This window comes from Silurus meridionalis, chromosome 24, assembly GCF_014805685.1.
Source record: "Silurus meridionalis isolate SWU-2019-XX chromosome 24, ASM1480568v1, whole genome shotgun sequence".
NCBI lineage: Eukaryota > Metazoa > Chordata > Actinopteri > Siluriformes > Siluridae > Silurus > Silurus meridionalis.
The window spans coordinates 5250971-5383491 of NC_060907.1; the positions used below are offsets into that span (position 1 = coordinate 5250971).

Genomic DNA, 132521 nt, shown 5'->3' on the forward strand with positions numbered 1-132521 from the left:
ACAAAATTAAGAATATACATTTTAAAATTCGTAAATTTTCCCTAATGCTTTATCCCTAATGATTGAGACTTTTGTGTTGAGGAAAAAACTCCAAAAGACTTCATGAGGAAGAAATCTCGAGAGGAACCAGACTCAAAGGGATCTCGTCTTTATCTGGGTAATGCAAAATATCCATTTGTTATTAGTTTCATCATTATCGAAGTTATCAGTTGTTCATTTAGTGCAAAACTGTTTGAAGTAATTGTGTAGAAGTATTGATCATATTAATTACAGTCTAAATCAATTAAAATTGTTTTAGGGTTTACTATCTACAGTAACATCAAGTATTTCTTTTTCAAATAATGCTTGAGAGACAGTGTGAGAGACGAGGACTTTAAATATGTTAGTTTAAGTGATTGTGTAGAATTAAAATGAGTGATGGAGCTCATAGATCTTTACTGTAGTGTATCTATTAATTTCCCTTTTTTACACTGTGGGAATGTAGTTATATTCAGGTACATAATTTTATTTATTATTTATTATTATTTAATTGGGAAAATGGTGAACTTTTAACACAAATATTACTCACAATGCTGATGTTTGTGCTGTTTTGCTTTATATGATAGAGGTTCTGGTTTTGCATTTTGTAAAAATAAAAGGTACAGATAAAAATAACTTAAGAAGGCAAACTACAAATGAACGTAATTATATGGCGTAAGTATGAAATTAAACTTTTTTATTGTAAAAAAAAAAAATTTAATTAACTAAATGCTCACATTTGTTTTTAAAAAGTTGACATATTTTGTTCACATAGTGTATAGAAGTGCGGATCACAAATGAGAATTTCATACCGGATCGGTCGAGGCCCGGGTTAACAACGACCGCCACAGGTATCGTTAGCCGACAGGGTACCGGTGGAAATTGGGCTACTGTTGGCCGAAGGAGGAGAAGGAGAGGAGGAAGGCGTCTACAGAGGCGGCAGGAAAGGAGCAGTGTAGGAGAGTAGAGGTTCGGGTTGGTACTTTAAATGTTGGTACTATGACGGGTAAAGGGAGAGAGGTAGCTGATATGATGGAGAGGAGAAAAGTAGATATGCTGTGTGTTCAGGAGACCAAGTGGAAAGGGAGTAAGGCCAGGAACATTGGAGGTGGGTTTAAACTGTTTTATCATGGTGTGGATGGAAGAGAAATGGTGTAGGGGTGATTCTGAAGGAAGAGTACAGTAAGAGTGTAGTGGAGGTGAAGAGAGTTTCTGATAGGGTGATGATCGTGAAGGTGGAAGTTGAAGGATGATGATAAATGTCATCAGTGCCTATGCTCCACAAGTTGGCTGTGAGATGGAGGAGAAGGAAAGATTCTGGAGTGAATTAGATGAAGTGGTAGATGGTGTACCTAGGAAAGAACGATTGGTGATTGGGGCAGACTTTAATGGGCATGTAGGTGAAGGAACAGAGGTGATGAGGAGGTGATGGGTAGGTATGGTTTTAAGGAGAGGAATGTGGAAGGGCAGATGGTGGTAGATTTTGCTAAAAGGATGGAAATGGCAGTGGTGAACACGTATTTTAAGAAGAAGGAGGATCATAGGGTGGCGTATAAGAGTGGAGGAAGGTGCACACAGGTGGACTATGTGCTATGCAGGAGATGCAACCTGAAGGAGATTGGAGACTGTAAGGTGTTGGCGGGGACAGTGTAGCTAGACAGCATCGGATGGTGGTCTGTAGGATGGTTTTGGAGGCGAAGAAGAAGAGGAGGAAAGTAAGGATTGAAAGAAGAATAAGATGGTGGAAACTGAAGGAGGAAGAGTGTAGTGTGAGGTTCAGGGAAGAGGTCAGACAGGGGCTTGGTGGTGGTGAAGAGGTGCGGATGATTGGGCAACTACTGCAGGAGTGATGAGGAGGCAGCTAGAAAAGTACTTGGTGTGACATCTGGAAATAGAAAGGAAGACAAAGAGACGTGGTGGTGGAATGAGGAAGTGCAGGAGAGCATTAGGGAAAGAGGTTGGCAAAACAGAAGTGGGATCGACAGAGTGATGAGAAAAGTAGGCAGGAGTACAAGGAGATGCGGCAGCAGGTAAAAGGGATGTGGCGAAAGCCAAGGAAAAGGCATATGAGGAGCTGTATAAGAGGTTGGACACTAAGGAAGGAGAAAAGGATTTATATCGATTGGCCAAGCAGAGGGACCGAGCTGGGAAGGATGTACTGCAAGTTAGAGCAATAAAGGATGGAGAGGAAATGTGTTGACTAGTGAGGAGAGTGTGTTGAGAAGGTGGAGGGAGTATTTTGAGCAGCTGATGAATGAGGAAAATCACAGAGAGAGAAGTTTGGAGGATGTGGAGTTGGTGAAGCAGGATGTAGATAGGATTAGTAAGGAGGAAGTGAGAGCAGCGATTAAGAGGATGAAGAATGGAAAGTCGGTTGGACCAGATGACATACCGGTAGAAGCGTGAGATGTTTAGGAGAGATGGCAGTGGAGTTTTTAACCAGATTGTTTAACAGGATTCTGGAAGGGAGAGGATGCCTGAGGAATGGAGAAGGAGTGTGCTGGTACCGATCTTTAAGCATAAGGAGATGTGCAGACCTGCAGTAACTACAGGGGAATTAAGTTGATCAGTCACACCATGAAGTTATGGGAAAGAGTAGTGGAAGCCAGGCTGAGAGAAGAGGTGACCATCTGTGAGCAACAGTATGGTTTCATGCCGAGGAAGAGCACCACAGATGCCTTATTTGCTTTGAGGATGTTGATGGAGAAGTATAGAGAAGGACAGAAGGAATTGCATTGTGGATTTGTGGATTTAGAGAAAGCAGAGTGCCAAGAGAGGAGTTGTGGTATTGTATGAGAAAGTCAGGTGTGTCAGAGAAGTATGTGAGGGTGGTGCAGGACATGTATGAGGACAGTGTGACGGCAGTTAAGTGTGCAGTAGGTACGACAGACTAGTTCAGGGTGAAGGTTGGACTGCATCAAGGATCGGCCCTGAGCCATTTCCTGTTTGCAGTGGTGATGGACAGGTTGACGGACGAGGTCAGACAGGAGTCTCCATGGACTATGATGTTTGCAGATGATATTGTGATTTGTGGTGAGAGTAGAGAGCAGGTTGAGAAGAGCCAGGAGAGGTGGAGATATGCGCTGGAGAGAAGGGGAATGAAAGTCAGTAGGAGTAAGACAGAGTACATGTGTGTGAATAAGAGGGAGGGCAGTGGAGTGATGCGGTTGCAGGGAGAAGAGGTGGAGAAGGTGGAGGAGTTCAGGTACCTGGGGTCAACAGTGCAAAGTAATGGAGAGTGTGTTAGAGAAGTAAAGAAAAGAGTGCAGGCAGGGTGGAGTGGGTGGAAAAGAGTGACAGGAGTGATTTGTGATAGTAGGGTATCTGCTAGAATGAAAGGGAAAGTTTATAGGACTGTGGTGAGACCTGCGATGTTGTATGGATTAGAGACAGTAGCATTGAGTAAAAGACAGGAGGTGGAGCTGGAGGTAGCAGAGCTGAAGATGTTAAGGTTTTCGTTGGGAGTGACGAGGATGGAGAAGATTAGAAATTAGTTTATTAGAGGGACAGCACATGTAGGATGTTTTGGTGACAAGGTGAGGGAGGCGAGATTGAGATGGTTTGGACATGTGGAGAGAAGGGACATGAATTATATTGGTAGAAGAATGCTGAAGATGGAGCCACCAGGAAGAAGGAAAATAGGAAGGCCAAGGGGAAGGTTCATGGATGTGGTGAGGGAAGACATGCAGGTAGTTGGTGTGAAAGAGGCAGATGTAGAGGACAGGGTGGTATGGAGACGGATGATCCCCTGTGGCGACCCCTAATGGGAGCAGCCGAAAGAAGAAGAAGAAGAAGTGTATAGAAGTGGTTTTCAAACTTTTTGGATTTTCAAGCCACATCTGTCCTCCATTAAATCAAAAATGGTAATACTTCAAATTGTAAAATGTCTAATTTATTGAAATATATAAATAAGTAACATTAAACTGCATAAAATTCAAAAGTTGAGAAAATAAAAGTGTAGAGTAGTTGGTATCCTAATTGATGTTTTAATTTACTTGCATTAATGACCTAATTGTTTGTTTTCAGTTGCTTTAAAAATATGAACTTTATTTTAAATAGATAAAATAATAAATAAATATTAATGAAGAACACAAAAAAATAAATATATAAATCCTGCCGTATGTGAACACTCAAGGGTTGGATCAAATTAAGGTTCCCCCCCAAAAAAAATGCTTTAGAGTCACCAAAGAAATGCATTATTTTGGGCTTAAGAAGGACTAGTTAGGAATCTATGACTGTTTTTATCTTGTTCCTGATCTACTCTTCAGAATGTCCTAAACATTATTCATGCTTCAACGCAATCAGAAAGATTACACATGTTTGTTTGATGTGAATGAGTGTGATTGTTTGAGTATCTGAGGAGGGACGTGTTTACTTTGGATCATAAATCTCTTAAATAAATTTTTTTTTTTACACACTAAAATATATCTCTTACATCTCTTAGTGGTCAGACCAGAGCTCATGTCTGTCTTTTCTAAGGAACGCAAAGTTAAATACACTCTTAGGAAAAATGACAGTGAACTGTGTATTTGTTCAAGGCAGAACCCTCATCTTATCAAACCCTTGCTGTTTTCTTAATTAATGCCACAGTAATGTTATCTTTCTTTACAGTCTAGTTTTAGTTTGCATCTAGTTTGAACCTATTGTTCCACCCATTCCATCAGTCTAGTGTTGTTCCATCTAGTAAGCATCTAGTCACTATTCTGTGTAAACCCCAGAGAGGGTTGTATGTAAAAATCTCAGGAAATCAAGCAGTAGATCCACAATAAAGTCAAACTATTAATAGAAAAAAACAACATTTTTGCTAGCTCAAGTCAAGTCATGTCAGGTCAAGTAGGCTTTTTATCATTCAAACCAAATACAGTGAAATAAAACAACTTTCCTTCAGGACCAAGATGTAACATCAGACCACATTTATTAACAACCAGAAACATGGAACTACACTAAACTCAAAAACTAACAACATAAACTACACATGCACAATTTCTTTTTGAAGTTTTTCCATTTGGGAAGATTTTTACTGTAACTTCACTACATTTCAAAATCTAATATGTTTTTACTCAACTACATTTAGTGAAATCAGTCGTTCCTTTTTATTTATGAGGATAAAAACGTAACTGGTAAAACATGCAGCGAGTCACCAATCAGGGTCGAGCGCGTGCTCTGTTTTAAACGTGTTCTGATCGGCACTTGGTGTATCTACTGATCACCAACATACAGTTCAGCATCAGTTCAACAGCAAAGAGAACATTTAGAGAGGAATAAATGATAAAGAAACTCCAGACTCAAACTTGCCACAATACACATGGATTTATTTGCGAGATTTTATTAAAGTAGTTGAAAGAAGGTTTTGGGCTCATGATTATTTTAATAGAAATCAATCAGTGTTTGAGTCATTAATATCATTCTGTTCATAGATCAGTGTGCTGAGAGTCACATTCGAGTCTTTTCATATAAACTGAGTTGATTAAGTAAAGAGTCTTGTGATAAAATGATAATAGGAAAATTATAGCCGTAATAAATCATAGTACTTTGGATAATTAAGTACATTTGAAGGCAAAGTATTTTACTGGAGTAATATTAAACTTAATGTGTCTCTACTTTAATTTAAGTACATGGTTTGCATACTTTTTCCACCACTGCAACATAAGACAAGGAGACAGTGAACACAGGGAATTTGGTGACACTGTACCACCAACTGGTACGGTACAGAAAGTTTTGGATGTGACGAAGCATAGGAGTCTTTATTTTTCAGATGTCTGAAGGCTAAGTGGAGTTTGGAATAACAAAAAAAATATATATGAGTACCTAAATAAACTAAAACTAACTACAAGGTCAACTTACAATAAGAATGAAAACAAAATTTCCCACTAAAGAGGTATAATTGCACCAATTGAATTTTTTTTACACAAAAACACGTGTTCTTGTTTAAATATAGATTGTGTTTAAAATGTTAAATTTAATTATTATAATCAAGAAATACACCTAAAACCTGTGTCTGTGGTGTAACATTCATGGATGCTGCCTTGGGATCTGACATATTCTTTTTTATATATAAATTTGCATAAAATATAATTAAAAAAAATTATCATATTTTTAAAATGTCTACTTCCATTTTAATGAAGCAGAATTAAAGAAAAACCAGAGAAACTTGGTGGAGAAAAAACAAAAGATCATGGGTGCTCCAATATATAAACACCTGACTATAAAATGGGAATGTGCTTCTTTTTTAACATTTCACACATTTAATCTTCTTTTTGTTGTTAGAATTAACTCCTCTCATCTAGGAAGATGTTCCCCTAGATTTTGTAGTGTTTCTGCAGAGAATTTGTGGATATTAATCAGACACAAGGGTGTTAGTAAAGTCAGGTATTGATGTAGGTGAGGTGAGGAGACCTGGGGTGCAGTGGGCATAAAAAATGTATCCAAATAGGTTGAGGTTGGTGCTCTACAGCAGGAGATCTTCCACTCCAAACCATTTAAAGCATATCATCATGGAGCTGGCTTTCTGTACAGGAGCATTGTCATGCAGGAACACATTTTGGTCTCCTAGTTGACGTGAATAGACAATTTCATGTTGTCACATCCAAAGACGTCCTATACAATTGTGTCCCTCCAAGTGTGTGGTAACAGTTTGGGGAAGAACCAGATATAACTGGAACAGTCAGGCATACCAGCACTTTTGTCCATTCAGTGTACTTTACTAGCATATAATTGAAGAATGTGCTTTCTGTTTAATGACCCAGTCGAGCGCTCGAGCAAATAATTACCCTCAACATTCATCACAAATGCCAACAAAGTCCTTCTGTTCTAAAACTCTTACTCAACACTGGCATGCAGCAAATCAGGCTAGTTTTCTGGTTTCTGTTGACATTTTTCGGAAGTTTGAAACAAAGGGCTGGATCGCTTGGTGAGAAGATGCAGAGGCGCTTGTTAGTGTGTTTAAACTGCAATGACGTATGTCATTCAGTAGATGGCGACAAAAACAACAGCGCCAAATCCACTAAATGTTTATGCTGATAGTAACTTCTCTGACGTTCAAACGATCACATCTTCTGACCGAGACAATATACAGCTTCAGGAGTAATTCAAAAGAGATTAAAAGGTAGGAAAAGATCATTTCAGCACTGTTTCATTTTCATGAATATGGCAGCGCTATATTTGTTTTTATCCAGAATATAATTTAATGTTCAGATAACAACAAATAAATCCAATTTTCCAAAGTTCATATACCATCTAGAAATATTTATTTGACTGTTTCAATATGATTTACATGATTTGGTCATGTTTGTTGACAGATTTAAATATATGTTATCGGTCTTGTTGATTTTATCATTTAAAGTGAGGGGATACAAACTTTTGCACTCAAACTGCAAATTCACTGCTCCTGCCCGAACCCTTTTCTTTTTCCTTAAAACTCAAGAAGCCACAGTGCCTTTCTTGATCCCGAAAACCTGCAACACACAATCCAAATTAGATTAGAGCATCGCCATTAGAAATACATTATACAGACAAAGGTTTGTGGACACCTGACTATAAGATTGGCCTGCTTTTTGAACGTCCCATTCCACATTTAGTCTCTATTTACACTTATAATAAGCTCCACTCTTCTTTGAAGATGTTCCACTAGATTTGGTGGAGATTTTTGTGGGATTTCGTTCAGCCACAACGGTGCTAGTTAAGTCAGAAAATATAAAGATATCTGTAAAACATATCTTCATGGAAGTGGCTTTGTGCACAGGGGCATTGTCATAGTGGAACAGGTTTGGGTCTCCAAGTTCAAGTGAAGGAAAAAATTCATGCTACAGCCAACTTTATGCTATGGTTAATACAACAAATAAATAATACTATCAAGTTATTTAAGCAAAATGTTTGTTTATCTTCGGTCTGTGGTGCAAGCAGCTATGTTGAAATGATGCCAGACTCAGGGTGGAGGAGATCTTTCTGAATTTCCAAGCAGGAATTCCAGATTGAGATGGGTGGAGCACTGGGTATGTTCTTCAGCATATTAGAGAGAAAAAAAGCAAGTGGCATCAAATCCAACATGAAATGAATGTGAAACCAATCAAATCAAATTGAAATACACAAATCAATGGTGCCTTGGTGGTGCCTTTGTGGTCATCAGTAACATGGTGCAGTGTACGAGAGCTTCAGACCTGCTTCAGTTACCTGAGCCGAGAAACCGGACTCTCTCTGTTTTTCTCTCTCCATCTCTGTTTCTGTCCTCTGTCACAGCCCACACTTCCTCCCGCCTCCCGCCTCCCGCCTCGTCTCCATCATCACTATTACTGGTGTCATTCTCATCACATCCAAACACATGATTGTAAACCAACAGGATCTCAACAGACTCTTACGCATCATACTGATAATGAACTAGCCTTTTACTCCTAGGAAATTCTTTAGGAAAACTCAAGGCTCCAAACCCTCTTAATGGTTCGTCAGTTTATTTTATAGAAGAACTGCACTATATGGAAAAAAGTACTTGGATGCTTGACTTTTCCAGCTATATCATTTCCCACCACCACTAAGTGACTTTTTAGTTCATAGTACATCCACAAAAAATGTTACTATGGCAGCCAGAGGTAGGAACACCTACTAATAAAGGTTGGCAACCAGAAGTTGATAAAGGTTACTATGGTTACTATGGCAACCATAAGTAGGGACGCCTATCGGCGACTTCCTCTGACCTCAACCCTAGTTGATATTTATAGTACAACCACTGATAAAGGTTACTATAGCAACCAGAGTAGAAAAGCCTACTGGTGCCTTCGTAGTTCAGAGTACAACTACTGAAAAATGTTACTATTGCAAGCAGATACCTTTGTAGTTCATAGTGCAACCACTGATAAAGGTTATTATGGCAACCAGAAGTAGAAACACCAAATGGTGCCTTCGTAGTTCATGGTACAACCACTTCGTTGTCCAAAGTAAAACCATTTTTAAAGGTTGCTATGGCAACCAGAAGTAGGTAGTTGATAGTATAACCACTAATAAACGTTAATATAGCATTTATCAGTGGCTGACACCAGAGTTAAACAATCTGTAGACTCCTTGAACCTAAACTCAGGACGCTGGAACTCATTCCTACACCACACCTCATTCCTACACCACCCCCATCACTGAGAACTTTCTTTCCTATGTGGTGGACTGTTTACGGGGTATCTGGCAACCCTGCCATGTGAAGCCTCGTCACCTGATTTGTGGAGTAGCTGATGCCGGGGCGGGGCTTGTGCGCGTTTTCTCTCTGCCTACCTCGCCTTCTGTTGGGTCCGTGATCCATCCATCTCTCTCTCCTCTCCTCTCCTATCCATCCATCCATCCATCCATCTATCTATCTAGCTGTCTATCGCGCCGTCTGGCTGTGCAGCTCTCTGCTGCCGTTCAGGGTCATTCGGTTCATTCCCGGTGCGGCGCGCGAGCGACCATGGCGACATCACGGGCGTCTTCTTGGCTTCCGTTCTGCTCGTGAGGATTCCTGGGCTGCGAGCACGGGACGCGTTAAAAACACTAAACGTGGAATTAAAAGGGACAAGAGGACACGACGGAGCCGGGTAGTGAAGAAGGGAGGCACCCGTGTCGGATCCGGTGTTGGGGTTGTCGGGACGCGCGTCCACCGTGTCCCCCTCCAACCCCATCCCCATCCCCGTCCCTGTCCCTGTCCCCAAGATACCACCCGTCTCCTCCCCGGTGTCTCTGAGAGGTAAGGCTAATCACAATTACTGTGTGATTCATTCATTAATTAACTAATGTACTTAATAGATAGATAGATAGATAGATAGATAGATAGATAGATAGATAGATAGATAGATAGATTATAGGACAGATGCATGATCATGATGAGCTCAAGGCCTGATTTCCGCTCGTCTGGGCATCGGGGTAAAGTCGGGATGCGCGCTCGCGTGTGCGTGTGCGCGCGTGTCGCTTACACTGATGCACGCGAGGGCCTCCGTAATAACCCCCCCACCCCCCAAAAAAAAAAACCCCCCATAAAAACAGTCAACCTGCGTGTAAATGTGGACGTGTGTGTGTATATTAGTTGTGATCCGCATCCACCATTTTGTTTTAAGATTAACGCGTCACGACCCATGACAAGCCGTCCGCGTGCCCGTGTGTCCGCGTGCCCGCCCGGGGAGACGCGCGAAGCGCAGTCGGGAAGACGCGCGCCGCGCACGCACGCGTCTTCCGACTGCGCTTCGCGTGGCCTGTTTATTCCTCCGTGTGTTTTTGTTTGTTTGTTTGTTTGTCTTGTTTTTGTCGGTGGTGGTGGTACACGACAGGCCGCAAAATCCGTCCCATTCAGCCGCACCCATAAATAAAGATAGGATGTCGATATACTGGGTATCGCCATACCCATGGTGTAGTATTATTATTATTATTATTATTATAATATTTAAATAATAATACTTATTATTCATTTGAATGTTTCATCTCTCTCTCTCTCTCTCTCTCTCTCTCCATCCTGTCAATCTTGTATCCTTTTTAGGATGTTGCGGTGGCGGTCTGGTTATATAACTGCAGGCGAAATGACACCACACACACACACACACACACACACACTTTTAAAAGGACTCGGTTTCATTCACTTTATTGATCCCGCTCCTGTTTATTCTCTCTAATTTAATAGCAGAAGCTTTTTCTCTTTTTTTTTTGGATGGAAATGGTGAACAATAGCACAGGAAGACTTTACCACAGGAATGACTGCAGCCAAGGCCGGTGGGTTTGTTGACATTGGACCTGCTCGCTTGTTTTCCTCTTAAAGCCGTCACTTGTTCTCGATAAAACGCTCATTTGTGTCGTCATAAACTATGGCGTGATGATGTCTGTGGCTTCTGCGATGCCGATCCCAATAAAGTCGGGCGACGCGGTCAGAATACATCACACCTGTCTAGGTGATGTCCAGGCGATGTCTAGGTGATGTTCAGGCGATGTCCAGGCGATGTTCAGGGAATGTCTAGGTGATGTTCAGGGAATGTCTAGGCGATGTCTAGGTGATGTTCAGGGAATGTCCAGGCGATGTCTAGGTGACGTTCAGGCGATGTCCAGGTGATGTCTAGGTGATGTTCAGGGAATGTCTAGGTGATGTCTAGGTGATGTTCAGGGAATGTCCAGGCGATGTCCATGCGATGTCTAGGTGACGTTCAGGCGATGTCTAGGTTTGCTGGAGAAAAGCGATGAGGATTTTGCATTCGTAACGAAGCATTGAAAGAAGAATCTGTCGTCCGAGGGAACGGATAGCGATGGAGTTTATGTGTGTCACACACCTGAACAGCACGACGATGCGATACCGCTGTTTATCACGATCCCGATAATTCGATTTGTACCGATACAATACCAAACGGTGCGTACCTTGTAGCACGGACCGTCCTTCCACATCGCAATACGATTTAATCGTTTATATCGTCGCGGCGCTTACGGACATCTCCGCATCACAGAACATTGTACACACAGGACGAGTGTCGCAATACTAATATTATGATACTGCTAATACTATACAAATAACGATTTTATTGCCATTATTCTACCTCCGTTTTAGTTTTACTGACTGTTTTGAAATAATCGGAACATTTTACATCTTTGATCTCAACTGGCCCCGCCTACCCAGCTATTCGTGTGTACCCAGTCTTTTGTTTTCTTCGCACTCATAATAAACAGGGATGAATTAAGCTTGTGTGTGTGTTCTGTGATGTCTGTGTGTGTGTGTGTGTGTGTGTGTGTGTGTATATATATATATATATATATATATATATATATATATATATATATATTCTGTACAGTATATCCATATTTATAAGGACCCCAGAAGACCGTGATCATTATATATAGACACTGAGTGATGATTCCCATTGGTACACGCTGTGTTTTTCGTCCTTAATGCGCTTTTATTTCCCGATCCTATCCATATGCATGGGGAAAACATTAGCATTGTATTGATGCATGCTGCCCCACTGTTCAGGGGGAGGGACAGGGTGAAAGGGGTGACTGGGGTAGTTGTCCCAGGCCTCAGCTGGGTGGCAGCCCAGGGGGTCCATTGACATGTAGAATAGTCATTTTTGATACAAAAAAAAAAGAAAAGAAAAGAAAACGTCAGGCCATAGCATTCTCTACAGCAGGGTGTGAATTGTGTGGGAGGGCTTTTCTTTTTTTGGTGAGAATAATATACTAAATAAAGAAAACAAACAAAAGGGTTTGTAATCATTTACTGAAATGCATTGAGTCATAATAGCTTTTATTTGGGAGTGTAAGAGAAAGATATCTGTTTTAATGTTTGAAATAGCTGTACGGATCGGTATTCAGTTTTAATCTTGAAGTGGGTGTGGCCTAAACCAGTATCAACCGGTGGGGTTGAGGGGGGTTGAATCGAATGTAAATGACAATTGTCTCATCTCTAAACCGTTTCTCAACCTCTGATAGATAAACAGATTGATAGATATGTGGTTGTTCCCTAAAAGGTTAGACACAATTGTATATAAGCCTCTGGTTGCTGTAGAATGAAATTTTCCCTTCACTTGAACTCTGAGACCCAAACCAGATCCAGCATGAGCATGTTCCTGTGCACAAAGCCATCTACATGGGGTGGAGTGGAAGATCTCCTGCTATAGAGATCCAATCCTATTGAACACTTTTGAAGTCTGTCTGTCTGTCTGTCTGTCTGTCTGTCTGTCTGTCTGTCTGTCTGTCTGTCTGTCTGTCTGTCTATCTATCTATCTATCTATCTATCTATCTATCTATCTATCTATCTATCTATCTATCTATCTATCCTTAATAAATTCATTTTATTATTAGTGTTATTTTTCAGAATATAAGCAGGCTTGTGGCCTTGTTTAAACTCACGCCACCCGGGCAGGTACTAAGGATACTGTAAATCGATCCCAGTGTTCATGTTTTTGGCTTTTGTTTGTTCTGCACGCTTTGTTTCTAATCGTTCTCAATTTGTTCTCACCTTTGGATTTGTTGGAAGCACATTTGCTGTTCAGTTCAGACTGATGTATTTGTATTCGGCTACATGTCTTGCATGTGGGAAAGAATGCAACACTGAGCACCAATGATGATGATAATAATAGTAGCCAATGTCTGACGTAATTTTACACTCGAATATCCTGTTTTCATTTTCTCGCACAGAGTCTGTCTGTCTGTCTGTCTGTCTGTCTGTCTGTCTGTCTGTCTGACTGTCTGTCTGACTGACTGTCTGTCTGACTGACTGACTGTCTGTCTGACTGTCTATGTAAATATGTGTATATGTGACATGAACATGGGGAGGTAAAATTGATGATTGTGTCGAACAAAGGTTAAGATGTTGAAGCCATAGACAGGAAGTGTTGACCTGTGAGGACTCGATGGTCATGGCATCGCTGATTCAGAGTCTGTCTTTGTTGTCTGTGTTTGACCCAGTCGGCTTTAATAAGGAGAGAGACCGACTGCTCTGAGGTCAGTGCTTTACTCTACACCGTGAACAGAGCGAGAGAGGAAGAGTGAGACGCGAGGAGACCGCCGGGGCCGGGGAGGGGCGGGAAACCCGCCTCGGCTCTTAACAATGACTTAATTTCTCATGCAAACGTCTCTGTGTGTGAGAGGGAGAACAGGGGGGAATGCTGGGCTGGGGAGGGGAGAATGATGTGTGTGTGTGTGTGTGTGTGTGTGTGTGTGCGTTAATTTTTTTTCTTTTTTCACTTCCTTCCAGGCTGAGTCACTCAGCGCCAGAGCACCCGAAGGGTCGCGTACGCAGGGGGAGCGAGACGCGGGGAGGGACGCGGTGAACAAGTGAGCGGACGCCGAAGCGTAGAGGACCGACCGAGAGAGAGAGAGAAAGGAAGCACGGTGGCAGGGGTGGGACGAGCGACCCTGAGAGAAGAGGACGAGCACTGGGCTCCCCCCTGACCCCTAAACCCACCGAGCTCGAGGTCATCATGAACGACCAGAACGTGGTGAAGGAGGGATGGCTGCAGAAGAGAGGTGAGAGAATATTAAAAAAAAGAAAGAGCGAGAGAGCTGAGGTATATTATCATCGAAAAATCAGTTCTGAGCCTGGAGTTTAAATGAACAAACTAAGTTTGATTAAAATGGTAAATACACAGCACCTGCCAAAAGTCTAGAAACACCTTGTCTTTTTGGTTTTTGAGACACAAACATGTTCTTTTCGTTTCTATGCAACAAACCTGGTAATGTAACCAATACATTTGGAGAACACGCTAACTCATTATATACATGTTGTTTAAATAGTGAAAGAAATCCTCAACCAACATGGCAACCCTTCCATAATTTAACTCCGTGCAATTCCGTCTGGACTGCGGCTCATTGGAACCGAATTCACCGTACGACAAGACGATGAGCCGAAGCGACCAATACATCCGAACTCTGTAAGAGTTATTTAGAGAGCAAACAGTCGTCTGGAGTGACGTCTTTCATAGAATCATCTGCTTAGTCACTGCACATCAATCCTATTAAACTGCTCTGGGATGAAGTGAATCACAAAAAGAAAATCTCCAACTAGTGACAAACATCTTGGGAATATTTTACAAGAGGCACAGCAAAATATTTCACATGAATGTTTGGAGAAACGAAGTTCAAATGCTGAGAATGTGTAAAGCTGTTCTTGAGGATTTTTCAATGAAAATAACGTGGATTATTTGGATATTTATAGATTTGTTTGTTCAAAGGAAATACAGTTATATACCGAGTTTGTTGCATAGAAAATGAAGGAACATGTTTCTTCTTCTTCTTTCGGCTTCTCCCCTTAGGGGTCGCCACAGCGGATCATCCGTCTCCATACCCCTCTGTCCTCTACATCTGCCTCTGTCACACCAACTACCTGCATGTTCTCCCTCACCACATCCATAAACCTCCTCCTTGGTCCTCCTCTTTTCCTCCTACCTGGTGGCTCCATCCTCAGCATACTCCTACCGATATACCCCATGTCCCTCCTCTGCACATGTCCAAACCATCTCAATCACAGCTCCCTCACCTTGTCCCCAAAACTTCCTACATGCGCTGTCCCTCTAATAAACTCATTTCTGATCCTGTCCATCCTCATCACTCCCAGCATCTTCAGCTCTGCTACCTCCAGCTCCACCTCCTGTCTCAACGCCACTGTCTCTAATCCATGTTTGTGTCTCTTAAAGAGCATAAAAGCTTGTTGCCAGGTGTTTCCACACTTTTGACACACTGTATACACTGTTACATTGAGTAAAATGGTGGTGTAGTGAACGAATTGACATTTGCGACACAGTTTTGTTTTCTTTTAACCTTTTGAGCAGTAAGAAACATCGCTCAACGTTGTGTAACTGTTTAGAGAAAACCAGAACACGCTTTGAATTTTTTGTTTTTTTGCGTTACACTAAAATAGCAAAAGAAATAGTAAGGCTACGTTAAGCAATGATATGAGCACCTCACAGCTACTGTTTAAGAGAATTTGATCTAATCTGGTTGGAATAAATAATGTAAAAGCACTCGTGGAAGAAACTAGATTTAAAACCATCCCAGTACAAAAAACAGGTTTTATTATTTACAATTTATAGACATTTATTAAATACATCTTCAAAGTTGTGTTTACAAATAAAATAGTAGTATTACATATTCAAATACCTTATAATACATATACATATGGGGAAGTGGTGACTTAGAGAGGCTCTGGCCCGCTGATCAGAAGGTTGGGGTTCAAGCCAAGCTGCTGCTCCTTGGGCCCTTGAGCAAGGCCCTTAACCATTAATATATATCAGGGTTTATATATGTATTAGTATTTTTAATTTGAACCCTTGTAATTGCTCTTTAGGTTGTAGTTTTTAGTTTTTTAGTATGTAGACTTCTTATCTAAATACTTTTCCAGAGATTGTCTTACTGAGGATTTGTCTTGTGTGATGTTTAATACCTACCCATCATCCATTTTTACACACGTGGAATGTTTCCGGATGATTTTCAGGCTGCAGTAATTTCCCTCGTGGATGTTTTATGTACTTGTATGTTTTTTCATATCTATGTATTTCCCTATGAGGGAAGGTGTGGGTGTGTGTTTGTGTGTTTACATACATTTTTGGACCTGATTCATTACTGGTGGCCTTTAGGGGATTTTCTTTTTTGTGTTTGTTCTTCCTCTGAGAGAGTACATGAAGTTTTGAAGGGCTCTGTGTGTGTGTGTGTGTGTGTGTGTGTGTGTGTGTGTGTGTGTGTGTGTGTGTGTGTGAGTGTGTGTGTGTGTGAGTGTGAGTGTGTGAGTGTGTGTGTGAGTGTGTGAGTGTGTGTGTGAGTGTGTGAGAGATCCTGACTCTTTTCCTCTTGGCTTTCCTTAGGGGAATACCTATAGAAGTGTGTGTGGTCATGTTTTGGTCTTTCTTCTACAAAAATAATTACTGGTGTGTGTGTGTGTGTGTGTGTGTGTGTGTGTGTGTGTGTGTGTGGGTATAGGACTTTCTGATCTCTAAAATAGTGTATATTTGTGTGTACTCGTGTCTTGCTTTGTTGGATTTGATTTTTTCTGTATAATTCGAGGTCATTTTTGTGCTTGTATCTGACTCTTTTGAAGTCGGTCTCATTCACAGAGATTAACGTTTACACTTACGGCATTTGGCAGACGCCTTTATCCAGACCGACTTACAATTATGTCATTTATACAACTGAGCAGTTGTGGTTTAAAGGCGCTGAGTAAAAGACAGGAGGTGGACCTGAAGGTGGCAGAGTTGGAGATGCTGTGACTTTCATTGGGACTGATGAGGATGGACACGATTAGAAATTAGTTTATTAAAGGAACCGTGCAGGCAGGACATTTTGAGATGGTTTGGACATGTGCAGGAGAGGAACATGGGGTATATGTGTAGAAGAATGCAGAGGATGGAGCTGCAAGGAAGGAGAAAAAGAGGAAGGCCATGGAGGAGGTTTATGGATGTGGTGAGAGAAAACATGCAGGTGGTTGGTTTGAAAGAGGCAGATGTGGGATTTGACCTCACGACTGTCCAATGAGAAGCACAACATCTTTAACCACTAAGCTACAACTTAGGACACTGACCTTTTCCAACCAATATGTAGTTCTTCTCAACTGTTAACACAAAGTTGTTGTGTAGGGCGTCTTTGGATCCTGTTGCAGGAAATGTTTTTCCCTTCACTTTAACTAAGAGACCAAACCTGTTATAGCATGACATACTCCTGTGCACAATCTGTTTTACATGGGCTGGAAGATGTGGAAGATCTCCTGCTGTAGAGCTGCGCCCAAGGCCTCCTCACTTCACCTACATCAGTACCTGACTTTACTAACATCTATGTGGCTGAAAGAATCTTCACAAATCTCCACAGAATCTAGTGGAACAGAAGAGTGGGGGTTATTATGAGGGCAAATAAGCACTAAATGTGGAATGGGATGTTTAGAAGAAGCTATCAATCTTATAGTCAGGTGTCCACAAACTTTTGTCCATACAGTGTATATGTCTCTAAAAAGTTTGACACGATCATATTTGCGATTGGATGACAACAGTGTCATTCCTGGAACCTTTTATCTAACATTTAACTAACACTCGGTTAGATGGAACTAAGTTAGCTAACTAGCTAAAGTTTAAGTAAAAATGTGTTCGTTCTTTTATAGCTTTGTTGTAGCTAGGCTAGTATTTAAAACTATCTTGGCGTGCGATTTTGCTTTCGAGAAACGTGGTAACCGAAAGCTCGCTTAGTCCATGTCAGTGATATTAATATTCAGGATGGCAGGAGGAAAATAGGGTGGAGTCAATTTGAATATCTATGCATATTCATGTGTTCTGGCTGTTTTTTAATGAAAGTAAACCAGTAGAGATGAACCGATGCCATTTTCATCTATTTTTTTAGACTTGCAGAAAGGGTTCTAAAAGGTTTTCTGAGGACACCAGCAGGAGGCTCTTGCTTTCTAAAGAGCTTCATGAGAACCCTCTCAGAAAAGGATGTTCTACAACCTCTGGAACCTTTAATATCTAAAAAAAAATACCAACAGAAAATCTCTTCACAAAGTGGAGATTCATATGTTTGCAATTTCTTTTTATAAATAAATATTTATGTATTCTACAAACATTTCCAGATCCTCAATTGCGTAAATGTGTTCTATCAGGAACCATGTGTGATATGTTGTACTTCATAATATAAAAGGATCCTTGGGTGTCTTTGAGGTTTCCTTTAAAGAGTAATCGAAGAACCTGTTCCGATGTCCCCCTCCCCCCCACCAAGAGTGTTTGTCTCAAGTGTATTAAACTTGTGCGTGAGTACTGACGAGTCCCATGTTCCTCTGTGTGTCCTTTTAGGAGAATATATAAAGAACTGGAGACCAAGATACTTCCTCCTGAAGACAGATGGCTCCTTCATCGGCTACAAGGAGAAGCCCCAGGATGCAGACTTTGCCTACCCACTCAATAATTTCTCTGTGGCCAGTGAGCTCTCTCTTCTTTCTTCAATCTTTTTGTGTGTCCTTTCAGTTAAAGTATTGGCACCCCAGAGAGTTCCAGGTATATACAGGTAGTACCAGAGTTAAGATTTATCGATCTTACGATGATGGTACAATAAAACGGTATGGCATCCGGTTCCGCCCTCCACTCACGACCCTGCGCTCGTCCACCCACTCGCTGCCACATAGATAGATAGATAGATATAGATATATATATATATATATATATATATATATATATATATATATATATATATATATATATATATATATATATATATATATACTGTAAAGTTGATAAATTATGGTAATGTAAACTGCTTTGTCTTGCTAAATTATGTATATAATATGATTCACCGATCAGGCACATTATAAGCGTGATTGAAGAACACTGATTATCTCTTCATCATGGCACCTTTTAGTGGGTGGATATATTTATTAGGCAGCAAGTGAACATTTGGTCCTCAATGTTGACGTGTTAGAAGCAGGAAAAATGGGCGAGCGTAAGGATTTTAACAAGTTTGACAAATTGTGACGTCTAGACGACTGGGTCAGAGCATCTCCAAAACTGCAGCTCTTGTGGGGCTCGTCTGCAGTGTCAGTCTCTATCAAAAGTGCTCCAAAGAAGGAACGTTCGAAGCGAAGGCCGCTCCGTGTGGTCCAATCCAACAGACGAGCTCCAGTTGTTCAAACTACTGAAGAAGTTCATGCCGTTAATGCTCAACGAGTCAGAACAGTTTTAGCAGCCAATGGGGAACATCACAATATTAACGCAAATTCATTTTAACAGCACTGGTTTTATTAACGCATGATTAATACCGCATGTGTTTCTGTTTGACCATTTTTATAAATTCTTTTTAAAATAAATACATTTAAAAAAGGCCGAAATCAAAACTTTTTGTCCTTTCTTTTCTCAGATTTAAAAAAAGAAAAAAAAATCGACCAAAATATAGTTTTTAACCACTAGACATTTGTTTTACTGATGCGCCAAGTCTCAAATCAGCACCAAAATTCACCATGGTGCACGCATCCGCCAATTAAAACCATCCGTGTAAAAACACAGCAAAAGTTCCATTTGGTGTCCTGATGATTTAAATTATTTAAAACACCATCATCACTTTAAAACATTTACAAGTATATTTTGACTTCATGTTCTATTTTAAGTTCGGTTTCACTAATAATAAACATACATTTGCTTAAAGCATCAATATTTGTCCATGTGCATGTTGATTAGTGTATTTAAAAACTTGAAAAGTTTGGGAGATTTCCAGCCATGATCATGAACGTCCAAAGGGATTTTTCTGTCTCTATAAATCCTGAAAACATTTTTTTGACCTGAGTCACAAGTACATTTTTGGAAAGTTGACCTTTTTGGGTTTGTTTGTTTTTTTTGCATTTGCTAGACATCACTGTTTAGGCTGGAGAGAATCCCGGCTCTTGAACGTTTACTTGGCGATTTAAGTTTTTGTCTTATGACTCAAAGTCTCACTAGCTCTCTTTTTTTTTATTTATTTTTTTCTCCCTGTGTCCTTTAGAGTGTCAGCTGATGAAGACGGAGAGGCCGAAGCCCAACACCTTCATCATCAGATGCTTGCAGTGGACCACTGTGATCGAGCGAACGTTTCACGTGGACACACCTGAGGAGAGGTGAGGGAGACTTCACACGTTTACCTACAACGCAATTTCCATCATATGGGCTCCAGATTCGGATGAGTTTCAATAAGTGTATGTCTGTTGCTATGGTGACAGGGACGAATGGGTGGAAGCCATACAGATGGTGGCAGATAAGCTGGCCAAGCAGGAAGAGGAAGGAATCCTGTGCAGCCCCACCACTCAGATCGAGATAGTCAACGAGGAGGAAATGGACACCTCCATCAGCCACCACAAACGAAAGGTATGAGAACACGGGATCTTCTTGTTCTGCTTGTGTAGATCCACAATGCAAAAAAATAAACCTTTATTTATTTTATTTTTTTCTCAGACAATGAACGACTTTGACTATCTGAAGCTGTTAGGCAAAGGCACATTCGGGAAGGTGATCCTGGTGAAAGAGAAGGCCAGTGGAACTTATTATGCAATGAAGATCTTGAAGAAGGAGGTCATAATTGCCAAGGTGAGGGGACACTTATGTGCATTTTGTCCAAAGTCTCGTCCACACTGTTTCCCCTCTACCCGGCGTGTCCAATCTTTTCCACAAAGGGCCAAAGTGGATGCAGGTTTTCATTTAAACCAATCAAGTCCACACCAAATTCTACCCGTTTAAATTTTTTTGTCTACCAGGTGTGGCCCTTGAGAGGTGGCCCTCAAAATCTGCAACCCAACCCCACCTTTGTGGAAAAGATTGGACACCCCTGGTGTAAGCAAACAGAAAAAGTCACAATAGGCCCTTTAAAAGTAAATAAATAAATACATAAATAAATAAAGACAGACAGACAGACAGACAGACAGACAGACAGACAGACAGACAGACAGACAGACAGACAGACGAGCTCCAGTTGTTCAAACTACTGAAGAAGTTCATGCCGTTAATGCTCAACGAGTCAGAACAGTTTTAGCAGCCAATGGGGAACATCACAATATTAACGCAAATTCATTTTAACAGCACTGGTTTTATTAACGCATGATTAATACCGCATGTGTTTCTGTTTGACCATTTTTATAAATTCTTTTTAAAATAAATACATTTAAAAAAGGCCGAAATCAAAACTTTTTGTCCTTTCTTTTCTCAGATTTAAAAAAAGAAAAAAAAATCGACCAAAATATAGTTTTTAACCACTAGACATTTGTTTTACTGATGCGCCAAGTCTCAAATCAGCACCAAAATTCACCATGGTGCACGCATCCGCCAATTAAAACCATCCGTGTAAAAACACAGCAAAAGTTCCATTTGGTGTCCTGATGATTTAAATTATTTAAAACACCATCATCACTTTAAAACATTTACAAGTATATTTTGACTTCATGTTCTATTTTAAGTTCGGTTTCACTAATAATAAACATACATTTGCTTAAAGCATCAATATTTGTCCATGTGCATGTTGATTAGTGTATTTAAAAACTTGAAAAGTTTGGGAGATTTCCAGCCATGATCATGAACGTCCAAAGGGATTTTTCTGTCTCTATAAATCCTGAAAACATTTTTTTGACCTGAGTCACAAGTACATTTTTGGAAAGTTGACCTTTTTGGGTTTGTTTGTTTTTTTTGCATTTGCTAGACATCACTGTTTAGGCTGGAGAGAATCCCGGCTCTTGAACGTTTACTTGGCGATTTAAGTTTTTGTCTTATGACTCAAAGTCTCACTAGCTCTCTTTTTTTTTATTTATTTTTTTCTCCCTGTGTCCTTTAGAGTGTCAGCTGATGAAGACGGAGAGGCCGAAGCCCAACACCTTCATCATCAGATGCTTGCAGTGGACCACTGTGATCGAGCGAACGTTTCACGTGGACACACCTGAGGAGAGGTGAGGGAGACTTCACACGTTTACCTACAACGCAATTTCCATCATATGGGCTCCAGATTCGGATGAGTTTCAATAAGTGTATGTCTGTTGCTATGGTGACAGGGACGAATGGGTGGAAGCCATACAGATGGTGGCAGATAAGCTGGCCAAGCAGGAAGAGGAAGGAATCCTGTGCAGCCCCACCACTCAGATCGAGATAGTCAACGAGGAGGAAATGGACACCTCCATCAGCCACCACAAACGAAAGGTATGAGAACACGGGATCTTCTTGTTCTGCTTGTGTAGATCCACAATGCAAAAAAATAAACCTTTATTTATTTTATTTTTTTCTCAGACAATGAACGACTTTGACTATCTGAAGCTGTTAGGCAAAGGCACATTCGGGAAGGTGATCCTGGTGAAAGAGAAGGCCAGTGGAACTTATTATGCAATGAAGATCTTGAAGAAGGAGGTCATAATTGCCAAGGTGAGGGGACACTTATGTGCATTTTGTCCAAAGTCTCGTCCACACTGTTTCCCCTCTACCCGGCGTGTCCAATCTTTTCCACAAAGGGCCAAAGTGGATGCAGGTTTTCATTTAAACCAATCAAGTCCACACCAAATTCTACCCGTTTAAATTTTTTTGTCTACCAGGTGTGGCCCTTGAGAGGTGGCCCTCAAAATCTGCAACCCAACCCCACCTTTGTGGAAAAGATTGGACACCCCTGGTGTAAGCAAACAGAAAAAGTCACAATAGGCCCTTTAAAAGTAAATAAATAAATACATAAATAAATAAAGACAGACAGACAGACAGACAGACAGACAGACAGACAGACAGACAGACAGACACTTTCCACACAATTTCCAGAAACTTTCTATGGGATATTTTGGTAAGGACATAATCCTCAGTCTCACACGCACACACACACAGTAATACCGGAAGAATGCAGTGACGTGCTGTTCCTAAAATGCTGCTTAAAGTTCATTAGTTTCAGTGTAGATTTATGTTCAACACTTATTTATGTTCAAAATGAAAATATTTGTAAAATTCAGTGGGTGCAGCTTATACAAGGGTGCGCTTTATAGTCCGGAAATTATGGTACTCGCCAAGATGGACATTTTCTGACATTATTTTGTGGGTAGGATTTGAGAAATGATGTGTGTTGTGTTATTCAGGAACGCACAGTGTCATGGAGGGGGCGTGGCCTCAGTGGCCCTGCAGTAAATGTTGGCGTGTGCAAGTGATTGATGAATGTGCACGTAGAAATTTAACTGTAGCTGCATTAAATCTGGTTGTTTTAATCGAAAAATTATCAGGCACGATTTTTTTTCAACTACATTGAAGTTCCCTGTTATAGGCCCACCTGCAATTTAGTAAATTCCCATGGAAAGTTTCCAATCTTGGAAATACCTGAAATATTAGCAACACGTCGGTCGTGTGATGACATTATTCAGGGACACATAATGACAAGCAGCAGCTTCTAATTCACCATTAACACCAAAGTATACGCAGATAAAACCAAGCAAGTTTTGATAACGGTATCATTTGTCCTGAAGCGTATCGGTAGTCTGGTCTTGACCCAATTAGGTACCGGTTCAAGAAATACAGGTTCTCGGGACCCATCTCTTGTCATCGCTGACCCTACGCTCTGACCCCAGTTTCCTGACAAGCTTGGATATGCGTTGTAATGTATATGTGTCTCTTTCTCTGTTCAGGATGAAGTGGCCCACACTCTGACTGAAAGCAGGGTATTAAAAAACACTAGGCATCCCTTTTTAACCGTAAGTGCGTCTGAAAACTCACTTATACTCCATGTATGGTGTAAAGTATTTGGTGAGAAGGTACCTGAAATCCTTTCTTATTTCCCAAAACAGTCCCTGAAGTACTCGTTTCAGACCAAGGATCGCCTGTGCTTCGTGATGGAGTACGTCAATGGCGGAGAGGTGAGGCGTTACGCTACGCTTCGCGCTGCTAGTTTCCTTTACTAAATTAACAGACAACCAAATGACGGCTAGTTTAGTAGCAAGCATGGCTTCTGGTGCTAGTCATTAGAGTTCAGTAGATAGCTAGCTGTGGTAGCTAGCTTGCTGTCAAAAGTTGCTGCTAGTCTACTATAGCAGAGCTACTAGGCTTTTTTAGATTTACACCTCCACAGACTTATTACGAAAAAGATCAGATGTTCCTCGTTTGTTTATTTATTGGTTTGTCTTCTGCAGCTGTTTTTTCATTTGTCGAGAGAACGAGTGTTTTCGGAGGACCGGACTCGCTTCTATGGCGCTGAGATCGTCTCTGCACTGGATTATTTGCACTCTGCTAAAATTGTTTACCGCGATCTGAAGGTAAAGCCCCGGCTTTCAGCTGTTTATTCTAACACGCTCTGTGTCACACACACACACACACACACACACACACACACACACACACACACACACACACACACATAAACCAAAGCATGTACACTGTATACATACATAATCCAAAATGATTTTATAATAATAATTTTATTTATATATATTACTATTCATAACATTTCTAACTATTTATATGAATATTAAATATCTATTTTAATAATAATTTGAAATGGGTTGCAATTATTTATATAAATGCAACAATTAACACTTCAAATTAAAGAATTTTATATATATAAATAAAGAATACAAAACTCAGCAAATGTATGTATGAATAAAAAAGAAATTTCATAATAAAAATAATTATTTGTATGAATGTTTACAAAAATTAAAACTATTCATTATATTTATTTGTGTTTAAAAAATTATTGTGTATATATAAAAACATAAAATGATTTTTTACAATATTTAAAAAACACATTTAATATATATATATATATATATATATATATATATTTATGAATGAAAAACTAATCGTATTATATTAATTGTCAATACAAAAATTAAGAACTAAAAAAAAAAGATTGCTATGTAGTTGTGAAAAAATAACAAATCATTAAAAAGTATAAATATAAAATAATTTTATATTTTAGAATTGATTCCTAAATTATTTATATAATAAAGATTTTTTTTCTTTTTTTTAATAATAAAATTATTTAAATGAAGATTAAAATAAAAAAAGATCAATTATATTGTTTATATAAATTTTGGAAAATAATAAATAATAATATGAATGAAAAATTAATTTATCGCGGTTTGAATCTCGCGGTCCCACTTAATCGTGATTTCCATTTGGAACATAACTATTTTGTTCTGTGAATGGTGCCGATTTTAGTAAGAAATGAGTAGCATCACAAGATACCTCCGCTTTTTTATTGGTTGTAGTGTCCTCTGATGGCAAAAATTGCTATTATATAATCGACTGCTATTTTATTGTGTTGTTATTTTTTCTTGTCTTTTGTTGTTTTTACTGGAAAGCGCCTTGTGCTGCTTTTGGCTGTTGTAAGGCGCTCTATAAATACATTTTGATTGATTGATTGATTGATTGAAAAAAGGGCAGACGTCACCAAATAGACAGATGTCACCAAATTTAGCCAAAAAAATTTCATAAAAATGCAGTGATGTGTATCTTTAACTCAGCCCCTTTTTTGATGTCATAGGACACTTCAACCAATAAACAAGCAGAGAAACTATGCTGCGGTGCTGCACTACACTACAGTACTCACTATAAATATGATATTTCTACGAATTTACACAAAATTCATTTTGCTATATTTTATATAAATATGTTACGCTATATATGTTTTCTGTGTGTTTAAAGAGTGTGGGAGGATGATTTATGGCTTAAACAATAAAAAGAAAAAATAATTTTTAGTGTGGCGTCCATTTATCACGCAAATTAGTTTTTTCCACAGTCAGTTTTGGCATGTAACTACTGCGATAGACGGGGGGGACGACGGTATAGGAATATTACTAATTATTTATTTATTATAAATTACAATGCAGCCAGAAAGAATTCACAGCGCTCTACTTTTTACACTTTTTATCTTAGTTTTATTCCAAAATGGATTCATTTCCTTATTTTCCGCAAAATTCTACAAACAATACTCCATAATAACAACGTGAAAGAAATTTGCTTGAAATCTTTATAATTATCTTTATTGGACATGATTTGGAACGACACACACATGTCTATATGAGGTCCCACAGTTAACAGTGCATGTCCAAGCACAAACCAAGCTTTGAAGTCCAAGGAATTGTCTGTAGACCTCCGAGACAGGAAACATTTCTGCAGCAGTGAAGGTCCCAATAAGCACAGGGGCCTCCATCATCAGTAAATGGAAGAAGTTTGAAATCACTGCCTGGCCAAACTAAGCAATTGGGGGAGAAGGAGAAGGGCCTAGGAACTAGATGGTCACTCTGAAAGAGGTCCAGCGTTTCTCTGTGGAGAGAGGAGAACCTTCCAGAAGAACAACCATTTCTGCACCAATCAGTCAAGGTAGAGTGGCCAGACAGAAGCCTTTCCTTAGTAAAAGGCACATGACAGCCTGTCTGGAGTTTGCCAAAAGGCACCTGAAGGACTCTCTGTCCAAGAGAAACAAAGATTGAACTCTTTGGCCTGAATGCTAAGCGTCACGTCTGGAGGAAACCAGGCACCGTTTATCACCTGGCCAATACCATCCCTACAGTGAAGCATGGTGGTGCCAGCATCATGCTGTGGGGATGTTTTTTAGCAGCTGGAACTGGAAGGCTGTGTCAGGATCGAGGGAAAGATGAGCATTCATCTTTCCTCGATCCTGACACAGTCTTAAAGTTCCTGCTGCTGAAAAACATCCCCACAGCACAGAGCAATGTACAGAGGGACAGAGCATGTTGGACGTTTTGGAGACAAGGTGAGGGAGGCGAGATTGAGATGGTTTGGACATGTGCAGAGAAGGGACATGAGTTATATTGGTAGGAGAATGCTGAGGATGGAGCCACCAGGAAGGAGGAAAAGAGGAAGACAAAGGAGGAGGTTTATGGATGTGGTGAGGGAAGACATGCAGGTAGTTGGTGTGACAGAGGCAGATGTAGAGGACAGGGGGGTATGTAAATGGTTGATTCGCTGTGGCGACCCCTAGTGGGAGAAGCCTAAAGAAGAAGTTGTTGTTTATAGAATTTTGAGGGAAATAATTATCAATTTTGGAATGAGGCTGTAACATCGAATGTGGGAAAAGTGAAGCTCTTTGAAAGTTTCTGGACGCACTGTATTTATAAAACTAATTATAAAAAAAAATACTTAAATAAATAACTCAAATAAAAATTCAAAACCCTTAAATAACCAGTCATTTTTACTTTATGTACTTCTTTAATTCATACAACTGTGTGTGTGTGTGTGTGTGTGTGTGTGTGTGTGTGTGTGTGTGTGTGTGTGTGTGTCTTTAGCTGGAGAACCTGATGCTGGATAAAGATGGCCACATTAAGATTACAGATTTCGGCTTGTGTAAAGAGGGCATCACCGACGCCGCCACCATGAAGACGTTCTGTGGAACTCCTGAGTATCTGGCACCTGAGGTAGTACGTTCCTCACATCCTATAGTCTCTCTCACTCTGGATCATACCATCCAGGGGTGACTTGGTGTACAGTCATCTTAGATCTTAGACTTGATCTGTATATCATAGAATTTACATCCCATAACTCTGTTGCATCTGGATACTGACTCTGAGTCTGCAAACGTCTTTCAGCCAATAGCCGAGCCAGATAACTGACTTGAGTTTCATTACTGACTCAAATCCCACAGCTGCCTCACGGCTCACACACACTTACATACACATCTATGTCTATATAATGTAAACTATAAAATTGTATTTAATCGATTTAATTTGTGCCAATTTAAATGATTGCTCAATTTAATCAATATAATAAAAGTGTAATAAGCATAGTATTGTCTCTGGATAAAATAAAAATTTTTAAAGCAGTAAATGTATTGCTAAGTGTAGCACATGAGACACACACACACACAGAGCTCGGCAGTGTAATGCGACGCTGTAAGTGCTTGGATGGATTAATGCTCAGGTGCTGGAGGCTTACGTGAGCGTGTTCAGAGCAGAGCGCACCCTAACCCTGTGAGTGATCTCTCGCTCTGTGCTCAGGTGCTGGAGGATAATGATTACGGGCGAGCGGTGGACTGGTGGGGCCTCGGCGTGGTCATGTACGAAATGATGTGTGGACGCCTTCCCTTTTATAATCAGGTGTGTTGGAGTGTGTGTCGCTGCTGTGGTCACTATTTGTGTGTTGCGTGGTGCGTTTATATGTGATAAACCTGCAGGATCTTATTCTTTTATTTTTGTCATGGCTTCAATATGTGTATTCTAATGTGTGTGTGTGTGTTTTGCTTCCAGGACCACGAGAAGCTGTTTGAACTAATTCTTATGGAAGAAATCAAATTTCCCAGAACCCTCTCTGCTGATGCCAAGTCTCTGCTCTCTGGCCTGCTCATCAAAGACCCTAACAAAAGGTGTGTGTGTGTTTGTGTATCGGTGTGTATGTATCTGCGTGTGTGTCTGTTTCAATGTATGCGTGTTTTCTGCTTGTTTCTGCATCTCTGTGTGTGTGGGTGTTCTTGTGTGTGCATCTCTGTGTGTTTATATGTTTCTGTGCGTGCATGGGCGTGATTGTGTGTGTGTGTGTGTGTGTGTGTGTGTGTGTGTGTGTGTGTGTGTGTGTGTGTACACCTGAGACAACATGAATTTTAAAATCTGGTTCTTGTGTAATTGATATAATATAATATATAAAAATGTGTGTGTGTGTGTGTGTGTGTGTGTGTGTGTGTGTGTGTGTGTGTGTGTGTGTGTACACCTGAGACAACATGAATTTTAAAATCTGGTTCTTGTGTAATTGATATAATATAATATATAAAAAATGTGTGTGTGTGTGTGTGTGTGTGTGTGTGTGTGTGTGTGTGTGTGTGTGTGTGTGTGTGTGTGTGTGTGTGTGTGTAGGCTGGGAGGAGGTCCAGACGATGCCAAGGAGATCATGAGACACAGTTTTTTCTCAACGCTGGACTGGCAGGATGTTTATGACAAAAAGGTACCCATGTGGAGCCATGTAATCACTCTGTTATTGTAGATGTTATACCACAATATATGGCCAAAAAGTCTCTAACACCTGATTCTAAAATTGGTATGTGCTCCTTTCTGAACATCCCATTCCACATTTAGTCTCCATTTGCTCTTATAATGAGCTCCACTCTTCAAGGAAGATGTTCCAATAGATTTTTGTGGAGATTTGTGAGAGATTTCATTCAGGGAAAAGGGTGTTTGTAAAGTACAGGGACTGATGGAGGTGAGGTGAGGAGACCCCTATAGCGGGAGATCCTCCACATTTTCCACCTCATAGACAGCATATCTTCATGGAGTGGGATCTGTGCACAGGCACATTGTCATGCCGGAACAGGATTGGGTCTCCTAGTTCAAGCAGAGGGGAAAATTCATTCTTCCACATATGGCTGGAAAATTCAGGCATATAGTGTATACAGGGAGTGCAGAATTATTAGGCAAGTTGTATTTTTGAGGATTAATTTTATTTGAGGATTTAATTTGAACAACAACCATGTTCTCAATGAACACAAAAAACTCATTAATATCAAAGCTGAATATTTTTGGAAGTAGTTTTTAGTTTTAGCTATTTTAGGGGATATCTGTGTGTGCAGGTGACTATTACTGTGCATAATTATTAGGCAACAACAAAAACAAATTCATACCCATTTCAATTATTTATTTTACCAGTGAAACCAATATAACATCTCAACATTCACAAATATACATTTCTGACATTCAAAACCAAACAAAAACAAATCAGTGACCAATATAGCCACCTTTCTTTGCAAGGACACTCAAAAGCCTGCCATCCATGGATTCTGTCAGTGTTTTGATCTGTTCACCATCAACATTGCGTGCAGCAGCAACCACAGCCTCCCAGACACTGTTCAGAGAGGTGTACTGTTTTCCTCCTTGTAAATCGCACATTTGATGATGGACCACAGGTTCTCAATGGGGTTCAGATCAGGTGAACAAGGAGGCCATATCATTAGATTTTCTTCTTTTATACCCTTTCTTGCCAGCCACGCTGTGGAGTACTTGGACGTGTGTGATGGAGCATTGTCCTGCATGAAAATCATGTTTTTCTTGAAGGATGCAGACTTCTTCCTGTACCACTGCTTGAAGAAGGTGTCTTCCAGAAACTGGCAGTAGGACTGGGAGTTCAGCTTGACTCCATCCTCAACCCGAAAAGGCCCCACAAGCTCATCTTTGATGATACCAGCCCAAACCAGTACTCCACCTCCACCTTGCTGGCGTCTGAGTCGGACTGGAGCTCTCTGCCCTTTACCAATCCAGCCACGGGCCCATCCATCTGGCCCATCAAGACTCACTCATTTCATCAGTCCATAAAACCTTAGAAAAATCAGTCTTGAGATATTTCTTGGCCCAGTCTTGACGTTTCAGCTTGTGTGTCTTGTTCAGTGGTGGTCGACTTTCTGCCTTTCTTACCTTGGCCATGTCTCTGAGTATTGCACACCTTGTGCTTTTGGGCACCCAGTGATGTTGCAGCTCTGAAATATGGCCAAACTGGTGGCAAGTGGCATCTTGGCAGCTGCACGCTTGACTTTTCTCAGTTCACGGGCAGTTATTTTGCGCCTTGGTTTTTCCACACGCTTCTTGCGACCCTGTCGACTATTTTGAATGAAACGCTTGATTGTTCGATGATCACGCTCAGAAGCTTGGCTATTTTAAGACTGCTGCATCCTCTGCAATATATCTCACTATTTTTGACTTTTCTGAGCCTGTCAAGTCCTTCTTTTGACCCATTTTGCCAAAGGAAAGGAAGTTGCCTAATAATTATGCACACCTGATATAGGGTGTTGATGTCATTAGACCACACCCCTTCTCATTACAGAGATGCACATCACCTAATATGCTTAATTGGTAGTAGGCTTTCCAGCCTATACAGCTTGGAGTAAGACAACATGCATAACGAGGATGATGTGGTCAAAATACTCATTTGCCTAATAATTCTGCACTCCCTGTATAAGGTATCGACATAATCGTCACAGCTCTATATTGATTTTCTCTCTCTCTCTCTCTCTCTCTCTCTCTCTCTCTCTCTTTTAGCTCATTCCTCCGTTCATGCCCCAGGTCACGTCGGAAACAGACACCAGGTATTTTGATGAGGAGTTCACAGCTCAGACCATCACCATCACCCCTCCGGAGAAGTGTAAGTGTGAAAACCCAGTCTGTGTTTTATCGTATTTTCTGCAAGATGCATATCCTTTGTTTTTACAGTAAATACTGCTTAATCTCAATACTCAATACGCCAGAGACTGAAACTGTACTATTCAGCAATACACATGCGTTCATGTAATACCAATTTAATCCTACAGTTTCTGTAAAAAGTGTGGAGTCTTCTATAGTTTTTGAGGGACACATGCCTGTTTCTTTGACCAAACAAATCTATAAATGTCCAGATGTTCCTCTTGATTTGCATTGAAAAATCCTCCCTTAGCATGAAGAACAGCTTCACACACTCTTAGCATCCGGACACTTCGTTTCTCCAAAACATTCAGCTGAAATATTTTGCTGTGTCTCTTGGAAAACTCTCCAAAGATGTTCTTCACTGGATGGAGATTTCTTTACGATCCACTTGATCCCAGAGCAGTTCAATAGGATTTAGGTGCAGTGACTGGGGAGATGTTTCCATGATAGATATCACTCTAAATAACTCTTACAGAGTTCGGGCGTATTCGTCGCTTCGGCTCATCGTCTTGTCGTACGGTGAATTCGGATCCAATGAGCCGCAGTCCAGACAGAATTGAATGGTGTTGAATTATGGAATGGTTGCCATGTTGATTCATTTCACAACACCTCCATGTTTGAGTTTGGGGGTGAGACACTGTGGTCACATCTTCTCTCCTGTTCTCAGTTTTTCTGTTAGAGACGAAAACGTCCTATTTGGACTCGTCAGAACTTTCTTGCACTCATTTACTGTCCAATTCTTGTGTGTTTTTATAACAAAAGGAACATGCATGTGTCAAAAACGCAGAAAAGACTTCCACACTTTTCAGAAATAAAAAATGAGCTAAATAGAATAGCCGTCATTTGTCACATATACATTACAGAACTGTGACATTCTTTTCTTCACATACCCCAGCAGGGGTCATACATGATACAGCGCCCCTGGAGCACAGACGGTTAAGGGCCTTGCTTAAGGGCCCAAGAGTGGCAGCTTGGCGATACCTTGGCTTGAACACTAGACCTTCACTCGATATCAATATCGATATCGAGTGACGCTGAAAACAAGTGTGGTTCAATGTTTCTCACAGGGTTTCTATATACCATAGACAGCAGGACGTGTCAAAGGATAAATAATCACGTGTACAATCGTTTATAAAAAGGTGTAAAAACAATTGTCGAGCGGGACTTTTTAAACTTCAAATACAATTTAAATACATTTTGCATAGATTTCTTTTATTAATGTAATTTAAATTATTTTTTATATATATATTTTATATATAAAAAAATTTCGGGGGGGTTTCATATTTATTACACGACAAAAATGCATTATACGTTAAACGCTTCATTATATTTTAACGTAGAAAAACCTTATATGAGGAATGTGACGAAAACTTTCAAACCCCTAACATTTCACATTTGTACGTATTCAAATCAAGGGAAAGAAATTATACTCATATGCCACCAACTTGGATACAAGTCTCTGTCCACTCCTGTTCCCATGGTAACAGTACGCTATGTGGTGTGCTATAATGAAGGTGGCATCATTCCTGGCATCCGTGGGTTTGAGAGCACGTAGCGTTTACACACAGGTTCTGTGCAGGTGTGGCAAAAATCGAGAATGCTGTACGCTAGGGCCAAAAGTATTTTTTTTTTTTTTTTTTTTAACCACAAACTTGGAGGTGGCAATTGTCTTTTGGATGCAGTAGCATGAAATGTTCCTTTGATTTGAATTAGGAGACACAAACCTGTTTCAGCATGATGGTCCTGTGCACAAGCTCCATGAAGATATTCCTTACATAGATTTGGAGTAGAAGATCTTCTGCTATAGGGGGTAAATGTGAATGCAGACTGCAGCCCAAATCTACACCAGTCTAAAAATCTAGTGGAACGTCTTCCAGAAGAGTGGAACTTATTATAAGAGCAAATGGAGACTAAATGAAGAAATAGGGGTTGATAAAAGGAGCACATACCGATCTGATGGTCAGGTGTCCACACATTTTTGGCTGTACAGTGTAGCGTGTTATCGTTTGCAAAAATGTGCTTCTTTCTTCATCGTATGTAAAGTTGAAAGTCCGATATTAAAATCGATGTGGTTTCTCACCTCTGCAGTCGACGAGGATGGAATGGACTCGGCCGACAGCGAAAGGAGACCTCATTTCCCACAATTCTCGTATTCAGCCAGCGGACGGGAGTGAAGCTCGCTGTAAACCCTGCGCCAGTGTTCTTTCATCCTGAGGCCATTCAAGGAAATTACGTAGCCATGCTAGGAAAAGTCTGCACTCTTTCCCTCTTCTCCTCGTCCTCCTCCTTTTCCTCCTCCTCCTCTTCTTCCTCCCTTTTGTTTTTTTCTTTCATTATTTAATGATTTGGGGAGGTTTTCCTTTCGTTCCATTCCTTGTTTGTTTGTTTGTTTGTTTTGTTTTTTTATTTTCAATGTTGGGAAAGGGGGTTTTGCACAGATGGGTTTGACCCCAACCTCGTCAACCCATGAAGGAAAAAAAAAAAAAGAAAAAAGAAAGTAAGTCTTGTACATTTTCAACATTGTTGTTGTTTACAGCAGATCAAGGTTTTTTGTTTTTGTTTTCGTTTTTGTTTGTTAGGTTAATTTTTTCAGTGCATTAAATTATTTCCACCAGTATTACCACTGACTTTGAGCTTCTAGAGTTTTTTGTTGTTTTTTTTTAATATGGTGTATGTGTGTATGGAAGAGCCGTTCTGGGGAACAAAACCAAAACTGTTGCCTTATGTGTGTGAAAGTCTGGATGGATGGATAGAAGGATGGATGAATTGACGAACGGAAGAATGGATGGTGTATAATTTGGATGGACAGATAATGGATGGACAGAGAGACAGGGTTCTTGGCTTGCGAAAAACTTCTCATGTTTTCCGTTTCTGCATCACACTGTACACCGTATTCCGCCTCTCACACAGTTTGTGACACCGCGGGGAAACGAGTACGAAAGAAAGACACTGCGGGTTTTTTTGTTTTTTTTTTTCTCCAGGTTTTGTTTTATTAAAATAAAGAGAGAGAATTCATTTACAATACGCAAAACTGCCAGTTAACCGTGAACCTCACTCAGGCGACGCCGAGCACAAACCACCCAAACCAGAGAGAGAGAGAGAGAGAGACACACAAACAAACAGACATGGAGACAAGAAGACTAACAGAGAGACAAACAGACAGAGAGAGACTGAGGGAGGCTGAGAAAGACAGACAGAGAAACTAATAGAGAGATAAAGACTGATGGAGACAGACAGAAAGACCAATAGAGACAAACCAAGCGAGACAGACAGGGAGACGGCAATAGACAGACAGGGAGAGACATAAATACGGAGAAAGACAGACAGGGAGATGGCAAGCGAGACCAATAGAGACAGAAAGACAGACGGACGAGTGTGATAGACAGATGGAGAGATACTGATAGACAGACCGAGAGAGACAGTCAGAGAGAGTGATAGACAGATGGAGAGAGACAGACTGAGATGGACAGATGGAGAGAGACTGCCAGATGTGAAAAGGTTTGGTGTGGTTTGGCTGTGAAACAGAACTCAGTTACAGTATAGACAGAAAGTCAGAGCGCTGATCTGGGAGCAGTTTTTTTTCCTCGTCTGGAGGATTCCACACACATACAGTTTATGCAAAAGTTTGCTCCAAAATAAATTGAAAACTGTGTAAATCAAGAGTCAGAAAGACACTAAGTATGTACTGTAAGGGCAAAGTCCACAGGGCAGTTAAGGCAGTGGAGATGTCTAAAGAGCAGTTAGGGCAGTGGAGGAGTCTAAAGGGTAGTTCGGGCAGGGAAGGAGTCAAAGGGCAGTGGAGGAGTCTAAAGGGTAGTTAGGGCAGTGGAGGATTTAAAGGGCAGTGGAGGAGTCTAAAGGGCAGTTAGGGCAGTGGAGGAGTCAAAGGATAGTGGAGAAGTCAAATGGCAGTGGAGGATTCTAAAGGGTAGTTAGGGCAGTGGAGGAGTCTAAAGGGCAGTGGAGGATTTTAAAGGGAAGTTAGGGCAGTGGAGGAGTCTAAAGGGCAGTGGAGGATTCTAAAGGGTAGTTAGGGCAGTGGAGGAGTCTAAAGGGCAGTGGAGGGTTCTAAAGGGTAGTTAGGGCAGTGGAGGAGTCTAAAGGGTAGTTAGGGCAGTGGAGGAGTCAAAGGGCAGTGGAGGATTCTAAAGGGTAGTTAGGGCAGTGGAGAAGTCTAAAGGGCAGTTAGGGCAGTGGAGGAGTCTAAAGGGTAGTTAGGGCAGTGGAGAAGTCTAAAGGGCAGTTAGGGCAGTGGAGGAGTCTAAAGGGTAGTTAGGGCAGTGGAGGAGTCTAAAGGGTAGTTAGGGCAGTGAAGGGGTCTAAAGGGCAGTGGAGGAGTCTAAAGGGCAGTTAGGGCAGTGGTGGGGTCTAAATCAGGCTCTGGGTAACAGAAGTTCAGGGCCACTCTTTGTTTCTCTGTTTTTCAAGGTGTACAAACTTTTGCATTCGACTGTACTGGACTATATCTCTGATATCAGGGGTAAAAAAAAAAAAAAAAAAAAAAAAACTGATCCCAAGATTGAACCTGCTCTGTTTATCAGAAGTTTTATAATCATTTACGATAGTATTTAATATGTAAAAACCAGAAGGGATACAAACAAGAATACAAACGGAAATAAATACATAAATATTATTTATAAATATTTACATGAATGAAAATAATATATAATGAGTTATAAAGAAGACGATATGAAACCCGGGTCATGGTTATCAAACCGTACTGGAGATCAGATGTCTGATACTCTGCGGAAACGTGTTGCCGTGCCGTATCGCGATATCAAAATGGTCTGGTGCGCGTACACACTCGGGAGCTGTATGTACAGAAACCTCACTACACGTCGTATTCTGTGGAAAAACCTTACACACACACACACACACACACACACACACAAATCCCACTACAACCACCAAAAGATTCTCTTTCCACAAATCTTACTTTCATTTGTTCTGTATTTGTTTTCGTAGCTGCTGAAAGTGACCTATGATGCCCTCCAGAAGTATTGGCACCTTTCAAGTGTGATTTTTTTTTGGAACACAGGCCAGTGGGGACGAGGAAGGGATTTTATACGTGTCCAACCGTGAATTTGTTCCCCGGGGACAGAGGGCGTGGCTAGGGTGGTGTTTTCTTGGTGACCAACTAGTGTTGCTGTGATTGACAGAAAATATAGAATCAAGGAAAAAGAGAAAGTAAGATGGCTCAGTTTCCTCTGTACACACACAGTTGGTGCATAGGTTTGTGGGTCACTTGTTTATTCGTTTTAGCTCCAAAATGAATGCAAAAATAAAAGTGGTACAGTCTAAAGAGCAGTTAGGACAGTGGTAGAATCTAAAGGGTGGCATTTAAAGGGCAGTATTGTCAGTGGTGATGTCTAAAGGGCAGTTAGAACAAGGATAGTGGCACCATCTAAAGGGTGGGTTATAATGGCCAGTAGTGGCATCTAAAGGGTGGCATATAAAGGGTAGTTAGGACAATTGTAGTGTCTAAAGGGTGGCATATAAAGGGCAGTTAGGGTCGTGGTGGCATCTAAAATGTGGTTAGAGCAGTTAAGGCATCTAAAGAGTGGCATGTAAGGGGCAGTTAGAGCATTAGTGGCATCTAAAGGGTGGGATATAACGGGCAGTTAGAGCCCCTCCTAACCTGAGTGCACAGTCAGTTTAGCCTTTTTGGTTCCATAGATTAGATCAATGGATAGATTTGACCATTTTATGAAAGGTGCCAATATTTTTGAATGATCTGGTCACCATGCATCAATCAAAATGCAGATATAACCTCTCACACACACACACACACACACACACACACACACACACACACCAATCTAATTAAATAGGACACTTCTCAATACAGATGCTCCCTAAGCCCAAATGTAATGGCACCCTGGTGTATCGGCGAACTACCTTCCACGTAAACTAAAGACTTTTGTCTTTTATGAAAATATTACACACACACACACACACACACACATATATACCGTACCTGACCTCGTCCAGCTCGTCCAATCCAAACAGTCGTGTATTCGAAACGAAGCATTTTTCCCCCACAGTAGACCCGTAGTGTTGTTAGAAGACAATACTCGGTAAATAAATAAAACACAGGGAAAGAAAATCGCTGCTGTAGATTGTGCTAATTAAGCCCCGCCTCTTTTATATCTGCCCCAGTGAAACATGGATACTGAAAATGTTTTTTTTTTTTCTTGATTCTGATTTTGCTAATAACGAAGCTACGTCAGGTTTTGTAAACGTTATGTTTTTGCGAGATGTTTCTCCCCTCCTGCGTGTATTATTGCACCGCGGTTCAACAGAGGTGTGTGTCGATTTTACAGAAGAAGCAAAAAGACATGTTATGGATTACGTTTGTTTGTTTTTTTCCTCTTTGATTCCACTTTATTGATAAAGTTGGTTTGTTTGTTTTTTGTTTGTTTGAAGGCCAAAGCGATGCTGCAGGTTGACAGTCGAGTTTCCTGCTTTATTGCTGTTTGGTGATATTTATTTTAAGTTATAATAAAACGACTGAAAAATGAATCTTGTGCTGTTTGTCGTGTTTCTAAAAAAATTAAAATGTAGTAGGAAGATGTGCGAAAGTTTGCACCCCCCCTATAGATAGATAGATAGATAGATAGATAGATAGATAGATAGATAGATAGATAGATAGATAGATAGATGCATTTTAATTAAGAATACATAACAGTAAAAAGAATTACATAAATTCTGAAAAATCTTTTGGGGGTTTTTTTTGGTAATAACTAGTTTAAAATGATAAATTGTAATATAAAATAAAATAGAGGAATTTTGAAATATGAGGAATTTCTCTCATCCAAAACCAATTACAAAGTGAAAACTTTTGCCCCCAGCTCTATATTCTCCTGATCAATATTCACATTATCCCAATTTATTTTTTCCCTCAATGGTTACACTATGGACAAAAAGTTTATGGACACCTGACCATAGTGCTTTTGGAATGAATGAATAAATAAATAAATAAATATACAGGTAGACCCCAACTTACGATGTTGATAGGGACCGAAAAACCGGTCGTAATTCCATCAAGTCGAGAAGAGTGACTACTCTATGATGCGTTCCGACGCAGACATAAAAAAAGGCCCTGTAATCATATTTACATTTTTGAAGAAAAAAAATTTCCGTCTACGGTGACCGTTGTATTTCAGAAATGTCCTTAGTCGAGTGGTCGTAGATCAGGGTCTGACTGTGTATATATATATATATATATATATATATATATATATATATATATATATATATTTAATGGGTGTAACGATACACAAAATTCACGGTTCGGTACAATTTTGCAATTGCTCTACATTTAGGGAAAATAAAAATTCAAAACAAAAAACTGCTCGTCATTTTTTATTAACGCAGTTTATTTTTATTAAAATTTGTAATCAACATTTGGTTGGTCATATGGTTTACATTTAAAAAAAAATAATGTATAAAATGCCTGCTTGGTTAAATAATATATAAAATAATATTTCATAATATTTTATTAGATATAAAATAGAATTTTAAAAAATTATGCAATTACACTTTATATTAATTAAATACAATTAAAATAATGGATAGTTTACATTTTTTTAGACCACATTTGGCTAATAGATGTTTTTTCCATTTAATATGTAATTTTCTAAAGAGATATATATATATATATATATATATATATATATATATATATATATATACTTAACTGTTCTACTTATTTTAACCAATGTCTTCATTCCTTCCATTCTTCATTTATTCACTCCCTCGATGTGTGGATTTGTCAGGATTTGCTAACTTGTTTCTATTTTTTGATACACCTGCCATTGTTGTGTTTTAAAGTTTAATAATAATTTAAAAAAATGTGCCAAAATTGCGAGGCGGAGACTAAACATACTTGAGGTCCGCCACTTAAAATCTTTTTTTGAGGAACATACACGTATATACACACATGTATATACAATGTGAAATCAAAAGTTTCAAGACTTGATTTGTAGCACTCCAGCAGATGGCAGCACAAGGTGGCACACACAATCACACAGTCACAGGGAGCACCGACCTTCACGAGTCAGCGTGCCAAAAGACATTGTCATGTGTACATCAGGAGCTGTGCAACTGGTGCTAATCTGACCACGTGTGCACCTCGTCAACGGGCTCTACTCACACGTGTGTTTCTCGCCGGAAACAACACGATCTCACTTCTGCACCCACCAGACTCGCCAGATTTGGCTCCTGCTGACTTCGCCCTCTTCCAGAATTGATTATGAAGACGAAGATGCAGCTCACCGTTTAAACCCCCTTGTGGAGATCCAGTGCGCATCTTGACACGCTTCAAAAAGAGGAGGCATTCCAGGGGCCCTGGGGGGCGCTGTATTGCTGTGCAAGGACTATTTTGAAGGTGATAGTGTGTAAACATAGATAAATAAAGTACACAGAAACTCTATAAAGAAACTAAACATGAAAACAAAAACCCCCTCGTGCTTATAAATTGATAGAAACCTTTGTTGTGTGTTTTGCTGTTTTATTAACAGAAAATATACACGACATCATGAGAGTCAGGATCATGTTTCAATTTCAGAAGCAACACATTACAAAGAAGGATGACATCATGTGGTGACATCATCAACTTCGCACTGAGCTCGTTCTTCCAGAGCGCTGCTTTGATAGTTTCCTCAGGATGGGTTTCAGTCGCTCACTCCGGTACAGAAGGAGGCCAGTCCACATCCACTGACTGACAACAACAAGAACAACAACAAAAAAGTTCACTTGTGTTCTGTCACATTTGATGTGCACAAAAAAACATACACTATTTCACCTGGACACAAACGTATTGGGCCTGACTTTTCCAGCCATATGTGGTTCTTCCCCAAACTGTTCCCACAAACCTGGAGGCACCTTTGGATGCTGTAGCATGAAATTTCCCTTCACTTCACCAACAATGTCCCTGTGCACAAAGCCAGCACCATAAAGATACATGGGTTGGAAGATGTGGAAGATCTCCTGATAATTAAATTGGGATGAATTTTTCATGCTGACTGCACCCAAAGAACCTCCTCCCCTCACCAACATCAGTACCTGACTTTACAAACACCTTTGTGGCTGAATGAATATAAATCTCCACAAAAATCTCCCTAGAAGAATAGTGAAGCTTATTATAAGAGCAAATGGAGACAATATTGGAATAAGGTGTTCAAAAGAATGTCATATAAGGTGCCTACAAAATTTTGTCCGAATAATGTACCTAATTGACCACACTGGTTTCAAAATTTGACCAGAACCATTTTAAATATGTTGTGTCCTGTTGAGACAAACCTCCACGTCCAGCTCCAGAATGTCCACCTCTGTCTCCATGAGGGCCCCGAGGTTGGGCTTCGTCCGGCCGAAGTCTCCGTGCACAAACTCTTTAATGTAGCTGACATTGCGGTCGGTTAAGGTAGCGTATTTTAGAGTCGTTCATCGATGGACGATGGAGCAAACGTGTCCATGTAGAGTTTAAAATGAGCAAACCAGAGAGTTTCAGTATCAGTGGACACAAACGAGGTTGATGAAAATCCTACAGAAAAGGCAGACCTTCATTTGATAGAGCATCTACTGACTTCAGTGCATCCACTGGCTGCTGCTGGTCTACAAAATCCTGCTAACAACCAGGGAGTGTTTTGATTACAGGGTCAGCTTTTACCTCTACCTGTGGCTGGATCTACCCCAGAGCTACAACACCAAGCTCTGACTAAATCTATTGGAGTCTGAGGGACTAGATTTCTACTGTTTCAGCAGACAGCAAACATTGAGTGTTTATAAATAAATAAAAACAAAGTTCCTTTATTCAAATACTTTTCCTGGTTTATTTTTTTGTTTTTTTTGCCATAGTATCGATTTGGTATCGGTATCGTGATATTTAATTTTGGCATTGTATCAAAGTGTTTTTTTGTTTGGTCGAAATTCCATAATAAGGTCCGTGAAAAAGGATGAAACGTGAACATTGCTTGTGGGGTCTTGAAACACCGGGATTGTTGGATCAAGACAGTACACAAATTAATGGCAAGTTCTTGGGACTCCAATATCCTAAAAAAACGGCCGACCTGCATTTGATATAGATTCAGCGCAAGATTAAACCTGATTGGCTCGTTCTGAACATAGCCACGCCCACAATCGTACAATTATAAAATGGTGTGTGAGCGTATGCAATATCGCACATTTATACTGAGGGTGGAAAAACCTGCTGCTTTAACAGGACCGAGGAGTCTTCACAATACACTGTGTGTGTGTGTGTGTGTGTGTGTGTGTGTGTGTGTGTGTGTGTGCGCGCGTGTGTGTGTGTGTGCGTGTGTGTGTAAAAGGATACGTCCCAGCCTGTGTGCGCAGCTGCAGGGTAAAGTGGTGCACATCCAGGTAGCTCGCGCTCATGGAGTGGATGAGTCTTTGTCTGACAGCAAGTGGCCTCCGATGGAGGACACGAAGTGGGGTCTTCTGATCGATTTGCAGCTCCTACACACACACACACACACACACACACACACACACACACACACACACACACACACAAATTATATATCTATAATGTATCCAAATTATATCCAAACCTTTTTTTTTTTTTTTCTGTCTGTTTGTTTGTTTTTGTTTGTTTGTTTATCACAGCATTTCTTGGTGTGTACCTGAGCTGTAGTGTTACTTGAGAGAATATAAAATATATCTATAATACATTCATTACTATAATGTATGCTTTAAATATATTTAATTTATAGGTTATTATTGAAACTCTACATTCGAATCACCTGATCTAATCTAAGCTAATCCAATCTGATCAACCCCTACTTTAATGAACTGACGTATTATTCATTCGAAAGCACGAAGGGTAAAAAGATCAAATAAATGTAATTTAATCAACAATTCATTCATACTTCTCAATGGATTGACACGTTTATTTAACGTTGTTCCCCGTACGATAATAAATAACCTTCATTTAAAAAAAATTTTTAAACCTTGACGTTTTCAAAAAAGTCCAGATCGGCCGGAGTAATGGGCTTTTGCGTCCAGATGAGGGCGCTGTACGACTTGGTTTTTTCCTCTTCTCCTTCTTTCATACGACTTGTAGCGTCTCTACAAACACGTACGTCAATCGTTAGTATTCGGATATGTAGATATTCCTGTGCATGCCCAGTATATTTACAAACAACAACAAAAACTCTCGTACACAAACCTGGATACGATCTGCAGGTCTCGAACTCGGATTTTGTCTGAGGACGTGTTGATGGTCTGTGCAGGTGAGAGGGATGAGGAAATAATTAAATGAGAAAAGTATTATTGCCTGCAGAGGGAGACATTTCTCTCGTTTCAGTACCTCCTGAAGCTGTCTGATTTCGGCTTTGTTGAACTTCGCACGGTGTGGATTCAGGAGCTCGATGGCAAACGGACGTCCTGAAGGAGACACATGTGTTACAAGTCACTTTATATATGGACAAAGGTATTGCGACATCTGACTTTCCCAGCCATGTTTGCGTCCTTTCCACCTGTTCCAGCATGACAATACACCTGTGCACAAAGCCAAGTCCATGAAGAACTGCTTTATATGGGTTGGAAGATCTCCTGCTATAGAACTCCAACCCTATTGGGATTAATGTGAACGCTGACTGCACCTCAGGTCTCCTCACCTCCATCAGTCCCTGACTTTACTAACACCCTTGTGGCTGAATGAAATATCGCACAAATTTCCACAAAATCTAGTAGAACAACTACCCAGAAGAGTGGAGGTTATTATACCAGCCGAATGGGATGTTCAAAAAGAACAAACATTCTCTTACCAATCTTATGCTCAGATGTCCTCATAATGTATTAAACACATACAATTGATCATTCTGGAACAATTGCTTGGTGAGAGACACTTTTACTACTGGACAAAATGATACATCATATATACTTATTATATAATCACAAAATCCATTACTTCCACATACCGTTCCCTAAAGTCCGTACGTCCACGTCTTCTCTCCCGGATGAGCAGAAGTTGAACCCTGCAAAAAAATGGACATTGTTTCAAAGCAGCTGTACAGAGATAAAGTGGTTATAAAAGAATGTATAAATGTGTTCCTTATTATTTTTGTGCCTGGTGATTGATCCAGTGGTGTCTGTGGTGAGGAAAAACTTCTTGAGATGGCATGAGGACGAAAGACTCAAAAAAGGAACCCGTCCTTATCACCAATGAATGTCCATTTATTCGGGTTCCCTCATAGTTTTGGTGTGCAGTGACGGTTGCTTAAATGCAACCTGTCGTCCTGAGCCATTGTAGCAGACGGGTGATGTTAATTAAAGTCCAAATCCATCCTCAAAGTTCTTGAGTTGCTCAGGAACTTCATGGAGGCTTCTTTAGGCTGTTTATATGAAACCAGAGTGCTCTTCAATTGAAGAAAATTCCATCCAGAGAAACACTGATCACCTCAGGAGCATGTTTAACTCGATTTTTTTACCTTTTGCTATTTCGTGCATAACAAACTTTAAAGAGTTGGATTCTCATGCAAAACATAGCCAAAGGTTCAAAAAAGTATTTGGACGCAAGACTGTTTTTGTGCCAAATACACTCTTTGTATGGACATTTCTCCCCGCAGCTCGAGAGCAAGAGCGCCCCCATCACCGTGCTTCACCCGGTTACGGGAGTCATCTGCAGGACTAGCTCGAGAAGAACGTCTCAGGATCTGATTTTAGATTAAATATGAACGGCTGGATCCGATTGTTATCTGTAGTTTAAGTTTTTGTTCCAGTTTTATGTGCAGAAGATTCTACGCAAAAGCTGTGTCCGCTCGTGGTTATTTAGCCCCGCCCATGGCACGCCTCCGGGGAGCTCGGCATGTTTTTGAAGAGAAGCATAAAGCTGTATCTTTGATAAATCTGAACAAATTGAGACTCTTCGGAGATACGAGGTGGTATCAGAACGTTTTGAGACCGGCTCTGTTTACAAGAAAGTACTTTTTTTACGTTTACTTTTTTTACGTTATCCCACAAAATAGTCCCCTTGTCCAGCAATACACCCCCCAGGATTCCTGCCACATGTCCTGGAATTCTTTTCAGAGCGTGTAGAGCAACTTCAGCTATTCTCGCCGGATCTCCGCCAGCAATGGTGTCAAACCGCCGACCTTTCAGCCGAATCTTTATCTTCAGGGAGAAGTCCGAAAGAGCCAAATCTGGCGAGTAGGATGGGTGAGGAAGTGAGATCGTCTTGTTGAGATGCACGAGAACTCGGTGACAGCGTGCACACGTAGTCAGAATAGCAGACGTGGTAACGCACGTGGTTGGAATAGCACCAGTTGTCAGATGTACACTGGCATACTGACTTATTAAGGTCGTTGCTCCATGTGACTGCACGTGCAGCCTTGTGCTGCCATCTGTTGGCGTGTTAAAAAACTGGTCTCCGAACTGTTTGATACCACCTCAGATGAAGGATGCAATACTACTATATAGGTATTTATGATTAACACAAGATTGGCTGGAACTGTGTGTGTGTGTGTGTGTGTGTGTGTGCGCGTGTGCGTGTGTCTGACCGTCTGCCTTGAAGGCGGAGAGCAGCGGATTGGCAATCAGCTCCTCCACCGATCCTTCCATACGCCTTTCTCCATCGATCACCCAGGGGGTCTGAGGAAGCTCTCGGGAGAACTTATTATACCTCCCTAATGATACGAAGGATAAAATAATCCACACTTGACTAAGACATAAACCGGAGAAAAAGAGACTGTCAGATTTTACCTGCTATAAATACAGACGCGTGCAGGCACGTGGTCTCACGCGGAGTGCACCGGCTAGACGGGGAGACAGGTGGACACGGGTAATGTCTGCAGAGACACACAGGAAAGACGTCAGTAAACGTAATGTCAGCATGGGTCTTAACGTAGCACGTGCACACACTTTCAGGCAGGATCAAGTGGGAATTCGGCGTTGGATTTTCTGACCTGAGGAACTTCGCATCTGAGATCTTCTCCAGCGCCTTCACCACCGCCATCCTAGTAAACACGGACTGAATACATCGCAGTCTTAATTTCATCACGATCACAGAAAACCCAAACCCTACTCACTTGATCATTCAAGCATGTTAGCATGTAACCATGACGACACAATGTCACTACCTTCTCACAACCAAGAAAAATGAATGAGATGGATTAGCGCACGAAAACGAACGATTTTAATACGTTTTTTGTTTCAAATAAGATCAGAACCACGAGTGCTCACCGCTTTGTTCTTCGTCGGCTTGAAGCAATCCGGACACTCCGTAGCCCTGCGAAATGACAACGCAACCGTTAGGACTTTTTGAAAGATGCTAATGAGAAAAGAATGGACGTGAAAGAAGACAGGAAGAAGGGAAAGCGTACAGGAAGTGGCAGTCTCCGTCTGTTTCTGGATGCGCAAACCCGACGCTGACCTCGAATGCACTCTGAAGGACGGAAACAAGACACGGTGTGAGCGTTAGCATGATATTCTGGGAAAAAAACATTTTTACATCTAACATTTCTTTTATATAATCACACAACCTTGCCATTGTGTATTAAGAAAAATTGTACAAATGCAAATTTGACCCGATTTGCTCCTGTTAGCGCTTACTTTATGACAGCTGTACACACACACCACTATAAACACTATATGGACAAAATTCTGTAGACACCTGACCATAAGATTCTTCTTTTTGAATGTCCCATTTCACATTTAGGCTCCATTTCTTTTAAGATGTTCCACAAGATTTCTGTGGAGATTTGTTAGGTGAGGAGGCCTGGGGTGCAGTCAGCATCAAAAATTCATTCCAATAAGGTTGGAGCTACAGCTACTGAAGGTTGGGGGAAATAATTATTGATTTTCTTACAAAGAACAGTCTAGAATTTTTATGGTAGGTTTATTTAAAAAATCTATAAAAAAACAACTTTAAAAAAATGTTATAAATTATTTTTTATTTGATCAACTACCAATCAGTAAGACACCAGCCACAGAATCAACTTCTTCCATTCAAACCTCTTCACCACCATGGGAAAGACCAAAGAGTTGTCAAAGAACATCAGGGACAAGATTGTAGACCAGCATGAGGCTGAAATGGGCTGCAGGACCATCAGAAAGATGCTTGCTGAGAAAGAGACCACTGTAATTTGAAAATACAGGATAAGTCAAGCGCCCTCGCTCAGGAGCTCCATGCTAAATCTCATCTCATGGGGTGAGGATGATTCTGAGAAAGGTGAGGGATCAGACCAGAATTACACTGGAGAAGCTTGTTAATGATCTCAAGGGAGCTGAGACTACAGTCACCAAGAAAACCTGTGGTAACACACCAAGGTCCCTCTGCCCCAGAATGCACATGAACAGACCCTTCTGAAGTTTGCTGATGAACACCTGAGTGATTCAGAGAAGGCTTGGGAGAATGTGATGTGGTCAGACAATTCCACCAGAGAAATGCTGAATATGACCCCAAGAACACCAGTGCCATTGTCAAACATGGAGGAGGAAACATTCTGCTTTTGGCTGTTTTCGCTTCTCTGAAGACTTCACCACAAGAATGGGGCCCTGCATTGTAGAATCTTGGGTGAGAACCGTCTGGCGTCAGCCTGATTGCTGAAGATGGGTCATGGATGGTCTATCAGCAATATAATGACCAAAAACATACGGCCAAGACAAAAATCTGATGGTCTTGTAGCCCATTCCAGCCTTGTGCAGATCTACAATCTTGTCCCTAATGTCCTTTGACAGCTCTTTGGTCTTTCCACCACCATGGGAAAGACCAAAGAGCTGTCAAAGGACGTTAGGGACAAGATTGTCCCTTTAAGTTTTTTCTTAAAGGGACAGAACTATTTTGGGTGTCAGAATTCTTGCTAATATGGTATAAGATCAAATACTTTTTTCCCTTGATCAAATACAAAATAAACCTTTAATGGGTTTTTTTAAGGATTTTTTTTTTTAATATTCTTTCTTTTTCTGCTAAAATAAATCAAGCCATTTCCAAGTGGCGTTATACAGTACGATAGCGGCCTCTAGAGGCAAATCACTGACACCACGTGTTTTTTTTTTATTCATTTTGGATGTAATTGTTTTTATTTATTAGGAATGTTACTTTTTGTATCAGTTCGAATGTGTCATTTATTTTTAGCAATATTTATGAATAGAATTTATATATTCATACTGATTATGTTTAGCACATTTTCATGATGCAGTACCTTTTTTGTAATAAAATTCAGTACTATTTTACATGGAGTGTTGTGTTTTTTTTATTCAGCATCCATTTGAAAAACTATCAATTATTTATTTGGCTATTGTCAAGTACGATACAACCTAACTAACGATATCGTTTGACCTCTAATATAGGGTATATCCACCAATCAGTCTTAAGGATTCAACATTTGCCTCCACTTACATTAGTGAGAACCGATGCTCCCAGTTCTTTTCCCACAAGTCCCTGTATGGCCCATTTGAAGGCGTCCTTCACCTGAACCACGTCCTCTTTATCCAGACACATGCTCTTCTCCCTGACACACACACCATAACCGATGTTAATATCAATAATCCTGTAGACCATGCTGGTTTATTCAACCCAGTGCTTCTCATTCTAGGTCCTGGGTTCCCAGGGTGTGTTAGAAAACATTAAGCACTGCTTGTGCCGCTCATGTACCTGATTTCCTTCTTGATGTGCAACCAGCAGGAATGCTGAAAAAAAACAGAAAAACAGATAAGTATGAAATGAGAATGTAAAAATGCTAAAAAAAAATAAATGCTTAGCATGTTAGCATGCCTCTCTGACGGACAGCTGAGCAGGAACAGAGACGGCCAGCATCAGACTGTCAAAATGGTACTCATGTTTCTTCACAACCTCAGACACCTTCAGAAAAATAAAAAATAAAATTACACTTAGGCAAGAATCCTACTATTAACCATGACTTTCATACATATTTACATGGTTGAACTTTTATTGGATTATCAGTATTATCAGAATCCAATCTGGTCCCATCAGAAACAATGCAAAGGAATTCAAATGAAAACGATCAGTGTCACATGACCTGATGGTCAACCAAGAGTGGATTTTAGCGATACCGATACCTAGGTTGCCCATAACTGATTAATCAACTGATTTTAAAATGGATGCTGGATAAAACAAACAACCATAAAACTTCATGTAAAATAATACGAAAATAAAAAATAAAGGAAATAAAAAAAAAGGAGTACTGACTCATGAAAATGTGCTAAATTACATAAAAATGAGTAATAATAAATACAATTATATAATTGATAAATGATAAATAATAAATATAATATAGCGCTCTCCGTACAGCGCGCAGTCTAACGTAAAAACAAACAGCATGTGGTGTCAGTGATTCGCCTCTAGGGGCCGCTCTCATAATTATAGCAGACCTTCTCATCCGTTCCAGTAACGGACACAACCCGGAAAAACTACCGGTAAGGATTTTTGACGATACCCGAGAGTTCCAGCAATTAATCTGTGCCGATCGACCCCTACTCAATATCAATATATATATCTATATCTATCTATCTATCTATCTATCTATCTATCTATATATATATACATATATATATATATATATATATATATATATATATATATATATATATATATATATATATATATAGAGAGAGAGAGAGAGAGAGAGAGAGAGAGAGAGAGAGAGAGAGAGAGAGAGAGAGCGTCACCAGATCAAGTTTTGGGAAAAGTAAAATATCCCAAAATGTATATATCGCAAACAATATTTTATTATGTTTATTATCCAAAAATTTGAAAAATGGAGGGAATTTCTTCTTGACGTGACCAAAAATCAAAATGGAACTAGCAAAAAGTCGAGGTCACACTACACTTAATATCACGTTCCACGGTACTGATTATCGAGACCATATTCTATATGGCAATAGTATTGGGACACCCGATTTTTCCACCCATATGGGGTTCTTCCTCAAACTGTTACTACAAACGAAGAGGAACACAGAGATAGTAAAAGTACACACATCCTTCACTCTAGTAGAAATGCAGATACTGATGTTTGAAAAGACTCTGGTAAAAGTTGAAGTTCTGACTGCACTTTTTCAATAAAGTTAAAGTAAAAAGGTTTGGGCTCTGACATTTACTTCAGTAAAAAGTAGTCATTGAAACTATCTGTTTTAGTGTCATGCTGGTAACTGAACCTTACATCATATCAATATATTTATATAAGACAACTTCAAATGTTGTTCTCTAATGAATGTATCCAGACTGAAGATCCACCATATAGAACACAAGCAGAGAAAAGATAATGATGATCAGGAATGTCTCAGTTCTCAGTCATGTTTACATCACTGACCCCCTCTGTCTCATCCACATTAACCCCAAACTTCTTACTGCCTTAGTAAGAAGTCAGTAATGTGTGAGAGACAGGAAATAATACACTAGTGGAATATAAAAAGCCACTTTTTTCCCTTCACTTCAACTACGAGACCCAAAGCTGTTCCAGCATGACGAAGCCCCTGTGCACAAATCCAGCTCCATGAAGATCTGCTTTACATGAGTTAGAGGATGTGGAAGATCTCCTGCTATTGAGCTCCAACCCTATTGAACACCTTTGGGCACAAAATCTCCACAAGAACACTCCAACTTTTAGGAGAACATCTTCCCAGAAATGTGGAGGAACAAATGGGGACTAAATGTGGAAGGTTCAAAAAAAGGACATGATCTGGTGTCCACATACGGTATACTTTGATGGCACAAATAGTACTGTTTTTTTTTTTCCACTTCAGATTGATACCGTAGTGTTACCTTCAAATGGATCCTGACTAAACTCACCTGTTTGGCATAGCTCTGATCGCAGAAATGCTGCAGCACCCCGACACACGCCACACACACCCCTGACGCATCCTCCGTGCCCGCGTCCTCTTCAGACGACGGCTCCGTCTTCAATTTCTTACACGGTGGATCCTCCGTCTGTGCATCCTGAGATCGCTCACCATCCTCCTCACTGAGGAACGCCAAGAGCTCTTTACGTATGTCCTACAGAGGGGCGGGAAATAAACAGTGTAAAATAGTGTACCATGGCATAGAGAAACGTCTGTGTAACACACACGCACCTCACAGCAGGGCTGATACGACGAATACTTTCCTACACAACAGAACCTGAGGACGCATCTTCCACAGCATCCCGCAGCCAACAGCTTCCTGATGACTGGACGGTCTTTATCTTTAAGCGGCAGCATCACAAGGGGGACAAATATCTCTGAGAGACAATAAAAAAAGAAAGAAATGACCAGATCTCGTGTTTTCCGCAGGTTAGAGGTTGGATACTTAATCTATTACCCAAGCACCCAGTTATTTCTGTCTTTCATCAACACCAAACTATCAAGTCTATGAAACACTTTTCACTCCAGGTTTGTCAAGCGGACATTAACGGAGATCTTTACATATTCTGTGAATTATTACATATTGGTTGAAATACATCCTGTAGATGCTACGAACTGAAACCTCAAGGACTGTTAGATACACATCCTGGGTAAGGGGTGTCACGGTACACGGCTTTCGGTTCGGGGCACATGTACAACCTGAGTTCCTACAGGAACGTATTAAGTGGCGGACCGCAGGTTTGTTTAGTCTCTGCCCCGCACTGTTGTGTAATGTCACTCAGATTTTGTTTTGTGCATGCGCTAAATCGTGCCACTTCCTCCATCGCCAACAAATCCTGACAACTTTACATTTACATTTACATTTGCGGCATTTGGCAGACGCCCTTATCCAGAGCGACTTACAACTGAGCAGGGGAGGGTCTTAGGGCTTTGCTCAAGGGCCCAGCAGTGGCAGCTTGGTGGTGGTGGGACACATATCGAGGGAGTGAAATGAATGAATGACGGAAGACATTCGTTAAAGTGTGCTGAAAAAAGTGGAAGAGTTAAAAAGATCGTATGTTTAGAAAATTCAATATTAAATGTAAAACACACACACACACACACACACACACACACACACAAATACACATCTGTATTAAATAAATTGTGTAACAAATGTAAATTATCTCATTTCAATTTATATAATTATATTTAATCAATTTAATTTTCAAAATGTAAACTGTTTATGTTCACAAATGTGAATGATAATAAACTGTGTTAATAAAAAAACGACAAGCAATTTTATGGTTTGCATTTTCTCCCCATAAACGTACCGAAATTAAACCGAACCGAAACTTAAAAACCGAACCGTGTATTTTGTGTACCGCTACACCCCAATCCTGGATACCTGAAGGACGGTGTGGGAGACATAGAAATGATGCTAATGTGTAAATATTACACTTTGGCCATGCCATGGTCCTGATGATGGACTTGATGACCAGCACATTAGGTCTGATCTGTGTCTGTGTCTGCATATCTGGCAACCCAGGCATCTTATACAGCATCTAAACACGCATTATATATATTAATAATAATAATGATCAGTTTTATGAGACTGGTGTTTAAAGATATTTAGGATTTAATTATATTTGTATTGCCAGATTACAACATGGACCCCCAAAAACACGTGATATCATTTAGTGCATTGACTCAAATATTAGCTCATATACCCCAAACTTACCTTCAAATTCAGTATCAGATGCGATTTCACAGTAAATCCGATTTCACAGTCAATCCGATCTACTTGAATTGAATTACATTAGATTAAATAACCGTGTGCACCATTATGCATGTGCTAGTGGTCTATGCAATAGGTAACGCTAGCAAATTATATATTTTTTTTTAAGTAACCATGTAACCGTATTTTTATTTTAAATGAACGTCACATAATTTCACCATACAGTGAAAAATTGTAACAAATAAATACAATTACAGAGGCGTCTATTTCTTTTAAATAAACAATTAAGCCAGGCACGTGTTCCGCCGCCTTAATGACGTCATATTAATGCGCCCGCCGTAAAGGGGTCCTTTCGTGTCTGTGGTCGCAGCCGGTGCCTCTTTCTGGAAGGTTCTTGTTGTAATTAAACGAGAGTCGAACCGAATCCGAATCCATCCGAGCTTTTGGAGCGCTGAGAGTGTCAGCAGGAGGTCCCGAGGTTCTCCTTCATCATCGGGAATTAAGAAATTGCTTAAATTTAGATCTAAAATAAACAATAGATAAAAGATGCCCGAAGCTGCGATTGCCGTGCCGAAGGGTCCGGTCGGGGGCAGAAACAACGGAGGCAAGAACAACGGAGGCACTTATGTGGACCGGGACAAACCGGCCCAGATTCGGTATAGCAACATCAGCGCGGGGAAAGGTGAGATTATTTATAAAAATAATTATGATGAATCCTTCATTTATAGTGTTGCGGATCTTTGAGCTGTATAACGGAACCGTTCGGATGCTGTAAGAGAACCTTCTGGAAATACAGAGGTGTTGAGATCTTGAAGGCAAAAGGTGCATTGTGCTGGTTTAGCTCATGAGAAGCTCCATGTATGGTGATGCTGCAGGAACTGGAGCGACGCCCCAGTCTCAACCCGCCATGTTTCCCCAAATCAGGGCTGGACGATGTGATCTGCACTGCCGCATCGCGATACTCGATATGCGCGATATTGCACCTCGATATCTGCTATCAATGCAGTAAAATGCAATTTCTCGACCTTTGTGGTCTTATAAAGGTCTTAACATTGTAATTACATGATACATCTGGAATATACAGTAGAGTAATACGTTATGGATGGTGCAGAGTTGCATAGTGACGTGTGATATGATCAGCTGTTCAGTACAGGGGGAAAAAAAAAAAGCTACTCTGAGGAACCTGCAGCATCTGCCCTAGGGAAGAGTCTGTGGTTGAGTGCAGATGATTTCGTTGGGTGGTTTTCACCATCTTCTAAAGGGCTTTATGGTCCGAAGCAGTGCAGCTGCTGTACCACACTAAGATGCGGTTTGTGAAGATGCTCTCAATGGTACAGCGGTACAAGTTCTCCAGTATTCTGTAGCACAGGCAGAACTTCTCAAGTCTCCTCAGAACATGCAGGTGCTGTTGTGCCTTTCTGATCAGTGATGTGAAAGCCACATTTTTATTTCCCAGCACAATGAATCCCTGAGGTGCCCTGAAGTCTCTCACGTACCTTATTAAGACGTTTAATAATTTTTTCTGGGAAGGAGTCTCCACTCAACCGCCGCTCTGGTTTGTTATTAGAAACGGATAAAAAGCGTACGATCTAACTGACTGCGTGTCTCGTTTCGCAGCCGTGGCAGATGCAGTCCGGACGAGCCTCGGCCCTAAAGGCATGGACAAAATGGTACGTTTTGTTTTTTATATTCCTCCGTTTTGCATATTTGTTGAAAATGAGTCTACTAGGGCGATATGATGACGGTGCTGGTTTGTGTGGTAGATCCAGGACGGGAAAGGAGACGTCACCATCACTAACGACGGAGCCACCATCCTGAATCAGATGCAGGTTCTGCACCCTGCTGCTAAAATGGTGAGACGTGATGTCTTTCTGTAGGAGTCACAGTGATGAAGGGAAACATTTGCCATGATGATGATTACTGTGGGGTGTGTGTGTGTGTGTGTGTGTGTGTGTGTGTGTGTGTGTGTGTGTGTGTTAGCTGGTCGAGCTGGCCAAGGCTCAGGATATTGAGGCTGGAGATGGCACTACAACCGTGGTGGTGATCGCCGGATCTCTTCTGGACAGCTGTGCCAAGCTACTGCAGAAAGGTACACACACATTTTAACCTTCTGTAGCACATGTTTGTGTGTGTGTGTGTATAATATACATATTAGGGCTGTCAAAATTAACGCTTTAACAGAAATAAAATGATTTTTAACAGCACAAATTTTCAGGTTTGTTTGACAATTTTTATTTAAAATATATTTAAATAATAAATATGAAGGGAAGTCAAACCCTTCAACGCAACACACATTTATTCGCGACACATCATTCTTAAAGGAGCCACGTTCCACATTTAACTGTGCACTAAAAAAATAAACATATAACTATATTTCTATTCTATAACATATTAATCATTTCCAGAGTGGAAAATCATTAAAGATCAAATTATTCATAATGAAGGGAGAAATTGAGTGAAATTTAATAGTTATAACATCTGGCACAATTAGTTATTGTATTAAGAAGTTAAAAAGTCTTGAAGTTTTAAACAGATACAAATGTGCGATTACTGATATTAGAAATCAGAGGGTAGGAAACGCCTGTATATGGACTGAATGTGGAGTCCTGCGTGATTATAATTAAAGTCATTAATAAACCTTGCCATGATGGTTCCTCAGGCATCCACCCGACCATCATCTCCGAGTCGTTCCAGAAGGCTGTGGAAAAGGGCGTGGAGGTCCTGAACTCCATCAGCCAGCCTGTGGAGCTGAGCGACCGCGAGACCCTGCTAAACAGCGCCACCACCTCGCTCTGCTCCAAAGTGGTATCCCAGTACTCCAGCCTGCTTGCCCCAATGGCCGTGGATGCAGTCATGAGGGTCATCGATCCGGCCACGTCCACCAGCGTCGACCTCCACAACATCAACATTGTCAAGAAGCTCGGGTGAGTCACGAGCGGTGCGGATGCTGTGCTTTCGTTCTGCAGCTCACCTGTCTAACACCTGGCCTTCATGTTTCTCCAGGGGGACCATCGATGACTGTGAGATGGTGGATGGTCTGGTTCTGACCCAGAAGGTAGTGAACAGTGGGCTGTCCCGTGTCGAGAAAGCCAAGATCGGCCTGATCCAGTTCTGCCTGTCTCCTCCCAAAACCGATGTACGTACAGACCAAACGAGATTCGGTGTATATCCTACTAAAAATGTTTAAAATAGTTAAACTCTCCCTCCTTCTCTTTCTTTCTTTCTTTCTCTCTGAATCTCAACGTATAGATGGCCCAAATTCACTCCTATCTCTAACCTTAACAACCCAAAGTGTTTTTCCCCCCCAGTTAAATCAATTTTCACATGAATTTCTCTTCTAATCCATTGCTTTCTCTTTCTCCTTCTCTTGTCCGGAGCAGATGGATAACCAAATCGTGGTGTCGGATTACGCACAGATGGACCGTGTACTCCGCGAAGAGAGAGCCTACATCCTCAACCTGATTAAGCAGATTAAGAAAGCCGGCTGCAACGTCCTGCTCATCCAGAAATCCATCCTCAGGTACGCAACAGGAGAATGTGCACGCTTTAGTTTTGGCCCAGGTTTTTGGGGCAGTCTGCTTTGGGCAAGAGCTCGATAGTTTTTAAAATAGTACTGAACTTTTATTAAATGAAAAACAAATGAATCTCAAATTTAAATAAAATAAATATGAATGTATTAATAAATATTGAGACATGCATTCAAAGTGAAACAAAAAGTAACAGTCCAAATAAATAGTCACATTGAAAATGAATAAACAAACACTTGAAATAACAGCATGTGGCATCAGTGATTCGCCTCTAGAGGTCGCTCATGTACTGTATAACGCAACCCTGAAAAACTATGGGTATGGATTTGTATTGATCCAGCAATCAGATTCCGGTGCAGGTTAATCTGCAAAAAGGATGAATGGGTCGACCTCCAGTATAGACGTTAATTTTGTTTCTTATGCAATTATTCTCTCATGTATTTATGTATTAAATCCCACACACTGTCGCGATCTGGCACTTTTGTCTCTTAAAAAGCTGCTTTAAATTTTCCAGTAACTAAATCAGTGTGTTTATCTCCAGCTTTAAAAACTTTCTTCACTACGCTGCTTTACACACCACTGCCCAGGGACTTTTTAAACACGCTGTATATAAATAAAAATATAAAAATCTTTTTGAAATGACTGTAAAAACGTAAAGCGCACTGTGCTGTTTTCTGTTTTAGTTTGCAATTATACCAAACTTTGGAAACTTGCAGGTTTTCTTTGGCCTGAATCTTCTCCTCGCCCCTCGCTGTTTTCCCCTCGTTCCTCCCATTTTTCATCCTGCAGCGTCTCCTGTGTTACCTGTACAGAGCGCAACAGTTTAGCGGGCAGTGCGTCAATAATAACGGTCCGTGGGGAAACAGTCCTGTTTAGTTAAATGGCCGAAATGAAACATCGAGGCAAATTAATTTCTCAAGTTATTTGAGGAATCGTTAAAACGCCCTACTTTACACACCGTGTGTGTGTGTGTGTGTGTGTGTGTGTAAGCATGCACTGTAACACCTTTTTGTGTTGTTTCAGAGATGCGCTGAGTGACCTTGCTCTTCATTTCCTGAACAAGATGAAGATCATGGTGGTGAAGGACATCGAGAGGGATGAAATCGAGTTCATCTGCAAGGTAAGAATCCAGTGCTCTTCATATCTGAGAATCTCGAGAAGCAGATTCGACCTGTTCTTGACTTTATGAAACACTTTTGATTTCATAAATTCAAATTCGCAACGAATGTTTTCCAGACGATCGGCACCAAGCCCATCGCTCACATCGACCAGTTCACAGCGGAGATGCTGGGCTCGGCTGAGCTCGCTGAGGAGGTCAGCCTGGACGGCTCGGGCAAACTGGTCAAGGTGAGAGACCATGATCTGAGGACAGCTCGTGTCCTGCACTTGAGCTTGATTTATTGTATAGAGTTTGATGTTGATTTCTTCACTGTGTGTGTGTAGATCACTGGTTGTGCTAATCCAGGTAAGACGGTGAGCATCGTGGTGCGCGGATCCAACAAGCTGGTGATCGAGGAGGCTGAACGCTCAATCCATGATGCTCTCTGCGTCATCCGCTGCCTCGTCAAAAAAAGGTGAACCCGGCCATAAGATTGTGTGCTTTCTGACCATCCCATTCCACAGTTGCTGTTATAATAACCTTCACTCTTCTCATAAGATCCACACAGTATGGCAAATGCAATAGATCTCCCAAAGTTTGTAGACCCTTCACCATAAGCTCGACATGTTCTTCCACGTTTAGTCTCAATTTGCTCTTCTAACCATTTCCACTCTTCTGGGAAGATATTCCACTAGATTTTTGTGAGATCTCGTTCAGTTGTAAGAGTGTTAAAAAAAAAAAAAAAAAAAGTTGTGTACTGATGTAGGTAAGGTGAGGAGGCCTTAAGGTGCACTTATCTGAGAAAAAAGGGAGATCTTCCACATCTTTCAACCAAAAATATATATTCAGAAATGTCATGCTACCATGTCCAAACATTTGTAGAATCGTGTGGCTGGTTTGAGGTAACTGTTTATGGAAGAACCATATCTGGGTGGGAAAAGTCAGGTGGTGCCCCACAGCCATAGTATCTTGCCCACTAAAAGACTAGTGCTGGAACGTGTGAACGTCTGAAGTGTAACCCGTGTGACGTCTCACCCCTGCAGGGCTCTAATCGCGGGTGGCGGTGCTCCGGAGATCGAGCTGGCTCTGCGTTTGGCTGAGTATGCCCGCACCCTGGGTGGCATGGAGGCTTACTGCGTTCGCGCCTACGCAGATGCCCTGGAGGTCATTCCCTCCACGCTGGCGGAGAACGCCGGTCTCAACCCCATCTCCACGGTGACCGAGCTGCGCAACAGACACGCTCAGGGCGAGACCACAGCCGGCATCAACGTGCGCAAGGTGGGAACGCCGTCGTGAACCGCATGGTAGCGGTGTAACCATGGCAACGTGTACAATTGTCTTGCAACATTGATATTAGAGGCTTCAGAATATAAACAAGCTGTAGTGCAAATTTAATTAATTTTTTTACCCAATCAGGGTGGCATCTCCAACATTTTGGAAGAACTGGTGGTCCAACCTCTTCTGGTCTCCGTCAGCGCCCTCACCCTCGCCACGGAAACCGTGCGCAGCATCCTCAAGATCGACGATGTCGTAAGTAGCCCCCATGTATATTATATAATATAGTGATTGCATGAACAAACACGTTCCTTACGCTCTCTGTCTTTGGCAGGTGAACGCGCGGTAAAGTGTGTGCCCGCACGTGTACGAGCAGAGCACTGATGGACTGAAGCAGCGCCGCTGAAGGTTGCGGGGACCTCACAAAAACCACCACTCCATAACCAACCGCTCACGAGCTGTCTGTAGATGTTACGTTGCGTAATTTAATAAACTTTTTTTTTGTGTCCTTTCTGCTTCACTTCGTTTCACTTCGCAGATACGATACAGGGTTTTAACAGAGATCAGAATTTCTGATCACAAATGAGTTTCCATAACTTTAGTAATGATGGGAAGACGTTTCAGTGGAAGAGAATCGAGAGATGAACTACTCCATTCTGTTTCTTGTACATAACCTACTGAGATTTTCTGATTTGCTCGTGCACGTCCAGTGAAAATGAATGACTTAAGTCACTCATGAACGATTAGTTAATCAATCACTGCACTTTAGTAGGGGAATGTATTTGTTCTCAATCACCCTAAAAAATGTTGGGTATCCTAGCTGATGAACTTTTAATTTACTTGGTCTAATTGTTTGTGGTTGCTTTGAGTAGAATCATGAATGGATATTAATGAATTTTTATTTATATAATATAAAAAAAATTATAGAATCTTCCGCCAGGGGGCGGTAAACCACACTTTATGAACCACTGGTGTATATTCAATACACACAATACTATGTGAGAATTTTAAGCAGTTGTAGGGAAACATTGTAGCGAGCACGCTTTCATTGCGGGTTCTTTTTTTTTTTTTTTATCAAAATGGAAAGTAAATGCACAGAAGAGAAATCCAAATTTGACCTGCTTTCAATTCTTCCTTCTGCACACTTTATCGACTCGCACAGTCAGGGTTTTTGTAGGATCAGTTTCAGGTGAATGATGAACCAATTTATCTAAGCAGGTGCTCATGATAATTAATTTCACATGTATGTTAAAGTACGGACATTAAGTGAAAATGTAAAAGCTGTGTAGGAGTTTCAAACCGGGTGAGGAACCCCCAAAATCTGCTGGTGAAAAAGTTGTGGAAGACACAGAAACAAGAATCAAGGGAGTTCTACTGCATCAGCAAGGTCTCTCCAAGGCAAAGATCTCAAAATAGGCTGTGGTTTCTAGATATGCTGATCAAGCTATATTGAGGAAGCACAAAAAATTGGGCGATGTTGAGAAGCGTAGACGCAGATAATGTCCAGCAGTGCCATCAGCAAAGAACTGGAGTCCCACTAGTTGGATGTTTGGCTTTTTGCCTGCAATTCTTCCATGAAGATCACTTCTGTCTAGATGTGGTCCTCATGAAAGAATTGCAGGCAAAAAAAAAAAAAAAAACGTCTAACATGGAAAGTCTATGTACAGAAACAGAGGAAATGTGGAGCAGGAAAATGGCGGCAGATGTTCTGCACTGATGGGTCAAAATCGAATCTATTTGGATGTAAATGTTTGCTGAAGTGCTGGACAGTGACACAATAATCAGCATCAGCAGGCAACAGTGAAGCATAGTGGAGGTTTCCTGCAAATTTGGGGTTGAAATGAAGTTGAATTAATGGTGTCATCAATGCTGAGAAATACAGGCAGATTATTTATCCGTCATGAGATACCATCAAGGAGGCATCTGATTGGCCTCAAATTTATTTGGCAGCAGGACAATGATCCCAAACACACAGTTAATCTCTCAGCGAAGAGAACAAAGGGAGTCCTGGAGGTAAATTTTGGTCTGAGATAATCGCATTAAATGGGTTGGGTTTTTTTTTTCTGCAGTAATGTTCGTAAGGAAATAAAAATAAAAATATTTAGTAGTATTGGACCTTTTTATTAATTCAACACGTGGTTAACATCATGGTTTATCAAATACAATGTAGTGCGTTTGCCATTTTAAAGTGTTTATTTCCAAATCTTGAGCAAATTTAGACAAACAAGCGCAGAATAAATTTGTTCCTACAATTTATAATGTTGAAAAAAGAGCAGATAATTCGCCTTTATGGGAGAAAGATAATCTTATTAACGGGTTTGAGCCAATTAGTGTCGGCTCGATCCCAAACGCAGTGAAATTGCCCTTACAGGAGTGCACTAGATAGGGCACTGAGTGCGGTGTCCCTCGCGGGGTAAAGTGCACTGCAATAAGGGAGCGGGATTGGGATTGGGAGGGTTTTGGTTGATCTGTTCACCGGAGACCCGAGCGGAAGTTTGGGGCTGCTTGGAAGAAAACCGGCGCTGGAGTCTTGGTGGGGTTTCGAGTGTTTGTTTGTTTTAATAAATAATAAATGGACAGCCCTCATCGAGCCAACGTGTTCGTGATGTCCTGCCTGAAAACACCGGTGGATCCGCTCACCAAAGTACCGCTGGCTTTGTACGAGAGGGCGCGTGCGGCTCCGAACAACGAACAGGTGAGTTGATCAGGTGAGGCACTTCCGGTTTGGGCTTCTGCCATGACATTCTTTATATAATATAACATTTACATTTAGAACCAGAACATTAATAAAAAAAAAAAAAATACAAAAAGAATAAAATAAAATCCCCGAGGTCCATATCGAACTGTGAATTTTGTGTACCGCTACACCCCTATAACGCATTTGATGTAGTCCGCGCCTGGTATTTCTCCCGCTTTATGCGTGCTGTATGAAGGGACGAGGCGCAGGTGTACAGAAGGGAAATAATGTCAACCAATCAGAAATCAGAATGTGGTTTTTCCGGGTAAATCATGTGATCCACGCGCGCGTTCGTTACTAGGCAACGTGGACGCGGTGCGTGGGAGTCGGAAGTGTGAGCGTTTAGTAGAGACTGTAACAATACAGAGTCGACAGCTGCATGACTCTCTCACACACACACACACACACACACACACACACACACTCCATCCTCTCTGACCAGAGACTGCTGATTGGGTCATTGATGTGATGGGATCTACTTAAAGAGGACTGTTCAACTTAGCAATTGTGGTTATACTCAGTTGTTAATGAATTGATGGATTTGTGCTGGTCAGTTATGAACAATAGATAAACTGGAACTTTTAGAAAAAAAACTTGGGTGGGACTGAAATTCTCTGAATTCACTGTACACTAAATTTGGGGTCGGTATGTACCTTAGTTTTTAAGTCACAGTTTAATTTCTGTACGGTGAAGAAACGCAGAACGTAAAACTGTTTGTGTGTTTGTTTGTTTTTGGTTTTTTTTCTTCTTTTTTTTTTTGATCACCAAAGTTTATTCTTATTTATATGTGAACATCAACAGTTTACATTTTTAAACAATTTTAAATTAAATGCCTGCTTGGTTGAATATCAAATAATATTTTATTTATAAAAATTAAATATATAAATATAAAATTGAATAAATCAAATTAATGCAATACACTTGCTTATGGATTAAATTGAGTAAGCGATTAAATTGGCACAAATTAAAGTGATAAAATGAATGGAAATAAAAAATTAAATAATTTGTTAGACCCCTTATTTGGGTAATACAGAGGTGTGTGTGTGTGTGTGTGTGTGTGTGTGTGTGTGTGTGTGTGTGTGTGTGTGTGTGTGTGTTTACATTTAAAATTTTAAAGACATGTCCTACTTATTTCAGCATACTTTAAAAAATGTCTTCATTCCTTCCATCTTTTATTTATTCACTCCTACGATATATCGACCTGCCGGTTTACTTGATGCTGGACATAAAATGCGAAAGGATCCATATCACTAGACTCATAAAAACGTTGGTGATGACAGGAAATGGGGGCAATTTTACGCATGCGAAGTACAAATCGTGTTTCCTTTACAGATCGAGTAGCAACAGTGACACTGCGCTCAAATTTATGTATTTTTTTCTGTGCTTTCTGGAGACTAAACAAACTTGCGGTCCACTTAATACATTCATGAGGGAATTTTAACTGTTAAATAAGGATTTTAAAAGGATTGCATTCGGTACATGTGCACCAGACCGGTATCTCACTGTATTACACCCCTATTATGAATATATATAATAACACCATGGCAATAGAAAGCATCTGTGTTATAGAGTAACGCTATATAACAGAGCTCTGCATAACAGGAATCTCATACAGTAAAACATAATGCAAAAAAACTAAATTTACCCAGTTCAACACATTCTCCTTCCACTGCAGCCACAGCCAGATCATCTCTAGCAGAAATATCAATATTATATTTATGAGGTGTCCTTATAAAATGGCCATGCATTTTTTCTGTGCATTACAGTTCAAGCCCGTCTTGTAAAAATGTCTGTGACCAAATCAGTTTCTTATCCTCTGTCAGTCACTGTGGAATAAAGAAAAACGATTAAATCCACAAGAATATATTCGAGCTTGTGCAGTTTGCTATAGATGCGGTTCGCAAGCTCCGACTAGTGCACTTCCTGACCCTACAATCATACGATGTAAAAATGCTTAGGTTATTAAAAGCAACGTGTACTTTACCCTGCAAGCGCCCGCGTTACTGATTCTGAAGGCTCGCAGCAGATTCCTTTGACCCTGGCAACACGTGACGTGACTGCTAAAGTCTAACTGTATAGAAACTCTAAATAAAAAAAGCAGCACACCAGAGAGAAACTCTGAAATGTAGAGACTATTGGAATAATTTAACACATATTCATGAACAAAATTATATTAAAACGTAAGTCAGTGATTCTGATGGAAATTAAACCACCAGAGAAGACCTTGCTGGTCCTGACGGTATCAGACACCTGAATTTTCCAGCCAAATGTGGTTCTTCCTCAACCTGTTACCACAAACCTTGAGGCACACAATTGTACAGGACGTCTTTAGATGTTGTAGCATGAAATTTTCCCTTCACTTGAATAAGATGATGTAAACCTGTTCCATCATGACAATGCTCCTGTGCACAATGCCAGCTCCATTAAGCTTTACATGGGTTGGAAGATTTGGATCTCCTGCTATAGAGCTCCAATCCAAATGGGATGCATGTGAACGCTGACCGCACCCCAGGCCTCCTCACCTCACCTACCTGACTTTACTAACATCCTTGTGGCTAAATGAAATCCCACACAAATTTCCATGAAAATGAGTGTAACATCTTCCCAGAAAAGTGGAGGTTATTAAATGAGCAAATAGACAGTAAATGTGAAATGATTGATGTTAAAAAGGAGAAAATAAATGTCTTATGGGAAGGTGTCCACAAGCGTTTGGTGGTATAGTGCATTTGCGATACTGTGTGTAGATGTAATGAAAAATTGTCCAACGTTATTCAATCACTTTAATTAAATGTTAATATGATTAATTAAATAATATAATGCGTCACAAAGTCACTTAAACATCTCACCCATTCTTCCAGATGGAGTCTGATTCTGAATTCGACCCAGATACCAATGAAGGACTTCAGGATGAAGTCTGCTGCCCTCTGTCTGTAGCAGATGGCTGTAAATTGGGTGGACACATTGACCTGCAAGAGCTTAACCTTTCGAATAAGGAGTACTACCGCAAGCTGGACCAGCTGAGGAGAGCTCACCTTTGCACCATGGCTGATCTCAAGCTCATGCACATTAAGAGCCTTAATCTGAAGAGTGCCAAACCGATAAACGGCCATGACCGAGTCTGTCTGTGAGTTCCAGTTTTCTTTCCTTTTCCGCACTAGTTGATGGGGTTGAATACCTAGTAAACAATGGATCATCTTCATACCTTCAGTAATTGCAAGGGTATCGGGGGGGGAGTTGTTTAACCTTCACCCTGGGCAGTTTTTTTGGTTTTCACTAGCAGCAAAGTAAATTTGTGTTTTTCCATGTGCAGGCTGCAGCATAATCGGCAAAACAGTACGACTGAAGAAAACCTGAAGAAGGCTCTTTCAGCCCACGAGCTCCAAAGCACCACCTATGTGGATGATGATGACAATGTCCATGGTGACCATATCAACCCAAACGTTTCAAAAGGTTCCCTCGGTTCTCCAAAAGAACGCATTAGAAACATGTGGCGAGGCTTCTGTATATACAAAAAGTCCTCAAGTAGGCAACAAGCATCCTCCGTGTCGCCAGAGAACCATCCAGGGGACCATCAAGCCATGGTGGAATCAAAAATCCAAAGGTCAAACAAAGGGAAAGGTTGGCGTCCGCAGGTGACCGTCCCCAAGCCCTTCCGAATGACCCTCCGAGAATCCAAATGCAAGGCGGTCAGGTCTCGTGCCGAAATCGAGCATGAGAATGAGAAGCTGCGACGAGAACTGGAGGAGCTGACCGAGTGTCAGCGCAAGTTCCGAGCTGCCCCGATGCCCTCTCATGTCCGACTGCTGCTATACGAGGAACTGCAGGAACGAGATGAAGAACGTCGCCGGGAGTTTCGGACTGCAGTACAGCAGCGCCTTCTTGCTGCCCAGAAGCCCTTCAGCTTTCTGGAGAGGGAGCAAATCAAGAAACAGCAGAAGGAGCTCAATATGCTCCTCTCCACTAAAGAGCAAGAGAAGCACAAGAGGCGCCAATTTCGAGCCAAACCTGTTCCCCGTGCTGTAAAAGAGGCAGCGTCGCAGGAGCGGGAAAAAGAAGAAAAGCTCTACAGGGAGATCAAGAAAGAAATGCGGGCAACAGACATGCTCCTGAGTGCCACCGAGCCGCCCAGCATGCTGGCCAAACGTTTGAATGAACGCCATGCGCGGAAAGAAGAGCTATCTGTCGACCAAAAATCGTCGACCATCACCAACCACAAGAACAGATTCTGCTCCCGGGTCCCAGACTTTGACGCCCACTATAGGAGCTTCCAGAAGCAACTTGAAAGCAAGAGGGAATTCCGACCTCTGACAACTTGCAAACCGTTCAAGCTACGCACAGCTAACAACAGCCCTTGTAAAGAGCGACTCGCAGCCAAGGCTGAGGCGGAAAGGAGGAGCCAAAGCGCATCTATGTGCCTGTTTGTATCACTTTCACCTGCTTCATCCTCTGTGTGTTCGTCAGCCTCTGGGAGCTGTGAATACCTACCTCCTAAAATTACTGACGCAGCCAAGAAACGTCAAGAAGCTGTTAGGTAACTGCATCCAGCCCTGTATTTGGTAGCCCACCTACCAACTATGGGCCTTCCAACCCATTGTTCGCTTGACTACTCCTTAACTTTCCATGATGGTGTGTGCTTCCTGTAGATTCTCAATCCAGTGTTAGCTGATCAAGAATAAGATCCCAAACAAACCAAGACTCTCACACGAACCCCAGTTCTTGGCTTACCCATCATTTGTCCTCCTGAGCCATCCCTCTAGCACCAGTCTTAAAAGCAGATCTTCTCCTTTCTGAGCAGGAAGGTTCTCGAACAGAGGAAGAAGGCAGAGCAGGACGAGGAGAAATGGAAGGAGCGACAGAGGCAGAAGGAGAAGAAGCTGCAGAAGCTGATAGCCAAGCGTGCTCAGGCTTACGACCCACACGTGGCCCTGGCACAGATCTGTGAATCCAAACTCAAAGAGTTCAGGTATTCAGTGGTTTTAAATTTCGCTGAACTTGCGTTGGATAATGAATTAGCTCTGTGATTGTGACTGGTGTGTGATTTTTCTTTTTTTTTTTTTTTTTTTTTTTTTTTTCTTTAATGGAAATGGGTGTTCGACAAGTTCTCATACTGGAGATGTACAGTAACTTATTTGTACTGTGCCAAAATAAAGCGTGTGGTAAAAAGGCTTTGTTACATTTCTTCCCAAATTCTACACGTGTGTGTGTGTGTGTGTGTGTGTGTGTGTGTGTGTGTGTGTGTGTGTGTGTGTGTGTGTGTGTGTGTGCACCCTGGCACAGAAAACAGGACCTGCAGAGGCGCAGGGAGTATCAAGAGGAACTGAGAGAAATACAAGGGAGAGTGAAAAGCAGACCTCTTCTACTAGAACAAGTTACACAGGTGTGCTGTCTGTCTGTCTGCCTGTCTGTCTCTCTTCATCTATCTCTCTGTCTGTCTCAATCTGCTGATCGATCTATCTATCTATCTATCTATCTATCTATCTATCTATCTATCTATCTATCTATCTATCTAATCTATCTATCTAATCTATTCATTAATAATCCATAAGTAGTCATGTATAGTTAATAATTAAAGATGTAATATATTTAATATATTTGTTTTGGAGTTACACCTGCCTGTTATAATGTATGGTAATGGAATGTTGTTGAGGCTGCGTCACCATTAAAACGCATGAAACCAAAGTACAGGATGGTGACCTTAGATAATGGTGGCGGTGGGGAAATTAAGGTTTTTTTGTTTGCCTAATGAGATCTGTGTATAAATAGATGAATCATAGCCATGCTGAGCAGCTGCTCTGAGGACTGATGTTTAATAAAACCCTGAGACTCTTAATAAAGAGATTCCACAACACTCTACATCTATCTATCTACAGGTACATCTCAATAAATTAGAATATCGTGGAAAATTCCTTTTATTTCAGTAATTCAACTTAAATTGTGAAACTTGTATATTAAATAAATTCAGTGCTCACAGACTGAAGTCGTTTGATTCTTTGGTTGTTTTAATTTTGATGATTTTGGCTCACATTTAACAAAACCACACCAATCTCATCAAATGAGAATACTTCATAAGCCCAATCAAAAACACATTTTTAGTGAATTGTTGGCCTTCGTGGAAAGTATGTTAATTTACTGTATATGTACTCAATACTTGGTAGAGGGTCCTTTTGCTTCAATTACTGCCTCATTTCGGCGTGGCATGGAGGTGATCAGTCTGTGGCACTGCTGAGGTGGTATGGAAGCCCAGGTTTCTTTTACAGTGGCCTTCAGCTCATCTGCATTTTTTTGGTCTTTTTGTTTCTCATTTTCCTCTTTACAATACCACATAGATTCGCTATGGGGTTCAGGTCTGGTGAGTTTGCTGGCCAGTCACCACACCAACACCATGGTCATTTAACCAACCTTTGGTGCTTTTGGCAGTGTGGGCAGGTGCCAAATCCTGCTGGAAAATGAAATCGGCATCTTTAAAAAGCTGGTCAGCAGAGGAAAGCATGAAGTGCTCTAAAATTCCTAGGTAAATGGGTGCAGTAGCTAGTTTTTAAAAAAACACAGTGGACCAACACTAGAAGATGACATTGCACCCCAAACCACCACTGAATGTGCAAACCTTACACTGGACTTCAAGCCACTTGGGTTATGAGCTTCTCCACCCTTTTGCCAGATTCTAGGACCGTGGTTTCCAAATGAAATACTAAACTTGCTCTCCTTTAAAAAAGAGGACTTTGGACCACTGGGCACCAGTTCGGTTCAGTTGTGGTTCAGGAGTGGATTAACAAGAGGAATACGACAACTGTAGCCGAATTCCTTGAGACAACTGTGTGTGGTGGCTCTTGATAGCTTGACCCCAGCCTCAGTCCATTCCTTGTGAAGTTCATCCAAATTCTTGAATGGATTTTTATGGACTCTTGGTTGGTTGTGCATCTTTTTCTTCCACACTTTTTTCTTCCACTCGACCTTTTGTTAACATGCTTGGATACAGCACTCTGTGAACAGCAGCTTCTTTGGCAATGAATGTTTGTGGCTTACCCTCCTTGTGAAGGGAGTCAATGTCTTCTGGACAACTGTCAGATCAGCAGTCTTCCCCATGATTGTGTAGCCTAGTGAACCAAACTAAGAGACTATTTTGAAGGCTCAGGAAACCTTTTGCTGGTGTTTGGAGTTGATTATCTGATTGGCATGTCACCATATTCAATTTTTTTCATACAGATGAACGCTAAGAGGGCAGCGGAGAAGCGCTATAGTGAAGCTCTGCGTGCGTTTGGTCTCGACCAGGCCTTCATTAAAAGGAACGCTCTCGCAAGTAACCACGGCTGCACTTTCTCTGGCGGTTCAGACATTCAGTCGCCTCACACACACAGGTGGGCATGTACACTCTGTGGTATTCACTCCACACACAATTATATATTATACAAATAACAAAAAATCTTTACTATAAACTACAAAGGTTGCTACTATAATGCAAATCTGATGAATTGTATACTTTACAAGGTGGTATCAAAACATGTCGTGACTAGTTTTGTAACATGCCAGCAGATGGCAGCACAGTGCTGCACTCAGTCACAGGGAGCACTTGGCTTGTATAAGTCAGTGTGCCAAAAGACATTGTCCAGTTTATATCAGAAGCTGAGCAACTGGTACAATTCTGGCCAGGTGCGTTACTACGTCTGCTATCCTGACCATGTGCACATTTTGTTACCGAGCTCTCTAGTAGAGTATTCCAAAACACTGGGAGCGCTGTGGCATCGGACTGTTTTGAAGGTGATAGTGTGTCAACATAGATAAGTAAAGTACTTTCTTGTTAACAGAGTTAAGTGGAATGTTTTTTTATACATTTACTTTATGAAAAACCCAAAAAATCACTTGGAACCCTGTTTCTGCAATTGGAAAACACCCCTCATATCTTCCTCATACTATTAACACCATTAACCAAATGAATTAGCAAGAATGCTAGACAACTGCTCGGATACTAGCTTGAGTTTGTCACAGTTTAATAGGAGTTGGATTCCAGGATCAGAGTTTGGATTATTTTCTCAGGAATTGTTTTTCACTGCATCCAAATTTGTCTAAATCTATCGCAACAATCAAAGCTAATTTGGTCATGGCTACCTTTTAGCTAGACTATGTAGCTAGTACGATTATTGCATCGGTGTATGTGAGGTAAAACTTTTTTTTTTTTTACTCAAGACCTGAGAGAATATTTTTAAATGGGATAAATATATAAGATGTGTTGAGAACTTTTTGGGAGTTAATTATTCAAAGGTTGTTCTTTTTTTGTTGTTTGTTAGGTTTTTTTGAGTTTGTTGGTTTGTTTTTTGTTTCCAGGAAGGACAAAACAGCTGGTGATGTGGAGAATGCCGATTCTGAGGATTATTCAGACGCTGACTATCCTGCCGATTACGAAGATTATAAACATGACGTCGAGGATGTACTGATGGTCAGGAAGAATGAGAGAAAGCAGGAAGATGAGGGAGAAAAACTAGATGAAGAATGGGACCCCAATAAGGACCGAGAAGCCATTCGTTCCTATGAGCACGATCTGGATTTTGATGATTATCAGGATGGGGATGACTGCAGCCATGGTAGACATAGCAACACAAGTGTCACGAGCGATGATGGACAAAGAAAAGAAGATGGGAAAAGTGTATCTGGAAGTCAGGAGTCTGAGGGTGGTGAAGAAACGGATGAATGTGAAAGTGGAGACAAAAAGAACAATGATTCGGACTGAAAATGCTATTTTATTTGTGACTCTTGTTGTGGAAATGGCTGGGATTTTTGTTGTTGTGTACAGTATTTATTATAAGGACTGAGAATAAATTGGTCCATGCTTTACAGTTTTTCTCAGTTGCTTTGGTGCATTTTCTCAAATCATTCTTAATATTTGCAAACCATTTCTCAAAACAATTTGTACAAACAACATATTGAGTTACTTGCAAAAGTCTGTACTTTTCTCAAAATCTCTCAAAAGTAACTATATGTGTCTCTGGACATCTCATTATCATCAGAATAACAAGTCCTTTTGTTTTTGTTCTTAAAATTGTTTAGTTGTCTTGTCAGTATGAAGGCGCACAGTTTCAGTATTTCCCGATGTAAACTGCAGTTTGGATTCCGATGATTGAAAATGCACGAGGCTGAATTTCTTCTAAAAGGCATCGATAAATTATAACAGCATACATTTCTGCATGTGCTGTATGTTGATTGTGAGAGACCGATCAGGATTCACACTTTTACTGTACTGTATTAGTGTACGTTCGTTTCTTGGTTGTTCATCCATTTTTAGAAATTGTAATTCTGTGTTTTGTTTCAATTGATGGTTCACAAGATTCACTTTTTGATTTGTTTTAGAGAACTAGTTGATCATTGGTTTATCTGATGCTGTTCACTCTTCTTTATTAGTGACATTGAAAATTCATCCGCACAATTCCTCAACTCAACACACATTTGCAAAAAAAGTTTAATAGAAATATAAGTTTGACAGATGATAACTGGTTTAACCATTTTGCATTCAATGACTTACACAATAAACTGATGCTGATAATAGTTAAGTTATATAGGTGAGAAGCAGTATATTATATTTTGAACAACATGACTAATGATAAGATAGAAAACAGCAGACACAATCAAGTAAACGAATGAATCAAAGCATTCACAATTTGTTCATATGGTACTTTTTCATATTTTATTAATATTTTATTGCCATTTATTTCAATTTGTATTATATATTTGTTTTATTATATTAAGCAGTCAGTATAACCAAAGAAAGTGATGTAATGTGTGAAGGTACTAGTTTTGAGCATTAGTCTCCATCAGTGCAGGTGCAATGACATCATATTTCAAGGTCATGAACAGGTATGTTTGGCTGACCTGGACCATGCTGAATCTTTTTCTAACCTGTTACTTTTGATGATTAAAAAAAAAAAAACAAAGATAGAAGGTCTTGAGATGTTTTTGTTGGAAGTGACGAGGATGGACAGGATTAGAAACGAGTTTATTAGAGGGAAAGCGAATGTTGGAGACAATGTGAAAGAAGCCTGGTTGAGATGGTTTGGACATGTGCAGAGGAGGGACATGGCGTATATCAGTAGGAGAATGCTGAGGATGTAGCCACCAGGGAGGAGAAAAAGAGGAAGACCATGGAGGATGTTTATAGATGTGGTGAGGGATGACATGCAGGTAGTTGGTTTGAAAGAGGCAGATGTGGAGGACAGAGTAGTATGGTGACGGATGAGCTGCTGTGGTGACCTCTAACAGGGGCAGCCGAAAGAAGATAAAGGGACTTGCCACCATTATGTTATTAAAATGTAAAGCACCAAAAATTTTGAAGATAATGGTGGCAGATGAAGTAACAGTTGACAAATGAAGTTGTGAGAAAGAGTATAAAAAGGCTGTGTTTTGGCTGTGACATTGGACACTTCCATAAAACAGTCTGACTTTGTTTCTGACAGAATAAATCCTGATCCTTTGACATCACAACCCTGGATTCTGCATTGAGACTATTATTTTTGATTGAAGTCTTTACCTTGATACTGAATTAGTTTGTTATTGTCTCAATTAGCCACGACATTCAAAGCAACACGAAATTGCTTTTATGATTTGCACAAGTGACTACATGATGTGGAGACTTACCAAAAGTAGTTTTAAGAACTTTATTTCTGATCTGAGAAATGCTCCAAAGCAACTGAGAAAAACTGTAATTGTATGGTTTCGGTGTAGATATTTAGATCTTGATATAATAAATCTGCTGTCTTTCATAGCTGTTACTTCTTGTGCTGGCTTTACTTTCTTTACACTGACTACATTTAATAAAAAAAAATCTGAAATATTTCAATTTCTAAGGGAAATGATTTCTCTAAGGTACTAAAAAAATCCCAAATTGTATACACCGTTCACATGAATAGAAATACCTGTATACCTGCTCATTTATGCAATCATCCAATCAGTGAGTATGTGCTGGTTGCAAAACAATGCATGAACATACACAGATGCAGGTCAATTTATCCAGTTAATGTTCGCATCAAACATCAATAACCAGGTTGTTGGTGCCAAATGGGCTGGTTTAAATATTTCTGAAAAACTGCTAATCTACTGAGAACTTCATTAACAACACACTCTACAGTCTACTGTTTACACAGAATGGTGCAAAAAACAAAAAACATTGAGCGAGCGACTGGTCGGAGAAAAATGACATGCTGCCATGAAGAATATAGTAACTATATAGTCACAACCATGCTGAGCTGAAAAGCTGAGCAAATACCAAACCTGTGTTCGATGGGCTACAACGTTACAACGTCACACTGACAGGTTCTTCTCCTATCAGCTAGAGAAAATCACTTTGAGGCTTTCATGGGAACAGGGGTGTATAATATCTAAAACTACATTGTTTGATCATTTTTTTGTTATTAGGGATAGATAGATAGATAGATAGATAGATAGATAGATAGATAGATAGATAGATAGATAGATAGATAGATAGATAGATAGATAATGTTTATTTTAAAACAAACATCAACAATGCAATGCAAACACATTTTGTATTTGTAAGCCTAAAGAATAAATATAATTTTTAAACTACTGAAAATTATAAAATATGAAATTATATACATATATAAATAATGTTGGACATTTTTTTATTATAAGGTACCAGTACTGATGTAAAAGTGTAGAGAATATAATATGTATATTATTTAAATATGTTTAAATAATATTGTGTGTGTGTGTGTGTGTGTGTGTGTGTGTGTATATATATATATATATATATATATATATATATATATATATATATATATACGTACATATATATGTATACATGTATATGCATGTATTTTTTTTGTTTATTTTCTGATGAAGTGTACAGTAATCACACACACACACACACACACACACACACACATATACACACGCGCGCGCCGCGGTACAGCTCTCAGTAATTTTCCATCACTGCCTCAGTCCGACCCACGCCGCACGCGCCATGCGCGGGGTCTTGGAGGCAGCCCGTGCGCGCGCGCGCTCGCGCAAGGCGCGCGCCCGGAGCGGCGCCGCGCCATCCAATGGGCTGCCGGCGCGAGACGCGTCCGGCCAATCGGTCGCGGCGGTGGGCGGGGCCGCGCGGTCCGAATTTTTTACGCGGCGCCACGGGCTGAAAACTAAACCGAGATGGAATATCCCAGTCTGAACCGGTTTCAACCGGTCCGGGGTCTGTTTGAGAAGAGCTTGGTTTTCCCACAGACTCTCCCCAGGCTTTACGTGGTTTTCTTTTTTATTGTTTTTTTATTTATCTATCTCTATTTTTCCTGACATTAGATCCAACAATAAACTAACGTCCTGCTATCATTTGTAAATGAGACGAGGGAACTTCAGGCATTACAATCAGTGACATTTGCTAGCTAGCTAGCACTTAACGCGGAGTTGTACCAGGGGGTCAGTCGGATTAATCTCCAGAGGAACATCATTCAGTGTTAGCAAACTATTTATTCTTATTATTTTCTTTCAATATTGAATTATAGGATACATTCGTTCAGTGAAAAGAAGAAGAGAAATCAACTCTCGTGCTATTTCACTAGCTCGTTACCATCACGTTGTCCGTGTGGATCAAGTTCATTGGTTAGGTTCTTCAGCTAGCATCCTGCTAACGCGTCATCATGAGATAAACTTGCAGGATAAATTATTTTTGTAGGAAATTGATTTCTATTGAAAAGCGATAGCGTTCGCGGGGTTGAGCAGCCACACACGCTTTGAGCACCATTTCAACGCAGACAGGAGTGTTTCATAAAACGCAGGTAAGTCGGTCAGGTCTTTCATAGGGGTTTTTTTTGGGCGGGTAAAATGTACTTTATTGATACAAAAGTGTTTTAATGTGAGTTTTTATCAAAGCAAAAGTGCATACGGATGACGTTTGGTGTATAAAGTGACTTCCAGTTCATAATGCAGAGAAAAGAGAAGTTGATTGAGTTGTGGCCATGTGTGAATCGGTGCCCATTGGAAGTCTGTAGGAATGTTCCAGAAAGCAGTGAATTGTTAAAGCAACATTTTGGGACAAAAACTAAACTAGTATTCACATTACCGTTCCTACGACCAGTCAGGACTTTTAGCATGTCTCACCAGAACCTCATCACCTCAAACCACCCTGTGGAGATGTTCAGCATGTCAGTCTGGTCTGATCACACTGTTTAGCCCTTTTTGGACTGGTTTAGTTGATCAGAAACATGTCCAAATAGATTATTTTGACCGATTACATGTTTTTGTTTCATCATCTGTAGCCAGAACTTAAGATGTTCAGGTGTGATTTTGTTCTTGATACTGTCGAGCCCTATTTGGACTGGATTAGTTTCTCAGAAAGACGTTTTCTTTACATCTGATTGGGTGATTATAGTCCTGATACTGTGTAGCTCTATTTGGATCGGATCAGTTTATCAGAAAAATGTCTTTTTTTTTCTTTAGGTCTGATTGTGTGATTTTTGTTCTTGATACTGTGTAGCCCTGGACTGGTTTAGTTGATCTGAAACACATCAAATCTTTTTTACATTTTTATTTGATCTGATTACATGATTTAGTTCCTGGTAGGTGCAGCCCTATTTGAACCTGATTAGTTTAAGATGCCTCTAATTGTTTTTTATGTCTGTAGTCTTTAGTCTTCTGCTGGAGATCCAGGTCAATGGAGCTCACATACCTTTAGTGCATATAGTCACCATGCCTCATCAGACACTCATCACCTCAAACCAGAACTGAAGATGTTCAGTTTCTTAATCAGGCATGATTTACTCTTTAGGGCTGTTTGGACTGGAATAGTTGATCAAAAAGACATGTAATCTTTTATTTATTTATTTATTATATTTTAGACCTGGTTCCCTGGTGGTCTAGTGTTTAGGATGCGGCGCTCTCACCGATGTGGCCCGGGTTTGATCCCTGGTCAGGGAACCAACCCCAGCCACTTTCAGTGCCGGTCCCAACCCCGGAATGGGGAGGGTTGCGTTAGAAAGGGCATCCAGCGTAAAACGTGCCAAATCAAACATGCAGAGGATCCACTGTGGTGCCCCCTAATGGGAGAAGCTGAAAGACAGTTTATTATATTTTAGACCTGATGTCTTTAGTATCCTGCTAAAGATGTGAGTCTAATTGGGCTGATGGAGTTAACAATCCATGGGAGTTTATAGCCACCAGTTTAGCAAGTCTCATCAGACCCTCATCACTGCAGACCAGATCTATAGATGTTCAGGGTCTCAATAAATATGTTCCAGGTACTGTTTAGCCCTATATGGACTGGATTAATTGATCAGAAAGAAAGAAATATTATATATTAGAAAGTTGTAAAATGACCACAGGAAGTTTCCAAAGAATCTTTTTTAATTTTTTTGTTTTGCTATTGGGGAAAGGTTTAATGTAATACAGCAGGTAGTGCTCCAAGCTCTTATGCAACACCTGCACAGAAAATGTCCAAAACAGCACTGTTCAGATAGGATGTTAATCACCCACAGTGATAAAAAAAAAGTTCTCATCCAGGCAGCTGCAGAATGCTGAACCAAAGATTCAGTAATCATTTGAAAATACAAAAAAAGCAGCAAGTATTTTAGAAGAAAGCATGTTTCAGGGTCACTGATTCATCTCCTGCTTGACTCTATACTGTCCAACTCCATAGAAGATGTTGTCCAGTCAGAAATAATTTCATAAGATGATTGCTGAATTTGGGGTTAATAAACAGATTGACAATTTTTTTTTATGAGAATGGAGAAGAATACATTGTGGCATAGGAGATCAAAAATGACCATTTAAATGTAATCTGAACAGTGCTTTAGTGTATGATCATTCATTTCAACACTAATAAGTCTTATGTCTTTAGCAGTAATGTGAATGAGCAGTAAAAACACCTTCATGTATGTTCATATATTTTTATTTTCCTTTTTTTTTTAAATGCTTTTTGTCTTGTGTGGAAGTGAACCCTTAAAGTTATCACTTCTAAAGAACACAGTTTCACGAGTTCTGGTTTATATCTAGCATGTAATCTGATGTGACCCTTTACCATCATCAGATTTGGTTTGAGGACCTTAAAGGTGAATTTATATTTAGTTAAATCAGGTAGTTTATGCACAAGTAGTTCCTCCATAGCTCCTAAAGCTGAATTTGGAGCTCAAGCCATGTCCTACATGCTTTGTTTCTGACCACACTGCACACGTTTTTATGATGCGAATAAAATTGAAGCCACCTTGTGAGATTACTTCTTTTGTCACGCCCGCTCCACAGCTCTATGCCAGCAGATATGACAATGTTGGCGGACCATACAGCACGGCAGCTGCTGGACTTCTCTCAGAAGCTGGACATCAACCTGCTCGACAACGTGGTCAACTCCATGTACTACGACGTTGGCTCTCAGGTAAGAGGAGCACGGGGATTTCCAGACAGGACTACAAATACACATCTGATGGTTAAAAAATTAAGAAATTCATTTTTATTCGTATAGCGCACATTGTCTTCATAAGCCTTAGAGATAAAGCGGTTATAAAGTTTTATAAAGGAATGTATAAGTTTAGTTATTGATCATTTTATGTTTTAAAATCCAAATAAGAATTTACTCCTTTTTGTACATTTATTTACATGTTGACCCAAATGTTTTATTTTATTATATATTATATAAATATATATATAAATAAATACGTGTTTGGTGAGAAACACGATTGCTGACCAGCTTTATTTAGACTCCGACTGCCACAAGGCGACACTCGGTCACATCATCTGGTGAATAGCAGCTTCTTTGTGTGAATCAGGATCATTAGTTTTGTCCTCTCTCTTTCTCGCCGTATCCTAGCAACGGCTGGCACAGGAAGTCCTGACTAACTTGAAGGATCACCCGGACGCATGGACCAGAGTGGACACCATCTTGGAGTTCTCTCAGAACATGAAGACCAAAGTATGTGTGGACAGATGCGGATGTGTTTACGGGGTTAGGGTTAGAAAAGAGACGCTTTGTTTGTCCCCTAGGAGACGGAGGTGGTTTTTTTTTTGTCCCCTGAGTTTCTAAATTGTGTCCAAAAATATTTAAATTTCATGTTTATAAAATAGCACTTACTCGCACTCATTGATCAGTCCAGTATGAAGAATTGCTGCATTATGAAACTACGAATTTATGAAAATAATCGGCACCCAGGGTGGTGGGATGTCTAAAGCGACATTTGACTCGAGAACATTCCTGCGCACCAGGTTTTAAACCGACTTCCGCTTCTGTCGTCGTGATCCACGTCTCAATTCTAAAACGCCGATCTTCTATTCTAAAGTATTTACTGTTCTAGAAAATCCAGGACGCTGCTACGCTTCGGCTTTGGAGGCTATGTTGATCAATTGCAGCATGTCTATTTGAGCCTCTCATGACACTTCAAAATATTAGTACACAAACTATTTCTGATGTTTATTGGTGATCTAATGGTGCGACCTCTAGCTAGTTGTTTATGCTAATGGTTTCTATTTATTTATGTCTATTTGTTTTGGATCCCTGTGGGTCTCTAATCTGGACTCTTGATGTTTTCGCAGTACTACGCACTTCAGATTCTGGAAAATGTCATTAAAACGCGCTGGAAAATTCTCCCCAGGAACCAGTGTGAAGGTAAATACAGAAACGTGTATTTGCCCTGGATTTGCTTCAGGGTTCTGTGTTAATTAGATATTTGTTTTTAAGATGTAAAGAATACCTTTTTTCCCCTTTCTTTAGGAATTAAGAAATATGTTGTAGGTCTGATTATCAAGACCTCCTCAGACGCGTCTGTGGTCGAGGTAAAGGCTCCACGTTTAAATTCTACGCTTCACGTCTGTGGATGTAGTAACAATTTTAAACAGAAGTTGTGCATTTTGTAACAGTGGAATTTCTGTTTCAGAAAGAGGGAGTTTACCTGGCCAAGCTGAACATGATCTTGGTGCAGGTGAGCCATCATGCGTTGTGTGTGTGTGGGTTCGCGTGTGTGTTCGTGTGTAAGCTCCTCGTTAACACGTGTTCGTATGTGTATACTTTAGATCCTAAAGCAGGAGTGGCCAAAGCACTGGCCCACGTTCATCAGTGACATAGTGGGTGCGAGTCGTACGAGTGAGAGCCTCTGCCAGAACAACATGATCATCCTAAAGCTGCTCAGCGAGGAGGTGTTCGACTTCTCCAGTGGACAGATGACTCAGGTCAAAGCCAAGCATCTTAAAGACAGGTACTCGACTGCACAGCGTTCACCCTCTATAGATTCTGGTGGTCTCATATTAGACGACCTGTGTGCTTCAGAAGGACGATAGCCATCGTGTTTCTCATGTTTTTATTTCTTTTGCAGTATGTGCAACGAGTTCTCCCAGATTTTTCAGCTTTGCCAGTTTGTCATGGTAAGTGTGTGTGTGTGTGTGTGTGTGTGTGTGTGTGTGTGTGATAAAACATCTAGACTTGATCCAATGTGAACAAAACTCTTCTGTTACTATGATGAATAGTGGAATGATTAATACAGGGTTTCTACGCTTTTTCGAAAAGTATGGACTTTAATTTGAGTGATTTCCAGGTTTGGATTAACATGGAAAAAACAAACCAAAAAATAACACTGAGCATTGAAAGATTTGTCTCCATACTATTGCGCTATTCGGTTTTATAAAATATAAAATGAAAACTTTGTAATATTATAAATATTTTTAAAAAGCAAAGTTTATATATATAAAGCCTCGATTTACACACAGTCTGCGATGCGAAAACGGCGTTTTTTTAATCCATCCAGTTTTCCCGAGAGTGTTTTCAGAAAGCTGAAAACGGCGTCTCCGTGTGGACAGGAGGCCGAAACCGAGAGGAAAATAGGCGATTTAAACGAAAACTAAAAACATGGAAAACATCAGATTGTAAAGCAACGCATTAACTAGTCAGAAATCATGAAGTCATTGATTCAGATGTTAAATATGATTCTAATAATCTTTAGGGAAGTCTGCAGGTTTGGAGTTTTGAAATTGTGTAGGAACTCTGTCAATGTTTTCTTAATTCTGATTTAATTTGATTTATTTCTAGTATAGTTTTCAAGACTTTGACATTTTGATATCTTCTCAGGAAAATTCCCAGAATGCTCCACTGGTCCACGCCACATTGGAGACTCTCTTGCGCTTCTTGAACTGGATTCCACTGGGCTACATTTTTGAGACCAAACTCATCAGCACTCTGGTGTACAAGGTAATTACGTGACTTTGATAAACTAGAGATACATGTCAGATCATTTAGTTTTTTTTCTGCAGAACAGTAGCAATGTTATATTTAATAAAAATATATATATATACAGACAGAACCAGCAGTTTCAGGGTTTAGTGGAACGTCTTCCCAGAAGAGTGCAGGGAAATATAAGAGCATGTGTATATAAAGTTTTCTCTTATTACAAAAGTGCATCCTCTCACAAAGGCGCGTTTGCATTGGTGATGCTTGCAACTGCGTAAGAAACAGAGGAACATCATAAAGAGTTCTGGCTAAACTATTAAAACCACCTGCTACTGGTATGGTGGTTACGCTGGCACTCTGACACTCTCCTCACTCCACGTGTCTCCTGCCACGTTGGTAAACAGCGGCATCCTGTGGCGTTATAGTACTTTGTTTTGCTTTTCAGTTTCTGAACGTCCCGATGTTTCGGAACGTGACTCTGAAGTGTCTGACTGAAATCGCTGGAGTCAGCGTGAATCAGTACGAGGAGCAGTTCGTCAGCCTCTTCACTCTGACCATGATGCAGCTCAAACAGGTAACACACACACTTTTAGGATACTGTCTGTGTCTTATAATCTGATGGGTTGATTTTAATGAGTGAATGTGAATGGGGTGATCAACAGATGCTTCCTCTGAACACGAACATCCGTATGGCGTACTCGAACGGAAAAGATGATGAGCAGAACTTCATTCAGAACCTCAGCTTGTTCCTCTGCACTTTCCTCAAAGAGCACGGGCAGCTGATTGAGAAGAGGCCCAACCTGCGGGAAACACTTATGGAGGTAAATACCTGCATTCACGCATAATAGGCCAAATTGCTTATGCCTTTTTAAATATATTATTTTGATTATGATGTGTGCTTTATATTTTATGGAATTATGCCATATGGCCATTTAAATCTTAGTCTTCAGACTTGGACTTGGTCCTGGACTGTCCAGTTCTTTTATCTTGGCTCAGGAAGTTCAACAAATTCTGCTTTTGACTTTTAATTCAATGGATAAAGATTTCTCCCTACGTTCTTCTCAGGCTCTTCATTATATGCTGCTCGTGTCGGAGGTGGAGGAGACTGAGATCTTTAAGATCTGTCTGGAGTACTGGAACCACCTGGCAGCCGAGCTGTATAGAGAGAGTCCGTTTAGCACGTCCACATCACCCCTGCTTTCTGGCAGCCAGCACTTTGATGTGCCCCCACGCAGACACCTCTACCTGCCTGTACTGTCTAAAGTAAGTGACCACACACACACAGAAATATTACAATCTGTAACACCTACACTCTGTATGTCATGTTGGATATTTTACGTGTGCTATAGCAATGCTGCTTTACCTATGCTGCAGGTGCGTCTCCTGATGGTGAGTCGCATGGCTAAGCCGGAGGAGGTGCTGGTGGTGGAGAACGATCAGGGTGAAGTGGTGAGGGAGTTCATGAAGGACACAGACTCGATCAACCTCTATAAGAACATGAGAGAGACTCTGGGTGAGCAGCGTGTGTTTAATTAGAACTTGATCACAAGTGACTGTAGAACAGAGAACAGTAGGAGTGTAACGTTACACAAAATTCACCAATCAATACATACCTCAGAGTTTTAGTCCATTTCGGCACAGTTACGGGGAAGGAATTCAAAAAGAAAAATTATTAAATGATACCATAAGTGACAAATAACCAGCCTTACGTTAATTAAAACAATTTTATAAAAGAATAAAAATACATTCGTCTTTATACCTTTGTATCAAACTGTAACACAACACCTACAGAGAAACATGGGTTACATTTTGAAAAAAACAACAACAAAAAAACTATATATATAACTGAAGTAATACAATGAAAATATATTGGATCTTATCTTTGTAACGTTTACCGGTTTCACAGAAAATTTATAACGTACCGTTTGAAATATAATATATACTGGTATTTTTCCTGTGCCGGATTGAAAACACTTTCAAATAAAATGCCTTCTTGGTTTAATAAATTATATAATAATAATAATAATAATAATAATAATAATATTTTATAAAAATGACACGTGCAAACAAACTTGCGATCCGCCACTTAAAACGTTCATGAGGGAACTCCTTAAGATTTAAACCATGTACCTCACGTGAAAAGGGTTTATGCGCTGAACCGAACACCCCTAGAAGAAGGGCTTATAACAGTACATTTTGTTAAATATGTGGAGAAACATGAAGAAAAATAAGATTGGAAGCTTGTAGCTGGTTTCCTCATTGTAATGTTCCTGACCCATTTGAACTACGGAGATCCGGATCTCAAGCGCGAAGTCAAAACGCGTCTGTAACTGCAGCCATGACAAAAACCATGTCTGGTCTCAGGTTATTTTGAAGGGTTCCTGTGGTTACCCAAATGACACCTAATACATATTTACAGTATATTTTGCTTGTTAAACTTTAATAAATTGCAATTTTCAAAGACAACACAATGAAAACTTTCCTCGTATTGCAAAACCGCATCCTCTTACAAAGGCGCATTTGCATTGGTGATGCTTGCAACTGCGTAAGAACCAGAGGAACATCATATAGAGTGCAGGCTCTTCTATTGAAACCACCTGCTAGTGTTTTGGTGGTTACGCTGGCACTCTGACACTCTCCTCACTCGCTGTGTGTGGACTTCCACGTGGGTAAACAGTGGCGTTACTTTGCTTTTCAGTTTCTGAACATTCCGATGTTTCAAAACGTGACACTGAAGTGTCTGACGTTTCTCATTGTAGTGTACCTGACCCATTTGGACTATGCTGATACTGAGCGAATCATGACCGAGAAGCTTCATAACCAGGTAAACGGGACCGAGTGGTCGTGGAGGAACCTAAACACGCTGTGCTGGGCCATCGGATCCATCAGTGGAGCCATGCACGAGGAAGACGAGAAGCGCTTTCTGGTCACAGTCATTAAGGTGACTTTTAACGCACTAGCGTTTTTTTGTTTGGATTAATTTTTTTGGATCGGTAGTTGTTTACCCGTGTGTGTGTCCTTCAGGATCTGCTGGGCCTGTGCGAGCAGAAGAGAGGGAAAGACAACAAGGCCATCATTGCCTCCAACATCATGTACATTGTAGGGCAGTACCCACGGTTCCTCCGTGCCCACTGGAAGTTCCTCAAGACGGTGGTCAACAAGCTTTTCGAGTTCATGCACGGTAAGTGAGCGCAACTCTTCACACACCGCTTTTTACGGCCATGAAAATGGAGTAACCAGACGTTTCGCCTTTGTCCCACAGAGACTCACGACGGCGTGCAGGACATGGCGTGCGACACCTTCATCAAGATCGCTCAGAAATGCAGGAGGCACTTTGTTCAAGTGCAAGTCGGGGAGGTCATGCCATTCATCGACGAGATCCTCAACAACATCAACACCATCATCTGCGACCTGCAGCCGCAACAGGTCTGTGCGCGGCGTCACGAAATTACCCCAAAAAGTTCACCTGACCAACTCTAAAATTATTCTACTCTTTCTTTCTCCAGGTGCATACGTTCTACGAAGCCGTAGGCTACATGATCGGTGCTCAGACGGACCAAGCAGTGCAGGAGCATCTGATCGAGAAGTACATGCTGCTCCCCAACCAGGTGTGGGATAGCATCATCCAGCAGGCCACCAAGGTGAGTCCAGGAACATCTCAGTCATTGCTTTAATGTGGAAAGTAACGTATCCTAATTTGATCACCTTTATAATGGCTGGATTTGGTTCTTTTTGTCTTCTGTCAGAACGTTGACATCCTGAAGGACCCAGAGACCGTGCGTCAGCTCGGCAGCATCCTGAAGACCAACGTGAGGGCGTGTAAGGCCGTGGGTCACCCGTTTGTGGTGCAGTTAGGGCGAATCTATTTAGACATGCTTAACGTTTACAAGTGTCTGAGTGAGAACATCTCGTCTGCAATTCAGACCAACGGTGAGCAACAGATATTAAATATTTAATAACGTTTTCCAACTGTAATAGACGCAGTTTAAAGTGGACCAATTATCTCCTATGTATCTCTTATTTATTCTGACTTTCCCCCTGCAGGTGAGATGGTGACCAAGCAGCCTCTAATCCGGAGCATGCGCACGGTAAAGAGAGAAACTCTGAAGCTCATCTCCGGCTGGGTCAGCCGTTCCAACGATCCCCAGATGGTATGAGACTCAAGATGTGATAAAATGCATCAGTGATAAATAGGGGTGTATCAGTACACAAAACATTAGCGGTTCGATTTCGGTACGGCGCTTGTCGTTTGTTTATTATTAGTTTGTGAACAGCAGTTTCCATTTTTGGAGTCCGAAAAATGTGTGATTTACGGATTGACGTTGGTTTGACCCCCATTTCTCACACGTGTTTCCAGGTCGGAGAGAACTTCGTTCCTCCTCTGCTCGAGGCCGTGCTGATCGACTATCAGAGGAACGTCCCTGCTGCTCGCGAACCCGAAGTGCTCAGCACCATGGCAACCATCGTCAACAAGCTCGCGGCCCACATTACCGCGGAAATCCCCAAGATTTTCGATGCCGTTTTCGAGTGCACCCTAAACATGATCAACAAGGTGGAGAACCTTTTATGGAGATCTGATCAAATTTTCTTTCTAAAAATGACCACAAGTTTTGTAGATAATGTATATGGTCCTGGAATTTTAAGTGTAACCTTTTTGTGTCTCTTGTCTAGGACTTTGAGGAGTTCCCAGAGCACAGGACCAACTTCTTCTACCTGCTGCAGGCGGTCAACTCACACTGCTTCCCTGCTTTTCTGGCCATCCCTGCGGCCCAGTTCAAACTGGTCCTGGACTCCATCATCTGGGCTTTTAAACACACCATGAGGAATGTCGCTGACACGGGTGAGTGTCTGGGTCATCAGATGTTCCACAAGGTCCTTGCAAGATCTGTGATCGTGTGAATGAAGGGGGGGGGGCTCAGTAGTATAACCAGTGGGTTTTTCTTTCCGTTGGAGCAGTTTCTTTGATATTACTGAGAAAGTGGTTTCTCAGAGTTCTCTATATTTTATAAAAATTTGAGTAAAAAAAAACACCTTCTTGAAAGATATATGCTGATGCATACGCACTCTATTCCACCATCTCCCCATCAGGTCTCCAGATCCTGTACACGATGCTGCAGAACGTGGCCCAGGAGGAAGCTGCAGCTCAGAGCTTTTATCAGACGTATTTCTGCGACATCCTGCAGCACATCTTCTCCGTCGTCACGGATACGTCCCACACGGCAGGTGAGTGACAGGACTGAGCCTGCGCCTCTGTGCTCTGTTAGGATGCTGGACCTCGGACTGATCTTTGGACGAGTTCAAATCCCAGCACCACCACAGCAGCTAAATGATGGGCCCTTGAGAAAGGCCCTTAGCCCGCAACTGCTCAGATCATTAGCGCTGTGGAAAAGAGCGTATGCCAAATGCCAGAGATGTTAAACTGTAGGTCCGAATCATCACACAGCTTTCAGTCTAGGTGTTTTTCTCCTCCAGGTTTGACGATGCACGCCTCCATCCTGGCCTACATGTTCAACCTAGTCGAGGAGGGGAAGATCAGTATAACCCTGAACACAAGCGCACCCGTGAACAACCAGGTCTACGTACAGGAATATGTGGCCAACCTGTTGAAAACTGCCTTCCCGCACCTACAAGAGTAAGATAACAAACAACAATAAGAAAATAACAATATCCTAGTAATAATAGCTTTTTATACAATCTTTTATTCAGTATGCTTTTATATTAGGGGTGTAAAGCTACGCAAAATTACGTACCTCGGTTTTTTCAGGTGATACCGGAGAAACTGTACCTCTAACTTTCATACAGATTTCAGAATATTTATTTAAATGTGGTTTATTTAAAAGTAGACTTTTCAAGTTTTCTATTTATATATTTATTGTCTGTGAGGTAAATATTCACTGAGATGTTTTCTTTGTCTTTGAAGAGGGATGACTGAGGTGGTAGAGAGCGCCCCCTGTCTGTTTTTTTTTGTTTTTTTATTCTACTAAAACACATTGTTTTCTGGTGTATAAACATGTTCACATTCATTCATGTTCTGAATAAATGTGTGTTGCGTTCAAGGTTTTATTTTCACCTCTATTATATTTATATATTCATATTTATTTTTATAAATGCGGTGAATCTGAATTGCACGCTGCGTTAATCGCACGTTAATAAAATCAGTTAAATGAATTTGCGATAACGCATCATAAACGCTTTAATTTTGATAGGCCTATTTTTATATTTTATAAAAATAAAATGGAATAAATCAAATTAATGCAATACACTTTTATTATTTTGATTAAATTGACTGATTAAATAAATTGGAAAAATAGGAAAATAAAATTTTCTAAAGATATGATCTACTTAACTTTTCTACTTATTTAAGCGTACTTTACCAAATGTCTTCATTCCTTCCATCCTTCGTTCATTCACTCCCTCGAATTTTCAGGATTATCTTCTTTTAAGAGGAATTCTGAAAGCTGGACAGATCCATATCGCCAGCATTAGTGACCACGAAGAGGCAGCGATTTCACGCAAGTGCGAAACAGTGCACTACAAATCATATTTCCAGTACGGATTGTGTGGCTGCAGTGACACTGCGCTAACTGCGTCCCTGTTTTTTTTTATTTTTAGTGTATATTTTCAAGTTTAATAAAAAATTAAAAAATTGTGCTCATAGTGCAAGGCGGAGACTAAACAAACTTGCCCTCTGCCACTTAAGTTCCTGAGATAACTCAGTTTAACTATTTTTCGCACGTAAAAAGGATTGAATGCTGCGCACGTGTGTACCGGATCGAGAGTCCTGTACCGAAACGGTTCACTATGCGTACGTGTACACCCCTATTTTATACGACTGAGGTTTACTCTTTATTTTGGGTTTATTTATTCATGTCCTATAAAGTTTTCCAGCTGTGTATCAGTTGTTATAGGGTGTGGTCTTTAACGGTGCGGTTTTCTGTTCCAGTGCACAGGTGAAAGTGTTTGTAACCGGTCTGTTCAGCCTGAATCAGGACATTCCTGCTTTCAAAGAGCACCTCCGGGACTTCCTGGTGCAAATAAAGGTATGTCTGTTTCACGCCACCAGGCCCCAAACAACTGGAGCTCATTGAGGGTGGAATTTGCATTCTATTCATATTAGATTGTAGATTAGATGCACACGTTTTTGACACGTTCAGGATAAATGATTTTTTTGTATTCACGTATTGATCGTGTGATTTGGTTTCCTGTTGTACAGAAATACGTGGTTATGGTACAGCATGATGCAGATAGGAAGCTTTTTTTATATAATAATTTGCCGTTAATGATATCAGCAACAGCTGATCTGAAACATTTACATTTTAATATTCATCTGCTTGTGGACACCTGAACATGAGATCTTTATGTGCACCTTCTGGAATATCTCATTCCACATTTAGTCTCCATTTGCTCTTATAATAAGCTCCACTCTTCCGGGAAGATGTTCCACTAAATATTTGTGAGATTTCATTCAGCCACAAGGGTCTTCAGGAGATCTTTCACTCCAACCCATGTGAAGCAGATATACATGAACTTTGTGCACAGGCGCAGTGCTGCAACACTCGTAGTTCAGGTGAAGGGAAGGTTTTGTGCCTCCGCAATTCAAAGACGTCCTGTAATTTTGCATGGCTTCAAGTTTGTGGTAACAGTTCGGGGAAAAAACGTATGCGGCTGGACAACTCAGGTGTCCCAATACTTCTGCCACACAGTTTATATTACTTTAATCAATGCATAGAAACATACGAAATATTTGTAGAATTAGCACTCGCACGATTTTGCGATCAGAGTTTGTTTACAGGTAATTATTTTCACACTTTTGAAATTCACCCAAACAAGGTCACAGCAAGGTCGATGGGTTGTTAAAGTTCTGGCCTTACAATTAGTAACACAATAAAGTAGACATAATGGAGGTAGATCAACTCGAGAATGTTTTTTATTTTCTCAAAACCAAATTGACCAAACCTTGACTTTGTATGTCTTTCCATCTGATTTCATCACTCGGCATGAATTTCCAACACATTTATCGCCAGGTGTGAACGGGGTCTCGGGGTCTCCTACATCGCAAAGGGCTGGTTTTACTGAGAGATCAGCCAGTCGTTATCAGCCCATCTGTTTCCTGTCATTGCGCAGCGTTTATTTCCTGTCTCTCACACACCACAGACGTAGACTAGTTACGAAGCTCACAATGAGGACCATTACTACTGACGCACCACCCGCTTGGGGGCGCTCTGGACTGGTGAACACCATGGAAGCCCAATTCCGACTTTAATTTTTAGCCAATCTGGCAGCATCACCCCCTTCTGTAGTGCTAGAAAGCTTTAAAGGTTGAAAATGAAATGGGTTACAGTCGCATGTTCTCAAACTAAGCCTCCGATCCCTGGAGAGAAAGAAAAGTTTAGTCAGAAATTCAACTGGTACAATGGATTCTTTTTAAACATGAGTATCTGTGCTTCTGCGTTAGTGAAGGATGTGTGTACTTTTGCCACCTCTGCGTACAATGAAGATGGCATTGGACTCGGCCGAAGGTCGTGTGTTTAAATCACAGCCACACCAAGCTGCCACTTTTGCGGCCCCTGAGCAAGGCCCTTAACTCCATAGCTGCTGTATGAATCAGTTAAAGTCATTCGCTTTGGATCTACTAAATTTCCTAAATGTACATTTCTAATAAATTATTTCTAATTCATTTGTAATTAATTATCCACACCAGGTATTTGACGCAATAATCGTTTATCTTAAAAAGGCCAAAAAAAGTAACTATATTAGTAAATAAATTGTGTACGTTAGACCTCATTGCTCTTTACTTGCTTTCTCTCTATTTGTGCAGAGTATTTCATAGTAGTTTTGGTTGTTTGGTTGTGTTTTATTATTTTTTAACAAAGTTCTTTGTGTGCGTGTGTGTGTGTGTGTGTGTGTGTGTGTGTGTGTGTGTGTGTGTAGGAGTTTGCCGGCGAGGACACGAGCGATCTGTTCCTGGAGGAGCGAGAGCTGTCGCTACGTCAGGCTCAGGAGGAGAAACACAAACTCCAGATGTCCGTGCCGGGAATCCTCAATCCCCACGAACTTCCTGAGGAAATGTGCGACTGAGCTTCCTGTACGCTGCCACGTGTTTGATTTGTTTTTTTGGTTTTTTTTCCCCCCTTCGGACACAGGAAAGACCCGAAACGTGAATAAAAGCGTGTGTTTGTGTGTACATACAGAGAGATTGCAGTAGGATGAAGATGGTCAAGGAATGTAAATTTCAAAAAAAAGATCGCCTTCTTCCACCCACGTCCCATTCAAGATTTCTTTTTTGTTTTTGTTTTGAAGTGTGTGTTTTTGTAAGGAGAGAACTGATGCACTGTAATTACTCCAATGTTCATCAGCTGTGTTAGTTTTTTTTTTTCCCTCAAAAGTTTATGTATTCATAGACGATTTAAGCCCCGCCTCTGTTCACCTCTTCCGGTTCGTTTGTTAATTTGTGAAACGGATTCATTAATGAAGTGATGGAAGGAAGAGGAGTGACCCACAGAACGAGGGAATGGTTTGACTGGCACAGCAATTGAATGTGATGGTTGACATTCAGAACTGAAAGCTGCTCTTTTTTATTTTTTTCTCCTCCTCTCTTTAAATCGTGTGTCTTTCACTTTTGCCTGCTTTTTTTTACGCTTTATTTTTGTTTGCGTGTTTATGGGGAGGGATGTGGCCCTGTTCCGGGTTTCCGGTTCTTACAAATGATCCGAAGCAGATCTCGCCAACGTCGATGAAGGGTTTGTTCATATCGTCCTGTCGTTTATAACACTGTCTTAGTACTTCGGGAACATAAAGTTGGATATTTTTACAAAAAAAAAAAAAAAAAAATACTTCCGTGTCTCCGATTATTTATTGTACAGATGATTTTTTTGTTGTTGTTTTTTGCCTCAATACAACCATTTAAATATGTACAGGAGCATTGCATGACTAAGCCTGTTTGTTTTTTTGTTTTGTTTTTTATAAATCATTGGAACAGCATGAGCTTCTCGTTCATAGAGAATTTCTTATGCAGAGAGACTGGCATTCTGTTCATCTTGTTTCCTATATCCATGCCTTTTACCCCTCTGACCATCACATCCATGTGTTTTCTGTTAAACGTCTCATTCAAGATTCATTCCCTCTTGGCGCCACTCTTTGAGGGATGTGTGTTCAGATACTGAGATCAGGCACTGATGATGTTTCAGGAAGCTCTTGTTCAAGTTAAGGAGGTCATGTGCTGTCCTGGACACTCATGCACTTTTACATGGAGCTCCGTTTGCGTGTAGCAACATGGTTCGAGGAAGAGCCACGTTTGTGATGTGATGGTCAGATGGGTCATAAAGTGCATATCTCAGCAGATTTTACTCCATCAGCCACTATTGACTTTACCTGAGTTTGTGTTTTTATTTTTATTCGCAGCCCCAAGCTAAATAAAGCGATATTTTTTTATATACACCAAACATGTCCATCCCATGTTAAGAAGTAATGTTGGTCTCTCCTGATCTCCCTGTGCTCCTCTGATTGGTTGCAGACATTTCTTTAATTTTTATTTCAGTGAAAGTTTACAATCAAAATATTATTCTCAGTTAATCACAAGTTCTTATCGAAGCATCTGAAGGGTCACGAGGATCCGCTTATTGACCAGTCGAACCTGAAAGTCCGTTCAGTTTCTCTTAAAACCTTCTGCTGTTGTCGTGATGTCATGATCTGCGTCTTGAATCAAAATCCCTCACTGTATGTACGAAAATATTTAAAAATGAGTATCCAGAACAAAGTGTTTGGTGGGTATTAATGGTTCTTTAATGGATGATACAGACAGGAAGTGCTGATTCCTGATGAGGTGCACGTGATGGGTTTGTTGAATATCGCTGTAGTTAATATCCTTGCCAGGGATTATACTACAGTGTAGGCAGTGAAAGTGGTTCCGGCTGTAAGGTGAATTACGGGTTTGTATTAATGGCCTTGTTGGATAGGTATGCATGTTGGTAGGTGGGTAGGTAGGTAATTATTTGAGCAGCTGGTTGGGTACGTAACAGTGTTGGTAGGTGGGTACTTATTTATTTGGGCAGCTGGATGGGTAGGTAAACTTGTTGGTAGGTATGTATGTAGGTAGGTGGGTGGATGGGTAGGTAGGTAATTATTTGGGCAGCTGGATGGGTAGGTAAGCAAAACAGGCTTCAAATGAACAGATATAAAAAATATCAATTACACAATTAGAAATATGGCAGACACCATTATAAAATATACAGTAAATAGCAATGGTCAAATTGCAGTAGAACAAAAATGGTATAATATTATATATATATATATATATATATATATATATATATGTGTGTGTGTGTATATATATATATATATATATATATATATATATATATATATATATATATATATATATATATATACAGGGAGTGCAGAATTATTAGGCAAGTTGTATTTTTGAGGATTAATTTTATTTGAGGATTTAATTTGAACAACAACCATGTTCTCAATGAACACAAAAAACTCATTAATATCAAAGCTGAATATTTTTGGAAGTAGTTTTAGTTTTAGCTATTTTAGGGGATATCTGTGTGTGCAGGTGACTATTACTGTGCATAATTATTAGGCAACAACAAAAACAAATTCATACCCATTTCAATTATTTATTTTTACCAGTGAAACCAATATAACATCTCAACATTCACAAATATACATTTCTGACATTCAAAACCAAACAAAAACAAATCAGTGACCAATATAGCCACCTTTCTTTGCAAGGACACTCAAAAGCCTGCCATCCATGGATTCTGTCAGTGTTTTGATCTGTTCACCATCAACATTGCGTGCAGCAGCAACCACAGCCTCCCAGACACTGTTCAGAGAGGTGTACTGTTTTCCCTCCTTGTAAATCGCACATTTGATGATGGACCACAGGTTCTCAATGGGGTTCAGATCAGGTGAACAAGGAGGCCATATCATTAGATTTTCTTCTTTTATACCCTTTCTTGCCAGCCACGCTGTGGAGTACTTGGGCGTGTGTGATGGAGCATTGTCCTGCATGAAAATCATGTTTTTCTTGAAGGATGCAGACTTCTTCCTGTACCACTGCTTGAAGAAGGTGTCTTCCAGAAACTGGCAGTAGGACTGGGAGTTCAGCTTGACTCCATCCTCAACCCGAAAAGGCCCCACAAGCTCATCTTTGATGATACCAGCCCAAACCAGTACTCCACCTCCACCTTGCTGGCGTCTGAGTCGGACTGGAGCTCTCTGCCCTTTACCAATCCAGCCACGGGCCCATCCATCTGGCCCATCAAGACTCACTCTCATTTCATCAGTCCATAAAACCTTAGAAAAATCAGTCTTGAGATATTTCTTGGCCCAGTCTTGACGTTTCAGCTTGTGTGTCTTGTTCAGTGGTGGTCGACTTTCTGCCTTTCTTACCTTGGCCATGTCTCTGAGTATTGCACACCTTGTGCTTTTGGGCACTCAGTGATGTTGCAGCTCTGAAATATGGCCAAACTGGTGGCAAGTGGCATCTTGGCAGCTGCACGCTTGACTTTTCTCAGTTCACGGGCAGTTATTTTGCGCCTTGGTTTTTCCACGCTTCTTGCGACCCTGTCGACTATTTTGAATGAAACGCTTGATTGTTCGATGATCACGCTTCAGAAGCTTGGCTATTTTAAGACTGCTGCATCCCTCTGCAATATATCTCACTATTTTTGACTTTTCTGAGCCTGTCAAGTCCTTCTTTTGACCCATTTTGCCAAAGGAAAGGAAGTTGCCTAATAATTATGCACACCTGATATAGGGTGTTGATGTCATTAGACCACACCCTTCTCATTACAGAGATGCACATCACCTAATATGCTTAATTGGTAGTAGGCTTTCCAGCCTATACAGCTTGGAGTAAGACAACATGCATAACGAGGATGATGTGGTCAAAATACTCATTTGCCTAATAATTCTGCACTCCTGTATATATATATATATATATATATATATATATATATATATATATATATATATATATATATATATATATATATATACACACACACACATATATATATATATAATATTCCGAGAAACAATCAAATATAAAAAAGAAACAGGAACGAAAAGAAAATAACAGAATATAAAAAATATATATAATTACAACAAATTCTATAATACAAATTAAACAGGTTTATTGCCTTTGGATATTATTATTCTAAGGGCATCTGAGAAATATCTTAGATGATTTTTAAAAACAATAAACAAGGAAGGACATTTAAAATATTGACAATTATGTATAAAGTATTTCGCTAACAATGTAATTTTATTAATCAAATCATAAAAACAGAGCACTCTGTCTATCTCTTACTTCACCTCCAGTAAGGTTTGGATGAAACTATCAGCCACCACACGCTTCTCAACCATTCAGACCTGCAATGTTTTCCAAAAAAGACTGAGACATTTTACATGTGGAAAAATATATGTTCTGTATCTTCATATAAACACCTGCATAGATAACGAGGCACATTTTCAGAATGACATTTTGAATAAAACCCATTCCTGATGACAACGAATTCCATGAGCGAGCAGCTGGTGGCGCTGTTGGACTCGCTGCTCGGCGGCTACGTGAGTTCTCGGGTTCTGGAGCCGTGAAAATTAAATTCACACTGAAATATGTTTTATTGAAATATTAACAAAGCTTTATTGTCACTGCAGTGAAACGTCTTTTTCTAAGTCTCTGGCTCTGGTCATCTCTGATTCATGTTTATGTGTGTGATATTAGTTGAGCTGGGTCAGTATCAGTGGGTGGCAGCGTTGGCTGAGAAATATTGTGATTTTGACATCCTGGTGCAGATGTGTGAGCAGACGGACAACCAGACTCGCCTACAGCACTACATGACTAAATTTGCTGACCAGGTAACATGCGACCCCGACACCCCACCACTCCACCTCCCCTGTCAGAGCAACATTACACACACTTACCCCTGTGACAACCTGTTACATCCTAATACACCCTGTAACACCCCCTTTTACATCCTGTAAGACCTCCTCACCATGTCACACCCAGTTACACACACACACACACACACACACACACACACACACACACACACACACACACATTTACACCCCTGTGACAACCTGTTACATCCTAATACACCCTTCAACACCCCCTTATACATCCTGTAAGACCTCCTCAACATGTGACCACCACCACCCACCCACCCAGCACACACACACACACACACACACACACACACACACACACACACACACACACACATGTATTGGTCAGTATTAATGTGTATTGGTATATACTGGTATGTATTGGTGTGTATTGGTATATACTGGTATGTATTGGGCGGTATTAATGTGTATTGGTATATACTGGTATGTATTGATGTGTATTGGTGTGTATTGGTATATACTGGTATGTATTGGGCGGTATTAATGTGTATTGGTATATACTGGTATGTATTGATGTGTATTGGTGTGTATTGGTATATACTGGTATGTATTGAACAGTATTAATGTGTATTGGTAAGTATTGGTCGGTATTGATGTGTATTGGTATGTATTGGTCGGTATTGATGTGTATTGGTATGTATTGGTTTATACTGGTATGTATTGAACAGTATTAATGTGTATTGGTATGTATTGGTCGGTATTGGTGTGTATTGGTATATACTGGTATGTACTGGTGTTTATTGCTCAGTATTGGTGTGTGTATTCTAGTTGGGAAGCCTCAGATGGCAGTGATGATCCTTTGGAGGCGGCGAGCGACAGCATCTTTGTTAAAATTCTCCAAAAACTCATTCAAGAAGGTAAAGTCCAAGTTTTTATCAAATCTAAAAGCGTAACAGCACTGAAATCAAAGTGCATTACAGTGAAAGCTGTGTGTATGTGCATGTGTGTGCTTTCAGGGGTTCCTCTGCACGAGTATCTACCCGATGTGAAGGAGCTTCTGCAGGTGGATGAGCTGAACTGTTCTTCTCTCTCCACGTGGGGTTTTGTTTTTTTGAATAAATGATGTATTTGTGTATCACGTCGCCACGTTCTCACCGACCCTCGCTCGAACGTAACGCCCTGATATTTCTCACACTTCCATTCACACAACCTCATTTACTTTATTAATAAACTCATTAAAATATCAACAAATTCATGTTTTTTTATTAAATTCATCCTAATATATAGAGACTGTGTGGCCAAAAGTATGTGGACACCTGACCATTAGATTCCTCAAGATTATTTTGTGGAGATTCATTGTGGAGACTCTTCAGGTGAGGAGGCCTGGTCAGCATAATTAAATCATCCTGAAAGCTCTTCAATAGGGTTTAGAGCTCCATAGCAGGCCAATCGAGATCTTCCACTTTGATATAATGTAACCATCTAAATTTAAGAACTAAATGCATGATTTAAGAAAATAGACTAGAAACAAGTGAAATGATTTGCAGTGCAGTATGTAATTACAATTGGTAAGATTTCCACACAGTCGATTTATTCTAATTAAATTACAACTAGTTTAATTTTTTTTTTTTTCTTTGTCAAGTTTTTTCTATAGACACACAACACAACAGACACTGTCTTAAAGCAGCTTTACAGATTTTAACAGTGAAGGTGAATGGTGTGTATTTATCCCTGATGAGCAGCCATGACGACTGTAACCAGGAAAAACTACCTTAGATGGTATGAGGAAGAAACCTTGAGAGAACCCAGACTCAAAAGGGGAACCCATCCTCATTAGGTGACATCAAGAGTGTGATTATAGTCTTTAATCAATACAGAACACTGGAGAGTGAGAACTAACATGAGCACTGGAGTGTGTGATTATGAGTAATGTTCTTTTTACAGTCATTTGAGATTATGGAACCAGGAGGTACTGAAACAGATTTGAGATCATTATAGATCCAACACCAGTTTCTCCATGCCAGAGCCTTTAAAAACTCAAAGAGGTCCAGTCTCCAAACTCCACATGAAGTGAGATCCAAAAGGCACTGGTACGTCTCTAGATGGTTCGGGATGTTTGCGGGGTCTTTAAACAAATTGCTCTTCTTAATTATGTGTGAAAAGATCTAGAAACCAGAGCTACTAAACAAGAGAATTCCTCATAATTTAATAATCATTATATTCATTATAATCATTATATATTCTGTCTTAAAATAAAAAAGGATTTAAACTAAAATACAGATTACTATTAAAATCAAAATCATGCACGTTAGTTATGATGCAAAAACAAAACTGAAATGCTTACTTCCCAAAATACTTTGCATTTTGTCGTTGACTGAAAAACATTCATGAGAGATTATATTCAAACTACAGAACAACTTACAGTAAAAAGTCGTAAGTACAGAACAAAGTTTCAAAACAATCATAATACTGAATAATGTTTGGAAAGAGTGTCGTGATACTGCAGACTCTATCATTCCTTATTGGGTTGTAAATAAATGTGTTGGCGTGACATAAAACAAGCATTTTTGAATAAATAATAAGTCCTAAGTGAAATTATGGACCTTTTTTTTTACTTAAAAACTATTACAGCTAAAATAAAGTTTTAAAAGATACAAAGCCAATAAATGATGTATCTGATGGTAATTAAGCTCAATTAGTGGGTAAAAATATGAACGTTAAAATTTACTCACTACTTAATCCTGCTCAGTTGGAGGTCGCTCTGGAAAAATGGCGTCCGCCAAATGCCATAAATGTAAGAAGCCATGATGATAAAACAAGAAAGAAATACACTATTTATCTCCTCCACAGGAGGAGGAGGATACTGATGATGATGGAAGACCTGAAGGTCTTTTCTGAATTGTTCTGATTATTATCTGTACATAAACATTCAATACAAAAATGTGACATTTGTGGGGTTTTAATTTTTTATTTTTATGTACGTTTCATAAAACGTTTTTTTCAGTACAAATATTTATGAGTTCGGTTCAAGTCAGCTCGTGTCAGATTTGTCCGTATTTATGCTGGTCTGCGATCTGATTTTCGCCAAATCGGCGAACGACACGGTGGCCGAGCCTCTCTTTGCGGGTTTCGCCTGAAAAAACAAAAAAACGGATCATTTACATTTGTAGCGATCGTTAAAATGTACAGCTGAACACATTACTGAGCAGCAGACCTGTGACTCGTGAGGTTTCCAGCCGATCATAAACAGGATGTCGAACGTGGCTGGGACGAATCCGTCCTCACTACCGTACATCTCTAGGACGTACAACAGATTCGCTTCGGTCAGGAGTTTCAACAAAAATGCATATCCAGATCTTCAGCTCCAGAGGAACCGTAATGTTAATACCAGTCATGTATTTTCAGCACTTTGGTTTAAGAAACTCTAAACGCACATTTCTGCCATCACAACTTTCAACATTTGATTTATTTTGGAATAAAACATCTCAAAAGATGTGCCTCAGCTTTTTGGTTGGGAAAAGTTCTCCTACTCACCTTTATAAATGGCAGCCGCTGCTAGAATGGTGTCTCTGTGCAACATCGGCTTCCTGTTCCACGCACAGTTACTCTCGCCCATACCTGAGACGCGGTGGAAACAGAGGTGTGCAGATGTTTATTAACTCTCAGTGCTCATTTATGCTTTTATAATTGTTTCCTGGAACTCAGTGGTTACGACGTTGGTCTTTTGATCGGAGTTTAAATCCCAGTACCACTACTTCTCCCTCTCCTGGGCCCCTGGGAATGGCCCTTAACCCTCAACTGCTCAGGTGTATAAACAGTTTTTTCACAGGTTTCACCAAGTCATATTTAAGAGATTTTTAAGATCATTAATAATAAAATGTCAGACCTCTTTTACAACAAAAACGCAAACATGTCAGCAACTGGCCTCCATTCATTTTTATTTTTAAGCCATGTAACGAAAAATAAAGTGTTTTATGTCGGTGGTACGATCCGAGAGATTCGCTCCGATAACAGAAAGCTGATTGGCTGCTGCATTTTGGTCTCATTTGTAGTTGCAATACAGTGAATTATATTTGGACCAGTGAAAGAAGAAACGACGACAACCACGGATACTAACTAACAAACAAAAGTGCTGCAGGAGCATTTCAATGAGCGTTCGAGACGGCATTACATAGAAATCGGAAAATTAAGACCAGTTTAAAATCATTTACGACTAAGAACAGCGTATTTAAGACTTTTTTAAGACCCCTGGGAAACCCTGATTAATGATCGAATTGCTCTGGATAAAGAATCTACCAAATGCTGTAAATATTATAAAAACTAATCTGTGTAAATACAGTGATCAGGCATAACAATATGACCATTACATCTAGAAGCAGGAAAAATGTGACGTCTAGACGCAAAGCTGCAGCTCTTCTAGGCTGGTGGTCTGCAGTGGTCAGTATCTATCAAAAGTGCTCCAAGGAAGGAACAGTGGTGAACAGGCGACAGGTTCATGGGTGGTTAATGCTGTTAATGATCTACAGGTCAGGACTGTTTTGGCAGCAAAAAGGGGGACCAACACAATATTCTGCAGGTGGTCATAATGTTATGCTGATCAGTGTATACATAATAACGAAAAGGTCAGCGGGCCAAAACCTCAACCTAGAGCACGATTGATCAGCTGACCGATTAGATAGCTATGCTGACCTTCTATTAACAACATGCATGGGTTCGATAGGGGGCTCGAGATATCAGCGAGAAGGTCGTGAGCAGGTCAAGGCAGAGGGAAAATCCTGGTTCAGCCTGAGATTCTGACTAATTTATTTATTTCTACACCCATGTACTTACACTATATGGACAAAAGTATGGGACACCTGATGTTCCCACCCAAATGTGGTTCTTCCCCGAACTTGTTACCACAAATTTGGAGGTACACAATTGTATAGGAAATTTTCCCTTTCCTTGGAGACCCAAACCTGTTGCTCCATGAAGATCTGCTTTACATGGGTTGGAATGTGTGAAAGATCTTCTACTGCACCTCAGACCTTCTCACCTCACCTGCCTGACTTTATTAACACCCTTGTGTCTGAATGGATCTCTCAAATCTCCAGAAGAAACATCTTCCCAGACTAGAGATTAAATGTGGAACGGGATGCTCAAATCTTATGGTCAGGTGTCCACAAACTTCTGGCTCATCTCACCTTGTAAGTCGGACATGATTTCAAACATGCCGGGGTAGTGAACCTGGATCTCATCCACGTCCTATGCGCGACAACAAAAAGAAGGCGTCACGTGAGCGCAATAAACGTAGCCATAAAGAACAGAGAATCTGTGATCTGGATTCTTGCACACTGACCACAGTGAGCATGTTGAAGCCAGCTTGGCCCAGCAGGTTGCCCAGGTCGGTGACGGCGGTGTAGGGGGAAATGTGCGGCGCGAATCCTCCCTCCCTCTCCAACTCGGCGAGCTGCAGGGAACAGCGCAACTCGTACAGGGTCTCGCCTCCCACCATCGCCCCTACAAACACGCCGTCCGGCTTTAACACGCGATGGACCTGCGGGAGGAGCAGGAATTTTTAGGAGAATGAACATTCGATTATTGTTGCATCAGAAGTTTAGCAAGATATAATAAAGAAAGAAAGACAGAAAGGCTGAAATGTGTTAAAAAACTTTGTGGGTGTGGCCTATAAAAAAACGCAGGAAATGTAGCGCAGGACAAAATCAGAGTTTTCGCACTAAATCGTATTGTACACAGTTACACCTCCTAGTGGCCCAGTATTTTAATAAGCACACTTGATGGACATCCTTGAGCCTAAAGCTACAGCCAAATGAACCCGGATAGATAGAACTAAAAACTCAGTGTATTTGGAAGTTTTTGAGCCTGAAACAAAAAAGATGCTCTGTTTTGTTTTTTTTTTAAATAGAGAGATGAAGAGTTGGAGCTGCTGCTGCAGATAATCCAAGACTATTACTACTTTTTTGGTAATTAAATGGGTCATGTGACTATAATCATTCTTGAAATGCTTCATTAAAAATTCTTTTCCTCAAAATGCTGTGAGATTGACAGAGATGGAAGAGCCACGTTGCCTTCAGAATAAAGGTTCTGCTAGCTTTACCCAGGCTTTCCTTTTAATTCATTATCAAGAGACTGTATTCATAATCAAAATGGAAGAAGATGATCATACAGTACCTGACGCAACGCTCCTGGAAGATCATTGATCCAGTGCAGACTGAGAGGAGAAAAGATGAGCACAGGAATCAAACACTGCCATCAAACACTGAAGAATTGTGTATTGAACATGCTTTGGTTCTGGTTTCCATAGAGATGCAGTGACGCTTGATAAAAAAGGGATGGAACTCAACAACACAGTATTAGAGAGATACCTGAGGCTGCTGACCACAAGATCAAAAGTGTTCTCCTGAAACGGCAGGAACTCCTCATCGGCCATCATACAGTGTGTAGGCATCTCACTCTGCCTCTCCATCCTCTGGAATATACACACACTGGTTTCAACACACACACATATACTCCTCATACCAAACATATACTATACTGGAGATGTTGTATAAACACGTTATTTTGATTCTAGATTATCAATCATACTAAAGAAAGGGATTTGGTCCAGAATTGAGACTGGATGTATTCTAGATTGTCTAGGAGAATTGGGTTTTATCAGTACACATTATTCTAAATTTATTCTGAATTATCCAGTATGCTTGATACATTTATTCCAGATTATCCAGTAATGAATAAATTGATCCACTACACAACCAGAAAAAAATTATCTGGACTATTCAATTTGAGAAATTTATTCTAGATTACACATCATAGTAGAGAATTTAAAACAACTTTACTTGAGATTATCCTTTTTTTTTTTTGTGGAAAAAATGCATTCTAAATTACTCAAATTTCATCTGCATTGTTCAGTATGCTGGGCAAATCTACTCTTTTTAATCAGGAATTCTGGAGAAAAAAACTACTTTGGATTATTTGGTGCATTAGACATTAGATTTTTACTCCATATTATCCAGTACAGTAAACAAATTTTACCATATAATTTTCCTCCAAATCTGGAAAGCTTGACAAATTGATATGTGGTTGTACTGGTCAGATTTACCTCCAATTATCCAGTATGTATACAGTTTTTTTGATTATCCATGACACTGGACATGACACTTATTTTTCAGTACTGATTCCTCAGTTTTTCAGTTCCTGATTTTTTTTTTTTAAGAAATGAACAAAATTATTTTTTGGATTATCCACTATGCTGGACAAATGTATCCAGATTTTTCTACATGCTTAATAAATATTCTCGAATATATCTACTACTCAAACAACAAAATATTTAATATCTTTATTCTAGATTATCCATCAAACTGGAGAGGTTCTTTTTTTTTTTGGTACAACTAAAAATTTACCCATTTACTTAAATGGTCTAGATCAGGGATGGGCAAACTTTTTGACTCACGGGCCACAATGGGTTCTAAAATTTGACAGAGGGGCCGGGTCATAGATATACATATTATATATATATATATATATATATATATATATATATATATATATATATATATATATATATTACATTACATTAGAGATTTGGCAAATTCGGTTTCATCAAGTGCCAAAAGATCAACAATTTGTTGATCTTTTTTGTTGCCAGTGCATCAATAAACACAGCAGAAAACCTCAAGTTCAGTTTCAGTAGGAACAGTGTTGTTGAACAACTTATTTTGCCAGTTCATCAAAGTCTGGAGTAAGTTTTGTTGTGGTAATTCTCAGGATAGATCCGAGGGGTTTGTCAGAAACTGTCGCAGTTTTTAAAGATTATCAGATTAAGCTCTCTTAAGAGAAGAAGAGAGTATTGCACACGTCAATTGAGGTGAAGTGCGACATCTTTACGGGAAACATGGGCATTACAGGGGAAAGGTAAATTGAACAATGTTTACCTGTACCTATTTTAATAGAATTTAGTCATGTTCAGCAGGCCGGATTAATAAACCCAATGGGCCATGTGTGGCCCGCGGGCAGTAGTTTGCCCATGTCTGGTATAGATTATTATTTACTTTTTTGTTGTTGACAAAAGCATCCTAGATTATTCAGTAATATCCTAGCTGAATTTAATATACATTGTGCACTAAGATGGTCAAATTTATTCTAGATGACCAGTATGATGGACAAATATTCTCCAGATTAACTAGCATGGTAGGCAAATTTGTTCTACATACAGAATTCTTGACAAAACCTTTTAAGGGTATCAAATGTCCTGGTCAAATGTATTCCAAAATATACAATAATGCTTTGGCAAATGTAATAATAATAATTAATGATCGAGTTATACTAGATATATCCAATTACACTACTAAATGATTCTGGATTATTATTCTGGGACTTGCACAGAGAAGACCTCTGGTAACACAGCCTCAATTTAGTTCTCAACAGAGTTACGTACCAACGAAGCGTCTGAGATGTCTGTAAGGAACATCTGCTCTACAACGTCCTGTGCAGGAGAAAGGAGTCAAATTATTATATAAAATCTTGTTTCACTGACAAAGAGAGGATTGACTTCGGAGAAGAACAAGTACCTTGCTGAGGTGTTCAGCGATGTGGCTTTTTCCGCAGCCCATGTCTAATGCTAATGGGAAAGTCCTGCAGAAACACCACACAGGCCCTGATGAGGGTCAAATCTCACAAAGCCATTCCAGTCCTGGAAAGTTCAGCCACCTTCTTTATTCAACACACCAGATGAGGTGATTCTGATATAGCAGAAGAAAGAACTCTGTGCGTTCTTTTGACGCTACACAATCTTTATTTTCAGTAAAATAAATACATAAACAAAATAAATATATAAATAAATAAACTACAATTAGTATGCCATAGAGAGATCATTTTTTAAACCAGAAATAGGAAATTAAAATCTGGTGTATGATGAAAGTGCAAATCAGTTTTCTTACAGTATATTGTACACTATTCAAACATTACAGATTCTTTTTATAAAATTATTCAAACCACAAGAAATAAAGAATTAATACCGGGCAATGTCATAAATTCTGTCTGCGACTCTGCTCCCAACCTGTAACATATAAAGAAAGAAAAAAAAATAGCCGTTAGTGACACATGCATTAAAGCAGTAAATGAGAAAATAAAGCAGTAAATTAAATAAATAACGCTGTAAATTAGGTAAAAAAAGTAAATTAGGTAAATACAGTGGTAAATGGGGTAAATAAACAGTAAATGATGTAAATAGAGCTGTAAATGGGGTAAATAAACAGTAAATAAGGTAAATAAATAGTAAATGTGGTAAATAAATAGTAAATGTGGTAAATAAAGCTGTAAATAATGTAAATAACCAGTAAACAGGGTAAATAAACAGTAAATGAGGTAAATAGAGCTTTAAATTTGGTATATAGAGCTGTAAATGGGGTATATAATCAGTAAACTAAGTAAATAAACAGTAAATGGGGTAAATAGAGCTGTAAATAAGGTTTATAGAGCTGTAAATGGGGTAAATAAACAGAAAACAAGATAAACAGTAAATGAGGTATATAAAGCTGTAAATTAGGTAAATAGAGATGTAAAATAGGTAATTAAACAGTAAATGAGGTATATAGAGCTGTAAATGTGGTATATAGAGCTGTAAATGAGGTAAATAGAGCTGTAAATGAGGTATATAGATCTGTAAATGGGGTAAATAAACAGTAAATGAAGTAAATAGAACTGCAAATAGGGTAAATAAACAGTAAATGGGGTAAATAAACAGTAAATGTGGTATATAGAGATGTAAATGGTGTAAATAAACAGTAAATGGGGTATAAAGAGCTGTACATTTGGTATATAGAGCTGTAAATGGGGTAAATAAACAGTAAATGGGGTATAAAGAGCTGTACATTTGGTATATAAACAGTAAATGAGGTATATAGAGCTGTAAATAGGTAAATAAACAGTAAATGAGGTATATAGAGCTGTAAATATGGTAAATAAACAGTAAATGAGGTATATAGAGCTGTACATTTGGTATATAGAGCTGTAAATGGGGTAAATAAACAGTAAATGAGGTATATAGAGCTGTAAATATGGTAAATAAACAGTAAATGAGGTATATAGAGCTGTAAATAGGTAAATAAACAGTAAATGAGGTATATAGAGCTGTACATTTGGTATATAGAGCTGTAAATGGGGTAAATAAACAGTAAATGGGGTATATAGAGCTGTAAATTTGGTAAATAAACAGTAAATGAGGTATATAGAGCTGTAAATATGGTAAATAAACAGTAAATGAGGTATATAGAGCTGTAAATATGGTAAATAAACAGTAAATGAGGTATATAGAGCTGTACATTTGGTATATAGAGCTGTAAATATGGTAAATAAACAGTAAATGAGGTATATAGAGCTGTAAATATGGTAAATAAACAGTAAATGAGGTATATAGAGCTGTAAATATGGTAAATAAACAGTAAATGAGGTATATAGAGCTGTAAATAGGGTAAATAAACAGTAAATGAGGCATATAGAGCTGTAAATAGGTAAATAAACAGTAAATGAGGTATATAGAGCTGTAAATAGGTAAATAAACAGTAAATGAGGTATATAGAGCTGTACATTTGGTATATAGAGCTGTAAATATGGTAAATAAACAGTAAATGATGTATATAGAGCTGTAAATAAACAGTAAATGAGGTATATAGAGCTGTAAATAGGGTAAATAAAGTAGACCTCATCTCTCAGGTAGTCATATTTCTCGCTGTCTGGTAAAGTCGCTGCCCATGTCTTCTGCTTTCTCTTCATATTTCTGTTGAACACGTTCATGGCACCTCCTGGTCTGCTGGACATGTTCCTCAGGTTCCTCACTTGTCTCGCAGGTGGAGTGTGTGCTGGAGTGTAAACTCTCCTCCCTGAGGTAAAGGGAAGGTCACTGATGTTCCTGTGAGGAACACTGAACCGAGCTGATGCTCTGAGAAACACGCCGTGACAAACACACACACAGTTCATCAGATTGTTCATGATCTTCATCTTACAAAAGACAGAAATCTATAAACTAAAGGAGAATTTTAACACGTGAGTCTGAAGGATCCTTCATTCATACGCGCTGGGCTGTGTCCCAAATCACTCCGTAGTGCGCTTTAAGTTCCTCAACTGGTTCCATATTTCCTCAATAAACAGTGAGTCAGAACATGAAAAAACCGTGGAAAAACTGCTAACAGTAACAAGCTAATAGTTATTACAATATTATTTAGTTTGTTTTGTGTTTCCGATTTTTTTTCATCCCTAAGTGTACAAGTGTAGGGAGTAAAGGTTTATTTGAGACTGAAGCGCAGAGGAAGACGTCGCGTGTAAAATACAAAACAGGAAATGACGTCAAATGAGCGACGGAGCCAAATTGTCACATCTGGTTCGTTCCGTCACAACTCTGAGATCAGTGAACCACATGGAAAGCATAAAGCACTGCTCACTAGCGATTAATAATCCGAATTCAAATCCTTCGGAATCACTCAGTGAACGAATCCGACTCACTTGAGTCAATTGAGTCACTTGAGTCTGTGGGGATTCCGCCTGCTTTTTCCATTGAATTCCACTAGATGGCACTCTCAGAATCCTTAGAACTTACCGAATTCGTGGACTCATGAATCCCACTTAAGCCCATCTGTTCCGCTGAATCCCACGGTTCTGGTGGATCAGACAGGACACGTGTAGGACCCACGAACTGATCTAGAGAAGATATGTGTTGAGGAGTGGGCCAAAATCCCTCCTGCAGTGTGTGCAAACCTGGTGAAAAACTACAGGAAACGTTTGACCTCTGTAATTGCAAACAAAGGCTACTGTACCAAATATTAACATTGACTTTCTCAGGTGTTCAAATACTTATTTGCAGCTGTATCATACAAATAAATAGTTTAAAAATCATATATTGTGATTTCTGGATTTTTTTTTTTTAGTTTATGTCTCTCACAGTGGACATGCACCTACGATGATAATTTTAGACCCCTCCATGATTTCTAAGTGGGAGAACTTGCAAAATAGCAGGGTGTTCAAATACTTATTTTCCTCACTGTAAATGGAAGTCATTAGTAAACGGATTCCGTCAATTCTAAGGATTCAGCGAGTGCCCTCTAGTGGACTTCCATGGCAAAAGCAGGCAGAATCCGTACTGCCTCAAGAGACTTGTGAGACTCTTATGAGATTTCTCATCTCTAATCCGGAGTAGGGAACAGTGAGTGGGGCCCAATGGCGGCATCTTGTGGTGAAAAACAGAAGCACAGTCACAGAATTCTCCCAGATCTTGCATGAGTTTTATGTTTTATATTTATATTATGTCAAGGGAATGGAAATGGCAGTCATTCAATGGAAAGTTTAAGGTGTGTAGGTTCCTAAACTGAATTGAACTTTTTGGATAGATTTTTCTGTTACTCAGGGTTATAAAACTGTAAAAAAAAACCATCAGAAAGCTTTAAAATAGCATTGGCATCTTTAGACTTAGAGCTCTTTCAAAAACAACAATAACAACAAAGTAATGCTTTTTTCAACATCATTGTTTGAATTTGAGAATAATTAGGCTGCCATTTAACAGACACTTCTTTCTTTTTTATCCATCTGTTCAGAGAGAGAGAGAGAGAGAGAGAGAGAGAGAGAAACCTCTGTTTGATTTGCTCTTCTTAAACTCCTTATTCAAGCTCTTTTGACTCAAATCTGATACCATCACAGAGTAGTTGGATTTATCTGTAGTTGATTGATGTGGCTACTGATCAGATTATCAGATTATAAATTTTACCATTGTCACTTTTAAAAAATACCCTTCCTTGTTTATCTTTACAAATGCACCTCATACAGTAATATTTGTAATATATTTTGCACATTTGCACTCCCATAATAGGTTTATTGTATATACATATGTATATTTATTAGGGCTGTCAATCAATTAAAATATTTAAATCGCGAATAATCGCATGATCGTCATGAGTTAACTCGTGATTAATCTCAACTTAATCACATATTTTTATCTGTTCCAAATGTACATTAAATGAATACTTTAAAACTCTAATCAACATGGACATGGAGAAATATTGATGCTTTATGCAAATATATGTTTATTATTAGCGAAACCAAACTCAACATAGAGCATGTTTGTTTGTGTAGCGTTATGTTGTTAATTTTAGGTTTCTGGAGGTCTGTTGTCTGTTGTCGCTGTGTACTGCATCAGATATATATGGTTGAAATGACAATAAAAGGTTTTTGACTTGACTTCTGGACTTGAAGACAAAATATTATTGTAAACGTTTTAAAATTATGATGTTATAAATTCTGTAAATCATCAGGACACCAAACAAAACTTTTGATATGTTTTCACACGGACGGTTTTATTTGCCGGACATTTGCATTATGGCAGATTTTGGTGCTGATTTGAGACTTGGCGCATCAGTAAAACAAATGTCTAGTGATTAAATTTTTTTTTATATATCTGAGTAAAGAAAAGACGTGGTGAATAAACGTGTTGCTTCGCAGGTTTTAATTTCGCCTATTTTATATTTATTTATTTATAATATTAATAAAAACGGAAATGGCGCCTCATTAATCGCGCGGTAATAAAATTTGTGCCATTGAAATGAATTTGCGTTAACGCGTTAATTTTGACAGCCCCTGTTTTTACACTTTCATGCATTCAGTTAAATATAAAGCAAGTAGAACAAGAACAGGCCAAGTTTAATAGCATGTATTTGTACTGAGCAATGCTTTTGATACATTTTATTAATTTCCATAATCACCTTTTTCCTGTTACAAGCTCATTTTTTGAAGAAATAAACCTGACTAAGTTAATCAGAAGTTATGATAAATGGATTAAAACAACACATTCACACACCTCTAGTGTACAGACTTTCCATGTGTTTTCATTTGAATCTTCTTAAGTCATAGGTACAAACAGATATCTAGACCCCTTTTTCCTATTTTGCAACTGTTAGTTTCACAAAATCATTCGCGAAATTCACAATATTTGTCGCTGCTGTGAGAAGCAAAACGTCCACCTCAGCATTGTTTTCGATTTCATCATGATAGTTCTTCACAGGAAAGATGTAATTCAGTGGAACGCCCAGATTGACACTGCACTCCTCCAGCTAGAAAGACAGACACTGAGATCAACCTGCATGAACCTGCTCTGCTAAAGTTTCTCTACTGAAGACTTTTACATTTGTGAGAGTTCAGCTGAATGATGTCCTTGTTACTTACCTTCTGTTTGATTTTCTTGCTTCTGTAGATCATTTTCAGGTCCTCTTTTACATGTGGACATACTTTATCCACCTTGCTCATGACGATAACGACAGGAATTCCTGTCATGATACATGCAGGTTATTCAAAAGGTTTTCTTGCTCTGAGTATTTCATCTCAGATCTTTTAGACAATGCTTTTAAATTTTGAGTTAGAAAAAAAGTAAGCAGGACGAGAGGACGGTTACCTAAATCATGTGCTTTTTGCAGAATTTCTTTAATTTGATCAACGATTTTATCAGATGAACTGTGAATTCTGTCTTCTGGTATGACAAACACCAGGCAGTGAACTTTGTCACTTAGAGTTGGAGTTTTGTTATAGTAATTGCTTTCAGCCGTCAGTTCTGTCTCGGAATTAAACTGAAAATAAAAACATAAACCGTCAAAACCACATATTTCTGCTAAACACATTTACCAGCGCTAACATGGATACGGGTGTTGGAACTCTTTGTAAAAAATATAATATGATGGTGAAATGTATGTACCTGAATGCCCTTTTTTAAACAGTGTTAGCATTTGGAGTGCAGACAAATAATTGATAATATTCATCTGAGGAAATAATGGTATAATTTTCTTTAATGGAACATGAACATTAGCTTACTGGATATTCCTTTTGTACATGACCATGCAGAATGCTGATGATGTCTTTTGTGAGTGCAGTAGATGAACCTTCTTCAAGACCCATCGTGTCACCGAACAGAAATGGATAAGATCCATCGTTGTCAATGTCCAGGCTGTAGATGGTGTACTGTATACAAGCAGAAATCAATTCTAACAAATGTGTAAGCAATTTATATACATTAAATGATGTCTGACAGCTGTACTGAAATTCACCTGAACAAAAATAACAAGTGTTATATAAGTGTTTCGGTGGTAAATATTGAATACAGATTATGTATCGTTACCTTGCAGGTGACATTATTACCACCACTGAGTGAATGAGCGAGGCACGTATTGCGACCTTGGATGGCAGTATTAACTGAGGTGATAAATGCAGACTTCCCAGCACCTGCTGGTCCAACAACCAGAATCCTGAGATGCTCGGAAATATGGTTTAATTGAAACTCCTGTAGTTTCTGTAACATTTTTTCGCTTTCACTAAAATAAAGTACAAAGAGGATATTAGCTAAATAAAGTGTTTTTTTGTAATATAGTAATTATTTTAGCAAATATTAAGTGTTTGGTTGTTTTTGGAAACATTGGCTGTATTGACTGTAATGATGAAATAAGTAAGAGAAAATAATTTAGTGCAATTAACTGCAACTAATGATCAGAGACTGGCACAAACCTTGAAGAAACAACAGAAGGTTTCGAAAAAAGATTCATGCAGTTTTTACTAACTAACAAAGAAGAATATGGCAGATGACAGTAGTCATTGGTTAAGATAATAAAGATTGAGGTAATGAACAATTTTGACCTTTTGCTGTGAACAGACCATGTGAAGAGTTAAAGAGTTAAAGTGAAGAATTAAAGAACGTTTCTCCTGAAATTCAATACAACAGCAGTTAATGCTGCCAGTGTCTGGAAACAAAGGACATCTAATGTTATAATAATCCAATCAGGAAAAGTGAGAGTGTGAGAGATCACATATTTAGTGATAGCTCTGTGAAGATCTGACTTCTGGTAAAAAGGTAGAGAGTTCAAATCCCTGAACCACCAAGGTGCCACTGCTGGACTTTTAATCCTCAACTTTTCAGTTGAACGAATGAGCTAATTATAAGTCACTCTGGAAAAGGGCATCTGCCATATGGCGCAAATGTAATTTCTGATAGAGTACTATCATAAACCACACCAAGTAATAGAAGAAATCCACTACGACAACCAACAGAACAGTGAGAAAGTCTATAAAGAATAATAGAGTATAATTTAAATACAATTATACACTAAACCAGGGATTAAACTAAACTGTCATATTCTTAATATTAATGATGATTAATGATAGTCATTCACTCACCCCCATTTCATTGTCCTCCATGGTTTCTTAATAAGAAGAGCTGCAAGACATTAATAACCAGTGTATTTAATAGAGGTGCATACTACAATTTGTTATGGAATATCCTGATTTCAATAAATAAACACACTCTCACAAACACAGACAAACACATAAAGACATACACAGCGCATTTGGAAAAACTGAATCATTGAGCATTTTTTTTTTAGATTACTAAACTTTAGGGCTGATTAATACATTAGCCAGATAGTTTTTATTTTGAAGAGCTATTACTAAGCCATAAATAATATAAAATTTTAAGCAATTTAACATCTTGATTCATAAAAAATAAAATAAAATTGGAAAACGTACTTGGGGGGTCATCAGGTTGAGCTTGTGGAGTTGAACATTTTGAACCCATGATGAAATTACTGTCCTGTAAAAGATGCAGGATGGATTATAATTAAAAGTTATAGACCTATTATCATATCGTATCTCTATGTGACTTGTGAAGATAAGTATAGTGAAATTTTGGTAAAGTAGAATAAAGTATGAAGTTGTGCTTGAACACTTACACTTGCACCTTAATGTGTATATAATTCACTAATCTAATCTAAGTTTTTATATCCTTAGGAAGTGAAAGTGATTCATTAATCAATGTAGTGTTGGAATCCATATGCAGTTAAATAATATATGCACAATGCAAGAAGCAGAAGAAGAGTCGAGATAGCAGGCGGTTGTCCGATACACGATAAAGGCAGTCAGGCAAACAAAGTTAGTAAAACACAAAAAACAAAACATGAGCTAAAGAACAGAAAATAATGGAAATGATAGGCTTGGTGTAGTGAAGGAAACTAACACAATACTTCGTAATGAGCAAAAAGTGTCCAGAACTCCGGTGACATGTCTCTGTGGTGGCACAGTGGGGACGTTACCCCTGGGGGCTTACAGAACCTCCCTTCTAGGAACACCTTCAGTTGTTCTTCTGAAGGGGGCAGCTCTAGGTTCTGGGGCCAGGTTGACTGGGGTGACTCCAGTGAAACTCTTCCGTGAGCAATAGACCCAGGATATCCTCCTTGTTCATCCAGCTCTGTTCCTTAGGTCCATAATTCTCCTAGTCGACGAGGCATTGCAACCATCCCCTTCGGCACCATGAATTTATGATGAAGCGTACAATGTAAGCTGGGACTTAATCAATTTCCACTGGGGTGTGTGCGCTTGGGGGGGGGGGTCCTGCTTCACCTCATTGGTAAAGGAAGGGGTTTGAGAGTAAAATACGATATTGCGGTGGAAGTTGGAGACGATATGTTACCAGGTTGACCTGGCGCACTATACTAAACTGCCCTATGAGCAAAGAGCTTAGTTTCTTGCTTGGCAACTTAAGCCTAATGTTCCATTTTGACAGCCAGACCATTTGCCCTGGCTGATAGTATGGGTAAGGGCCTAATGGTCTTCTTGAGGCCTTAATGAGCCCTTTCTCTCACTTCCCTGTTGCAAATGAACAAGTTTCTCCTGACCATGGGAATAGGGGTGGCTGGTAGCCCAAATGCACTGGAACAGGGTGAGGTTGGTAGAGGAACAAGTTTTGGACCTATTCCACCCATGTGAGGAACTCACTCCACCACTGTTGTTCTCTGATGCAGTAGGTCCTTAGGAACCAACCCAACACTTTCAGCTTGACTGTGAGTTGGAAGTGATATCCTGAGGTGAGGCTGATGTTAATCTCCAGCATCCTGCAAAAGGACTGCCAAACAAGGGTTGTGAATTGTGTGTCAAAGTGCATGGCAATAGGAGTCCACGGCTGCTGGGGTATGGGGAGTGGTTCTAAAAACCTGCATGGAAGGTGGCATGAGGCTCGGTCCTGTGCACATATAGCACAACTCTGGACATATTCTTTGATTTCAAATGCCATTGACGACCACTTGTGTTCTGGATCAGTTAATGGTGCAATGTACTGAATGAAGTGTGCACTTGGTGGGTGAAGCAGGTTTCAAATTGTGACAACCCGGAACTGTTGGTTCGTAGGCTTGAACCCATTGTATTTTCTCCATGATTTCCAATCGGATAGAATTGACGATGATGGAGGGTGGCAAGATGGGATCTGGTGTGGGTGGTTTATCAACGGGGTCATGACAATGTAAGAGGGCATCTCTGAAAATCACATTTCTTAGTTTTTACAAAGAGCTCATAGTGTACATAAAGGTCGTAACTCTTGTAGTATATCATAATATCTTATATGTATATCATGACAAAGTCATTCAGTACATTTCTAAAAATCTCATTCATAAATGCCTGAATAATCATAAATCCTGCTGGTGCATTGGCCAGGCCATACGGCATCACTCGGTAGTGGTCTGGAAGGCTGTTTTCTATTAATCTCCTTCCTGGATCCTGATTAGACTGTAGTTAATGCTTAGGTCTAGTTTAGAGAAGTAATGTGCCTCTTTGAGGAGATTGAGTCCTTTTCCACACAAAGAAAAACTTCAAGCATCCAATTTAGCCACGGACAGGTGCTTTCCCAAATAGATGAGTTAGCAGTGATTATGGCCTGTACAACAACCACAAGCGGTCCACACCTTCTGATACTATCTGTTGGGACAAGCTTTTACTCTCTGTTTAGACCAAGGCCTGGTCCAGTGGTTCCACTGCCTAAAGGAAGACTATGTACGTATCATTTGTTGGTATCTGGCACTTTAGCTGTTTGTTTTTTAGGTGTTCCGAAGGCAGGTGGCACAGTTTGTAGCAGATTTCTTCTCCTGGCAGGCCTGAGTCAGTCAGGTGCAGGACAGATTAGTGGAAAAAATCCACACCTGTGTGCAATTTTAATAATGTGTTCTGTGTTTCGATGAGAGGCAACAAGGGTAATGTGGGGAGAGAAGAGTGCCACAAAAGTTGCTAAAACGCAAAAATCAAGTCAAGTCAAGAAGCATTTATTGTTATTTTAACCATATATAGCTGACACAGTACACAGATACATTGCAAAGTGCATCTTGGTTCGCTGCATAATAGGCTGCATAGCTGAACCCATTCCCGCATGGATCAAACCAATAGAACTATGAAAATACTAGCAGCAATAATAGTAAAACCTTAGTAATAGTGAAATACCTTTAATATAAGAAACAACTATCAGTAGACAAAAAATATTAATCTGTATTTTCAGTAAATAAATACTAGGTTACATATAATAACTAATCATTTCAACTTTGCATACTTTGTATCAAATACAGTAGTAGTAGTAGTAGTAGTAGTAGTGGCACATTTGGATCATTTCTTGTTTTATTCTTTTGGCAAAATGTAGCATTTTATGAGTATTTGCTCTGTCTTAGTAGCAGGGTCTGAATTGTAGCAGTGGTAGTAGTAGTAGTAGTAGTAGCAGTAATAGTAGTAGTAATAGTAGAAGTTGTTGTAGTAGTATTAGCAGCCGTAGTAGTAGTAGTAGTAGTAGTTGAAGTAGTAGTAGTTGAAGTAGTAGTAGTTGTAGTAGTAGTAGGGGTTGTAGCAGCAGTAGTTGTAGTAGTAGTAGTGGCGGTTGTAGTAGTAGTAGTAGTAATAGTAGTAGCAATAATAGTAGTAGCAGTAGTAGAATTAGTATTAGTATTAGTAGTAGTAGTTGTAGTAGTAGTAGTAGTAGCGGTTATAGTAGTAGTTGTAGTAGAAGAAGTATTAGTGGTTCTAGTAGTAGCAGCAGCAGTAGCAGTAGTAGTAGTGGTAGTAGTGGTTGTAGTAGTTGTGGTTGTAAGGTGGTTGTAGTAGTAGTAGTAGTAGTAGCAGTGGTTGAGTGGTAGTAGCAGTGGTGGTAGTGGTGGTGGTAGCAGTAGTAGTAGTGGCGGTTGTAGTAGTAGTAGTAGTGGTAGTAGTAGTAATAGTATCAGTGGTAGTAGTAGTAGTAGCAGTGGTAGTGGTAGCAGTAGTAGTAGTTGTGGTTGTAGTAGTAGTAGTAGTAGTAGTAGTAATGGTATCAGTGGTAGTAGTAGTAGTAGTGTAGTAGTAGTAGCAGTAGTAGTAATAGTAGTAGTAGTTGTGGTTGTAGTAGTAGTAGTAGTAGTAGTGGTAATAGTATCAGTAGTAGTAGTAGTAGTAGCAGTAGTAGTAATAGTAGTAGCAGTGGTTGAGTAGTAGTAGTAGTAGTAGTAATAGTATCAGTAGTAGTAGCAGTAGTAGTAGTGGCGGTTGTATTAGTAGTAGTAGTAGTAGTAGTAATAGTATCAGTAGTAGTAGTAGTAGTAGCAGTAGTAGTAGTAGTAGTAGTAATAGTAGTAGTAGTAGTAGTAGTAGTAATAGTAGTAGTAGTAAGTAGTAGTAGTAGTAGTAATAGTAGTAGTTGTATTAGTAGTAGTAGTGGTTGTAGTAGTAGTAGCAGTGGTAGTAGTAGTAGCAGTGGTAGTAGTAGTAATAGTAGAAGTTGTTGTAGTAGTAGTAGTGGTTGTAGTAGCAGTAGCAGTAGTTGAGTAGCAGTAGTAGTAGTTGTATTAGTAGTGGTAGTAGTAGCAGTAGTAGTAGTGGCGGTTGTATTAGTAGTAGTAGTAGTAGTGGCGGTTGTATTAGTAGTAGTAGTAGTGGTAGTAGTAGTAGCAGTGGTAGTAGTAGTAATAGTAGTAGTAGTAGTTGTGGTTGTAGTAGTAGTGGTAGTAATAGTAGTAGTGGTTGTATTAGTAGTAGTAGTAGTGGTTGTGGTAGCAGTGGTGGTAGTGGTGGTGGTAGCAGTGGTGGTGGTGGTAGCAGTGGTGGTAGTGGTGGTGGTAGCAGTGGTAGTAGTGGTGGCGGTTGTATTAGTAGTAGTAGTGGTAGTAGTAGTAGCAGTGGTAGTGGTAGCAGTGGTAGTGGTAGCAGTAGTAGTGGTGGTAGCAGTGGTAGTGGTGGTGGTAGCAGTAGTAGTGGTGGTTGTATTAGTAGTAGTAGTAGTAGTAGTAATAGTATCAGTAGTAGTAGTAGTAGCAGTAGTAGTAGTAGTAGTAAGTAGTAGTAGTTGTATTAGTAGTAGTAGTAGTAGTAATAATAGTATCAGTGGTAGTAGCAGTAGTAGTAGTAGTGGCGGTTGTATTAGTAGTAGTAGTAGTTGTAGTAGTAGCAGTAGTTGAAGTAGCAGTAGTAGTAGTGGCGGTTGTATTAGTAGTAGTAGTAGTTGTAGTAGTAGCAGTAGTTGAAGTAGCAGTAGTAGTAGTTGTAGTAGCAGTAGTTGAAGTAGCAGTAGTAGTAGTGGCGGTTGTATTAGTAGTAGTAGTAGTAGTGGCGGTTGTATTAGTAGTAATAGTAGTAGTAATAGTAGTAGCAATAATAGTAGTAGCAGTGGTTGAGTAGTAGTAGTAGTTGTAGTTGTAGTAGTAGTAGTAGTAGTAGTAGTGGCGGTTGTATTAGTAGTAGTAGTAGTAGTAGTAGTTGTATTAGTAGTAGTAGTAGTAGTTGTAGTAGCAGTAGTAGTAGTGGCGGTTGTATTAGTAGTAGTAGTAGTTGTAGTTGTAGTAGTAGTAGTAGTAGTAGTAATGGTATCAGTGGTAGTAGTAGTAGTAGTAGTAGTAGTAGTAGTTGTAGTAGCAGTAGTAGTAGTAGCGGTAGTAGCAGTAGTAGTGGTAGTAGCAGTAGTAGTAGTGGCGGTTGTATTAGTAGTAGTAGTAGTAGCAGTAGTAGTAGTAGCAGTAGTTGAAGTAGTAGTAGTTGAGATGCACTTTTACTTTTCATTCAGATGATAACTGACTAAACAAACCTGTTTTCCCCATAACCCACAATCCTGCATACATACACAGTTTGGACTCTTTGTGCTAGTTGAGCAAGTAAACTGGTTGTACATCATTGTTTCATAATGTTTTTGAGTAGCTCTGCTCCTGACAACCGCAGATGTCATTCCACGTTTAATTTTTTGCCTTAAAAGCAGGAAAAACACATGCTGAATCTGCAATTTATAATAAATGGCTTGTTTAATTGCCGAGCTTGCCGTATTTATTCACTTATTGTCACAAAAATTATATAAAGAAAGGTGGACGGACAAAAACGAAAAGCCATCTCAGTCTATATCTTGATAAATAATCGGTTGTCATGGGTTTTTCTTTTTTCTTTTTGAACTATCCAAAAAGGTTGTGATTCGCAAATCAAGCCCCTTTTATTTCTACAGGACATTTAACGAATCAAGCACAATGAAATAGAAATACACCTTTATACTAATAGAATAGGAGAAAAACGGTAAATCAAATGACAAATTAATGCATCAAAAGATAAAACCAGAGATAAAAGACAGGGCATAAACAGAAGACCTGTGAACACACATTCTGGATACTGCATATTCCTGAAAAAATTGATTTATTGTCATGACTTACCTCTTTCCCTCACAGGACTTATATGAAGTTCGATATTGTGTGGCCAACAACTTAATCAAAAGTAACTTTTCTCGTTTTGTCAGTGCTCATATTCTTGTGTTTCACTTTCACCTTTATTTCATCTTGATGATTAAGAAATTCATTAAAGCTGCAAATTAAATGGCTTTTATGTACACAGTATAAAATGCCTTGTTAAAAAAAAAAAAATACAGCTGACAGCAGTGTTCTTAATTAATTACTGGAAAACAAATAAGCGTTTGACAAAATACTGTTAATATAAATACTGCGATGTTAATAAATTTGACCATCAACATCAACCCCCTAACATTGTTTACAGTCTACATATCATTACATTACAAATATAATACTATCTGTCATACTATCACACTACTACCTTTGTCTTTGGCTTTAATATTCATTCATCTCATTTTTATCAATTCTAAACTGACAGTTTTGCGCCTCATACATCAAGTGACCATGTTGTAAAGCAATTTAATTCAATGAACAGTGTACATTGTCACATAAATACCAATATTCCAGATATCCTTTTAAATAGATTTTCTTTGAAAGAAATCACAGATGAGTTATGAATATCTGATTTCTGGACTCCTTTTGAAAATTGAGTTAAATAGTCATATGATCAACTAGAATAATATTTTTTGTGCAGTAATAATAAAAACATAGTTTAATGCATGTAGATATGACCAGAAGGTAACCCAGACATGAGGGATCTCTGGGATAAGAGACGACCCACCACACCATCGTCAACAAACCTGAGTAAACGTGTGAGCTGTTGCACAGCCTGGATGTGACGGCCCGAATTACATGAAATGCTAAATTATGGCTTCAGTAACAATTTGGTTGACCTTATGACCTCCTTTTTTTTGGGAGAAATGAAACAACGTTCCTCCAGAACCCTGGTGCTACATAAATAAACCCTGGTGCTACATATGTCCCAAGCCTGGTTAGCCTCTTCAGCTTCCCCCTGAACCAAGAAAATTTTCAAACTACACTGTACTGTAGCACAAATTGAAAAGTGCATCTTGGTTCGCTGCATATTGGGCTGTATAGCCCATTCCCCAAAGCCCATTCCCCGATGCCCATTCCCCGATGCCCATTCCCCAATGCCCATTCCCCAATGCCCATTCCCCAAAGCCCATTCCCCGATGCCCATTCCCCAAAGCCCATTCCCCGATGCCCATTCCCCGATGCCCATTCCCCAAAGCCCATTCCCCGATGCCCATTCCCCGATGCCCATTCCCGAATGCCCATTCCCCGATGGATCCAAACAATAAAACTATGAAAATACTTGCAGCAATAATAGTAAAACCTTAGTAATAGTAAAATACCTTTAATATGAGAAACAACTATCAGTAAACAAAAAAATATAAATCTGTATTTTCAGTAAATCAATACTAGGTTACATATTATAATATCATTTCAACTTTACTTTGTGTATCAAATACACAGATTATTATGGGCACATTTGGATCATTTCTTGTTTAGTTATTTTGCCAAAAGAACACCACACACACACACACACACACACACACACACACACACACACACACACACACACACACACATATTTATGTATATAATATATATTTGCACTCCTACAGTAATATTAAGAAATTTGTGGAGCCCAGAAAGTTTTGCTTGTCTAAAAAAAATAATTTTGCATCATAATAAATAGGGAAAACATCCTAATTTTAATTTTATAAAGTCACACATTTACTCTGTATTTTTGCCAAGCGAACTGTCTTTCTTCTGCTGATGCAGCAGTATTACTTCTTCAGTTATAATGAGTTTATATCGTTTGTAAGCAGCCATTAAACCCTCACTCAGTTTCACGGAAGAATGTAGCTCGCTGTTTTTCCTCCTTGTGTTTCCATGGTGACTCCTGAAATCGGCGCTCCTTTGAAGATGTCTTTTTGTACTCGCGTGCGCGCGCATTAACTCTGTGTTACCGATATGATGTGGATTAACACTCACTCATAACAGGTGTTTTAGACCCGACATACCAACAGTACACAAGTTTGGGGTTAATCAGCAGAGAGTTCAGGGTAAATGTGATGGGAAGATCATCTTGCTTTCTGGAATTCACCCTGCTCTTATTTAAAGTTGTACTGCATCATTTATAAACTTAAATTTCACTCCCTAAAATTGTATAGAATGCAGTTTAGCAATGTGCAGTATTATTAACCCGGCCATTAACGTGCAATGCACGCTAATAACCTCCCCGGTTACCATAGCAACGACCCAAACAGAGGAGGCTTTTAACAGCGTGTGACGCTCCAACCATCGTCAAACACAAGATAAACATCATCCTTTTAATTAGATTTTATTATCACGAGGTTCCCCGGATGGAAGCACGTTCACCCAATTACATTTATATTCCTTACGATCCCGGAAGTATAATCATAATCGCGATTTTATTTATGGCAATTTCGACTTTATTGAAACATGTTCTGATTATATTTGTCGATAGTCTGGTTGCATTTCTCGAATTTCTGACTTCATCTCTCGAAGATCCGGAGTCATTTATCGTCATTCCCGAGTCATTTCTCGCGATTCCAGAGTCAATTATCGCGATTCTGACTTTAGTTTTCCCAATTCCGGACTCTTTTCTCACAAATGTGACGACATTTTTCGAAGTTCTGACTTCACTTCTCGCAGTCCTGATTTTATTTATCATATTTCCGAGGTCATTTCTCGCAATTCGGACTTTTTTCACGCATCTCGGACTTGATTACTCGCGAATCAGATTTTCTTTCTGTCCATTCTGAGTTATTTTTGAACAACAAGCGGTATCTGGAGCAATCAGTTCTGCTTCTGCTATAATGTTACTAAGCTTCATGTGTACATGGCAGACAGGAGTTCAGGACACAAAGGCTGCATCTGCTCTGTCCAGGTACTGAATTTTAATATTTACAATTAGATTAGATTAGATTAGATTAGTTTAAACTTTATTGTCATTACACATGTACAAGTACAAGGCAACGAAATGCAGTCTGGGTCTAACCAGAGTGCAATAACAGCAAGTAAAATAAAATGGTATTGTAGGACTATAAACAGTAATTTACAGATGTGCATGTACTATAAACATAATATACAGATTAATTTATATGTACTAATATATATGTACTATAAACATAATATACAGATGAATGTATATACATATACATTCATCTGTATATTATGTTTATAGTACATATATATTAGTACATATAAATTAATTATTAGTACAAATATATTCATCTGTATATTATGTTTATAGTACATGTACTATAAACATAATATACAGATGAATATATATGTACTAATATATATATGTACTATAAACATAATATACAGATGAATGATTAATATATATGTACTATAAACATAATATACAGATGAATTTATATGTACTAAAAACATAATATACAGATGGCAATTACTATAAACTGAAGTGTACAGAAGGATATGTACTATTAACATAATATACTGCTATTACTATAAACAGAAAACATATATATATATATATATATATATATATATACAGTGGTAAGTTAGGCAGGCGAAGTGTGAGGTGAGAAATGAGCAAATGTACAAGTGAGCAAAGGTTTTAGTGTAGACAGTCTATTAGTGCAATAACAAAGTGTGAGGTGTGGGGGGAAATGTAGCAGTGTATGAAGGGCAGTAGGATCAGCGAGGTGTGCCTCAGTGAAACATCGAAACGTGCAATGATAATAATCTTGTAAACACAAACCGGGTTTGAAATGAAAAGGTCCAATAAAACATGACCATCACTTCATCAGGTGTGATACAGGCCTGTCTAACGTTAATGTCTCCCCGTTTTACTGCATTTAAAATGTAGCAAGGTAAAACATGAAATCAAACTATTCAGCAGATTGTGATTGTGTAACGTAATGTGAAATGAATGTGTATGGTATCAGAGTGAACAAGAACTGATTGTTGTGACTTTTCAATATTAGTACAACTACATACTGCATCACTGTATACACACAGCTTGTGTATTTACTGGACTCTTGTTAATGTACTATTACAGGATGGACGACCTTTTCAGCTTCCTGAGGGAGAGAAATGTTCCTGAGTCCACCATAAATAAAATGATTTATGATAAGGTAATCAGCATTTATGAATGCAGTGCAGATTATTCACACTTTTGTACACTGAACAAAAAGAGGAATATGAGAGTATAACAGTTGATGGATACTGATAAGTGAGCACTAGTTTTACACTACACTACTTATGGGCAATGCCATCTGAAACCAAGCAGGTTATAAAGCAGGTGTGGGAGAATCAGTTTTACTTTTATATTTATGAAGTTTGTGTCCTTAATTCATTGAATTTTGACCATAGAAAATCTTTATAAAATGGTATATCTTTAATAGTAGGAAATCATATGTGGGCATATTTGTTAATCTTTAACGATATTTGTTATCTTTTGTTTAGTGTAATACTTACAGAGCTCGGACATACGCTTCATACGGCTCCTCGTCTTGTTGAATGGTGAAGTCGGTTCCAATGAGCCGCAGTCCGCACGGGATTTCATGGTGTTGGATTATGGAATAATTGTCCATCCTTCCCCTCCACAGAACTTTCTTCCACTCAATCACTGTCCAATTCTTGTGTACTTTTTCGCATGACCTAGTTTGTTGAATATAAACAAATAAAACATGCATGCATCTGAAAAAGAAAAGATTATTTTTCCACACTTTTCACAGACACTTTCATGTAAATTACATGTTTAATAAGTAAATGAATGGTCCAAAGTGCACAAAAGTTTGAAGACCCCTGCTCTACACACATCTGGGTTCCCATGATAAATGTACATAAAAAACAAACCAACAACATGAAGTTGCACATTCACTCAGGTTAGTTGATGGTGGTCTGCCAGGCCGTCTCTTATCCCAGAGATTCCTCATGTCTATGTTACCCTCTGGCACTCAGTGTTAGTTATGCTGCCAGAGCGAGTCTTGCCAGAGTCTCCAACTGCACAGTGTCCTCAACGTTTATACAACAATAAGGAGACTTAATAATCCATATCTTTCTCTCCCTGTCACCCTTCTGCTCTCTCTCTCTCTTTCTCTGTCACCCCTCCTCCTGAGTTACCAGTAACCACTGTTCCTGCCCCTCTTCTCTCCTCTGATCTGTACACTTTATTCCGGCCTGCCTCTGGATGGCGTTCTCTTCCATTGGAGGCCACACTGTGCGGCTGGGGATGGTTTCACATAAATGGCCTGGGAATCCATGAAATTACGGAGTAACACAGGAGCTTTGAGGATGAATTTGTACTCTACTTATTGTCAGCAGTCTGCTACACTGACTCAGGACCACAGAATGGATTTGTTCACCATCACAGCACACATCATCATCATATAGTTGTAATAAATGGATATTCGGTTCCACCCAGATGAGGATGGGTTCCCTCGAGTCTGGTTCCTCTCACGGTCAAGGTTTCTTCCTTATGGAATCTCAGGGACTTTTTCTTTGCCACAGTCACCACCGGCTCATTTATTAGGGACAAATTTATAATTATAAAAAACAATCTTATTCATTTCTTAATAACCACATTATCTGTGTGAAGCTGCTTTGAGTGTGTGTGTGTGTGTGTGGTAGCGGGAGTGGGAGAAGTCCTGAATGCGAGTATTTCTTAGTCCATTAATCGGTGTTGTTGGGAGCTCGGAGGCGTGTCAGGGTAGTGTTGCTTCTGTTCCGAGTTGCTCGAAACCACGGCCGGGCAGAGAAAAGCTGAGACCCCGTCCTATCTGTACGGGTGTGTGCTCGGTGTCCTCGGCACGTAATGACCTCTAGAGGGTCGAGGAAGCAGGATAGGCACCGGCGTGGTCGCTGTTTCCTGTATTAAAAAAAAAAAAAAAAAAAAAAAAAAAAGGGGAGGCGATTTCGTGAGTTAGTCAGGAGCCAGACATTCTCCAACCTGCTTTCCTTTGTGGCTCCTTTTAAACTCTTCAGTCGCCGCTAGGAGGTGAAGAGTTGCCGCTTTCCTCATTAGGTCTCAGCCGTGCCTTGTTGTGTCGCTCCGCCCCCCTGAACTGTGCCCCGCAGCTTTCCATAATACAGGTGCTGAAATGGCGCTGTCTATTTAGCACCCGCCTGGCTGTCGTGTTCGGACCGCTTGCCTGTTGTTGAGGGGACGTGAGGCCGTCGTGTGTATGTGTGAATAAGTGTCTGTGTGTGTGTGTGTGTGTGTGTGTCTGTTAGAACAGTGATCCCCAACCCCCGGGCAGTGCGCCGGTACCGGGCCGCACAGAAAGAATACATAACTTACATTATTTCTGTTTTATTTATAATCTGATTCTGAACGATGGTTTATTTTGGAAAATTACCGGATTCTCTCCGCCACATCTGTCTATAACTCACTCTTGAGTGTGTCTATGTGTGTTTGAGTGTGTAAGTGTTTGTGTGTATTACCTGTCAGTGCCTGCTCCACTTTTGAAATAAAAACACAATAAATGTTATAAAATGTGAAAAGTTAAAATAATTATATCTACTGTCATTATAATGTGTGTGTGTGTCTGTGTGTCAATCTTTGAGTGTGAGTGTGTGTGTGTGTGTGTGTGTTTGTGTGTATTACCAGTGTGTGACCTTGTGTGTGTGTGTGTGTGTGTGTGTGTGTAAGTGAGTGAGTGCCTGTGTATGTGAGATTGTGTGTGTCTTTGAGACTGAGTGTCTGTGTGATTGTGTGTGAGTGTGTAAGTGTATTCCCATCGTCTACCCGCCTCAGCTCTGAAATAAAACCACAATAAATGTTATGAAATTTGAAAAGAAGTTCAAATTATTATATCTACTGTCATTAATATGTGTGTGTTTGTCTTTGAGAGAGAGTGTGTGTATGTGTGTTTGAGTGTGTAAGTGTTTGCGTGTATTACCAGTGTGACCTTGTGTGTGTGTGTTTGTGTGTATTACCAGTGTGACCTTGTGTGTGTGTGTGTGTGTGTGTGGATGTTAGATTGATGTTAGATTTTTTTTTCCAATCAGATTTCAGCCTCTATGTGCTGCCATGTCAATCTACTCTGCCCAGGGTCTGCAAAGTCTGTACTGGGGAAACTGTTACAGCCACGTTTGACTGACAAAAAACGTGTGTAGCTCTGCACACATTAATACATCAGAGTTAGACTTTTTTATGCCTACAGAGGAAGAGATTGATTTGGTCTCAAACATACTTAAAAATTACATTTCAAGAAAAGCTAGACATCGTGAGGAGGTCAGCCAACCCCAAAGCTAGCTAGCTTGTCTCAGCCTGGGAAAGGGTTTGTTCTCCACTTCCATACTAGTGAATACGAGCGATACCACTGGAATACAGCCTCTGAGGAGCAGTGCAAATTATGAATCTGCATCTCTGATGAGCAAGTTGTATTTTATTTTAATGTTTTTGTCATGTTATTAGACAAATATTAATTCTGAAAAGCTCCCGATGATGTACATGGCACAGTTGAGGTTGTAGTGTAGAGGTTTGAAGAGGGTTTCTTGCGTTAGTAAAATGGTATTCATCCTCCATATGGGAAATGTCTCTCTCTCGCCACGCATTGTTATATTGCGTTTTTGTATTGTATTGATGGTTTCTATAATTGCGGCATGATAGTATTAAGAGGTGGATTAAGTCAGGCAAGTCCTCACTGAAGGACCAGGTACCAAATGCACAGCCCACAATTGCATTACATGTATACTAAAATGAATACGTTTTCCTAAAATGAAGAAACATTTTCCTACATACACACACATTTTTATTCCATGGTTCATATATCAGCTTAACTCAATAGTAGTAGAATAGAAACTGTCAGATTCAAGAGCGGGTCTGGAACCCGAGTCACTTGAGCAGTAGCAGACAAAATTTGAGATGTGCAATGGCATAATTCTTCAATGAAGTATTAAGTACAAACAAACAAGCCAAAACCAAAAGATTTGACACAGGCAGAGTGGGTATATCAATACTAATACACAATTTAAGTAATGACAAAACAGGACGAAGAAACTGATGAAGACGGAAGAAGCCAGGAGACTCAGGAAGACAGGAGAATAGGGAAATCAGAAGACTAGAGGAGACTCAAAGAAATCAAACCAAATAGAAAGACACTCACCAAACAGAACAAACAACCAGATTCAAATACAAATATAAATACCAAGACCAATATAAAGACGATTATAAGGACTACTATACCACGACAAATATAATGAACCAACAAAGACCAAGGCAAACAGGGTAACCTAAATACACAACACTAACAAGGAGCAGGTGGGAGATATTGAACAGTTAGGGGCTGGGGAGTAGGGGATAAGGGAGTCGGGGATAAGGGCCCAGTGGCGGCATCTGGTGGCTAAAGGAAAAACAAACAACCCAAAAAATGTCAATATTCTGACAAGAAACAGCAATAAAAATGGAAATAAAAGCAGAAACGTACACATTGCAGATGAAGGAGAAAAAAAGGGCTGCACAATGATCGTTTAAGCACGAAGGATGAGAATAAAATGAGGGAAAACATAAGGAAGAAAGCGGTTTTATACAAATGCAATTTTTTAAATTTCTAACAAAACTTGGCCTATAATAAGGGGAACTGAGGGGAACAGGAAGCCCAAATATGGAATCTTAGGAAGGGGAGGAAAACCAGGCATCAGAAGTTAATGGGAAATAATAGATGTAGGAGCGGAGAGAAGATCCTGAAAGAATTAAGAAAAAAAGGGGAATTTGTCGAGGAAAGGAAATAAAAAAATAATAAGGATAGATAGCATTAACAAAGAAGTGCTATGTGACATCAGGGTATATATAAAAACACGGAGAGATTCTGTGTGCTTGATCATCTTGCTTGTGATTGAGTGACCACCTTCTATGAGCTGATTGTTATGTGACTGCAATAAACAAGTTTGCTTTTCCTCATCCAAAGCTGAAGATCCTTCATTGCTTTCTGAGGTCTATTGTATTGAATTCTATTATTAGTAAGTGTGTTACATAGGAAATTATCTACAACAGAGAATCCACCTGTGATGTGTCCACTCAGAGAGAGGTTCTGAGTTCTGACGAGCTCAGTCTGACAAATGGTTGGAGCACAGTGAGACAGGCGGGTTAGAGCACAGTGAGACAGGCGGGTTAGAGCACAGTGAGACAGCCGGATTAGAGCACAGTGAGACAGGCGGGTTAGAGCACAGTGAGACAGAAATGTTAGAACACAAAGAGATAGACAGGTTTAGAGCACAGTGAGAAAGATAGATTAGAGTGCAGTGAGATAGACGTGTCAGAGTGCAGTAACACGGGTTAGACCACAGTGAGAGACGGGTCAGCATAATGCTGAGGATGGAGCCACCAGGAAGGAGGAAAAGAGGAAGACCAAGGAGGAGGTTTATGGATGTGGTGAAGGAGAACATGCAGGTAGTTGGTGTGACAGAGGCAGATGTAGAGGACAGAGGGGTATGAAGACGGATGATCCGCTGTGGAGACTCCTAATGTGAGAAGCCGAAAGAAGAAGAAGAAGAAGTGTTGTGGTGAGTTCGAGTCTGGAGTTTCTTTATCATTTATTCCTCTCTTATTGTTCTCTTTGCTGTTGAACTGATCAGAGGGATCAGCATCTGCTCAGAGGGATCATGAACACTTTGCCAGGAATGTTGTCAGGTCCAGCAGACTTCCCTGGGTTAACTCTGCATAGAGTTTTCCTCACTTCAGCTGTGGTTAGACAGAGTACCTGGTCAGTGGGAGAAGGGATGGTCTTCCTCGCCACCACGTTGTTCTGCACCTCAAACCGGGCGTAGAAGTCGTTCAGCACAAGCAGGTGGTGTTGTCTTGTAGTTGGTGATCGCCTGGATGCCCTGCCACATGCGCCGGGTGTCTCCGCTGTCCTGGACGTGGTCGTGGATTTTCTTTGCCTGTTTGCGCTTCGCCTCTCTTGGCCCTTGCTGTTCTTAAGGCTGTCTTGTCCCCTGTTCTGAAGGCAGGGTCTCTTTGTTCCACTAGATTTTGTGGCGATTTGTGTGACATTTCATTGAGCCACAAGGAAGTTAGTACTGATGTAGGTGAGGTGAGGAGGCCTGGGGTGAAGTCAGCATGAGCAATTCATCCCAAAGGTGTTAGGTAGGGTTGGAGCTCTATAGCAGATCTTTCAACTCAGTAAAGCATGTCTCCATAGAGTTGGCTTTGGTCACTTTGTGACATGCTGGGACAGGTTCGGGTCTACTAGTCCAAGTGAAGGAAAAATTTCATGCTACCACATCCAAAGACGTCCTACACGATTGTGTCTCAGAGGACAATCTTGGTGGTCCAAAATGGTGGGAAAAGTCCAATACTTATGTCCATATAATGTACCTTGCCAGGCTTACATTCCATCTCCAAAGTATGTTAGGTAAAGATTTAGAAAAACAACATGAAGGAACATAAAGAGCTGAACATCTTAGATGGCCAAGTCTGCCAAAGGTTAGCGATCCAACATACGCAATGTTCTCCTGTTTCTGAAGATCTGAATTTGCCAGATTAAAGAGAAGATTAGGGTCGGAATTAAGATGGGACACTGAAGCAAAGTTATTCACTTCATGCCTCAGGGATTTCCCTTTTCCTAAACACCTTATTCTCCTTCATAATCTGCATTAATGTTGTGTTAGAGGAGGTCTTCGGCCGACATAGGCTGACCTACAATCATACTAAAACGCATAAACAATCATGACCCAAAGGTAGAAGATCAAATATTAAGCTGGTTTAGGAGTCTAAGAACAAACATTCCCAGAGCGAAGCTAATGAGGTCTTGAGCACATTCTATTCATCTCCTTATGGTTAGAAATGAAAGACTGCTCTCAAAGTCTCCCTGCTCCGAGTGATGTTTAAATAATGAACTCCCACGATGTAGAACTTGTAGAATGGATTAATACAGACTACTATGGAAGCAATTAAAGATAAATGGACCAACAGACTGGAAGAACTGGAAAAATGGGGAGGACCGAAAGATACATAAATAATGAAGCAAAAACAAATGAATGCAACAGAAGCAAGAAAGTAAGAGAGGAAAAAAGAAAGAAAGAAAAAACTAACAAGGACAAATGGAAGGTAGGAAGGACGGTAAAAAGGTACAGAAAAGACAAGTGAAAACCTAAAAGAAAAAGACAATCAAAAAAGTAGGGAGGAAATAACAGATTAAATATATTTATAGAATGGATGAATATAACAACATCGAACGGTAGGAGGAAAAGAGACTGAAAAGAAATAGGCGGACAAAGACACATCATAAGGGAAGGAAGGAAAATAAAGAAAAGTAAAAGAAGAAAGAAATAGAAAAACATAAGAACTAGTAGAATGAAAGTAAGAGAGAAAAAGAAAGAAAGAAAGAAAGAAAGAAAGAAAGAAAGAAAGAAAGAAAGAAAGAAAAGAGGAGTAACGGAAACAAATAAATCAATCAAATAACTAATCCGTGTGACTTAAACAGTGAAGGAAAAACTCAAGTGATGGGGTAACTGGGTAACAGGGTAACAGGGTAACAGGGTAACGGGTAACAGGGTAACAGGGTAACAGGGTAACGGGGTAACAGGGTAACAGGGTAACAGAGTAACGGGGTAACAGGGTAACAGAGTAACGGGGTAACAGGGTAATGGGGTAAAAGAGTAACAGGGTAACAGGGTAACTGGGTAACAGGGTAACAGGCTAACAGGGTAACTGGGTAACAGGGTAACAGGGTAACAGGGTAACAGGGTAACAGGGTAACAGAGTAACGGGGTAACGGGGTAAAAGAGTAACAGGGTAACGGACTCCCTGCACGTGACGTTCAGATGCAGGGTCAAACGAAACCCACGAGCGCCCTGTCTGCATGCCAGCGGTCGGAATCAGAGGGTCTGCGGGTCAACGCTGGTTCATGGGCCGCATGCGCACTGCCACGTGCACCGATGCCATGTTCGCGTCCCCTGGCGTTCCTTCTCTTCCTCCTTCTCTTTCTCTTCCTCTTCTCTTTCTCCTCCTTTTCAGCTCCTCATTAAAGACCAGGAAACCGCAGACTCACAATAATATCCCTAAATCCAGCTGCACTACTGTCCCGGAATAATCCCGGTAAACCCCGGATCCCCTCACAGCACTGCCGTGACCGCGACAAGGAGAGAAACATCCAACTCCTGTGTTCCACAGCCGCTTCCCTGCCTGTGTGGAAGAAAGAGCCGCTTCCAATCCAAAATACACACACACACACACACACACACACACACACACACTCAGTACCGCCACATGCAGGACAGGAAGAATCCTCACTAACAGTTTTGTGTGTGAAAGCTCACCAACATCTACAGTGCAGTGACTAAGAAAACTGACCCTGCGCTCTGACCCCAGTTTCTGAGCAAGTTGGGATTTGCGAAGCACAAATTTCACTGTGCTGTAATGTATATGTGAGAAATAAAGGCTATTCTAATCTATGTGGGCAGCTGGTTTTGGAATAATGAGTTTAGTTTATTTGTTTTTTTTTGGATCACAATACCCTTTTCTTTTCTTTTTTTTTTCTTTCCTTCTTGAAAGCAGAAATAGGGTGGAGAGGTGTTTTTTTATTTATATATTTTTGTTTTGTTTCTGAGCCACACACAGAGGAAATTACTTCATTCTCTATATTTGTTCAAGCCAAGTGTAATAAACACAATCTCACAATACCAAATACTATTAATGGCTTAGAGTGCACAATATTTCTAATCTAACATCCAATTCTAACTTGGAAGTCAAAGGGAACTGCTTTAGAGGATTGTTTTAGGGTGAAAAGTCCAAGGTAAGGTAAGTTAGGTGAGTCCTCGCCACATAAAGTGTATCGTTCGCAGGCGGGTTCAAGCCGTTCACCAGACAAATACACAAAATAGCGCTGACCAGTAAACCTACTGTTTAATGTGTTATACAATACAATGTACAAAAGAGAGAACTATAAACACAATGTTGTGCAAAACGCAATAAAACTTTCTTTCGGCTTCTCCCATTAGGGGGCGCCACAGCGGACCATCCGCATGTTTGATTTGGCACGTTTTTACGCTGGATGCCCTTCCTAACGCAACCCTCCCCATTTATCAGGGCTTGGGACCGGCACTAAGGTTTGTGCAACCTTAATGACTGGGGTTAGATCAAACTGGTGCAAAACAGCATGTAAACAGTATAATATGATTATAATATAATATGGGTGGTGCTGAAGACATGGATGTGTGTGTTTGAGTTCAGGTTGTAACAGGTTGTTACATTTCAGTTCTGTGTGTTGATTTTGGTGGCTTGAAGGGAAAAAACTGTTACACAGTCTGGATCTGAGGCCTGAATGCTTCAGAATGGCAGGTAGAGGGGGTGTACACGATCGTACACATTAAACGTAGTATTGTGCAATTATTTTCCTGTAACAGCACACTGTTTCTAAAAAGAATTCCTGAAAGTAGTTCCAGCTTTGGGACGAATCACCTTTTAGTATTAACGCTCTTAGCATTTCTATAGTAAACACTACATTACACAAGGGATACGTCACACGTTTGCGTTTATTCTTTTAATTTCTACAATCGGCCAATTTTTGGAAAATTTATGATTATATTAAGTATTTATACGTGTCATATTTAAAGCGCGTCACAATCCACACACCCCCTTTTACCCAACTCAGCGCTCGCGAGAAGAGATTTCCGGAAAGAGCCGAACGAAGCCGAACGCAGAAGAGGAGGACGAAGCCGGAAAAAGCCGAACGCAGCTAGCCGGTATAAGCCGAACGGAGCCGGAAAGAGCCGAACGTACACGGGAAAAACCGGAAAGAGCCGAACGGACCCGAAGATGCTCCCGAACGCCTCTGCCCCGCCCCTTCATTTTTTTCTCTCCAACATGGCGGCTGTAGGTGCTGTGTTCAGCGGCGCTCTGGCTGGAGTCTGAGGCGACTCTCGACAACTTAGTGCCTGGTTATAGTGTCTCAGAACAGCTCTGAAGCCTGGACACGGGATTGATTTGGGTTTCTAAAGAAAAATATATATCTCCCTTTATTTTTTTAAACAATAGCAACCATAATTCTATATATATATTTATTTAAGAAAAACAACAGCAACAAAACAAGCATTGCATCCATCGAGGGGCCTTTTTTTGTTTCAATTCTCCTTCAAAAAACAAAAAACAAAACCTCAGCAAAACCCAGACAATAACATCAGGATTTACCACTCATTTCCAAATGGTTTGACTTGGGACACTTTCTTTCTTTGTTTGTTTCTTTTTTTTTATTTAATTTTTTTTCTCCTCTTTTTGCCTCCTTCATGAACAATGTGTGAGAACTGCGCCGAGCTGGTGGAGGTGCTGAATGAAAGTAAGTCACTATTTCTTATCATAATCATTCATCGTAATCATCATTATGATCATTGTGATCTTTATAACCGTCTTTTCCTTCTGATGCATGCGTGCATTCACACGAAACTTGGTCCAGATCTTATAGGCTTGGCACTATAACTTCATGCATGGTAGGCAATGCCCATGTAGATACACTGCGATAGACTTGTTTTTGACATGCAATCATAAAAACCTAGGCAGAAAATAAACACATTATATAGAAATAAAATCAAAAGCACATTTGCATGTCTGTTTATTCTAAAAGCCCAATGCATTTGAGTGCATTTAGTGTGAATGTCACGGTTGCATATGGCATTTCTCAGTCCTCTATACACTCATGGCCTGCAGGCATCAGTCACAACGTGCTTGTGCTTTGACTTTATTCATTTTTAAACCAAATGATGCACAAAACAGATGACAATTTCTATAAAATGGATATATATACTGCATAAAATTATTTATATATATATATATATATATATATATATATATATATATATATATATATATATATATATAAAACTCTGATCAGGTCCATGCACATGATATTAGCTTTCATAGTCTCTCTCTCTCTCTCTCATATATAAATATAATATATAAATCTCAGCTTTATAACTGACACGTTTTTCATTTTATTCGATTTATTTCGCAAAATAAAACAATTTCCTTCTCGCTATGGTTCCCCTCTGTAATTACTACTGTCTTTGTTTTGCTTTGTATTTTGGTTTTTGGAGGTTGTCACGAATAAACCGGTATTTGAATCATTGTAAATGATGCAGAAATCATTTATAATATTTAGTCCTGGTTTTAAATCACCAAAGTTGCTCGTATTTATTGTAAAAATGCGATATGTTGGTGGTTAAAAAAGGTTTGACAACCACCAATGACAGGCAGCTCAGGGGCCGACTAGCCGACTAGCACACCACTGTGTTCATGCTAGCGTCCGATAAATAGACACAATCACATTAAATCACAATAAACGCCTTTTTATTTTGTTAAAACAAATCTAAGGGTTGTTTGTTTTGTTCTCTCTGTTGTGTTTGTCTGGATGATGAAAATCTTAGCTGGCTAGCGATAACGTTAGCAAAGCGTCCATGCTAGTTTGTTGCTATTGTTATTGTCGTTAAATATATAATTCTTCACGCTCAGTATTGTAATATTCCTCCACTTTTTGATTATATTAAATGATAAAACCGTATAGAGATTTGTTGTTGTTTTTTTTTATTCAAGATAAAACATTTTGTGTTGATGTTTTTGTTTGCTAGCTCGGTTCGGATTTGCTAGCAAACATAGTTGTGCTAGCAAAGTACAAAGAAGCTGAGGGCCTCAGGCAGGAGAAACTTACCTCAAACAACAGCTTTTATTTTTTGTAAACATATTTTGAATTTTATTTTTGGGGTAAAAAATGATATTTAATGGGCTGTTTTACAAGATTATTTCATCCAAATCTTTGGAGAACAGTTGAACAGATTGTAGTTGGAGCTTTGACCTGAAATGAGATCAGGTTGTATTCAACAGCTATACATTTCTATTCAGAGGAAATATATCATCTTGTAATCACGCCAGCGGAAGTGCTTCTGTCCAGACTTGTAAGACGTATTGGGTATAATTGTGGCAGGAGGTTGAAATGAGACGTTTGGGGTGCCATTACTTTTGTCTCTGGTGGATATTGACTGAGTGAGCAGTTAAACTTTTAGGATCCCATTCTACCGAATCCCCATCACTGAACAGGAAAGATGGACAAAATTTTGGACACGTAGAAATTTGGTCGCAAATCCGTCCTGGTGTTGGTGCTGAGGGCCGGAAACGAGGGTTAGGGGTTCAAATACTTTTGCCCACTAAGAGAATTAGAGAATATCGAAGACTGAGCATACAGTGATAAATGAAGGGATGAGACTGGTGTAAGACATGGCGTCTGGTGATGAAGGAAGGGATGAGACTGGTGTCTGGTGATGAATGAAGGGATAAGACTGCTGTCTGGTGATGAATGAAGGGATGAGACTGGCGTCTGGTGATGAATGAAGGGATGAGCGGGACTGGTGTTAGACACGGCGTCTGGTGATAAATGAAGGGATGAGACTGGTGTAAGATACGGCATCTGGTGATGAATGAAGCGATGAGACTGGCATCTGGTGATGAATGAAGCGATGAGACTGGCATCTGGTGATTAATGAAGGGATGAGACTGGTCTCTGCTGATGAATGAAGGGATGAGACTGGTGTCTGGTGATGAATGAACTGATGAGACTGGTGTAAGACACAGCGTCTGGTGATGAATAAAAGGATGAGGCGTGTTGGACATGGCATATGGTGATAAATGAATGGATTAGACTGGCGTCTGGTGATGAATGAAGAGATGAGACTGGCGTCTGGTGATGAATGAAGAGATGAGACTGGCGTCTGGTGATGAATGAAGGATGAGACTGAGGTCTGGTGATGAATAAAGGGATGAGACTGAGGTCTGGTGAAGAATGAGGGATGAGACTGAGGTCTGGTGAAGAATGAAGGATGAGACTGAGGTCTGGTGAAGAATAAAGGGATGAGACTGAGGTCTGGTGAAGAATAAAGGCATGAGACTGAGGTCTGGTGAAGAATGAAGGGATGAGACTGGCGTCTGGTGATGAATGAAGGGATGAGACTGAGGTCTGGTGAAGAATAAAGGGATGAGACTGAGGTCTGGTGAAGAATGAAGAGATGAGACTGAGGTCTGGTGAAGAATGAAGGGATGAGACTGGCGTCTGGTGATGAATGAAGAGATGAGACTGGCGTCTGGTGATGAATGAAGGGATGAGACTGGCGTCTGGTGATGAATGAAGGAATGAGACTGAGGTCTGGTGAAGAATGAAGGAATGAGACTGAGGTCTGGTGAAGAATAAAGGGATGAGACTGAGGTCTGGTGAAGAATAAAGGGATGACACTGGCGTCTGGTGAAGAATGAAGGGATGAGACTGGCGTCTGGTGATGAATGAAGGATGAGACTGAGGTCTGGTGAAGAATGAAGGGATGAGACTGGCATCTGGTGATGAATGAAGGGATGAGACTGGCGTCTGGTGATGAATAAAGGGATGAGACTGGTGTCTGGTGATGAATAAAGGGATGAGACTGGTGTCTGGTGATGAATGAAGGGATAAGACTGGCGTCTGGTGATGAATGAAGGGATGAGACTAGTGTCTGGTGATGAATGAAGTGATGAGACTGGCGTCTGGTGATGAATGAAGGGATAAGACTGGTGTCTGGTGATGAATGAAGGGATAAGACTGGCGTCTGGTGATGAATGAAGGGATGAGACTAGTGTCTGGTGATGAATGAAGGGATGAGACTGGCGTCTGGTGATGAATGAAGGGATGAGACTGGCGTCTGGTGATGAATGAAGGGATGAAAGGGACTGGTTTTAGACACGGCGTCTGGTGATGAATGAATGTTACTTCTATAATGCTGTCTGTCTCCATGTCTGCGCATGTGTGTATCTGTCTGCATTTGTCTGCGTGTGTGTGTGTGTGTGTGTGTGTGTGTGGTTTCCTGAAAATCCTGTT

The 132521-nt window shown here is 39.9% G+C and overlaps 8 protein-coding genes and 2 long non-coding RNA genes across 18 annotated transcripts in view; 7 read left to right on the plus strand and 3 right to left on the minus strand.

Moving 5' to 3' along the window:
- The first annotated feature begins 9578 nt into the window (after positions 1-9578).
- On the plus strand, positions 9579-37564 carry akt3b (v-akt murine thymoma viral oncogene homolog 3b). 4 transcript variants are annotated; one of them, XM_046837806.1, is made up of 16 exons: positions 10204-10373; positions 10502-10731; positions 13697-13968; positions 18264-18389; positions 19939-20050; positions 20153-20297; positions 20385-20516; positions 23558-23623; positions 23717-23785; positions 24059-24181; positions 27176-27304; positions 27884-27982; positions 28133-28248; positions 28733-28820; positions 30902-31004; positions 33131-37564. In XM_046837806.1, the coding sequence occupies exons 3-16, from the start codon at positions 13923-13925 to the stop codon at positions 33214-33216; spliced, it is 1440 nt and encodes a 479-aa protein (XP_046693762.1). In that variant the 5' UTR covers positions 10204-10373; positions 10502-10731; positions 13697-13922; the 3' UTR covers positions 33217-37564. The 4 variants fall into 4 exon arrangements, with proteins under 4 accessions (XP_046693761.1, XP_046693762.1, XP_046693763.1 ...); XM_046837805.1 differs by lacking the exons at positions 10204-10373; positions 10502-10731 and adding an exon at positions 9579-9718; XM_046837807.1 differs by lacking the exon at positions 10502-10731.
- A 1973-nt stretch (positions 37565-39537) lies between these two features.
- Positions 39538-51813, minus strand: pus10 (pseudouridine synthase 10). 2 transcript variants are annotated; one of them, XM_046837803.1, is made up of 18 exons: positions 51582-51813; positions 50093-50238; positions 49812-50015; positions 47778-47864; positions 47658-47692; positions 47403-47514; positions 45385-45446; positions 45245-45290; positions 44968-45032; positions 44765-44850; positions 44563-44688; positions 42985-43041; positions 42372-42448; positions 42231-42286; positions 42013-42130; positions 41376-41518; positions 40346-40445; positions 39538-39764 (listed from the first exon to the last, which is right to left on the minus strand). In XM_046837803.1, exons 2-18 carry the CDS (start codon positions 50216-50218, stop codon positions 39726-39728), a joined length of 1539 nt encoding a protein of 512 aa, XP_046693759.1. In that variant the 5' UTR covers positions 50219-50238; positions 51582-51813; the 3' UTR covers positions 39538-39725. The 2 variants fall into 2 exon arrangements, with proteins under 2 accessions (XP_046693759.1, XP_046693757.1); XM_046837801.1 differs by lacking the exon at positions 51582-51813 and adding an exon at positions 51249-51408.
- A 133-nt stretch (positions 51814-51946) lies between these two features.
- cct4 (chaperonin containing TCP1, subunit 4 (delta)) lies at positions 51947-57987 on the plus strand. Its single transcript, XM_046837804.1, has 13 exons — positions 51947-52260; positions 53196-53248; positions 53342-53431; positions 53559-53667; positions 54238-54502; positions 54582-54714; positions 54959-55098; positions 56129-56225; positions 56342-56452; positions 56549-56679; positions 57248-57482; positions 57621-57734; positions 57814-57987. Exons 1-13 carry the CDS (start codon positions 52125-52127, stop codon positions 57826-57828), a joined length of 1629 nt encoding a protein of 542 aa, XP_046693760.1. The 5' UTR covers positions 51947-52124; the 3' UTR covers positions 57829-57987.
- A 1201-nt stretch (positions 57988-59188) lies between these two features.
- On the plus strand, positions 59189-69047 carry fam161a (FAM161 centrosomal protein A). The gene is made up of 7 exons (XM_046837800.1): positions 59189-60174; positions 63075-63340; positions 63527-64747; positions 65012-65179; positions 65494-65593; positions 67420-67571; positions 68536-69047. Exons 1-7 carry the CDS (start codon positions 60052-60054, stop codon positions 68936-68938), a joined length of 2433 nt encoding a protein of 810 aa, XP_046693756.1. The 5' UTR covers positions 59189-60051; the 3' UTR covers positions 68939-69047.
- A 3323-nt stretch (positions 69048-72370) lies between these two features.
- Positions 72371-88791, plus strand: xpo1a (exportin 1 (CRM1 homolog, yeast) a). Its single transcript, XM_046837709.1, has 25 exons — positions 72371-72986; positions 75445-75574; positions 76007-76108; positions 76726-76798; positions 76904-76965; positions 77067-77111; positions 77203-77384; positions 77502-77550; positions 78251-78370; positions 78795-78923; positions 79012-79170; positions 79415-79612; positions 79724-79862; positions 81109-81290; positions 81374-81530; positions 81612-81775; positions 81856-81990; positions 82096-82279; positions 82394-82500; positions 82707-82901; positions 83021-83189; positions 83438-83572; positions 83822-83981; positions 85293-85389; positions 87281-88791. The coding sequence occupies exons 2-25, from the start codon at positions 75449-75451 to the stop codon at positions 87425-87427; spliced, it is 3216 nt and encodes a 1071-aa protein (XP_046693665.1). The 5' UTR covers positions 72371-72986; positions 75445-75448; the 3' UTR covers positions 87428-88791.
- A 3202-nt stretch (positions 88792-91993) lies between these two features.
- Positions 91994-93466, plus strand: LOC124378264. The gene is made up of 3 exons (XR_006924191.1): positions 91994-92224; positions 93044-93132; positions 93232-93466. It is a non-coding gene; the product is annotated as an uncharacterized LOC124378264 (long non-coding RNA).
- Positions 93467-95158: 1692 nt separating this feature from the next.
- LOC124377774 (arginine-hydroxylase NDUFAF5, mitochondrial-like) lies at positions 95159-103494 on the minus strand. Its single transcript, XM_046837039.1, has 11 exons — positions 102914-103494; positions 101230-101270; positions 100783-100846; positions 100650-100697; positions 98581-98684; positions 98387-98426; positions 97554-97751; positions 97399-97459; positions 95750-95833; positions 95430-95512; positions 95159-95348 (listed from the first exon to the last, which is right to left on the minus strand). The coding sequence occupies exons 1-11, from the start codon at positions 103208-103210 to the stop codon at positions 95247-95249; spliced, it is 1122 nt and encodes a 373-aa protein (XP_046692995.1). The 5' UTR covers positions 103211-103494; the 3' UTR covers positions 95159-95246.
- A 2396-nt stretch (positions 103495-105890) lies between these two features.
- LOC124377832 (interferon-induced protein 44-like) lies at positions 105891-116912 on the minus strand. Of its 4 annotated transcripts, none has more exons than XM_046837144.1 (8): positions 116718-116912; positions 108758-108821; positions 108410-108449; positions 107361-107553; positions 107057-107203; positions 106644-106815; positions 106418-106518; positions 105891-106305 (listed from the first exon to the last, which is right to left on the minus strand). In XM_046837144.1, exons 2-8 carry the CDS (start codon positions 108804-108806, stop codon positions 106135-106137), a joined length of 873 nt encoding a protein of 290 aa, XP_046693100.1. In that variant the 5' UTR covers positions 108807-108821; positions 116718-116912; the 3' UTR covers positions 105891-106134. The 4 variants fall into 4 exon arrangements, with proteins under 4 accessions (XP_046693100.1, XP_046693098.1, XP_046693097.1 ...); XM_046837142.1 differs by having other exon boundaries at positions 116689-116912; XM_046837141.1 differs by having other exon boundaries at positions 116538-116912.
- Positions 116913-117043: 131 nt separating this feature from the next.
- LOC124377833 lies at positions 117044-119331 on the plus strand. Its single transcript, XR_006924116.1, has 3 exons — positions 117044-117607; positions 118748-118823; positions 119155-119331. It is a non-coding gene; the product is annotated as an uncharacterized LOC124377833 (long non-coding RNA).
- A 9146-nt stretch (positions 119332-128477) lies between these two features.
- Positions 128478-132521, plus strand: part of usp34 (ubiquitin specific peptidase 34) — a 62359-nt gene continuing 58315 nt past the window's right edge. For both annotated transcript variants that reach the window (XM_046837229.1, XM_046837227.1), the window contains exon 1: positions 128478-128969. In XM_046837229.1, coding sequence (XP_046693185.1) covers positions 128927-128969 — 43 coding nt within the window. In that variant the 5' untranslated portion in view covers positions 128478-128926. The remainder of the gene's footprint in view (positions 128970-132521) is intronic.

What these genes read in the sequence shown, in the direction of transcription:
- akt3b (XM_046837805.1), top strand. Translation starts at nt 13,923, where the DNA reads ATGAACGACCAGAACGTGGTGAAGGAGGGATGGCTGCAGAAGAGAG. An exon ending in AGTACGTCAATGGCGGAGAG is followed by an intron (nt 23,786 to 24,058) that starts GTGAGGCGTTAC and finishes TGTCTTCTGCAG; the next exon opens with CTGTTTTTTCATTTGTCGAG. An exon ending in AGGATGTTTATGACAAAAAG is followed by an intron (nt 28,821 to 30,901) that starts GTACCCATGTGG and finishes TCTCTCTTTTAG; the next exon opens with CTCATTCCTCCGTTCATGCC.
- pus10 (XM_046837801.1), bottom strand. Translation starts at nt 51,405, where the DNA reads ATGCTGTATAAGATGCCTGGGTTGCCAGATATGCAGACACAGACACAG. An exon ending in CGTATCAGCCCTGCTGTGAG is followed by an intron (nt 50,016 to 50,092) that starts GTGCGTGTGTGT and finishes GCCCCTCTGTAG; the next exon opens with GACATACGTAAAGAGCTCTT. An exon ending in GAGCATCGGTTCTCACTAAT is followed by an intron (nt 45,447 to 47,402) that starts GTAAGTGGAGGC and finishes TCCGTCCTTCAG; the next exon opens with AGTGCATTCGAGGTCAGCGT.
- cct4 (XM_046837804.1), top strand. Translation starts at nt 52,125, where the DNA reads ATGCCCGAAGCTGCGATTGCCGTGCCGAAGGGTCCGGTCGGGGGCAGA. An exon ending in TGCACCCTGCTGCTAAAATG is followed by an intron (nt 53,432 to 53,558) that starts GTGAGACGTGAT and finishes TGTGTGTGTTAG; the next exon opens with CTGGTCGAGCTGGCCAAGGC. An exon ending in AAATCGAGTTCATCTGCAAG is followed by an intron (nt 56,226 to 56,341) that starts GTAAGAATCCAG and finishes AATGTTTTCCAG; the next exon opens with ACGATCGGCACCAAGCCCAT.
- fam161a (XM_046837800.1), top strand. Translation starts at nt 60,052, where the DNA reads ATGGACAGCCCTCATCGAGCCAACGTGTTCGTGATGTCCTGCCTGAAA. An exon ending in CGGCTCCGAACAACGAACAG is followed by an intron (nt 60,175 to 63,074) that starts GTGAGTTGATCA and finishes CCATTCTTCCAG; the next exon opens with ATGGAGTCTGATTCTGAATT. An exon ending in TACTAGAACAAGTTACACAG is followed by an intron (nt 65,594 to 67,419) that starts GTGTGCTGTCTG and finishes TTTTTCATACAG; the next exon opens with ATGAACGCTAAGAGGGCAGC.
- xpo1a (XM_046837709.1), top strand. Translation starts at nt 75,449, where the DNA reads ATGCCAGCAGATATGACAATGTTGGCGGACCATACAGCACGGCAGCTG. An exon ending in GCCAAGCATCTTAAAGACAG is followed by an intron (nt 77,385 to 77,501) that starts GTACTCGACTGC and finishes TTTCTTTTGCAG; the next exon opens with TATGTGCAACGAGTTCTCCC. An exon ending in CCCTAAACATGATCAACAAG is followed by an intron (nt 82,902 to 83,020) that starts GTGGAGAACCTT and finishes TCTCTTGTCTAG; the next exon opens with GACTTTGAGGAGTTCCCAGA.
- LOC124377774 (XM_046837039.1), bottom strand. Translation starts at nt 103,210, where the DNA reads ATGAAGATCATGAACAATCTGATGAACTGTGTGTGTGTTTGTCACGGC. An exon ending in AATCATGTCCGACTTACAAG is followed by an intron (nt 95,834 to 97,398) that starts GTGAGATGAGCC and finishes ACCGCGTCTCAG; the next exon opens with GTATGGGCGAGAGTAACTGT. An exon ending in AGCGGCTGCCATTTATAAAG is followed by an intron (nt 95,513 to 95,749) that starts GTGAGTAGGAGA and finishes TGTACGTCCTAG; the next exon opens with AGATGTACGGTAGTGAGGAC.
- LOC124377832 (XM_046837144.1), bottom strand. Translation starts at nt 108,806, where the DNA reads ATGGGTTCAAAATGTTCAACTCCACAAGCTCAACCTGATGACCCCCCA. An exon ending in TCAACCTGATGACCCCCCAA is followed by an intron (nt 108,450 to 108,757) that starts GTACGTTTTCCA and finishes AATGTCTTGCAG; the next exon opens with CTCTTCTTATTAAGAAACCA. An exon ending in ATGTACAAAAGGAATATCCA is followed by an intron (nt 106,816 to 107,056) that starts GTAAGCTAATGT and finishes TTTTATTTTCAG; the next exon opens with TTTAATTCCGAGACAGAACT.